We start from the raw sequence: 121,186 nt of genomic DNA, 5'->3' as shown, positions 1-121,186 counted from the left end.
TATAGAAAGCAACAGGGGAACCCAGATTCCAGAGAGCTATTTCCACATGAGTATAAGCACTGCTGAAAAGGGATGTTTTTATACCCCCAGTATCACTCAACATTGCAGAAGGTAGTGAAACCAACCTGGCCAAGGTAAAAAGCTCAATGAAATTTCAGAATTAGAATTGAAGAGATGATACACATCACATCTGAGAGGAATACGTTTAACTATAGGCTGGGATACTAGACTTAAAACTGGCTTGAAAATCAATGTCCCAGTTATGTTGTTTAAGATGACTCCTGGCATTTTAAAATATTAATGAACAGACTTTCCAAAGAAAAACTAGTCTATGGACTATTTTGCTATTAGCTTTTGTTAGCCAGGTTGATTTTAAATGATTTTTAGAGTATCACTGGAAGCAGACCCACAGGATAAAAAAATCAATTTCAACAGAAATTAAGGAGAAAAACCACACTTGCCCAATAAATGTATGTGCCATGATTAGGAAGCTTGGAATTGCACTCCAAGATATTTATATGTATGTGCCTTCTCTATTGAAGTTACTTTGATTTGTTTTGATGTGATTTAAAAAAAAAATCCACAGATCTGCCGACTCTTTATGCACAGACAACTATTAAAAACATCTGCAAGGAATGTAAGCCTACTTAATGCCTGGGACAGGGTTTCAGATTGTGTCTCTGCAATGTTTCCTCTCCTTTCTTAGCCCCTTGTTTTCTCTCTCTCTCTCTCTTCTTACCTTATCTTTACAGGAAATAAATTATTCCTGAAAAACCAGTTGTTATAAAGAAAATAAACTAAGCTAAATAAGTACATGAAAAAGTTGTGTGGAAATTGTGATGTGGACAATATGGAATTTTGCCCATGACTATGTTCTCCAACATAAAATCTGAACTTATAAAGGCAATGAACAATTTGTACACACTTCAAGGCTGAGGGACTTCCAAGAGCCAAACGTAGCATGATTAGGTATTCTTAGGGCAGTACAATTTGTTGTATGTATTCATGTCCCTGAGACATCTTAGACCTAAACTGTAGAGCCTAGCAAGGGAAATAGCATTTGAATTGATGAGCCATTTTTGCAAGAACATTGTTTAACATCGCCCAGCACACTATGGTGATAAAAAGCCTCCCTTTGTTAATGTTAGTTTGAGTGATGCTACAAACTGGAACTGCATAATCAGAATGTTTAGTGCCAGTAAGCGTTCCTGTATTATTACATACTTGCTACATAGTATCTAGGCAAACCTCCTTCTATGATCTGTTTTGCTATTTTTATTTTCCATCCTTAGGTATACTTTATTATCTATATGTAAAAATAGTATTTTCTTCAAGTTACATGCATTTACTAGTAATTATTTCTAATATATAATTATACAAGCGTGATGGTAAACTGATGACTATTACTTTAGATTGGAACTATGATGGATGAGTCTATCAATTTGAAATATATTATTCCATGGCTTTTAACTGCATGTTATTACAATGCAAATTTCCACCCAGCACTGAAATAACTCTCTCTGTTGGCTCTGTTGATAGTCTTCTCTGTTTATCTTTGACATCTGCCCTGCTTTCTATGGTATCTCATAAGTTTAAGGCACACTTTCCATGGCATCAGGATCATGTTGTCTGGGAACTATTAATTTTTAAGAGCTGCATTCTGGCATTCAGTGCCATATCCTTATTGGGAAGTTTCCATCTGGATTATTTTGAGAACAGAGCTAACTCTGGAATTTTCAGGGAACATTACATAGCCTTTGTGAGAAACTAAAAGATACTAAGAAAAACAATACAGCACATATTGGAGAATTCGTGTTCATGCATATTGGTGCTACTCCTTCAAATTGTATTAATGCTTTCATTTCTTGGTTACCTTTCAAAACAGAGCACTGTTCCAACAGTTCAAGTAAAAATATTAAATAAACCTGTTCTTCTCTTTCCTTAATTTTGAGTAGCAGAATCTTTTGTTACCAACATGGATTGTGAACTTCAGATTGTATTTATTAAGTAACTATCAGGAAGAATTCCCATCTTGTTAAAAACTACCAGCATTGGTTTGGTTAGATAGCCTCATCACCATTCATTGTTTGACACTTGAATCTCTTGAAAAACAAAAAGATGCCACCTAACCTTACACATTATCAATGAACAGGAAGATTTCCCACTGGTCAGGTGGTGAGACCAAGTTCTGATTTCTCTTTGTAGAAATCATGCAGTAGCCAACGTACTTGCTACTAAAACATTCACTAGTCAATTTGTTGCCATTTCATTTGTAAAACCTTGGTACTGTTTCTAGAAACGCCATTAGCTTATGCCAGAACTTCATTCTAGCGCACTGTAGCTTTCTCTTAAGCTTTGCTTTTTTCAAAAGACATAAGATGTATATTCTCATAATCCACAAATGTTGCCCAATTATCCCCACTGTATTATCTATCTCTAGATATAGATCCCACCAATATTTTTTTTCTTTATGATTAAGTTCCTTTCCATCTCTGTCTCTGGAAACAATAATCAAAGCACCTGGATAGAGATCAATTTGTCTTCCATCGTGAAAATTGTGAGATGGTATTCCAGGTAAGTAGATCAAGCAGGTAGTGGATATAGGCATATCAGGTGATGTGCATTTGTGTAATAAGGGAGGGTGTGGCCTAAGGAGATCCAACACCCTATATCAACGTGTGTATAATTATTAGGCAGCTTCTTTTCCTGAGGTAAAATGGGTCTCAAAAAAGAGATTTAACTGGCTTTGAAAAGTCAAAAATTGTAAAAAGTCTTTCAGAGGGATGCAGCACTCTTGAAATTGCTAAGGTATTGGGGCACGATCACAGAACCATCAAACATTTTGATGCAAATAGTCAATAGGGTCGCAAGAAATGTGATGAGAAAAAAGATGCACATTAACTGCCAAAGATTTGAGAAGAAATCGAACATGAAGCTATCATGTTATCCTCCAGTGCTGTCATATTCCAGAACTACAACCTTCCTGTAGTGTTCAGTACTACAAGGTGTTCAGTGCTCAGAGACATAACTAAGGTAAGGAAGGCTGAAACCTGACCACCACTGAACAATTATTTGTAGATTTTGAGATGTTTATTAGCCTAACAGATGCAAATAAACAAGTTGAGATGGGCAAATTTTCATTTTTCATTTAGTTGCCCAATAATTCTGCATACTAATAGTTGTCCAATAATTCTGCATACTAATAGTTGCCCAATAATTCTGCACACAAAAGAAAGCCAAAACCTCACTTTAATTATTCAGGTTTGAGGTTTATCAACATTTCAGATTGACCGAGAGCACTGTATGTCAGGATTCCGGCAGTTGCCACTGTAGTTGTTTAATAATAAAATTAACCCTCCAAAATACAATCATGCACTAGAGTGTAAATATCAGTGTTATTGGCAATTCTAACCTAAACACTTTGAGGAGGCAAGGTAGAAAAGGGTTGATTAATTCTCTACAGCCAGAACTCAATCCTACCCTACTGTAAAAACTCAGATCATTGTACAAATTGTAGAGCTCTGTTATATTGTATCAACTGGATAAAATGCTCCCAGGAACAAAGGATGATAGAAAAAGATAATGGCCACAACTGGCAGTATAATCATTCCTTTCACCTTAGTATCTTTTGATAAATCAAATTAGAAACAATTTACCTCTCTTCTTTTGAGAGAAGTTATCAGAACTGATAGTAAAGAAGAATCTTGTAGTGGGGTCCCTTTATTGGTATTTTTGCTAATAAACAGGATTTAACATCGTTCTCTGCAGCAAGATATCCCTCTACTGGCTGGGAAATTCTAGGATATAAAGCCTACATGTCTTATAGTTGTTGAGGTTGGGAAATAGCAAGAGTCTATAAGGGGACCCATAAAGCACTTGTCTCAATTCCTTTTACCACATGCAGCTTCATTAAGGAATTGAACATAGGAAACCCCGTTTTGCTCTCTTGCACTTGAAGTGCTTCTTAGAACAGGGGTCACCAACCTTTTGGACCTCAGGGACCACCAAACTCAACTTTAAATCCCGCAGATCAGAGACCCTGGGAAAATCCCCAAAAAAATTCTGCAGGAAAATTCCCCACCCCGTTTTCCTACCGATTGATCATTCTTTATTTGGGATTGCAGGATACCATCTCCAGCTCTGTTCTCAGGGGGAGAGAGAGAGAGACTTTTGGCTTCATGCAAGGAAAACAGCAGAAGCAGCAGAAGTCTTTCTTTCTCTCCCCCAAACTCCGCCAGAAATGAGTCTTTGTGAGACTTGTCGCATCGGTGCTCCAAAGACTCATTTCTGGTGGAGTTTGGGGGAGACTTTTGCTGCTTTGCATGCAGCCAAAAGCAGAAAAAAGAAATGGAAAGAAGCAGCCTGGTGGCCAGGCCAGCTGCATGGGGTGAGTGGGGCAAGTTTCCCCCCTCCATCCTTTCCCCCCTCCCCTCACTACGTGTTCGCAATGCAAACGATGCAAGCCTTGTGTTCCCACGGGCCATGTGGGTAGCACAGCCTAGTGTTCCCGCGCAGCCTGGACTAATTGTTTTGGGGGGTGCTTTGGGGGTGACATTTCTCTGCGGTCCACCAAAATTTTCTCACGGATCACCAGTGGTCCCTGGCCCACTGGTTGGTGACCACTGTCTTAGAAGGCTTAAGATTGTAGGACTGATCATGGCAGATACAAGCTGCCTGTTGAAGGACTTCAGATTGGTGTGCAAGCATGCAGGTGCTGGTAGGTGGATGCATGTGTTAAAGCAGGGGTGTCAAACTCAATTTTATTGAGGGCCATATCAGCATTATGGTTGCCCTCAAAGGGCCAGTTGCATGTAAGACTATGTATCATATTAGTTGAGGAGTGCATTATGTCTAAGATGTGGGTCAAACAGGATTAACATTCAATTCAAATATTTCAAATAAATCTGCAAAAACAAAGAAACAGCATATTTAGTTCTTTCTCATGCCATTTTGTCCGAGGCTGATGTTTGGCCTATTTTTTTGCTTACAAGTTCATCTATGTTTGAGGTCAAGTTCTGGGCTGTGGACACTCTTAGGATAGAGTGGAATTGTTCATCAGTGAGAAGACTTCTGTGTGCGCTTTTGTTCACCTTTATCACAGAGAAAACATGCTCACACACATATGTACTACCAAACATGCAGAGCATTCGAGCAGCTTGTAGCCGGAGTTGGGGCATCGCTTTAGGGATGAACCTGCTGAAATGCACGGGCCCCACAGAATCATACTTTGCTTTAAGTGTGCTGCTACATTGGAGTTCTATCAGCTCCATCTGGATATTTACAGGTGCTTTCCTCACATCAATTGCAAATGGATTGCTGAGTAGTTCAAAATTGAATTTCTGTCCTTCAAATTTAACAAAGCGACGTGTAAACTCCATGTGAAGTATGTTCAGTTTATCACCAAAATAAGTATGTGAGAACACAGTGGTGGTGACTTGGTTTAGGATTGTTTGGCAACAGGGAAAGTGACTCAAATTTCCTTGTTTCATCTGAATGTCCCAGAGTTTCAGCTTAACCTGAAAGGCATTCACTGCATCATACATGTCTGTGATCACAGAGTCCCGTCCCTGAAGCTGAAGGTTTAGTGCAGTGAGATGCTTTGTTATGTCGCACAGAAAAGCTAACTCACACAGCCACTTTTCATCCTGCAGTACTGTGGAGTCTTTTCCTTTACTTTTCATGAACTGACAGATCGCCTCACGCAACTCAAAAAATCTGAGCACTTTTTCATGACTGAGCCATCGCACTTCTGTGTGATAGGACAGGTCACCAAGTTCAGAATATATTTCCTCCAGAAAAGACTTAAATTGACAGTGATTTAAACCTTTGTCTCTTATAAAGTTAACTATCTGTATTACAGTGTACATTACATGTTCCATCTTCAGGGCTTTGCCACATAGTGTTTCCTGGTGTATGATGCTGTGATATACTATCAGCTCACCTATGCAATTCTCCCTCTTCATCTTCTCACACATCCTTCCTACTAATCCACTCTCTTCCATGCACATCGAAGGTGTTCCATCTGTTGTCAGTCCCGTAAGTTTGTCCCAGGGCAGTTTCATGTCATTTATGCTTTTAGATACTGCTTCAAATATGTCTTTTCCAGTGGTAGTGCCATCCATTGATCTCATATCCAAAAGTTCCTCTGTAACGCATAAACTTGAGTCCACTCCACGAATGAAGATTGTCAGCTGTGCCATACCAGTAATGTCAGCGCTCACATCCACAGCAAGGGAATATGCAATGAAATTTTTCCCTCTTTCAAATAATTGCATTTGTAAATCAGTGGCAAGTTCACATATATGACCATCAACAGCATTTCTGCTTAGGCTTACATTCAAAAATGCTTGCTTTTGGTCTGGACACAAGACTTCGCACACTTTAATCATGCAGCACTTCAAAAACTCCCCCTCTGTAAATGGCCGGCCTGATTTAGCTATCTTTTCTGCCACTATAAAACTAGCTTTCACAGCAGCCTCACTTTGTGACGCTGCTTTTCTGGACATACGCTGCTTTACCATCAGACTCTTTTTAAACTCTTCCACCTTCTTTAGCTTCTGCTGTATGTCCATGTGTTTGTACTTGTCCTCGTGTTTTGTCTCATAGTGCCGTCTCATGTTATACTTTTTAAGTACAGCCACATGAGCTCCGCAAACAAGGCACATGGCCTTACCGTCAATGTTAGCAAACAGGTACTCCGCCTCCCACCTCTTTTGAAAGCATCTGTTTTCAAAGTCTACTTTCCGTTTGGCCATTTTGGGGGTTTTTAAATATCCGTATAGGTACGCCGGTCTTTTTCACCACAGATGTTGCATATATGAAGTACGAGACTGCAAAGTCTGGATGCTGCGTGAGGCGAGCAGTTGTCAGCGCTCTAGGTATCCACTCTGGAGGCCCAGTAGGATGCCGTGAGTCTGGATGTTCTGGGGTACAAGGGGAGCCTTCCGACAAGGAGGAGACGGAGTCCCCAGTGCGAGGCTGCTAGTGTTGGAGCTGCTTTCCAGTTTGACAGGTGACCGGACTGCAGGTGTTGGCTCCAGAAGTTGCTGCTGCTGCTGCTAAGCTGTTCCCTGGTGGAGAGGAATGAGTTGAGTTTGACATGTTTGCCTTAGAGGAAGTTAATCTACATATTTGGGGACAAAAAGACCCCCAGAAAGTGGTAAAACCTGGTGAAAATCAATCAGCATACACCAAGCCATAATAAAAAAAATTATAAACCAACACACACACAACAGACACCTTTATGTTGGAGAAGTGTGTGTGCTGAAGCAGAATCTAGTCTAGTGTGTTAAAAAGAACCCAGAAGGCTGCTAAAGGCTGAATAAGGAGGGGAACGGTTTAAAAGCCATGGTGCGTAGTGGTTAGAATGCAGTACTGCAGGACTAACTCACTGCTCAATCCAGAAGTTCAATTCCAAATGGCTCAAGGTTGGCTCAGCCTTCCATCTATCTGAGGTCAGTAAAATGAGGACCAAAATTGTTGGGGCAACTTCCTGGCTCTGTAAACTGCTTAGGGCTGTAAAGCACTGTGAAGCGGTGTGTAAGTCTGTGCTATTGCTATTATTTTTCTGCTCTGTAGCAGCACTTCTAGTATTTAATACTGATGTGGGTGGCTATATGGCCTTTTTGCTGTATTATGTAGAAAGACAGAAAAGGTAAACCTAATGCTATTCTTTAAATTGAGTGAGAGATTTTAACTCAGAGACCTCAGTTAAAATACACTGCTCAAAAAAATGAAGTGAACACAAAAATAAGATATCCTAGATCTGAATGAATGAAATATTCTTATTAAATACTTTGTTCATTACATAGTTGAATGTGCTGACAACAAAATCACACAAAAATTATCAATGGAAATCAAATTTAGCAACCCATGGAGGTCTGGATTTGGAGTTACACTCAAAATTAAAGTGGAAAAAAACACTACAGGCTGATCCAACTTTTGATGTAATGTCCTTAAAACAAGTCAAAATGAGGCTCAGTAGTGTGTGTGGCCTCCACGTGCCTGTTTGACCTCCCTACAATGCCTGAGCATGCTCCTGATGAGGTGGCAGATGGTCTCCTGAGGGATCTTCTCCCACACCTGGACTAAAGCATCCCCCAACTCCTGGACAGTCTGTGGTGCAATGTGGCGTTGGTGGATGGAGCGAAACATGATGTCCCAGATGTGCTCAATTGGATTCAGGTCTGGGGAACGAGCAGGCCAGTCCATAGCATCAATGCCTTCATCTTGCAGGAACTGCTGACACACTCCAGCAACATGAGGTCTAGCATTGTCTTGCATTAGGAGGAACCCAGGGCCAACTGCACCAGCATATGGTCTCACAAGGGGTCTGAGGATCTCATATCGGTACCTAATGGCAGTCAGGCTACCTCTGGCGAGCACACGGAGGGCTGTGCGGCCCCCTAAAGAAATGCCACCCCACACCATTACTGACCCACTGCCAAACCGGTCATGCTGGAGGATGTTGCAGACAGCAGAACTTTCTCCACGGCGTCTCCAGACCCTGTCATGTCTGTCACGTGCTCAGTGTGAACCTGCTTTCATCTGTGAAGAGCACAGGGCACCAGTGGCGAATCTGCCAATCTTGGTGTTCTCTGGCAAATCACACAAAAATTACACAAAATCACACAAAAATTATCAATAAAAATCAAATTTAGCAACCCATGGAGGTCTGGATTTGGAGTTACACTCAAAATTAAAGTGGAAAAAAACACTACAGGCTGATCCAACTTTGATGCAATGTCCTTAAAAAAAGTCAAAATGAGGCTCAGTAGTGTGTGTGACCTCCACGAGCAAGCACAACCCCCACCTGTGGACGTCGGGCCCTCATACCACCCTCATGGAGTCTGTTTCTGACAGTTTGAGCAGCCACATGCACATTTGTGGCCCGCTGGAGGTCATTTTGCGGGGCTCCTCCTGTCCCTCCTTGCACAATGGCAGAGGTAGCGGTCCTGATGCTGGGTTGTTGCCCTCCTACGGCTTCCTCCACGTCCCCTGATGTACTGGCCTGTCTCCTGGTAGCGCCTCCATGCTCTGGACACTACGCTGACACAGAAAACCTTCTTGCCACAGCTCGCACTGATGTGCCAATCCTGGATGAGCTGCACTACCTGAGCCACTTGTGTGGGTTGTAGACTCCATCTCATGCTACCACTAGAGTGAAAGCACCGCCAGCATTCAGAAGTGACCAAACCATCAGCCAGAAAGCATCGGAACTGAGAAGTGGTCTGTGGTCACCACCTGCAGAACCACTCCTTTATTGGGGATATCTTGCTACCTGCCTATGCTTTCCACCTATTGTCTATTCCATTTGCACAACAGCATGTGAAATTGAATGTCAGTCAGTGTTGCTACCTAAGTGGACAGTTTGATTTCACAGAAGTGTGATTGATTTGGAGTTACATTGTGTTGTTTAAGTGTTCCCTTTTTTTTTTGAGCAGTGTATGTCTGTTCTGCTACTGTAATCTTCTCAGGCCAGACATTATGGTTTGGTGCAAACATGCAAGCTAAAATTGAATAATAAGTTCTATATATGAATTAACTTATTTACTTATTTGCTTTACAATTCTCTCCCTGCCCCTTGCCCCCAAATAATACCCCATCTGATTCTAACCTCTGGTTCTCCCCTGCCCCCTATAAATCTATAATTTGTTGACAGTAAATAGATATGGCCTTCCCTTAAACAACTGGAGTAAGAATTACAGAGAATGTACACATGAAATTCTTAGGTAAAGAATAGTACAACATTTTAATATTTCAATATGAAATACTCTGTGCTCAAGCTTAGTTAAAACTGTGAAGGTACAAACTGTATCTGGCTGTCTAAAAGTAAGTAAATTTGGGCCTGACCAAGTATCAGATTACATAAACTCCTTTAATTGTATCACTTAAGTGTGATTGGTAAGAGTGTGCTTTTCCTGTTTCAAACAATGACAGAACTTAAAGTCCACTATTTGATAAGAGTGGAGTTTACAAGAGATTCAGAACTTAGTCCATGGGAAAACTATGGAGTTTGAATTTACAGATCTCAAAGGAGATGAAGCAATATATGTAAATAAAAATATAATTTCAAATGCATGGAATATACACTGTATGTGTGTACTATTTTGTTATTCTATTTGTAATTGCTGTAAGCTCTCCGATCATGTATTTGAGATGACAAGTTGAAGTAATATATATCACTGGCTACCACTCATAATGGCTATCACCTTTAGAGACATTTGCCTTTCAATACTTGCTTCTAAGCCACACAAAGCAGTGTATGGATTTATCAGCATACCTGCTTGACCAAGGTGGGAATAGGATGCAGGGCTCATGCCTTTGCATGCCTCTTCTTAAGGCCGGCGATGCAGGGTATAAGTAATACATTAATGTCACCCATCCTGAAAATCCAGGTCAGCCTCCCTCCCTTTAGTGCCTTGATTGGATCATTTGAGAGTTTTAATCCACCAAGTCTATTGGGCACCAGCTTGGGCCAAACTGCTTTGAGACAAGCAGGGACTGCCAGGTCTTAGGAAGGAAAGGCTCCCAAAGCACGGCCAGGGAGGGTATGCTCTCCCTTCCAGGAAGCACCCAAGGAATCCTTGGTAAAGGGAGGAGCAGAGAAAAGGATCGAGGCCCAGAACTGCTCTGAAGGGCCCAATGTCCCAGGATCAGTGGAAATACCATCTACCTCAATCACCCTACCTGCCCAGCCCAAGGGGAGACGCATTCCTCCTCCAGCCTTACCCTCCAGGAAGCCCCCTCCCCCCTGCCCTCGGGAGAACCGTGGTGTGTGCTGAGCAAAACCCTGGCGCTGATCCACTGCAAACTCAGCCCCAGAAAGAAAGAAGGGCTATCTGTAGCACCTTCACTGTAAGTAACATCTCAGGACCCCACAGCTCTGGAAGCCAAGCGGCCCCTATAAGAGAATCATAGACAGATAGAGCAAGAGTCTTCAAACTTGGCAAGTTTAAGACTTGTGGACTTCAACTCCCAGAATTCCTGAGCTAACATGACTGGAGGAGGAATTCTGGGAGTTGAAGTCCACAAGTCTTAAACTTGCCAAGTTTGAAGAACCTTGAGCTAGAGGAACAACCAAAAACAGATCAGTCACCCCCTAGTGGGAGTTTGGGAGTCTCTTTGGTGTCAATCAATAACCCTCCTACTAGTCTGTTCCCAGGCCAGATCTAAACACAACATGGGCAAGATCTGGCCCATGGGCCTTACGGTTGACTTGTCTGCATTTAGAGAATGAATGATATCACAACAGCTATGGTTGTTTAAGAACTCCCACTGATACGGTCAGTGCTAGAAAGTGGCATCTAAATGATGCCAATATATCCAGAAATACCCCTCTTCACTTAGTATTCTACCTTGAGTGAATTTTTACACTGCAAAGTTTTAAAAATTAAAATAGGAAAACTTGGTGTGCTTTAATTTTAATTAAAATAGGAAAACAATCTCACCCACCACCCCAACACACCTCAACAGCTGCAGGGCTTACAGATGCCTGTAAACTTTAAATGGACATACTAATTCTATTTGAGATGGAAACAATGAGTAAATACAACATCGTGCTTGTTTGGAAGTATGCCAGTTGCCCTCAAGTTGGACAACTGTAACCAAAGATAATGTATTGGTGTGTGTGTTCATGTGGTGAGTGCGCAAGCTCCACAAGCAGTCATTTTGAACCATATTCCCCAAATTCAAAATGTATCCACCATCTCCCACCACCCTGACGAACCTCTTATTGGATCTGTGGATGTAGTTACTGCTGCATTTACTTCAATAAACAATTACAAAACAATCTTTAGTTGGAAAATTACACTCTATGGGACATTTTTCTCTCCCCAAAAATGAAGTCTAAAATATGCACATTCTTTCATGCCACTACTATTTATTTAAAATGGGCATATAGTACTACTTAAATGGTGTTCCTTAAACTTTCCAACAAGCACACAAATGTTTAAGGTCTTTTTCTAACGCATAAAGCAATAGTTGCAAAAACAATATAATCTGATATGTATTTACCAAAAGTGAACTAAATAAAAATTCAGAGTTCAATGGGAGGGGATTGATTTTTTTTTTAAAAAAGCTATTCAGATACATTGAGGTTTTTCCGAATATCTAATACTGTAACAAGGTTATATATATATATTCCTGTATTCTTATTCATGTTTATACTTTTACCTATTATCTTGTAAGCGATTGACAAATCAAATAAATAAATAAAATCTATTCCTCCCCGCCCCACTACCGACGGGATTGGACGGTGGATAGATAACCACTTCGAAATTAAGAGGGTGATAATTGCTTCCAAAGATAATGGTTTTAAAAGTTTACAACGCAGCTTGCTGTTTTTAATCCCATTTACAAAAGGTACAGCAAGGCTTTCAACTCTCTTACCAGAAACTGGGGAGAAGGATGCGTTGCTCACCCAACAGGAAAGTCCAGGTAAAGCCCAAAGTAAACGAGGCGGGCTGAATTCTCCTCCACCGTGACTCCGTCCACTGAGATAGCGACACGCGGCGCTGCCCGCACAAGAAGGCAAAACACCGGAAGAAGGGGCGTGTCTGCTCCTCCCCGCTTTCCCTATCTCGTAACCGCCAAGAGAGCGTGGCGGCGTGGAGATAACAAATTCGCGGACGTCGATTTCACTTCCGGGCTAGGGGGGTCAACCGGAAGGAGGAAGAAACGCAGAGGGAAATAATAAGAGGGTAGAGCGTCCGGGAGTTGGTGCCTGCGGGGGTTGGGAACCAGCATGGTGCTGTCACCCCTGCTGTTTCTTCCGCTCCTCTTGGCCGGGACCGCGCCGCCAGGAGCCGCGGAGCTCACAGATGGCAACAATGAGCATCTAAAACGGGAACACTCGCTTATCAAGCCTTATCAGGGTGCGTGAGGAGGGCAGGGCTACCACCCTGCTGACCCGTCTGTCTGCTCGCTCCTCTCCCGCGCTCACGCTTGAGCCCGTTGGTGGCCGATCTCTCCTGTGTTAAAGGCTCGTCTGTGTGGATCCAAGGGCTGGGCTTGGTTTTGCCCCTTTGTGAAGGGGGAGGAAAACCGAAAGGCTCTGGCTGGGGACAGCACTTGCCCGTTCACACACATCTTCTCGGGGGTACCTAGCCCCTAAAACTTCACAAACCTTTTTGGCCCTAACCAGACTTACCCATCAATAATAATGATGATGATGAAGAGCAGGTGAAACTCTTTTATGTATTGAAAAAGCATATGAATTTCACCAGTTATTGGTGGCAATAAATAAGGTTCCGTTTCTGTCATAAGGTGCCCACAGAACAGTAGCAGGAGAAATGCAATGAACACAATTCCCACTTCTGAGGAAATCAAACCTAGTTCAGACAATCTATTACTTGCCTACAGCTAGCTTATAGCATCCCCTAATAACTTCCCCCAAAATGTACTCCACAGTTCATTATTTCTGTAGTATCCTCTGTTTTAGGGGTTGGCTCCAGTTCAATGCCTCTCTGGGATTTTCAAGGGAGTACAATGTTGACTAGCCAGTATGTTCGACTGACCCCTGATGAGCGCAGCAAGGAAGGTTCTATCTGGAACCGGCTGGTGAGTGTTATTCCTACATGGAAAAGATGGGGTGAGACTCTGAGGGATATTGCCTAGATGTGATTTGCAGCCTGCATGCTTTCCACCTTGGATTTCCTGAACAGCTGTTCAGGAGTTGTTCTATTTTGTCTTCTAGCCCTGTTTTCTGAAGGATTGGGAGCTTCATGTCCATTTTAAAATTCATGGGGCAGGGAAGAAGAATCTCCATGGAGATGGTTTTGCCCTGTGGTACACCCAGGATCGCCTGACTGCAGGTATTGTGATCAGCCTAATAATTTGCAATATATTCCACTTTCATGGGTTTGGGACTTTTAATACAAGTAAATAGATCCACCCACCCCCCCAGTTGTTGCAATCAGCCTGGCAGAATATACTCTAGTTGAAACAATAGGCACTTTAGAACTTTAACCATCATCCCCAGAAATATATCAATGTTTTAAGGGCCTTCTGAAAGGCTGGAAGAATCAAAGTCATTCTCATCTCAAGGGAAATAGTTTTCTGTAGAACAGGGGCAGTAACCAAAAAGTACTTTGTGGATCCCTCAAGATAACATTCTTTAAATTAACTGGACCTGCATCATACTTCTCCTTCCAGATCTTATGGGAAAGGTAGAAACTATCAAGGAAAGGCAGTCGCCTGGTCTTATGCCATGAAATAGTAGGTTATCCACTGATGGAATGTTAGCTAATAATTTCCAGAATCTTCCGTTGGAGTGGCTTTGTGACATGGGTAACATCTTCCCCAGGGTACCTAGCCCGTAAAGCTTCACAAACCTTTTTGGCCCTAAGCAGACTTACCCATCAATAATAATGATTGCTAGCAAACATTTGTTGATTATACATATTTATATACCATCTACTCCAAAATGACTTCATGTAAAATGTTTAAATTGATCAGTGTTGTTTGAAGATTGGTTGATTTTAGCTCTTTAAAAGTACATGGACCCCTTATTCATATTTTTCTGTTTATCACCCTCAGGACCTGTATTTGGCAGTAAAGACAAATTCCATGGATTGGCCATTTTCCTGGATACCTATCCCAATGAGGAAACTTCTGAGGTAAATGATACCAATAGCTTCTGTTTGAAGGCTAATACTGCATTTTGCTTTTCCTGCAGGAACAATCCCATATAAATAGAGATTCTGTATGCATAGGGATTTCAAAATATTTAGGGTATGAGTTTTGAGCATCAGAGAGACAAGTCTGATTAAAATTTATTTTATTCTGTAGCGTGTGTTTCCTTACATTTCTGCCATGGTTAACAATGGATCCCTGATCTATGACCATAGTAAAGATGGTCGCTGGACGGAGCTGGCAGGGTGTACAGCTGACATTCGTAATCAGAACCACGACACTTTTTTGGCTGTCCGATATTCTCGGGGGCGTCTGACGGTAAGTGTGATGATGGGTGCTGGATACAAAATGCACAAGTGAATTAGATGACATTCTACCACATTACACAAATAACAGATGAATGTCCATGGAAGTTCCAAACTAAGTTACATCATGTTTACTACAGCTCTAGTCAATGAAATGTAAAAAGTGAACATGAATATAATCTGATAATATAGTTTTGAGTTTACCAATTTATATATTTCAGAATTGACATTCTTGTACATTTCCATAGGATTTTTTAACTGTCTGAGAAGTGTGAAAACTAAGTTATGCTTAATGTGGAAGATGACTTTTATGTTGCAGGTTATGACTGACATAGAGGATAAAAATGAATGGAAAAACTGCTTTGATGTTGCAGGAGTTCGATTACCCACTGGTTATTTCTTTGGGGCTTCTGCTGGTACAGGAGATCTATCTGGTGAGAAATACCTGCTAGTAGTTAAAGTGACTGTGCTATTTGTTTATATTATTTCACATAGAGACAGCTTTTGGTAAAGTTCACAAGATACAGGTAATCCATGATTCACAACCACAATTAGGACCAGAATGTATGGGGTTAAGCAAGTAGATTGTAAAGTAGTTGCACCCAATTTTATGGCATTTTTTGTCGTGATTGTTAAACTAATCACTATAGATGGTAGGCAAATCATCCAGTTAAGAGAATTCAGCTTCCCCAGCTGATTTTGCTTGCAGGAAGCTACCCAGGAAGATAATAAATTGTGATCTTTTGTCACTGAATTTTAATTTTAATCAGCTGAACAGTGAATATAACTTGGTTTATTTTCCAGATAATCATGATATCATTTCAATGAAGCTATTTCAATTGATGGTGGAACATTCCCCAGAGGACGAAAACATTGACTGGACAAAGATTGAGCCCAGCGTCAGTCTTTTCAAATCACCCAAAGGTTACTTATTAATGTTTCTACCCTGAATGTTCAATGAAGCAAATGGGGGATCAGTTTCCCACAGGCATTGCTTTTCCTAAAATTACTTCACTTTTAAAGCTAGTATAGACTAATGAAGACAGTCTTTTTGGTTTAGGTACCAGGTGATCAAATAACTATAAACTGATTATATATTTATTGGATGTATAGTGATATCCAATGTAAACAGTGTGAGTTTAGGTGGATTACAACAGAAACCTCTGTCAAACATCTGCACTTACCATATTTAGGTTTTCTTATTTTGAATTTTTGAAAACTTCATAAATAGTAAATATGCATTCAGATTTGCAAGGAGATATTCTGTTTAATTTTTACCATGTAGACATTGGTACAATAGAACCAGATTTAGATTTATTTATTTACTTAGATTTATTTAAATATACAATTTGACCAAGAATGCGTATATTTTTGTCTGCAGTTGTATATGCTGCATTGGAACAGGTAAAGGTTCACCATGGGATCTCAGCTGGACCAGAATCTTAGAGAGCAAAGTTTAAAATTCTGTTTCAGATTATTTCTCATTATCCACCTAATGATTATTAGCTTTTCTGCAAAGAAACCTGGGAGGGTTTTCACAAGCTCTGGAGAGGACAGCTATTCTGTGTAATCTGTGTAATCCAGAATTATGCTAATCTATATTAAACTATTATTTAGGTAGAAAAGCAGAAGGATGTAATATGTATTAAACTTTTTATTTTTTTTCTCTTCAGATAATGTAGATGATCCAACAGGAAACTTCCGTAGTGGGCCCTTGACAGGCTGGAAAGTGTTCTTACTATTACTATGTTCTCTACTTGGCATCATTGTATGTGCTGTGGTGGGGGCTGTGGTTTTCCAGAAACGCCAGGAGCGAAACAAGCGATTTTACTAAGGTGTAGGAAGCTGAAATTTGGGGCAGCTGGGGATGTTTTTTACAAGGGGGAGGAAGAATTGTATAGACTCTGGTTTATAAAAGGCTGTTTCAGAGAAATGTATGGAATATTTTCATATCCCTTTTTTTCTTGGCAACAATAGGAAATTGTGTCAAACAATCTGGAATATAGGTTGTACTGTACTTGGGAGCCTGCCATTTTGAAAGCTGTATGGAACCTTCAGTCCTTCTATAAAATTTTTGTATGGAAAACAGGCAAATAACAGTATGGTTCAAACTTAGAAGATGTTGCTTCTTCTCTGAGAGGCAGGTTTTGCACTTCAGATAGTATTTCCACACAGTTACTCTTAAGAGTATTTTGGTAGTTCAGCTATGTGGAGGGTGGTTTTCTTGCTGTGGCCTATAAACTTAATTCAAGAAAATTATTTTTTTGAACTGAATGTATTTCATAGTTTCACTTATTCCAGAACCTTTTTTAAATACCAGCTATTTCTGTTTTGCTGGGAGTGAAACTAACTTGCACCAAAACAACTGGTATCCATGAAATGTGATAACTGTGACTGCATTGGCTTGGGAGAACAGGGGCTTGATTTTTCTAGACAATATGGACTATGTGCCCCATTGATTAAACATCCAAACTAGTTGATTCTAATGGCAGAATTGAAGTGTATCATAGCCACATTGTTATGTGTGCATATGGAAGATGATAAATGGAAGAAAGACAATGTGAAATAAAATGGAAAATTTATCCTGGTGGTTTGTCTTAATTTATGGTTAATAAGTGAATGGTGGATGGGCTGCATTTGTATTACTAGATTGGGCAGGGGGGGCAGGAACCTAATTCCATGCTTAAAATTTCAGGGATCAAAAAGTATTAATAATGGAGCAATTCAGGGTTTTTTTAAAAAATATTTTTCACATGAACATATTCTCAGAATTTGCAATTGGCCTGTTAATTAAGCATAAAACCAAATGGGTGAGCTTGGGCCAGTCACTCTCTGGACCCTAGGAAAAAGGCAATGGCAAACCACATAGGAAACCCTTGCCAAGAAAACTATAGGGACTAATTGGGGCAGTACCAGGAATCAAAACTGATTCAACTACATAAAATAAATGGGAACATATTTTAATCTGAGAATTTGAATTTTGAAATGCAATACATTTCATCTTTCATCTTCACAAGACCCAAAATAATCACATTTCATAGCTGGTATAGGTAGTTCTCCACTTACAACAGTTCATTTAGTGACCAATGTTACAACACTGAAAAAAGTGACTTATGACCGGTTTTCAGTTACAACTGTTGCAGCATCCTTGTCATCAAAATTGTCAACTGCCTCATATTTATGGCGGTAGCAGTGTCCCGGGGTCACATGATTCCCCTTTGGTGGCCTGACAAGCAAAGTCAATGGGCAAGCCAGATTCACTTAAATAACCAGGCTGGTAACTTATCAACTGCAGTGATTCACTTTAACAACTGTGGCAAGAAAAGTCGTAAAATGAGGCAAAACTCAACAGATGTTCCAACAACAAATTTGGGGCTCCGTTGTGGTCGTAAGTCGAGGAGTATCTGCAAGTCTCTAGAAGCGGGACCGTTGAAAGTGCAGGCCTGCGAACCTGAATGTAACCTACTGTACCAACCCAACCACTAAACACAGCGGCGCTTCCGCTGACTTAGGAGAGAGAGAAAGCTCTCCAATCCGCGCTTGGCGGCTCTCCCCACCCTCTTCCTTGGGAGTTGTAGACTTTCGGCCTTTTGGCGACGCGGGGCCTGCCCTCTGCTGTGTAGCGATTACGTGGCGCGAAAGCGGAGACGGGACGCAAGCGCGGCATCATGGCGGCTCCCGGTGGTCGGTCGAGGGTGCTCTTGCTACTGCTGGTGGCCGGGATCGTATCCCGTGCGTGGGGCCTTTACTTCCACTTGGGCGAAACGGAACGCAAATGCTTCATCGAGGAGATCCCGGACGAGACCATGGTCATCGGTGAGCGGAGGGGAGGACCGGTCGTATCAAGGGAGGGAGTGCGGAAAGGAGGGGGACTTCAGTGTGCCGAGGCGGGTTAGGAGGTGCGTGTGGGTGGGGCGTGGTGGTGGGCTTTGGAAAAGAGCGGGCAGAAGCTGTTCCGAGGCCAACTTTCCCCCCTCTACCACGCAGGGAATTACCGGACGCAGTTGTACGATAAGCAGCGAGAAGAGTACCTTCCTGCTACTCCGGGCCTGGGCATGTTTGTGGAGGTGAAGGACCCCGATGAAAAGGTACATTAAGCACGTGGTCTCAGTGAGGTTCTCGGACACATTGCTCCCTCTGGGGCTCTGTCAGATGGCGGAACATCGGGAGAAACGCGAGACTCCACGCCAGAGACTCAACAACTCAGAACCAAATGCCGCGAAGTAATGGATTGGGTGGGTGTGAACACAGGTGCGCCTGTCGAACCTGGGAATTTGTGACTGTACCATATGTAAAACCAACACATGCTTTTGTGTCCAGATCCGATCTCACATCTATACTTTGGCATTGCTATTCCTAGGCAGTTTACTCTTCTGTATCTTTAGAAAATTAAACAGATCTGGCCACCTTTCTAATCATATCAAAAAGACATTCCTTTCAGAGTGGTTTAAAATAATCAGTTGCCGTTTCCTATTTGGAAAATAGTACAAAGTAGTCTAGAATGAAAAATAAATAAAACAATGACATTTGTGATCCTTCGTTACCTTTTTAATTTCATTTTTATTAGAGTGCACAAGTATATATGGTACATAATAAGAGAAATAAGTGAAATAACCTGAGTTACCTAGCAAATTCATTAAGTAAGAAAATAAATTTCATATTTTCCCTAATAAGGTTGTACAGCATGTAAAATAAACTTTACAAAAATTCCATGCTGTTTGCCCCTTAGTCTGATCAGCATCGAACAGTTGACTATTTTAAACATTCTTTAAATAATGGATTTAATCTCATACTTAATGTTATATGTTTCATAATTTAATAAGTAAACTATAGTCTCTGTGTTAAGAATGAATTCCACTCCCTACCTCTATGTTTAACCTGAATTTGTATTTAAGTTGGAACTCATACTTACAAAAGGACTGCCTCTTACTAAAGATTGTGTTGTCCTTTCTTGAGCCAACGAAGCATTGAAGCCAAGCAATGCTTCCAGGGACGGTTGAAAACAAGCTGTATATTAAAAACACAAAGGTTGTATCTTTATATCTAGGGATTGTCCTTAAGTCAGATGTTCTTAATTCAGAGACTGCCTGTATGTTATGAAATCCTGAATATTGAACCATGCTGAAATAATTGATTGCATTTAGAACATTTAATATCTACTGTATAGTGAAAAGATTTGCAAGAAAATGCTCGCCCTTTTTGAAGATTGAAATCCTGTATACATATCTTTTTGGTCTGACTTTTCTTGTGTGCTTTCTCATAAATCTGTTCCATTTACAGGTGGTGTTGTCACGGCAGTATGGCTCAGAGGGCAGATTCATCTTTACTTCACACACCCCAGGAGAGCATCAGATCTGCCTGCACTCCAATTCCACAAAGTTTTCCCTTTTTGCAGGAGGCATGCTGGTAAGATATTTATTAAATTAAGAGAAGATTTTTTTCCTCATGCTTGCTATTAAGGCATCTTTGCTGTTATTGGTATTTGCACTTTATTCTTTTTTTTATTCTTTTTGCAGAGGGTCCATCTTGACATCCAAGTTGGGGAACATGCCAATGATTATGCTGAGATTGCAGCTAAGGACAAGCTGAGTGAGCTGCAGTTGCGTGTTCGCCAGCTTCTGGAGCAGATAGAACAGATCCAGAAAGAACAAAACTACCAAAGGGTAAGAAAGGCAGATGATAGCTCTGTGACAGTTCAACCTGCCAGATGTGCAACTAGCACATAAACTTTTATCCCTTTAAAGAACTAGACATCAGATAGCAAGGAAATCTTTTCCTGAGATAGAGGACATGAAAATAACTATTGGATGAGGTCAGGACCCATATTAGTCTAGCATTTTGGTTCTCATACAAGTCCTCATTCATCAGGCAGGAGGTGTTGATCTTTTTACAGTTGTTGCTCTTCTGCAAGACACACTGATCCCACAATTTATTTTATTTTTCAGTTTATCTGAGTTATTTGTAATGAACCAGAAAAAAGATCTCTGTAAATGTAAAATGGGGGGGGTGGGGGAATTGCCCAGATGTTTAGTGTTTTACACTTATTTAAATTTTTACTGTATTGACCAATCATTCCGTTAAAGAGATCAGTCTGGGCTTTTCACAAATCACCTTTGAATTTCACCACCACCCTTAATAATTTGATGTAATCTGCAAACCTGGCTCACTCTCTGCTTACCCTAAGTCATGTTCGTCATGAACAGGTTAAAAGGCAACAGTCCCAGCACAGATCTTTGTGTGACTTGTGACTCTTACCATTATTCGTTCAGAAAATTGTCCACTTATTCTGATTTTTTGATTTTGTTCTTTAATCAGTGAGGAATTCTCAAAAAGATACGTTCTCTCAATTCATGACCACTAAGTTTATTTGGGAATTTTTGATGAGGAACTTTTGCAAGGCTTCTTGAAAATTAAAGTTCTGACAAGAGAATCCCAAAGGTGCTTATTTCAAGAGGCAACTGGATTTTCTGGTTGAAAAAAACATCTTTGAGACAACCATGACCTTTGATGACTGAGAATCTCCATAGACATTTGACTAGAGAAGTTCTTCTAGTTAGAAGACTAGACTAGATGAATAAATAAAGTTGGGGAAGAGGCCTAACTCTTTGGAGGAAGTACCATAACGAAATTGGTCAGCCCACATACCTTATTGTTAAGAGGGTATTGGTGAAAATATGCACAGTTTTCTATATTTTTGCTGTTTCCCCCAAACTGATCATAAAAATATATCCCATTCTATTTTAATGTTTCATTAATATTTTCCCTCTTTTCTCAGTGGCGAGAGGAGCGTTTCCGGCAAACCAGTGAAAGCACAAACCAGAGGGTTCTCTGGTGGTCCATAATTCAGACTCTCATCCTTGTAGTCATTGGAGTTTGGCAAATGAGACACCTCAAGAGTTTCTTTGAAGCCAAGAAGCTGGTATAAAACAAGAGTAATATCAGCCCAAAGCCTGCATTTCTCCCAGGAACAGTTCCTGGCACTTCAGGTGTCTGCATTGATCTTCTCTTTTCTCATTGGCCCTTTCCACCAGACTGGTTACTTGCCAGGATCTGTGCCATCTACCTCCCACTGTGTCAGCTCTTCTTCCTTCTTCAACATGTCAGCCTGTGGTGATTTCAATGCAGTGCTTTGGCCCCAGGAAGATGCTGCCTTCTTTCCAGATAGTCAAGACCAGTCCCCCTCTCTAGCTCTATAGGAAGAGTGTGCTTTGTTTTTGTATTTGCAGAGAGGGGAGGAAGGCACCATGTCTTCCACTTTTCTCCTGACTAAATATGTTCTTCAGAATTAGACTCTCTTCTGAAAGGTGATTGGAACTTTGCGTAGCCAGTATCACAGTTTATCAGAGCCAAGAAAACTTGCAATTTTTAACTGTGTTGTATATGTACTAGCACTGATTTCTAAATACCACCAGTGCACCACTCAGGAGAATGTTTTGAATGAGAAGATCTGGAGGCTCTCCTTTCAATTCTCCTTTTCATCATAAATAGGATGCAGTTTGATTTGGGGATTTGCTGCTATGGAATTAATAGGATTCTTTCTGAAAGAAATCTGTGTTACGGGATTAATGTGCTGATCACTGGGCTACTAATAAAAGATGATTAAGTATTGAAATTCACTTATGCTCTTCTTCTCTATCTTGTTAAAATTGATTTTTCCTGTCTATACCTACTCACCATTTTCTGGCATAGACAATACTTCATTTTCTTATTACCTTGAATGTATAAGCAGTTGCAAGGTTGCTTTTACAACAGTGCAACTTAAAGTAGCAGCATTCAATAGGATATATGCAGCAGTATCTGCAGCAAACCACAGTGAAACCAAAATTATGACATACATGTATTATACAGATGCCACCTAGTTGCATCTAAGTATGTGTTATTTCTACATAAGTTGGCATTTGCATGTCAACATGACACACATTTTGTCATCTCCTGTCATGTCCTTGCAAATGCCCATGTATACAAGTTTCTGCTGCTCCACCAATAAGATCCTAATTACATTTATTAGGAAGAAAATCCTACTGATTTCATTGGAATGCCCTTCCAAATAAAGTTGCTAACATTTGTAGCTTAAATCTTGTTTGGGTTTCTGTTGCCAAATTCTTGGCTATCTAGCAAATTCTACATAATCATTGTTACAAAATTAAGGACACATTTCTTGCTGTCCCTTCCTCTAAATATGAGGTGCAGTTTTGGGGTGAAGAAAAAAAATGACTTGATTCAGACATTAAAATGTGTGGCCAGTAAACTATATTCTGCTATATCAAAGAATAAACTGCTTAAATTTTTTGCCCCTTGTGCACCTGGCTATATTTTTTAGCATGCCATACTTTAACAAGCGGTGGTTCTAAGCTGCAAAGTTTAAGCCACATTACCTTAGTTTGGAACACAGGGGAAACTGAATGGATAAGCCAGCCTCAAAAATGGGTATAGAAAAGGGAGTTGCAAAATGATGGGATATTTTATGTTGTCCGACTTCATTTTGCACTCAGGATTATTTGTCTGAATTGGGTCATTTTTAGGCAACTAGAGTAAAGGTTCTGTTATTGCTTGATGTTTGTGAACTGCACTTCTGAATAAGCTTGAAGCATTGTTGGCTTATGTTGACCATCTGATTTGCTTTTTTATCTCTTACGGGGAGCATGGCAGGATTGGTGGAATGAATGCAAGCATTGTACTCATTCCTTTGTCTATCCATACCTCCTTTTCACTATAGAAGTCTGAAAATTTTATTTGCAGTTTTGTAAAGAATGAGTATAAAACTTAAGCGATGGTGTATTATTTAGTCCATATCTGTTTGAAATATATGTATTGTTTCTTTATAAGTTTGCATAGGATTTTCTTTCCTTAATGCTAATGGTAGTTTATTACCTAAGCAGACTGCAGAACTCTGTAAGATGGAGAACTAACTGCAGTGAGTTCTGCAATTCAGATGTCACCAAATAAATCTAATGAACCTTATTTGTACGTGGAATAAATGTGTTATGTAACTGGTTTAATAATGATTTTATTGCTGAAATACCTGAGGATGAACTTAAATTGTTAAGAAACTTGATCAGACAAGTGAACTCCAACCTGTTTCCAATTATCCATAATACTAAGTCACAAAACAATATTGAATGGAGTTCCACTCAAAACAATTATTTTTCATAATTCAGTTGTATCTCTTGATTGGACTATATAACATGCCAGAATTAATTCTGAAATAAATCTTGGTGTACTGGGAAAATGGGAGCTTCTTAGATTGTAAAGGAAGAATCCAGCAGTGTTGTTTTCCTGTTCTTGGAATGTGGTATGCTGAGAAGGATGTCTTTGGAATAACCCAAACATTTTAGAATGACTTCACCATTGCCATTCATTGGTATATTCACAATGTCAGAAGGACATTAAATTAATATGTCTGCACAATCCAATTGAAGCATTTGAGTTTTTGGCCGCCTTTTACTGCTATACTTGAAACAAGTTATCTTTTAAGTGGGAGAAGAAATACTGTAAACGTTTTTAGGAGAGAGGGTGATTTTAATAAATGATCTGACCTTAATGTTTTGTTTATTGAAGGTACTTAATTCTGGTTGGTATTGTAATGAGAGAAATTAAAAATGGTTGTTTCCTTCTAAAACGTGTACTATCTTTATTACATCCCACATTTTGCAGCAGAAGGCATCTAAATCGATGTTTCAGCAATATGTTTAATGATTGGTTTAAGGCTTATGTTAATAAATGAACGTAAATCAACGAGCCCTTTTTCTAGCGATACTTAGAAGTTCGCTCTGCCTTTTGTACTCTTACATTCTATCATTCGGGACCGATTCCCTTTGCTCATCCTTAAGCGAGGAACTTCTCTTCAACTAGGAACAAATGTTAGGCGGAACAGCTGGTAAGGAGCATGTTTCTGGAGGGATGCGATAGTTGTTGGACCTGGTGTGCTAGCCAACGTGTCCCGGGTGGGGGTGTTGACCGGCAAGACGGCAGGATGTTGCTTTCTCGACGCAAGTCGACTATGTATCGCCGGGCGGGAGGAGGCGGGGGCGGCGGTGGGTAAGTTTCAATAAAGTATGAGGGACAGGGAATCAGATCGAGAAGATATTTGGGAGATGCTGTGGTAGAAGCAAGCCTCAATGGTTGCTCCTCTCTTGGGGCTCAGACGATTCGCTTTAATTTCTGAAGATCTGTAAAATGACCATGAACCAGAATCTATGACACGGGTTGGATATGCCTCTGTTGGGTATTTAAAACATAAAAAACGCTTCGTACCTGGGGAGCCAATGCTATGTGGAATGGATTCATTGTTGGTGTGTGTCACGGTCGATTTTTTATTTTTATTTTGCCTACATAATAGCTTATTCTAGTGAAGGAATGAATAAGAAAGCTATGTGAGCCAGTGTCATAGTGCCATTGCATAGGGGGAAGATTGAGAGAAAAGCATAGTCTGCCCTATTCTTCACCCCACATTCCAAAACCGTTTAAGCAAGTTATTGAACAGGAACTAAAAAAAACGGCCGATTGTGCAAATTTCCTTTGTTTCCCAAGTGAATGGAAGCTTTGCTGCAGATGCGAAGTCATAAGTGAAAGAGTTTTAAAGTTGGAGGACAAAATATTCAGATGTATAATCCTGGGCCTCATGTATATCCCTGTGAAAAAGAGATTTTGAGAGGAGTACGAGAGAATAGGCTGGATTATGAGGACTGATTTTGCAGTGTGCATATTCGTGCATGTATATCTAGCCTTAGGCAGAATGCAGCTTGAGAAAGCATGCATTTGGTCTTACTTCCATGTAAATACAGCTACAGCTGATGAGTGTAATCTGATCTGAACATTCTGTGATTCAAAAGCTTATTTAGGCAACTGATAGTTCATAGATAGTATTATGACATACAGTATGTGAAACTGATGTACTTACTGTGTTGAGTAAATTATGGTGACTAGATTCATAGAACACCCTAAACTGACAAGGCTGAATAGCTTTGTGTTTTAGAGCCTTCTAGATCTGGGACTTTACCGTCTTTGGTCCTGGAAGCTTGAGTCCTTCTGGACTCGAAATTCCTAGCTGAGAAAAAGGTGCCAGGCATGGCCAAGAGGGTCTTTGCACAACTGTTTTGTGCACCATTTCTGGACTGTGAGGCCCTGCTCACAGTTACTCTTGCCCTAGTCCCTTTACACATACTATTATAGTACATTCTACATGCCCTTGTATCCAAAAGCAGCACAGGCAGTTATGTGTGCCCCTAAGAAGACTCACATATCTGCTTTATGAGCTGTATGTTGCCAGTTACCTTCTGGGCCCAATTCAAAGTGCTAGTTTTGACTTTTAAAGCCCTACATGGCATGGAGACAGGTTATCTAAGGGTGATATAATATTCCTGATTATATTCTACTCATCCCATCAAGTTCTGGTAGGAGAGGCATATTATAGGCCCCATCTGTGAATGAGTTCCATCTGACAGGACCTAGGAGGCAAACTTTTTCTACTGTGGCATCCACCATCTGGAACATCATCCCTCCTGATGTCAACTCTTATTTCCTTCCAAAAAGCCCTTAATACATTTTTTTCAACAACCTGTGGATCCCTGGTGATAGGGAGCCCACCTGTTGACTGTATTATGTGTGATATTTCCCTGCTTATGGTTTTATTGTAATATAGCTTGATACCTGTGCTTTGCTACAAAACATTTGGTCGGTCTTAGTTTTTGGGGAAGAAAATAAGGGGGGGAAAAAATTCTGCCTCTGCCTATCAGCATCCATCGGTATTCATCTGGCTAGCGTCCTGTCAGTGTGTGAGAGAGTTGAGGGCTGTTTGGAAACTGAAAGAGTATTTGCTGTGTGAGCAAGGAGCCTGGGCATGGCTTAGCTCAACTGTTCTGTACTAAAGCTGGTTGCTGCTGTGAAATTAAAACTGAAACTGAAATTCCTCTCCTCAGCTTGTGTTTTGCATTTGGAACAGATTTCTTTTCAGGTGGGGAGGGGGAGTAGAACTCCTTAGCATCAGAGTGTGTTAATATATGAAATACTAATGCTCTGGTGGTCATTTCGAAAAATCCTATCTTAGTGAGCACCAAATTTCAAGTTTGTAGGCTTTATGGTTCTGGAAATTTTGTGATGATGTGTGAGTGGTATTTCGCTTTTATACATATAGATATGTTTATGTTTTATTGCAAGAGTAGGCTTGCTGTGAATTGGACGGCAAAAAAATTAATAAATAATTGGTCTTATACCTAGTAGGTTTTAATAACAGGTTTTATTGTATGTCACTTCATGTAAGATGGGCAGCAATACAAATTTGACAACTAAACAAATTAGCATATTGTGTGAAGTTGGCCATTATTTGGTTTTGGCTTAATGCAAAATCTGTTAACTTAGCCGTAGTAACTTATAAACTATGGCTTTTAGTTTCAATTTTATATTACGGTAGTTTGTTCACTAAACTATGATTAAAACAAAACATGGATCTATAAATGCTTAATGCTTATCTCCCCATATTTTTCCCAAATACTTCTGTATTTTGGAGTTGAATTCTATTCATAACTATGATTTCTACTCTTACAGGCCATGTCCCAAAGATGCTTTTGCAAGAGGCAATTGGACTTGCTTGTTTTTCTTTGAAGACATTTCTCATCCAAGAAGCTTTTTCAGCTTTGAGCTCTGAGCTGAAGGAGCTTCTTGAATGAGAAGCGAAACATCTTCAAAGATAAACAAGAAAGCCCAGTTGTCTCTTGAAAAAGCACCATTGGGACAACTATGACCTTGATGACTGAGAATCCCCATAGACACTTACAGGCCATGCTTACTCTGGGAAAGCCTGTGGAAGCTTGTTTTGTCCTCCATTCTTTTTTACTGGAGTAATCCATCACAGTGTTGTATTGCTTTTTCTGATTTTGCTTCAGGTTTCTCCGACTCCTGGGCATTCTACCCTGGAAATGCTCTCTCTTTCAGCTCTTCTTTATTGTGCTGTTGCTGGGTTTTCTCTCCCTGTTGTGGCTGCAGTTCAGTTGCTCAGGGGATGAGTCTAGAAGTCAAACAGCTGAGGCAACGGTACCTCAAAAACCTTGTGTACTTGAGCCTCTGCCTCCAATTCCTGATGATCCATCATGGGGACCACATCGCTTGGCAGTGTTGGTTCCCTTTCGAGAACGTTTCGAGGAGCTGCTGACTTTTGTTCCCCATATGCATCGCTTCCTCAGCGGGAAGAAAATTCGTCATCATATCTTCATTCTCAACCAGGTGGATCATCACAGGTATTTTATAATCTGAGTAATCCAGAATCCTGTCCTCATGCTTTTTTCCCTCTTTTCTAGCCTTCCAAACGCACGCCTTTTGGATGTGTTGAACAACAACTCCTATAATCCATAGGATTATAGTCCATGCTTGCTGGGAATTACAGGAGTTATTGTCAAACACATCCAGAGAGCAACTGTCTTTGCAACTTATTCTATTCTCTGGATTTCATCCATCCCTTTTCAAAATGGTTCAGGTCTGACACCGAAATGGAAAAATTAAAAACTGGTCATCCGTTTTACTAGAAAGAAAACATTTGTAATTCTTAACATAAGAGAACTGGGTAAGTTGAGGATCAAACCTGAATTCATAATCTTTCTGTCTCCTAGTAATTATTGGATGTTGCCAAATATTCCTAGTCCCAAAATAGCATTCAATAATCCCAATATAAAATAGCAGTTGAGCTTTTATTTTAAATTATTTTTCTAGTTATATGGTCTTAAGAATGAGTTAATTGAGAGAGTTTGCCATAGAGAGGGGTTGGTATTTTTTATTTCATTTTATTTTTATATTTTTGCAACTATATTTTTATTACTCTAGTGGAGCTTTCAGATCAGTGTTTAGTTTATGTCTGAAATTGGTTCTGGTACTCATTTTAAAAGTCTTAGTTTTTTTCTGAAACTATAATAGTGTAAGGAATTAACTACAGATCAATATATTTAGTTATACATCAGAAAACAAGAAAATATTTTCTGCATTCTTTTTTGCTTCCTCCAAGATATGCATGCCGTTTTCCTTTTCTTTTTTTGATAGATAATTTTTAAAAAATATTTCTAAACTATTTTGATGACAAAAATGATCAGAACCAATCACAAGGAATATAAACAATATAATAAACAAAAAATGATTTCCAAATAGATGTCTGAAATACAAAAATTACATACTATAATAAATATATTTATTATAGGCATAAAAACACAAAAGCATATTCATGTATATTAAAACAATACATATTCATATTGTGTTACACAGTTGTTATCAATACAAGTCAACAACAGGAAAAATTAGAATGTACAATGAGCATATTGGGTAGAGTTCCAGTTTCCAAATATTCTGACAATAAAGTTTGAGAATAGAAAGAACTGAATTCTTCAAACCATTGTTTCATTGATGGACAAGGGATATCCAGTCTTCTACTATTAATTTTTATGACCATAAAGTCATGCAATACTCATTTTTATTATCTTTCATTATGTCTCTAAATTGCACGTATTTAATTCAGAATAATTATATAAGCATTTCCAAAGGCCAGTGATTCTTTGAAATTAGAATTAATATTTGAAATAATTTTCTGATCAAAAGGGAGCCATTATAGCAGATGACCACATATGAAACAATTGCAGTCCAAGTACCACATCTGTCTTTTTCGTTTTATGTGATTTTATCTTATATTAAATATTCTGTATATCTGTTGAGTACATTGTGGGTTAAAGAATTGCTAATGATAATAAATAAAGCATGAACAATGCTCTATGCTATACTATATGCTATACTATACAGATCTGAACATATGCCGAACATATACAGATGCTCTATGCTATACTATACAGATCTGAACAATTCCAGCAAAGAAGTAATTCAACCTGCCTGGGTAGAATTTTGTGACAGGCCCACTTTTTTCACATTGATCTCTTGGGCAGGTTTAACCGAGCATCTCTGATCAATGTGGGTTTCCTGGAAAGTGGCAATGACACAGACTACATTGCCATGCATGATGTGGATTTGTTACCACTTAATGAAGAATTGGATTACAGCTTCCCAACAGCTGGTCCTTTCCATGTGGCATCACCTGAGCTGCACCCACTCTATCATTATAGCACCTACGTGGGGGGCATCTTGCTGCTTACCAAGCAACACTATCAAATGGTAAGTCACAACTTCTTTCTTACGGAAGAAACTTCTGCATTTTTTGCAAAAGGCAGAAGACCCTGTTGATTGTGCTCTTTCTAAAGAAACATAGGCTGCTGCTTCTTTTTTTTTGGTCTGGCTATTTGCTAGATGTATCAGGAGGTGAGTGGGGGGGAGGCCTATAATCCTGGAAATGAAATGTTGAGAGAACAGTTCTGTATTTTCTAATCTTTCAAAAGTCTCAAACTGTGGGATTAACTGCCTTATTATTGTTTCAGTGTAATGGAATGTCCAACCGTTTCTGGGGCTGGGGCAGGGAAGATGATGAATTTTATCGCCGCCTCAGAGCAGCTGGACTTCAAGTGAGGATGAATCATTTTTGTAGCGGGAATTGGGTCTTTGGGATTCAGGTGCTCAGTGTGATCTGGGACTGCTTTAAACTTCTTTTCCCAATTCCCAAAGAATGACATCGTTTAGTGGCTCACGTAGGCTCCACTATTCTTCGTTTCAGCTCTTCCGACCCTCAGGTATTACAAGTGGATACAAAACATTCCAGCATCTGCATGATCCAGCATGGCGCAAAAGGGATCAGAAGCGTATTGCTTCCCAGAAACAGGTGGGGTTTCTCATTTGGGAGGGGGATGAAAGTTGTATCTTGAAGTTGAACAGTGTTGTCTTTAGATGAAGTAAGCTAAGAAATTCTTGTTTCCTCTTGATCAGTTCCCTGTCATCTACAAGAATTACATTCAAATCTGCATCTCCAAATGGGATTCAACATTTAACATCTAATTACTGTAGCAAACATGACTAGTAGTAAGATGAAAAGTTGTAGAGGGCCACACATTGCCCAGTCACCAGCAAATACTAACTATAGTATAGCCCAGTGATGGCAAACTTTTTTGTTGTGGTGTGGTGTGCCGAAAGTGCGCGTTCTGGCACCCACAATGCACCCACAGTGGAGCCTGGGGGAGGCCATTTTCGCCCTTCCAGGGGCTTGAAGGAAGCCTCTGCAACCTTTGGAGGCTGAAAAACAGGCCCGTTTTTCGGCCTCCAAAGGCTGCAGAGGCTTCCCTCAAGCCCCCAGGAGGGCGAAAACAGCCTCCGCCAGGCTCCAGAGGCCCTCCGGAGGCTGAAAACAGGCACTTCCGGTATTTCTGGAAGGCCTGTTTTTCGGCCTCCTGAGGCTGCAGAGGCTTCCTTCGAGCCTCCGGGAGGGCGAAAACAGCCTCAAACGGGCCGAAAATCAGCTGGGAGGCGTGCACATGCGCAGTGCAGGTAAGTTTGGCTGGAGCTCACATGCCCGCACAAATGGCTCCGCGTGCCACCTGTGGCACGCGTGCCATAAGTTCACCATCACGGGTGTAGCCTATTACTGTAGTGCTGGGGACAGGAGAGGGAGCTGTTCTAGAAACATAATTGAGTCAGGATGTCATGAAATAAAGATTCTGATGTCTTTCTTTCAATACGGTTGAAATAGTAACAGTGAACTCTCTAACACAGAGAATGAAATGCACACATGAATTCTATTCATAATGGAATTGTAAATGCAATTTGCAGTGAATATCACTGCCCATTATGATCTTTCATCTGAGATCCGTTTCTTTCCAATAATCTCTCTAGAGTGCCATTAATAAGCGAGTTCCATCTTTAAAATATTTCAGTTCCTGCTTTACGGTCAAAACAGACCATGCATATGATGTAAATCTAGCAAATATTTTTTTTTTCTAAGTAAATAGTTAATGGAAAATTCAAGGTGCTTTTAGTGAAGGACTAAGACAAATGTTCTCAAATAAACTGTGTTACAGAAAAATATTTATGGGGAACATTCATTAAATGTTTTATATATTTAGTAGCATTTGCAAGCCCTTGGTGCTACTTCACCTCCATTTTTATATATTAAAGCTGGCCTTTTTCTAACAGAAAGAATATGTATCTATATATGTGTGGATAAAGACCATCTCTCCAAATATTTATGTCTCTGCATGTTGAATGCTTAAATTGTGGTAAAAGGCAGGTACTGCCGTGTGTTTTTAAGACTAAATCACTAGACAAGATGTCCAGAAGTGTATGTTATAGTTAGGAAGAAAACTTTCAGTATTAGTGCATACAGAATTTCCATGAAGATAAGGAACACTTTCTCATTCCCCTCTTCTATCTCTATTTTGTAAATAAATATACGTATCATTTTTAACTACACAATCTGTAAATTTACAAGTTTGTGGTTTTACTGAAAAGTAGTAATCAAAAACAGTTCATGAAGCAACAAAGATTATTTTTGCTAAAATGATCTCTAACATGGATTCTAATATTTAGAAATCAGATCTTCCTAAATTGATGCAATTTTTACCTTTCTGGACCTTAAATGAATGCAAAATTGTTAAAGTTAATAAGCGTGTAGTGTTTATAGCACAAGCGGAGAGGATTTGCATGATTTGTAGTCTTTTGATATCATGTAATTCTGTATTTTTAATGCTAAATTTCAAAGCTCTTGTTGTGAATATTTTAACTATTGATCAAAATGTATATGATTGAATGATCCATATTGGTTGTTTTTTTTTTCTTGTATTGTTGGCTTTTCCATATAACGCATGTCATTTTTCTTTTCACAGGAACAGTTCAAAGTAGACCGGACTGGAGGATTGACTAACCTAAAATACAGGGTAGAATCACGCATTTCCCTGAGTGTGGCAGGAGCTCCCTGCACAGTTCTTAATATCTTGCTAGAATGTGACTCCAATGAGACTCCTTGGTGCGCGTTTGGTTGATACTCCTGCTATACAGATTGCCTGTCTTGTTTGCTGCTCTACCAGTTCATGGCCAGAATTGCAGCTCAGCTCTGGGATGGCAAATCCTTCCGTAGGAACCGACAACCAGTCTTAACTGCCAGGATAAAGTGGTTAAAAAGAGAACTGAGGATCTACACTAGTTGATAAAGCAAATACAGGTCATTACCTCAGGATACTGCAAGGTGGCATCAATTGCAGTGGCGATGGAAACATTAAATAAGCCAAGTGCCTTTCTATCAGTTAGAAGGACATTGTCTTAGGTATCTTCATCTCAAGAAGCTGAAGAAACTGTGAACCCAGAGGCACTATAGGGATTAAATTATTGTTTCTCTGCTAGCCACGACTTGAAGATTTCTTTATCCAGACTAAAACTCAAAGGAATGTTAGACATTTGCTTCTCTTGTGGCAATTACAGGCATAAATATCTGCTCCAAAATATCCTTATACCGTATTCTTCCTCTGGTGCCTCTTGTTAGTACGTCCTTTGCTTTCTGACTCCAGGAACTCATGGCCGGCCATCTTAACTAGTCCCATTTTCAGATCTTTTGAACTGTAAAGGCTGTTGTCTTTACTGAAATACAGCTATTAAAACAAACAGATTGAAAGCATATTATATCTGAAATGTGTGTGAACAGGGTTTTATGTACTACTGTGAATAGTATCGAATTTTCTAATTTTGTACTAAACAGAATTCCGACTTAAATGAACCTTTCTGTCTTATGATGACTGTAATCCCCCCCCCCCCCAACACTCCTTAATGTGAAAGAACTGGGCACCAGAACATACATGTATATTATCTGAATATGATGCATTTGTATATTTCTGGATACAGTAGTGCTTTTTTCCATTGAGAAAGGTAGAGACAAAGTTAATATGATATGATCAAAGCCCCACTCCGAAACACCTGCGACAGAACTGGTAACTCCTTTGCAGTTGCATTCGGCATCTGTGGAAGCGGCTGATCACAGAGCTGGCTGGTGCAATATTAGTGATCTGTTGAAGACTCACTGTAGAGAAATGGAGGGTCTGGGCCCTTGGGGGAATATCACTGTGCCCTATAGTATGAAGGGGTGGAAGAGATGCTTGCCAGGGTTCCATAGAAATGCCTGCTGCCTCTGGATTCCTTTCCTCTTTCAGCGGTTTTGATTTCTTCTTAGGCTGTTGACTAAAGATGCTATTGAACTGTTCCAAGGTACTTGGATGTTCAGACTGTGTTGGGTTCATAACTTCAGAGGGAAGTTCTTTGTAGTTACACGAGATGAGCTTCTGCAGTTGGGGTTTGGATATAGATTTCTTGCCAACACAGGTTGCTGTAGAGGATAAGGTAGAACCAAAAGGGTTAATAGAGTTGCAATATCCTCCACCCTCCCCGAGAGTGTTCATTTTCTTCTTTTTTAAGCTTTTGACTGAGGAATATTTCATACATGCTGTGTCATGAGTTAGAAATCATTTCAGGCCATAGGAACCACTTTGGGGTTCTCCATAATAGTGAGAATATGTATATAAAATGTAAACAAAATGTCTAAAACCTCATGAAATCTCATGAAAGTATATGCGAGCATTATGAGATTTGGCTTATTTTTTAGAAATACACAAACAGAAGTCAAATAATTTAATGGCCCAGCAGATTTGTTGGCATCCATAAGCACAGTGTTGCCATGTTACAGTGTAGATCTGTAGGGATAAAAGACTCTTATAAAATGGGCCAGAGCCACTTTTATATTTTTTCTACTCATTACAGAAATTGGAATGTTTAATTTAAGAACAATGTGTTTGCCCATAACAAAAAGCTATTAAATGCTAAGAAATGGGATTCAGTAGATTCCTGTCTTTTCTTGTCCTGTAAGCTTTTGTATATGTCTCTTGTCTCAAATTCTTATTATTTTTCCCCATACCATTTTATCCCTTATTAGGATCTTCCAGATTTGAGGGAAAATACAGAGTGCAGCCAATTAACATAATTCAAGCAAATCTGTATGATGCATTGAAAGGGCTAAAACCATAGCAGTGAGAAGGAGCCATCAATTAACTTGCTATTGATGTATACTGAATTCCTGATTGGTCCAGATTTGCTCTTTTTCTAAAAAAACTATGCATATGTTTTACACGATTCATTCTTTCTTTGGTTTAATTTTTTTAAATTTGAAATATATCTGTATTGTTAAAAATAATATAATAAAATGCAAAAATATCCATATTAGGTAGTGAATACAGGCAATAGAATAAAACGAAAAGAAGCAAGCACAAATAAAAACATTATTATTAAAAAAACTTTCTAAAAATACATTCTACCTTTCCTTCCCAGCTATTTCTCCAGCCCCTGACCACAACTTAGATATTTATCATTTACAGTGAAGATGATTACCAGTATACTTTTTGCCTCCTAATATATTTTTTAGAAATCATATTCTAAATTTTCCCTGTTAATGTGTATTATGCAGGGGTGGGATTCAAATTTTTTAACAACCGGTTCTGTGGGCGTGGCTTAGTTGGTGGGCGTGGCTTGGTGGTCATGTTATTGGCTGGGTGTGGCCAACTCAATATCACTCACATCGAGGCATGCATCTCCTCGCCTAGCCTCTCATGACTGGGGATGCTGCAACAGTCGTAAGTGTGAAAAATGGTCATAAGTCACTTTTTTCAGTGCCATTGTAACTTTGAATGGTCACTTCACACAAGCAAAGTACCAGCAAAGGAGAGGAAAAAAACTCCAGAGACATTCCTGAAAGTCTAGTCCTGCCAAGAATGTAATAAGGGTTAACAGAGAGGCAGTTTCTATAAGCAACACCAGAATGTTTTCTTCCTGCCTTCCTTACAGGATTAGGCCAGTAATTTCTTCTAACAACCGGTTCTCCAAACTGCTTAGAATGTTAACAACCGGTTCTAGCGAATAGGTGCGAACTGGTAGAATCCCACCCCTGGTATTATGTATGGGATACATTCTTGTTTAAATTTGGTTAGAATTCTGTGAGAGGTGTAATTTCTTCAATTATAGCCCCTCAATCTGATTGATGGCAAAGGTCCTCTTTTCTGATCTTGGATCAAATTTGTTCTGGCAGCAGCCAACATCTGTCTTAGTAAATATTTTCTGAGACTGTACCCCCCCCCCCAAAAAAAAAATATATTTGTGGTTTCAGGTCAAATGTTATTCTTCATATTTTCTCAATATTTTGATTTATTTCCAGTACTTTTGATGGTTGTTTTTTTTATATAACCACTACATAGTTCCTTCTTTGTTATGATATCTCCAGCATTTATGATATTATTATATGATTTCCCTATCTTGATCATTATTATCCATAAAACATTTTTGTACTAATTTTTCCTTAAATTATAATCTGGAATAAATTTGCTTTTTCCTAATAAATCTTCCCATCATTATGTGGTTATTTGAATTTTTCATCTACTTTACCAGTCAGTTTTTGATTTCTTCTTTTTCCATGGCCTAATTCAATCACAACTTATATAGATATTCTAATAAATGATACTGGTTTTGTATAAGTGTTTCAAATTCTGCTTTCTTTCCCAAATTATTTCATTCTTTCTTGAGATCACTTTTTATTCTTCCGTATTTTTATCAGTTTTTGTCTATAATACTTTTTTTCAGATTGTTTTATTCTTTTGTTTCCTTATACCATAGATGCCTATGGAGTTCATTGACAAAGTCAGCTCCTTCTATCATTAATATTCTGCTATTTGGGGATTTTATCCATTGTCACATGATGGACACTCTTGGACAAAAATATGATTTAAAGTTAGAAACTGTGAAGGTTACCTATTTTTTTCTGAATGTTGAACATCTTTAAGTCTTACTCTTGGTTGTTTTTTTTCCTGCTCCGTATAAATCTCATGCATTTCTTTGCCAATCCTGTAAGGTTTTGTCTGAGATTGAAATTGGTATTATTTAAAATAAATTCACCTTGTCTGGTAGTATGTTCATTTTATTGCCACAATATGTCTTAACCCAGAATGTTTTAGATTTTTCCACCTTTTGTTTTTTATTTCTTTCCATAATTTATCATAATTATTCAGAAATTTGTCTTCATTGTCAAACAAAGTCCCAAACATTCGACTGTTGTTTTTTTAAAACAGATCCCACAACCAGTTTTTTTTAAAAAAAGGTTTTTTTCTGGAGTTAAATATTTTGTTAATTATTATCTTTGAATTTGTATCTGGAGAATTCACTGTGATCTGATTATTTAACCAGTGATCTTATAGCACTCTGATTGCACAATGGTTAGTATTAGATCATCTGCATGACATTTCCACTTGTAATTCTTCTCCCTGAATCTTGATTCCAAATATTTGTCTCTGGATCTTGTCTGCCAAAGCTATTCAAACATTTACAAATAATAAGGAAGAAAATGAATATCTTTGCCTGGTACCTTTGTTCATTGAAAAACATGTAGAGAAGATACCACTTGCTATGATCTTTCCTATTTGTCACTGATATATGATCTCCATCTTAAGTTTTAAGTTCTTGTCCTGGATTAATTTTGCTTAAAATTGTTAATAAGAAACATTGCTCCAAGTGATCAAAGGATTTTTCTGCATCTAAAAATATTACTACGACCTTCTTTTTCTTATTGTTGAGCTGTTCCAATGCGATTACAGGTAGTCCTCAATTTATTATCACAATTCAGCCCAACATTTTTGTTGCTAAGCGAGACATTTGCTAACTGAAATTTGCCCCTTTTTGCCACAGTTGTTAAGGGAATCACTGCAGTTGTTAACTTAGTGACATAGTTGTTAAGTGAATCTGGCTTCCCCATTGACTTTGCTTGTCAGAAGACGGCAAAAGGTGATCACATGACCTCAGGACACTGCATCTGTCATAAATACAAGTCAATTGCCAAGTGTCCAAATGTTGATCATGTGACTATGGGGATGCTGCAATGGTGATAAGCATGAAATATAGTCATAACTCATCTTTTTCAGTGCCGTTGTAACTTTGAACTGTCACTAAATGAACTGTTATAAGTCGAGGACTACCTCTATTATAAATCTTTTAGTGTATTGTCCTTCATTTTTCTCTTCAGAACATAGACTGATCTGTACGTATCAATTCAGAAATGTAGTACCTCAAACACTCAGCTAGCATTGTAGTGATCCTGCAGGTGGTTTCTGAGCTTGCAAATCCTAATTTGCTCCCTTTCTTTATTGTTGCTGTATTTCTTTCTTTCTCTTTTCTAATTAGATATGCTAAAGGTTTTCTTTCAGTTATTTGCATTCTCAAAATGATTTTGTTTGACATATATTTTATCTTTTGGAATTCTCCCATTCCTAAAGTCTTCTTGTTATTTCACTTTATGCGCTTATCTTAATGTCTGTGAGTTTGAATTTGTTCTAGTTTTACTTCTTTTTCAAATGGGTCCATTGTTTTTTTTCCCTTCAGAATTGTTGCAAACATTGTAAGAATTCTTAATAAGCTTTTCTCGTCTCCCATATGGTTGTCTCTGATATTCCTGAAGCTATATTTATTTTAAAAAGAGTTGTAGTTCTTTTTTTTTATATATTCCTATAATGCATCTTCTTGGAATAACAACCTGTCATTCATTTTCAATTCAAAAAGTGGGGTTTTTTTCCTTACGTTTGCTGAATGCTTGGCCACTAATAAAAAGTGGGCCAATCTTTTATATCTATTTTTATCTGAATTACCCCATAACACAAAAGAGTTTTTTTTATAACTCTGGATCTATAGAAAACAGTTCTCTAATCATGAGTTTCCAGGTCATCATGTTCAGCCATATGAATCTGTTGGAGCAAGCTATATACTCAACATTCGCCTCTCTGGTTCTTTACATTTTATTATCAAAGTAATGAAATATACTGTTAACAAGCTGTAGTTGCTGCTAGCTGAAGTTGAAATGGGTAGGATTTATAACCGATGCCATCTAGAGTTTGTGTGTTTTTAATCTATTTAAAGGTATAATAGCTTTGAGGAATAATGGCAGCTCGGAAGAAATTAGGAAGAAATTAGCACTTGCCAGTGATGGGAATATTGGAGCCTTCATTAGCTTTATGCCCTCACATTATACAGCTAGTCCTTAACTTACGACCACAATTGAGTTCAAAAGTTAGTTGCTAAGCAAGACAGTTGCTAAGTGAGTTTTGCCCCATTTCACGACCTTTCTCGCCACAATTGTAAAGTGAATCTCTTCAGTTGTTAAGTTAGTAACCCAGTTGTTAAGTGAATCTGGATTCCGCATTGACTATGCTTGTCAAAAGGTGATCACATGACTCCAGGACACTGCAAGCATCATAAACATGAGCCAGTCACCAAGCTTCCAGATTTTGATCACATGACCATGGGGATGCTGCAATGGTCGTGTGAAAAACAAAAGTCACCTTTTTTTGGTGCCGTTGTAACTTTGAGCAGTCACTAAATGAACATGTCAACTCATAAAATATTTTGATGGTCTTTTTAGAATTGCCAACAGAAAGGGCAGGGGGAGCTGTGCAGCAGCTTGCAAATTGAAACTGCATCCTATAAATGTTTTCAAAGATAGTAATTAGGTGACTGAAGTTTCTGCCGCGCAATATTCTAACTGGAGAGCATGATTGATGATGACTCTTGGCTGTGGATGTGTCCCATTGGAGAATACGAATTACGATGCACCCAGGAGATGGGGGAAAACCAGGGTCAAGGGTGACAATGAATTATGTGTCTCAGGGTCGGCTACATCCAGGCAATGCCGGACAGTTTAACTCCCAATAAATCCTTTTTAAATTTTGGAAGTTTGGCTCGAGACTCATGATTTAAATGGAGGTAACTGCCAGAATCCTGACAGAACGGTTGTAAGCAGTGGTGGGATTCAATTTTTTTTACTACCGTTTCTGTGGGTGTGGTTTGGTGGGCGTGGCAGGGGAAGGATACTGTAAAACAGAGGTCTCATACTCGCGGCCCGCGGGCCAATTGCGGCCCGCAAGACGATATCCTGTGGCCCCCACCGTGATATGAAAGTATAATATTAGTGCGTTCTCCATGTGTCGCTAGCTGGCTAAACACTTCTATGTGCGGCCCAGCCTCACCCAGACTCTGCCTCCAGCGGCCCCCAGGTAAATTGTGTTTGAGACCCCTGCTGTAAAATCTCCAGTCAGAGGTGGTTTTTGCCGATTCTCCGAACTACTCAAAATTTCCACTATCGGTTCTCCAGAACTGGTCAGAATCTGCTGAATACCACCTCTGGTTGTAAGTCAAGGACTGCCTTGACTTTCAGTTGCTTTGTAGCGCTGGCATGACTACTTAATTATTCACCTGTTGCCATGTGCAAAGAGCTGCCGAGACTGGCTCCAGATTTCTCTGCTGAAGCCTCCAACTCAGTGCTGATGCTTGAAGAAGACGAATCTTCATTGTTAGCCTGGAGAAAAGAAGCGACAGTGCCTGAAGGTTGCAGCCATCTCAGAGATATTTTGTCTTTGTATGTGCAATGCAGATACTGTATATTGAGCTTATGTTTCTTCTTTAATCTTTGAGGGTCGTTGCCCACTGCCCAATTGGCTGTAATGTACACAATGAGATTCATGCTAAGAATAGGCTCAAATAGGCTGGCTGGTGATTCAATGTACCCAGCAATTATCAGTATATTGTATGAACTAGCATGTTATGTGGACACTGCAATTGGGTTGTTTTTAAGGAATTAAAGCATTTAGCATTTCAATAGAGTTATACAATTGCTTCATAATAGGAACTGGGGGAGAAGGAGAATTAAATCCTTCCTGTAGGTTATATTTTATTTGCTGATTCACAATTGTTCAAAAAGCTTTTTTCTGAAGACTGGAAAACGTACAGCTCTTCAGCTGCTGTTGAAGTACAGCTCCCATAGCGCCTGACTATTAACTACAATGGTTGAGCCTGATAGTAATTAAATTCAAATAACAGATGGAGAATCAAAGATTATCTAGTCCATGAGTTGCTTTATACTGAATTTGGGCGATAAAATTATAGCACAGTATTTTAAACCAAGATTACTAGATTTATTTAGATCACTGCTAGTTTTAGCTTGCTTTTTTTTGTATTTGGGTCAGGAATAAACATTCCACACTGAGCAAGTAAAATAGGTATAAAATAGGTCATAGAAATATAGCACGTGCAAAAAGTATGTAAAATAAATAGGATTCAAACTAAATGACACTTGCTCAAGAGCATTTTCTCTTGCCAGTATGAGGTCTTTCTCTGTACGTGTTGAAGGACATTGTATAGCACTTAGCACTTCAGACTTATGTAGCACTTCATAATGCTTTACAGCCCTCTCTGAGCGGTTTATAATGTCAGCTCTCAACAATCTGGGTCCTCATTTTACCAACCCCGGAAGGATGCAAGATGAGTCAACTTTGAGCCAGTCAGGATTGAACTCCTGGCTGTGGGCAGAGTTTGCCTGCGATACTGAATTCTCACCACTGTGCCACCACAGCTCATATGTACCACAGCATATGTTTTTAGCTGTAATTCCATCACCCACCCTCGATCTTTTATAAATGACGGAAATATAAGATAACTATTTTTATTATGTATACCCTGACTAATGAAGATTTTGCACTGAAATTATAAATATGGGAAAAACAAAATTACTGAGGAATCCTTGGTATTCACCGAACTTGGTTGTTTTCTTACAGATGTTTCATTACCAAACTAGGTAACATCATCAGTGCTAGTAGGGAGTGGTGTTTGCTCTCACTTTATATTCTAGTGGCTTGCCCTTTTGGTGGAGGTTAAATTACTTTATGTTAAAATGCCTATGTGTTCTCAGATTTTATAGAGGTTTGGAAGAAAATAAAAGGAGTGGCAGCAGATTAGACTCCTGCAATGCACTCTACATTGGACTGCCATTCAAGATCTTTTGGAAACTGACCACCAAATGCAGCAGTGTGAGTAATTGTGGGTGCAGCATTGTATTTCCGTGTAACACCACTGCTTTGCTAGCTGCATTGATTCCTAGTAGGCTTTAAGGTTCAATTTAAGATGCTGGTTACTACTATAATGCCCTACAAGGCATAAGGCTGGGTTATTCATGGCACTGCCCATCTCTAATTGGGTGTGTCTATTCCATGACCTCCTAGACTAGGTATGTCCCAGACAGCCTCTAAAATGGTGTCCTTTGGGGTGACCAGGACATATTCCTTTTCTGCTGCACTGCCCATCCTCTGGATCCTTCTGAGATTTGGATAGCCCTAGTCCTTATGGACTTGAAAACCTGGATCTTCTCCTGGTGGTGAGCTGAATGATTGTGAGTTGGCCTTGATTACATTATCCTTTATTGGGGTCTTTTTTAATCTTGATGGGGCTGTTTTGATTTTTCATTGTATGTTACTGCCCAGAGTTGGCAATTGGTGAATGGGGCGCCATGCAAATTGATTTAAATAACTACATAAACAGGCAAGTAAAATGAGCTTCAACGTTTTTTTTAGCATCGATGGGCTGCATTTCTCCATTTGCACTTGAAGCAAAGAAAAGAAATTTCATCCTGTTGGACCTACCAAGCTAGATGACTGAGATGGAGTTTCTTTGTAGGCTTTGTACTTCCTGCCCTTCTTGCTCCCACAAAGTCTGGTGAAGAAGGTCCAAGTTCCAGGCGAGTTCATTGCTGGCTCACTGGTTGGTGATGAGATCTGTAAGAACTGGAGGTCAAGCTGCAGCTGCCCTCGGATCTTCTCTTTCTTTCCAGGTCGAGATTGCAGCACAAACCACCTGTAGAACAAATGCAATGACCTTTACTGCAGGACTTGTAGTATTCTTCAATGCTACTGCCATTTCAAGCATATATATTTTTTTTGTGTTTTAAAATCACCCAGTTTAAAAAAAAAGGAGACTTTTTTTTTCCCAGCTTAGGACACTACTTAAGTTATTGAACTCCATACCAAGGATCATGGGCCAAAAGGTAATGGATGTGACCAGGACAAAGACTAAACTTAAATTACATCAATTCAATTTAAATATAGCTGATATGATTACTTTTCAATTTTGTGTATAATAATTACCCTCTTCTCCTGTTTTAAAAGTGACAAGTTAGTAAAAATTTTGTATGACGTTGTCTATCCCTAAATTCTCAGGGGCAGTACACAGCCCTAGAAATTCAACGCCTTCCCCTGTGTGCAAGGATAGTGTTTTTTTGATGGCATGTTGCTGGCGAATGTTGGTGTTCATTAGCGATCTACTATGTATGTTATCCTATTGTAAGTAGATAATCTGCCAAAGGCTCAGAATTATTTTGACTCATTTCCCAAGATTATGAATGATACAGGAGTACTTAGATATCAAACATTTAATAAGAACTGATGCTTGCAAAGTTCCTTTTCACTTTGCTTTTCCTATTAGATACAACTCATTTAACATTTTATCCATTTATGTTCAGTATATGATTTTTCATCAGCCTATTCCATTTCTATCCCGTAGATACTGGCTCTAGTATTCAATTCCCTGCCAAAATTTGGCACATTATTCTTAATGCACGTGCAGGATTTAAAGAAACTAACTGTTAAATGTTGCTTTTGCTTTAGTTGGTTTTCTTTACTGCTTGTTTGCACACACACACATATATATGGAGGATTCATATGGCAGTCCCTGGCTATATAATTCCTTCCTGAATTGTCTTCCATGGTGTTATCCACTTATTTTAAGCTAGGAAAATGCAGAGCTATCACTTCCATGCTGTATCCTCCCACACCTTCTCCCTGCTCCCATTCTGGGGCCCAGATAGATAAAGTCTGCTTATCTTTCCTAAAATTGATACAGAACTGAATCCACACACTCATTTCTCCTCTTTGTTTTGTCTTGAAAAAGTTGGGCAAGGGGCAAATTAACCCTGCCCAAGAATTGGTTGAAGTGATGAACGGACTGGTGCATGACAGTAAGGATAAGGCCATGTTCTTCTGAGTCGTCCAGCACAGTCGGCAGTTGCAGTGTACACTCTTCGTGCCATTCAGGGCTCAGGTTGTGAAGCGCCACAGAGGTCCTAAATTTCTGCTTTTGCAGCTGAATCACAACATATGGGTTGCTGGTGCCCATGCTCCCCTTTGGGCGCAGGGAGCAGGCCCGCAGGACAGTCAGTTGCAGGTGGGTAGGATGCCAGGCCTTTTCCTTCTCTAGGTCCTCATCTACCCTATAAAGACATTAATCATCGTTATATTGGGTTTAGGAAACAGGGACAGTCACTGACATAGCTGAAGTCAACTGGGTTAATGTTAATGTGGGGAAAGTAAGAAAATAACATGGTATGTGGCAGAAAACTAATTTTGCCTCTGGCAGCATTTTTGTTTGCAGTAACAGGCCAGAATTACAGGAATTAGTAAGTAGGCTGTCTTTCACTACAAAAAGTAGGCGAGATATCCTGGAGAAATGTATTCAGTCTGGAATGAGAGAAACAAGAAAGGAAGGCATGAGAAGGAAAAGCTGAGTAGAACAGAGCTCAGCCAACGACATAGGTCCGCTCTTAAATCTGATCCCTTCCTATACCTGCTGAAGCAACACAGCAGGTGTCACTCTAAGGACGACTGAACCAACCAGAACTTCTAGAAATAAGGGGCGACCCATATAATTAATAATTCTCAAAGGGAGCCAATATATGTGGAGCAACTCTACCTGACCAATGGCAAGGATCTTGTCCCTCCTTGATTTATGTGCAGCTCCATCTTCTTATCAATCCCTCCACCTCAAAACTGTTTTCTGAATGACACCATTCTAGAACATGGAAGCTGCTTAGGTGGACAATCAGTGGGTAGATTTCTGGCTAACTCCACCCACCTCTTCAACAAGGCCCTCACCTCTTGCTAAATCCAGTTTGGTTGTCAAGCGGTATCTAATGTAGCAATATGGGAATGGCTTTTGGGATGAGAAACTAATTCTGGGTTGATTTTTTTTTTTTTAAAGCTTGACTCTCAGAGTTTAATAAAGCTACCACTGCCTCTTCTTTCCATCCAGCTGCAGGAGGTTTTTCCTCTTCTGTTTAGTTGCCCTCTGCAGTGATCAAAGTAAACAAATTATACCTGATCCACACTTGATCCGTTAACATAATACAGATAGTCCTTGACTTACAACAATTCATTTAGTGACCGTTCAAAGTTAAAACAGTACTGAAAAAAGAGACATGACCATTTTTCACACGACCCTTTGTAGCAGCCCCATGATCATGTGATCAAAATTCAGATGCTTGGCAATTGGTTCATACTTATGTCCGCTCCTGTATCCCAAGGTCATGTGATTAGTTTTTGCAACCGTTTAACAAGCACAATCAATGAGGAAGCCAGATTCACTTAACAACCATGTTACTAACTTATCAACTGCAGTGATTCGTTTAACAATTATGGCAAGAAAGGCCATAAAATGGGGCAAAACTCACTTAACAAATGAACTCACTTAACAACATAAATTTGGGGCTCAATTGTAGTTGTAAGTCAAGGACTATTTGTAAATTCTCTCTCTTCCTTCCTCCCTCCCTCCTTTCCTTTAAAATATGGGGAAGTCCCCTTATTCAATTCCCATAGAAGATCATAAAGGCTTAAAACACCCAGTAACACCTAATAGCCCCATGATGTTGTGTGTTACCAGTTTCCCTCTATACTAGTGTATAGCTTGAACTGGATACTGCTATGGGCATAAACAAAGCAGAAGACACACTTCCCTTCTTTCTGCATATTCACATTCGACTGGAAACCCTGGATTTTGTAAACTGAATTAGTTTGCATAGGTTACACCATTTCTTAATCCACTCAGAAACAAAACTGAACGTTAAGGTGCTTGAAGAGCTTCTGTGCTCTTTGATTTAAAGATCCAACCTTACATTTGGGAAAGGGTTAAAAGGGCTAAAAGATTATAGATTTTCTTATTTAAGGTGTCCATATGCAGCAGAACAATCATAACAATTAAATGACCAGGGAACATAGCTTGGGATAGAGTAATCTCTTGTCACTTTTTTATTTAGTAGGCTGGTATGCATTAGTATGCATTCTTTAAGGTTAGGAGGAAGTAGAGATTGGCAGTAACATCACTGTTGCACTAGAGGGCGCTCAAATTCCAAACGCATGTGCCGTTGGATTTTTAGTGTTTATTTTATTTTATTTGTATGGCCGTTTGTTTTAGAGCAGAACTCTGAGCAATTCCCAGCAACAATGAACTCTGCTTGGGGGAAGAGACTGTTCTTTATGGCCCTCTGGAAGGCTTAAAGGATGGGAGCCTCCTGTATCATCAGGGAAGAAAATGTTCTACAAGGTAGGAGCCACCACAGAAAAGGCACACTTGCTAGGTCCCACTATTAGACAATATTTAAGGGAAGGAATACGAGTTGCTTTTTAAAAAGCCTATTTTAAACTTACAGTTCTTCATCTGGACATTCATTTGGATAAGTATATTTCAGCAGCACAGTTTTGGTGAGCTCCAATAGTCCCTCTCTCAAAGTGAGATTTAAGAGGTGCAGGTTAACCAATTGAATTGTTTCTCAGATCAATTCTATTTGAAACTGAGGATGCTGGATCAGTGTCTCACTTGAATGATTTTCCTCCCTGTATTAAGAAATAAATTTGCTTGTTTGTTAGATTTATATATAATATTGTCTTTCCTTGGGAGCTCAGGGCAGCATATGTAGCATTCCCCCCTGTTCATTTTCTCTCACAATATCCCTGTGAGGTAGACTGGACTTCAGATACTGACTGGCTCAGGCATCAGTGCATCTCCACCATGGCTAATAGTGGACTTGAACCTGAGTCTCTCCTCATTCCTGGACTTAACTACTATGTGCAAAATGAAAAAAATAGCAATGCCTGTTTTTTCCTGCAACCATGTATTTCTTATATAGATGTTTCTGTGATTGGAAATAAACATTATGTAACTTTGACCTAAAGTTATTCCTAAAATTTGAAGTTTAAAGAGAATAATGCTATAGCAGAAGCAGTTGAAGTATACGTTAGTACTTTTTTTTTTGCACATCCCCCAAGACAATGTATAATTTGTCATGAAGTACAATCAAGCTATCTATTTGTGTAATGTAAACGGAGTAACAAAATACACTGAAACTCCAGGCCTGAGAATTATAAAATGAAAAGATAGACTTAGTGTATTTTCCTTTATGAAAAAACGTGGACAACAGCTTGGAGGCCTGCACAGAAGGATGTGCAATCCTCCTCAGAAGAACAACAGGACAATATAAGAGCAGCAGCACTTAGACTTATATACCACTTCACATTGCTTTACAGCCCTCTCTAAGCAGTTTATAGTTAGCATATTGCCCCCAACAATCTGGGTCCTTGTTTTACTCTTTACATTTTAATGTTGCAGACAGATTACAGATAATCAGAGTTGGAAGGGACCTTGTAGGTCATCTAGTCCAACCCCCCACCCAAGCGGGAGAGCCTACACCATTTCTGACAAACGGCAGTCCAATCTCTTCTTGAAAGTCTCAACTGATGGCACTCCCACAACTTCCGAGGGCAAGCTGTTCCATTGGTTGATTGTTCTCACTGTCAGAAAGTTTCTCCTTGTTTCCAGGTTAAAGACCTTAGAGTGTAGATCAGGATTTATTGGGAGAGTCCAAATATTCTGAAATAGGGACATAGATGACTGCTCCTCTGCTACACCCAGAAATGTAAAGAAAAAAATCCTGACCCACATCCACACCCAATGGAAGAGTCTCTGACTTGTAACTATTCAGATGTGGATGTATACAAGAGGCGTGGTAGCTCAGCAACTCAAAGACACTGGAGATAATCTTTGAAGATTGAGTCCTAGTACCATGGGGCAGAGTGAGCTCCCATCACTTGCCTCAGCTTCTGCCCACCTAGCAGCTTCAAAACCATTCTACACACGAGTAGATAAATAGGTACCACTTCAGTGGGGGACTGTGGCAGTGTTTCATGCGGACAGTTGGATCCCTTCCAGTGCTGGACCTGCCCAGTTATGATGCCCAACAGCAAGTTGACACTCGTGGTGAGAGTTGCTGGGTGTTTCTGCAGGAAGCCATTCATCTTTCTTGGTGCAGAGCTAGTTTGCCCCTGTAGTGCCCCCTGGATAGCGTGCATGCAAACTAAACAAACTAGTACTCTTCGGCAGCCAAATAACTATACAAACATTGTAATTTCCTGACTAATTGTACCATCGTCATAAGCTAAATAAATAAATAAATAAATGTCTTTGTACAATCCATCTTATCCCAAGGGTAGACTCTCAAAGGGCCAGCTCACTATCCTGCCTCCCCTTCCTCATTCCATGAGAGTCAGTTTGCTGTAGCGGTTAAGCTACCAAGCTAAAAACCAAGAGACTGTGAGTTCTAGTCCTGCCTTGGGCACTAAATCAACTGGGCAGCTAGTCTCAATTAACCCTAAGAAGAAGGTAATGGCAAACCATTTCTGAAATCTTGCCAAGAAAACTACAGGGATTAGTCCAGGCAGGAAGCAGAAGTTAACACTGATTTTATTACTCTTGGTTGTCATGACTTTATTTATTTCACTGTCATACTTGATTTTAGCCATTTTTTACTTAAACCTGAATTATTTCTTCAATATGATAAATAGTCATTCGTTAAAAATAAGTAGAAATCAGCAGCAGGAATGAAGTTGTCAGGAACCAAAGAAACATTTACTTGGCACTAGAATTAATATATTGTAGACTTCAAATGAATCTCTTCTGAGAGATTATTCTTCAGATGGTATCGCTACTAAAAAGTTATTTTTCTTTGGCCTGCTCCAGCCGTTATAAAAATATATAAATGGCAAAATGTGGCATAATGTGATTGATCTATCCCCATTAACAAATTAACAGAATTAGTTTCCAAAGGTAGGTCCACATGTAATGTGCCATAAAGGTTCCCTCAATATGAATCAAACTTTCCCAAGGCATCAGTTACGCAATTGGGAACCTTCCAGATGTTTTGGGTTACACCTCCCAGAATGCTTTACCATTGGTTAATGGCCTTGCTATCTGGGACTTGTGAAAGTTATAGTCCAGAAACATCTGGAGAACAACAGGTTGCTCATTTTGGCCTAGTCTAATGAAAGGCACATGACTCCATGAACATTGCATGTGCCTCTAGCAGCAACAATGGATCCAACAGCATTCCATAAGTGTTGCTTTGATCCTTTTCTGGGAGTGGAGTATTCAGCCTAGCAGGTTAATCATCCACAAATAATACTCCTGTCTTCTGAATCAACTCTCAGTTTATTAACCTTCACCCAGTCTATTATTCTACTTAACTAGGGCCTCTGCATTGATGATTCAAGGGAATGCTATGACCTCATACTCCAATTTTCACCATGCAATTTCTGGAGGGCAGAAACGGGCAACCTGTAACCTTAGGACCATATGGAACTCTTGGACTGATTTCATATTTTCAAAAACCCTTGGCAAGAACAACCTGTCTTTTTCCTCGCAGACAGTTAAGGGAGGAGGAAGGGAGGAAGAGAGTGCTGCAAAACAAAAAGAAAATGGGCGTCCCCAAACATGTTTGGCTCTGATCTTCCCACGGCTTTCTTCAATTCCACCTGGCATGGAATGAGACCCCCCCCCCAAAGAGATGACTTATGCAAGAACGCCACCCCAGCAAGAGAGTGGCATACCCCTTCAGTGTGGAGGACACCAACCGTGCAGAAGGATAGATTTATTTGTGCTTTATGGATATATTATTTCATAGTACTTGCCTGTCAGTTTGGAAACACAGACTGCACGGGTGACAAGAAGAGCCAGGAGAACATAGTATAGACCAGAACAGAGAGGCTTGTGAGGCAAACCTGCACTTTCTTTGTCTTTGTGACCATCAGATACTTTGTTTGGGACAATAAATGGCAAAAACTATATTGACTCTGTGACTGCAAGTGTGGTAGCAATGTACACCACAGGGGCACTAGCTTTTTACAACAGATAGGATTTGTGGCATAACCACAAGTAAATCCCAAAAACCTTAGACTGTCTACTATTGACCTCACCCCTTTCCTAAGAGGTCTGTAGGGGCATGCATAAAGCGCACCAACGTGCCTACCGTCCCTGTCCTATTGTTTCTTTTCTTTTCTTTTCTTTTTAAATTTTTCTTATATGTATCCATGTATTCATAACTATGTTGTTACTTATGCCTATTATCTTGTAAGCAATTGACAAATAAATATAAAATAAATAAATAAGTATACGGAGGCCACAGAATTATGGAGTTGGAAAGGGCCACTGAAACCAGTGATGTTGGCTACTATTTGGTATGAATGTGGAAAGGATTCAAAGGATGCTTCACAAAAATATGACATGAGAACATCTATAAGGCCACCATATCCTGCAGAAAGCTCAGCCTCCCAGCTTTGTGGGTTTCCCTGGCTTTTTTGTACATGTGTATAAGACTGCTTCAATTTGCTAAACAGAGGCAGCTATGCATGCACATGCATCTGAAGACAATCTGTGAAACCTTCAAAAAAAAAGGTGGGGGGAGATCTAAAGCCCCCTTTGGGCATTTTGCACAGCCCTGTTATTTCTGTCAGGTTCAGACTGCTATTGATAACCAAATATGAGACAGCAAAGATATTGAGAAGGTCTAACTGGACAGAAGTATGGATGAGTGCTGGAGGATAGTACTCTCAAAGACCGCTGAGAAAAAATACCCCCCCACACACACAGAAATTGTTACCTAGGCTGGGAGAGGGAAGATCATAAGGAGGAATGTGGTGTGCTGTCTGCCCTTTGGGGAAGAGAAGATTATAGGTCAAGTTTTGAGTCTCTGCCTAGAAATATGCAGGAGGCCAAGGAGAAATTTGGAGTTTGTCATATATGACTGACGAGGAACACTCCCAGCATAGAGCATGTGTTAGAAGCACAGTGTGTAATTTCTAAGCCAGAAGGTGCTTTGCCCGAGTTCTTATTTTGAGCTGAACTGCAGTGTTGTTGGCATCTCTCCCAGGTGTAACCATCACACTAAGCCAGGAGGCTCCCTGACAACCCGCCCCCAATTCCTGCCTCATGACAGCTGAGGAGGGATGGAAAGGAACAAACCCCAGAATGCAGCTAGGAGGGAGCAAGACTGAGTCACCACCACTCAGCTGTGTCACGTCTCATTTGCATAATGAGATGGCAAGAGGCAGTGGAGTTGTCAAGCCAAGTTCAGTTGAATGCCTGCCCAAAGACCTCGGCTTTTTGGGATCCCACTGCAAACCTGGCAAGCCGTGTGTGTGTGGCAGGCTGGGAATAGCTGACTTGGGTTCCAAAACGATCAGCTTGTTAGTTCAAATACTGAATTTACAAATTGGGCTTTAACTGTTCACTTGAATAGCATTATCTTACACCCCCTCGCCCCCCCCCCCAAATCTCTTACATTTCCAGCTGTTGATAATCTAGCTGCCTCCATAGGCTGCTGAACAATTATGATCTGAATGTTATCAGCTCAATTGGCTTGGCATAGCTAATTCAAAGAATCATGGAATGAAGAGTTGGAAGATGTCTTGAGAACTACCCAAGCTCAAACTCAATCCAACACTTCCAACACAGCCAACAAAGGGGAGCTCACCATCTCCCAAGGCAGTTTCTTCCATTGTTGAAAAATTATTACTGTGGATTTTTTTTTCTAATGTTCATCCAAATCTACCTCCTTGTAATTTATACCTGTATTTTTGCGTCCTGTTTTCTGCAAAATTCTACCCTTCAGACATCTATCATGTCCCCCCGCAGTAATTCTTCCCATTAATCATACCCAATGTCTTCAATTGTTCCTTGTAATTTTTTCTTTCTTTATGTCTTACCTGTTCTCCTCTGGACATATTCTGGTTTATCAGTATCCATCCTTAAAATTTGCTGCCCAGAATGGGATGCAGTATTCTCGAGGCAGTCTGATCAAAGCAGAATAGAAGTACAATGTTGTGAACCTGATAAGAACATTACCTGTGATGTTATAAAGACCTTCTCTATCTTGGATGCAAAAACAAGTGAAATTAAGGCTGGAAATAGTTGCAAATTTGCTGGGAGAAGCTCACATCAAGCTTAGAAGCAGGATTTTCTTCAGAATATATAAGGTCGTGTTGCATGATAATAACCTCTAAATATATTTATTTGAAACCACCAGAACTGTAATCCTTTACATTTCTGAGTAAAAGATAGAGCAGTACACTTCATTAATATATTGTCATTTTTATTTATTAAAGTTATATGCCACCGTGTATTTTAAAAATGAGCTTTATAGTGAATGAGCCCCCTCCTCAGTATAGTTCTTTTGAGTTCTGAAGAAACTCTTGACGTCATTCAGGAAATCCAGATTTTGATGCCATTATAGGCCTGTTAGCAACTTGCACACTGACTCTCTATAGCCAAGACTTCTGTGAAGGTCCAAGATGAGACTGGGAGGGGGAAAACAATCAACTCTGTCCTGAATGAATAGCCTTTGGAAGTGAAGAAGACTCCTGAGGATGTCCCCAACCCCAACTGCTGCATTATTTGAAGCTGCTAAATTGCTCCCAAGAAGGCTCAAGCCACACTGGAGTGATTACATCAGAGTCAAAGCTGGAATCCTAGGCAGCTTTCCAGACTCTGACCTGCAAGTGGCTGAGAATTTGGGATGCTTCATCATGCAGTCAGATCGTTTCATCTGTAGCCAATTCCGTTTCCTGTTATTGGTTTTCCGTAGGCTTCACAAGCTGACTCACAGCGATATATATCAAGGGGGTTGTTTGGTTAGCTGTGGAGTGGAGTGCTTGACAAGTCCTGGCAAATCCAAGCTTCTGCAGAACAACAGTTCCTACAACTATTAATCATGGCAAAACAAAGGGTTGCTCTTGCAGCAATTTGATCTGTCCTCTGACAAGGCCATTCATAGCTGAGCTATCACATTCCAGAGCCTGGGACAATCCCGGTTGAGGATTCTGATGCCGTCTAGATGGCCAGTGCATTGTTATATGACACCCCAGCAAAATAAGATTGATCTTCCAACGGAATGCTTAGAAGCAGCACCTGGATATAGTTGATAATTTGTCTGGAAACAGAAATTCAGGTGGGTTGCACCTCAGAGCTGAATAAGGTCTATTTGTTATTCAGAGATCTGTTTTGGAATGATAGTATCCTTGCGATACAATTGAGTAACAGCAAGATGAAATGCTCACAACAGCCTTCCCAGTGGCCAGATAAGTGGGGGGGGGGAGGAAGCAAGCATTGGCCCATTCCCAATAATAATTACATCTCTGTTCCTTAGGAGGACTACATTTTCTTTGAGCCACGATAATAATTAATACTTCTGTCAGCAAAAGTACAATGTTACACACCAGGTTAGGAGGTCAGACCATGTAGTCCAGGGATGTCAAACTCAAGGCCTGTGGGCCAGATTCAGCCCTCAGGGTGCTTAGATCTGGCCCGTGGGGCTGGCTTGGAAACAGCAAAGAACCGGCCTGTATTGACTCTGCTAGTGAAAATGGGGCATGAGGGCCCCCCCCATGCGCTGTTTTCACCGGCAGGGTGCTGCAGGAGACACCTGTCCCGTCTCCCCTCCATCTCCGCCCCCACACCCGCCCCGGCCGGCCTGCGGAGGATAACTACAATGCTGATCCAGCCCTGAAAGAAATCCAGTCTGATACCCCTGATGTAGTCTAATATTAATATTACTTAGCTAAAGCTAAGCTAAAGGCTGCAGAAGAGCTTTTCAAATTTCTCTCTCATGCATTGATTAACATTTAAACATTTTTCATATTCCCCCCCCCCCCCAGTCAGAACTCCTTTTGCAAAGAATAAGCTCTTAGGGGGGGAGAATTAAGCACAGAGAACCTTCCCTATAAACAAAGGTTCTTTCACATGCACAATCCACTATTTTGACAAATGTGGAGCTATATGAATACCAAAATCATATCTAACGTTTATCCTTTGAATAGCAGAGGTACAAAAGTGTCCTTAATATTGTACAAATCCTCAACACTGACTCAGCCTGGTGACAGTCTGTTCCCAGTGGCTGTCAGCCAATTATGGTAACCCACCCAATTCTCATAATTCCAGGAAATTCTAAGAATTCTAAGAATTTGATGTTAGCACCATCCAACTGAATTGCAGGCTTGCATAGTTTTATTGGCTACAAGATGAAGTCTGTATATATTTATAAATAATCTCTTAACTGGCATCTAAATTGCCTCATTTGAAAAATAAACAAATGCTCATTATGCTTCATGATGTATCGCACCGGTGTTTCCATGCTATTCCTCTTACATTTTCATGTTACATTTGGATAATCATAACATATGCTGGGCTGTCCGTTCTATGCACCCAAAATGTTCTTGAGGGAACGTCTAAGGACAATCACCCACTGCCACAAATATTTGTCTATCAATCTGGATTATCTTCTGGGTAGATTTATTGCTGAGCAATTGCATGGTGAGGACCATCAACAAACAAGGGTGGAAACAAAAATAGCTACATTCCTTCACAGTTGGAAATCGCTAAGCATCCTTGGGAATGTCAACATTTGGGGCTCAAGGACAGTTTAGCTAATGAGAGAGGAGAAATAAATAAATAAATGTGGAGCTGATTTGGAAGTTTAGAATCAGCTAAATAGTTAGGATTTCATGAAATAAAGGTAATTTTCCCATTAGCTATAAAGTTAGTCATGTACAGTGATATAGTGAAGGGTGGGCTGCTACCGGTTCTCTCTGGTTCAAGCGAACCAGTTGTTAATTTTATGGCCGGTTCGGCAAACTGGCAAATCCCACCCCTGGCTGGCCCTGCACACCTCATTTTCTTCTGCTTGCAAGAACAGTGACTGGTAGCCATTTTCCCCGTGTAACCCTAATCCTTATCTTTGTTACTGGATAATTTAGGAAACATTCTAATACTGTTCTTCTGCCCCCAGTGGAATTTACCAATGAGAATATTGATCCTGTCATGAATCAAACCAAGAAGATGAAATGTTCCTGGGTGGTAACAGCCTGGCAACCAAAGCAGTCATGGCCATGGAGAAACAGAGCCCTGTGGCCAGAAGGAAGAGGGAAGTTTCTTAGCAGGCTTATTGGAGCCCAACAGATCTCTGAACCTTTACAGGTGACACCTTTATAGGATGTAGGTAATATCTGCATTGGTTCCTTTCCATTTTCCAATGGAAAATATCACTTTGGGCCAAGTCCTCTTCAACTATCCTCAGCTGAGGGATTGTCCTCAAATGTGGATGTGTACTAAGAAACAGTAAGATTACAGGGTTGATTATTTGGCTCAAATATGAAGATGTACTTCCATTTATATACCTGTTTTGTTAATAAAATAATCTGTTTTATTTTAAAACACATTACACATGTTATACACACATGTAATATATATATAGACGAACACAATACAGATGAACACTATACAGAAGCCTGATGATGGCAGATGAGATTCTGCCGAAACGTTGCTACAACTTTAAAAGCACAACTACAATGACGTGGGAAAATACCCGAACAAAGCTGAATACCATATATATATTTCATATATATATAAAAATAATATTAATTCAATTCTTCCCATTTTGAATTTTGCTCCCAGGGCAGGGGTTCTCTGGTTGCCAGGCTCTAGTTCTTCTCCTCCAACTCATGATCACATGCCTTTCTTGTGGCAATTACTTTGCCATATAAAACAACACTGTCACATCAGGGGAGTGTTTAGTATATTTTTAGCTTTTTAAATTTGATTTAGCAGCTGGAAATGAGAGAATTATAGTCAAAAGGTAACAACTGTGAGAATTCATAGCTAGGGAGGAGTGGGCAGCTGGGTTTCAGCTGTGCAGATTGAAATGGAAACATGCTTTTTGGGCAAAGTGTGGAAGCTGGGAAATGCAGATACAAAAGTGAAATAAGCTTGGTTAGAAGAATGTGACTTTATCTCACTTTGGCCAAGATGGGGAATAGAGAAACCTCCAGAGTCCCAATTTATGAATTGGATGGCTATATATTATACATTGACAAAAATAAATAAACACATTTCTCTTTCCTGGGACTCATCTAGAGCTGAAGGTCATACTTTCTGTGTAAAAAGTTTAATTCAGAAGTCCTTGGTGCTCTCTGAGCTTGGCTATTTTCTTGCAGACATTTCATTACCCAAACTGGGTAATATCATCAGTGCTAGCCTAACACTGTTACCACTAACACCAATGATGTTATATAGTTTAGGTAATGAAATGCCTGCAAGAAAACCATCAAGCTCAGAGAGCACCAAGGACCTCATTTCAACCCTGAGCTACAAATATTCTCTTCTAAAGTTTAATTCCAGGGGGATATGTAATGTTTACTCTTTTGACATCTTGTCTCCTAGGGCAAACAATGATTTCAAAGAGTGAGTTTAATTTGGAGCCACAAAAGGTGCAAGGGGATAAAAAAAAATAAGATACTTCCCAGTTCATTGTGAATCTAGACATGGCAAGGTTGCTTTTTTAGCAATGACTGTCTAAATAGTATTGCTCTGTTAAATAAGAATACACGTAGCACACAGTTTGGCCCTTTGCTTCAGGGGTTCAAGACAGAGCAAACTATAGCTCCCATTTTTTCATTGTATTAAAATTTGCTACTCTGAAAGGTTCTATTGACCATTAAAACTTTGAGGTTCAATTTTAGGATTGCAGCCTTTGCCTCAAGTGTGCAGTACACCTGCTTTGGATTACTAATATTAACTTGCCAGCTATTCTTGAAGCTAGTTGTGTCTAGTTCCCAGTGGCCTTCTACACAACTGTGCTGATCCTTAAAGAGCTAGGCTGCATATCTATGATAGTTTGTAGAAGCATATTTAGGATTCAGTTACAGCAGCTTTTTGGTATAGTTTATCAGCCGATCTGATAATGGCATACCTCAGTAGTATTATCAGATCTAAAGTGACTATTGTACATTTGTTTGAATATAAAGACTCTTTGATAAGGATGTATTCTTAGAGTTAATCTTGAAAAGAGCACACTACAGATTTTAATATCTAAAGATAGCACGGGGATTTGAGATTGATTTGACAGTTGATTGATATAGCTTGTAGTGTTTAATTGCATATCTTGCCTTTTCTTCAAAATGGTTTCTTTTATACATTTAACACATTTCCCCTTAGTTTTTATTTATGCTACAAACTCAGTATTGTCAGTTATATATAGATTGGTAATATATTGGACAATTACATTTTCTTAAGTATATAATTTTAAAAGTGTTATCCTTAACCTTACTAAAGTTTAGCCTTCAGTCCTTCAAGGTTGGCCAGATCAGACATCCCTACACCTTTACCAACATAGGCAATATTATCAGAATATTGAACACTTGATAATGCTGCTTCTTCCATCATTCTTATACCAAGAAGACCCCAGGTGGGATGATCTTTAGTTTCTTTCCCATGCTTTCTCATTCTCCTGGACTAAGTTCATGTTTTACTAATGATGGTTGCAAGTTCAAGTTCCTATCCTAGGGAAGCAACATGAACTGTACTGAGTATTTCAATGCAATATTCTTTATGACTTTGGGATCAAACTTATGGATTAATACACTAATGTTCCCATTCTATAGATTGTGAAGATATTGAATACCAGCAAAGAGTGCTTGATACACCATGAGCTACAATTTGAAGCCTCCTGATATCCAAATACAAATCATTCTACTGACTCAGTAGATGCTATTTTCTTTTCTAGACTCCATACAATTGCTGTCTGGCTCTTGTCCTTATGTGAGTTCCATAACATATTATAGGAAGTTAGCACCTACCCCTCTCCTAGAAAAGTGAAATATCCTCGGAAATATTAAAAAGGCAGAATATTTCCCCTAAAAAGAGAAGCAGAAACTCACCTCAGAAGCAGAAGCTTATCCCTACCTTTGTTAATGGAAGGGCCATTAAGGCCTAGGGCAGAGTATTCTACATAACAAAGGCCTCTACCCATCTCACCACCTGGCCTGAGAGATTGCATCAGCAAGCACTCAGCTGAAGCCATATGGTCCAGACAAAGCCTACAAAGTTAGCTAAGACCCCCGCCCCGGAAGTCTGACAGCCAATGGGATACATTTTTACACAGGAACAGGAAACACTAAGGTGGGTCCCAACAGAGGGTATAAAACTAAGGGTCTGTCAGCATCTTGGCTCTTCTTTTCCTTCACCCAACATCTTGAAGCATGTGGTCATCCCTTTTCACTTCGGAGCTCTAAGCCATCTTTCCAAACAGCCTCCATGTTTCGTGTCTTTTTCCCCATTTGGAACTGAACCCAGAAGGATATTTCTTCCAACAATATTAACAGTGGAACCCCTGGAATAAAAAAAAAATCAGTTCCTTTAAGTATCAATCTCCTCAATGAACCAGTCAGAATTAAACTTGCAAATAAATGCTACAGAGAATGTAGTAGTTTGAATTACAGGAACAATTATTTCCAATGTTAAATTACATTTTTTTCCTGTTTTGATATCCAGAAGAATTTCAGTGGAGATAATAACTTAGTTCACTTCCAAATTATTTAGAATTATATCGTTCTAGTACTTGTTTCCTGTATATAGTTTTCAACATAGTGGTGTTTTTTTTTTTTCATTCCTAAGAAACTTTTTTTTTAGGGGACAGTTTAATTGATCTTAGAATCCTGGTCAATTATATTGCTGCACTCTTTTACCCGAATCAGTGGGGCAACGTCCAGAATAAATGATCACTGAAATACCGCAGCAAAGTTAAATCTGTGTCTTCCCTGCTCATTCCCCCTTTGTTGGCCAGGCCAAGATCAGAGGAGAAAAAGGCAAAATCCAGGCCGCGTTTTACCTTTCCCCCTTGCCGCAGTCTATTAGCGTTAGCGTTAGCTTTTTCCTCTTCTAAACTCTGAGTTGGCGTGTAGACGCTAAAGAAGTCCAGCCCGGGTTTTGCTGCCTCCCCAGCGGCGCAGCCAAAAACTCCTGGATTCCTTTGCCTACCGTACTGTGGGGTGTTCAAATCTCAGCGAGGGAAGGCGGATCTAAGCTTGAGGGGCTGCGGAGCAATGGAGGCGAATCCCATCTAGCAAAAAAGGGTCGACCTTTCGAGCAGCAACGATGGTGAGTCGCTCTTGGCAGCTGGGGCTTATCCGGGAAGCTTTCTCGAGACCCCTTTTCTATTCGGGATGGGTCCAGTTGCCTTTGTCCTCTGGCTTTCCTCGGACACCCAGTACTTGGTCTGCCCTTCTGAAACCCGCCGCGATTTAATCCATCGATTCCCCGACACGTGGTTTCTCGCCCTACCTAAACCGAAGAGAAAAGGGGAGCCGCTTCCCTTGGTGGTCTGCAGCCGGCTGGACCCGCTTCCTTGAGGCGGGGGTACGGGTGGTGGGCGGCGGCAGATGGGATACGGGGCCGATTAATGGTTGTTTGGGAGATATAAAGATGCCGGCGTGGGACGGCTGTTCATGTTGCCTCGGACATTACTTGGAGCGAAGGAGTTTGGTCTCTTTAGTGCCGGACTCAGCATCTCGAAGTGATAGTGATGGGGGGAGGCTGGCCGGTCGGCGGAGCCGGTCCGGCAGAGACAGCTGGGGTGGTGGGGAGTGACACCTTTTTATTTGTGGAGGACGATCCCTCCATGGCAGAGGCTCGGCGCAGTCAAATATTCCGCTTGGCTGGGTTAAAAAAAAAAAAAAGCTTGGATAATCATGGTAGCGATGTAATTAGTTTGTGTAGAGAACTCGAACGCCTACTGGGTAACTTCACATTGTGACATTAATGCCGGGATAGTTTTCGACCGAGCCGTAGATCTGGATAAACCGGAACACATGAATTGGCTATATATACGGTCGGTCGGGTTCTATGCGCGCCTTTTATCCAGCAGGGCAGAATAGCAACTAGAATATGGTCCGACAGGAAAGCCGAGCAGCGCCTGGGTTGTTGTTGTTGTTTTTGCCAGCAGGCAGCCTAATCATAGTTCACGCGAAGGTGAATTGGGGCTGCTGCTCTTCAGAGATTAAACTATTTCACTTGCGCTCAGAGCCCCCGAAAAATGAAATAAATGAAATGAAACGCGGGGAGCTGCTGTTAATAAAGAAGCTCCAGATCTGCGCCGTGATGCGAACGATCTTTCTACAGTTTTCAAACGCAACAGAAAAAGCAAAAAGCTAAAGAAGTCATTGATTTAAAATCATGTATACAGATGGAATTCCTCTGGAATGTTTGATAAACCTGCGTAAATTAGTTCAGAATTCAGGAGTAGATATCGAGTATGTTGTGTGTCTCTATAGTTCTGCTGTAAATGAGCCTTTTCCCTCAGTCTCTTGTGCACCCTTAGTTATCTGCATGAAACTCTGAAAGCCATCATCCCACTCCTTTGGGTCTGTTACCTAGAATGAATAGAGCAAAGTTGCCCCAACAGGCTGAGCTCTTCTGTTACCAGCCTGATTCTTTTGTTGGAAGAGACCACCCTGAAGTTCTGCTTTCTGTTTGTAAAAGAGGCAGATTCCTGAATATGCAAATGTTTGAATATGCAATCTATAAATAAGGAAATGCTCCTGTGTAAACAAAAATTATAGAAATTGGAAGATTGGAATTTGGAACACTGTTCTGATGTTTTTAAATTAAATCAGTTAAATTACCTAGAATTCAAAATTGTAATTGTAAAAAAATTCCTTGTAGATACGGTAGTAGCACAATTCTATATTTCAATTTCACTGTAAAAGTTTGGAAGAGTTGGAAACGAATTCTGACTCCCAGATCCTTCTTTCACTCCTTACTACCCATATTTTAAACTCATGGATAAACAGCATTGGTTCAAGGACAAACAGTGGATTTTATACAACTGGTTATTGATAGGAAATCTATTTATGAGAAGATGCTTTGCAGAAGAATTGTTCAAAGTTACAACTTGTTTTAAAATGGGACAAATGCAGTTATTTCTTCTAAGGTCACCAGACAATTCTTACAAATCAAAAACAATGAGAATGTTTGGAAAACACTGAATATTGGCATAGGCAAAACTTGAGGGTTCAGTAGTTGTAAGGGAACCTTCCAAAGGACAACAGGAGGCCATCTGGTGATTTGGTTGTGTTTTTGTGTGTAGAGATTTAAGAGTGAGAATGGGGTCTTGGGAGACAAACTGATTCCATTGCCATCATTACACCTTCCCCCAAATATTTAAAAAATGCTCCCATATTGCCTAACAGGTAATTCCTAATGGATTCATCCTTGCAAATGGTGCTTGGATAGAAATAGTCAATATGGATATATGGATATTTAAATCTAGTTCTAGTCTCTCTACGATTACAAATTTATAGATACACCTAGCATATATGGGATTATGTTTGCTATGATATAATTTCTGTTTGTGCGCATGTGTGTGTGTATTTAAGTTTTGATTATATGATTTACTAATTAAAGGACCAACTTGAAAACTTCACATTTTTGTGGCCCTTCATTTTTGAATTAGGAAAGTATAAGCTAATATCAATAACAGATAATGTAATCATTTTTGGATGTTAAACTCTGGAATTTTTTAATATATTCATTTGTATTTGTACCTTTCATGCTCTTCTCTTTTGGGTATAATACATTAATACAATAATGTATTATATAAATCCTAAAAAGAGGGTAAAAATAATTCAAAAAATTAAAGGCATGAAACCAGAAAAGAAAATTGTAATTATATATACCATTCACTGTATGTTTTCCTTACTATTTTTGCAAATCATTGATGCTTTTATCATATCCATACATTGCTTCATAAAGTAACTTTATTCTCTAAACTTCTCCTTCTTTCCATTTAGTCCTAACTCCATTCTACCACAATTTTCTGTTTTCCCCTTCCTTTCAGTCCATTCCAAACCCCTTCAACATATTTCTTTTGCATTAGTATGTCACTTTTCTATATTGATTTAAGACTCTAAAACTCACACTTATTTACTCCACATTATATAAGTACTCCTTGACTTACAACAGTTCATTTAATGACATTCAACGTTACAATGACATTGAAAAAGGTGACTTATGACCATTTTTCACACTTATGACTATTGCAAAATACCCTTGGTAATGTGTTCAAAATTCAGACACTTGGCAGCTGATTTATATTTCTAATGATTACAGTGTCCAGGATCATGTGATTATCTTTTGCAATCTTCTGACAAACAAAATCGATGGGGAAGTCAGATTCACTTAACCATGTTATTAAGTTAACAACTGCAATGATTCACTTAACTGTGGCAAGAAAGGTAAAATGGGGCCGCAAAACTCACTTAACCACTATCTCACTTAGCAACAGAAATGCTGGGCTCAATGGTGGTCATAAATTAAGGACTACCTGTATTCTGTCTACATTCATTCATTACTCCTACATCCTACCTCTTCCTGTTTTATCATACACATGTTCTCTTCCCGTAACATTCAACTTAATTTTATGTTTCTCCTGACATATCCTATCCCACATAACAAAAGGGACAGGTGCATGCTTTTAAACATAGGCATTTCAGTATGTTCATGTTCAGATCAATGTTTTTCATGTAATCAATATTGACGGTAAATAGTTCAGTTCTTGGCTGGCAAAATGGCATCATTTTCATAAAAAGTACACATACATTCACATTCCCAACCAACATTGTTATCATAAGTATTTAGAGATTTATCTGTTTATAAATTAATCACACATTCTTGCCTTAGTTCCTGCTCCCTACTGAAACATTATTAAATGTTCTATTTATTCTCCCACATGCTTTACTTTCATAATTAATATCACTCCACTCACATATACTGTAGCTAACAACTTTTAACTTGTTTAGCCATACCATAAGCCTTATCAATATTGTAATAGTTCCAGTTACATCACCTACGCCTTTACCATTTTTCAATACAGTATTCTCATTGCATTTATGATAGCCTTTTTTTCAATTTTACTTAACCATTGTAGCATTAGTTACCATTTTACTCTTGGGCATATTACTATCATTCCCATAAAAATCTCTAAAATACTCCTTCCTGTATTCCTTTCCTTCAGTTAAATCCCATTTAGATAATTAAATTGAATTGTTGAATTGCCCTGTGGTAAGTTGTCTGTGGCGATTTGGCCATGGCAAATTGACCGTAGCAAGATGGCTGTGGCAAGTTGTCTCATTCCATTTGAGTCTTAGTGAAATGGGATCTTCATTCTAACCCATTTTATTGTGGAGAGGTTGCTATAAGGCAGGGGTGTCAAACTCAATTTCACTGAGGGCCGCATCAGGACTGTGTTTGACCTCAGGGGGCCAAGGTGGGCATGACCGGGGTAAGCGTGGCCAGCTCGACATCACTCATGTCAGGGCCCAAGTGCTCTGCCAGCTAAAATGGCCTCCTGCAGCTCTCTGTCAGCTTGGGGGAGCCACATGTGACCCCCTCCCCTTGAGCTTTGTTTTAGCTGGCAGAGAGCTGTAGGAGGCCGTTGCAGCCTAAAACAGAACCTAGGAGAACCACACGCAGCCCTCACAAGCTCCATTTTTGCTGGCAGAGGCACTGCAGGCTAGTTCTTTGCTGTTTCCAGGGTGGCCCCTCAGGCCAGATCTAAGCACCCTGCAGGCCGGATCCAGGCCACGGGCCCTGATTTTGACACCCCTGCTATAAGGAATCTCCAAATCTGATTTTAAGGATTCATCTCCATATGTATGACTTGTTTGCTGTGCTGTCACTCATTAATTTATAGATACAAATATAACATTTGATTATTGGTAGAATCAAGACTTTGGGCAAAAAAGAATGCTAAGTCAGGAATCAGGATCTATCAATGGTAGCAGTATCATTCTTTCCACCTATAGCAGATCAAGTTACACATTCTAACTACAGGACATAGTTTACTAAATGGAAACAGTAGGTTGTGCTGCAAAAATAGCTTCTTGTCTCCTGCTACAAGCCAAGTGATATGCTGCAATTTAGGGAATATAAAAGCCTCCAGGCTCACTGATTGTTGAGGGAAATTCCCAACTTTGAAAACTTAAATAAGCTAAACATTGTGCAAGTTCTCCTTATGATTTCTGTGCATTCATAATCAAGGCCATGAGCAAACTATAATCCAGATCATAAACAAGATAGCACTAATGCCCTTTTGATTTCATGGGGATTTTTACGTAGGGAGAGGGTTCAGTCACAGTACATACTTTGTTTTCCAATTCTTATCATGTGCAATAATGTGCAACAATAGTTGCAGAAAATTTGCTAAAGTTTGTAATAAATTCTTTTGTTATGAAATCAAAGGGGTTATATCAGGTAAGAGTTTTAATACTTGATTTTGTATTTGTTGCAGTTATTGCTACAAAAAATTACCATTACATCTTAGCTATTTTATTTTGGTCTTCTCTTCCCACTTTTGATAATCAGAAGTATTCTGTCAGCAATATAATATATGCAAACATTGTTGACAACAGTTTTTTTCTGGAAGGCCTTTGGTGGCTAGATTAAGGGAAGATCTGCATCATTACTTTTTTTTGTTATTTTTACAATTTCATTCATTCACTGCCCATCTTACCTAAGAGAATTTATTGTCTTACAATTGTTCTTTGTACTGGGTTTGATTTTGTATAACTGTGTAGAGCCTCTGAAGTATGTCAGTTTAAAAATCATTTTTTTTAAAAAATGTGTAGTTTGCATTGGATAATATGCTACGTACACTAAACAAAGAAATTTTCTTATTTCATAATACAAATTGATTACATTTTACATGAATATGTACTTTTTGAGAAATAAATTATCCAGTTTTGATCCAACAAAGTTTGATTATCTATAGAACTCTGAATATGCTTAGCAACAAGTTGTGTAATGGAATGAAAAACATATGGGTAATAGAGGAATATGATTAATTCCTATGTTTTACTGATTTTCCATGTCCCTTATTTCAAATACTGTACAACTTCATAAACATTTATATGTATTGCATTAGGGAAAGAGCCATTACACAATCAGTGAAGGTAAACTTTTGTGAGCAGAATGATTTGGTTCTTTAAAAAACCATCTAATGATTCTTTAAATGAGCAGTACACTAAGAAAACATTGAAAATAAAATGAGTAAAAAAGAACAAAACAGATGACTGCAAGGAAGTAAATATTCAACAAAAGGCAAATTGTTTCAGCATATGGATGAGTATATTTGTAATCTTATGAAGAATGAAATTTTAAAGATCCATGTCCAAAAGTGCAATTGTATAAAAGTTTGTCATTAAGAACTAAAAGTGGTTGAACTGAGAAAAATTGACCTTAATGAAAAAATTCTTCAAGTCTCTACTATTGTGTTTCAGTCAGTGCTAACTGCCATCCTTTTAAATATTTTTGATCCAAATAAATACAGTACCTAATTTAGTTCTCCAATATTTCAGCATAGTAAATGTGGCATCTAATAAAACAAATGGATTAATGTTTTAAGTTGCACTATTTTATAAGTCTTGGAGAAAAATGGACAGTCAAGTCACATTAGAATTAAATACCTGTGGTTTTTCCCAATTTCCTGAAAACTAAATGAGTTAGGTTCATGACCATGATAATGTACACCAATTTGATTATGAATTCCAACTTATTATTTAACAAGTTGATTAAAATAAGGTAGTTTGATTAAAATAAGGTAGTTATATGGGCAATATTGGTATTTATTATTTTTTCCCTGCGCTAAAACACAAAAAGAAAAAGTTTGCATAAAATACTGAGCTCCAATCTGTCCGATTTTAGTCTACCATATACTTCTAATTCAACCCAGTTTTAGCCTAGCATATAATTCCAACTAGCATGTAGCTAAGAATTATTATCAATTTAACATTTAATAGTTATTATCATTTAATAGTTAAATTATTATCAATTTAACATTTAACATTTAATAGTAAATGTTATCCATTGCTAAAAGAACACAGAAAATTGGTTCAATTGAATAAACTGTGATTAAATTAACCCTGAGAGTCTGTATGGGCAACACAACCACAATAGCTGTTATAACCTAATAGCTATTCACTCTTACCTGAAGTAGATCTCCTTAATAGTATTTGAAACTACAAATTTAGTTGCTTTGAATCATCTAGCCAAGAACATTAGGCTGTAGAATTTTCCTTAAAGAGGAGGTGATTTTATTATTCATTTGCAGGAGACTTAGAAGCAAACAATTTGTTTATTTCTTTGGAGTTCTTTGTAGGACATTGATGGTCATGTGCTATTTCCTGTATCTCTTGCCATATGATGATTTGAGTTGCAGTGTCTGCAAATACTGTCTGTGGCAAAGCAGTTCTGTAGACATATTTATTTTGTTCCTGAAAGAGCGCTCTCAGAGCAGAGCCAAGACTTGAAAATACTCATACTCAAAGGAATGTCTGGATATTGCTTTCCAGTTCTGAATCCTCCAGACAAAGTCAGCTTTACCTGCCTGGGGGTTTCACAAGCTGCTTCCTGTGACACTGCTATTCTTAGAGTTTGTAGGTTACAGAAAATACTGGCTATTTCCTTGTTTTCAATTGCTGCCTCACCTTGTTTAGAGAAGAAATTATAGTTTACATGGGCCACACAGGGATTAAAGCTTTCTTCCTGTCAGAATACTAGTCTTGCCTGAAAGTATTTGGTTGGTAGTGTGAGGTGCTCCACTATTCTATACTGTCAGCAGTGTGCATAGTCTACTAAGAATCTGCAACAGGTGTGGCTACTCAGAACATCTACATGGTGACCTACTTCATACATTTTACTAAATAACACTTTGTTTACCCATTAACTTTGAATAAACTAGTCAATTGGTTTACCAACAGGGTAAGTTATGCTAAATCAAAACCAAACAAATTACTTTATGGCTTATTGAAATATGTAAACACTGTTTGTTATCTATAGGTACTGAATCATAATTAAACCTGGATTTCACTTCCCCTCTTGTCCATTGTATTCAAAGCCCATTATATCAAGGTTTTATTGTACTTCTTCATGTCTTTTCCTTTCTCCATTGGAAAACATGTCTTGCAACATAGCTCTTGCCACATGTTTACAATGGCAAATAGCCCTCAAATTCCCTCGGGGTATCTTGGAGGATGTGATGTTCCGGAAATAAAACATAATGGATTCCTTGAAAAGGTATTACTGAATTAAGGAGACCTAATTTGGGAATGAAGTTTCCACTGGCTATTCTATTGACTGAAATGTTTAATTATGATCCCCCTGTCCGAGAAAGGTCATTGCATAACTAGAAGAAATTACCATGGCATGGATAAGAAAAATTTTAAGCATATGAAGCTCTTTGTGGGAAAACATGACTAACCAAGGTTTAGAAAAATTATGCACTGTGCAGAAAGAGTACAATTCTTACTAGAATTCATAGTCATTTAGTAAAATTATTTGGCAATAGATTCAGAAAAAAAATAAGGAAATGACTTCAAATAAGTATTATTACCACTACTATATCATCATTAATGAATGAAATGCACTATCCCAGTTTTATATGAATTTAAATGGAATTTGAGAATAGATAATAATATTAGCCACAGTAGTTTTTTTTTAAAGCTACAGAAATGTCAACCAAATAATTCCTCTGTGTGGAATGGTTCTTCCACTTGAAAAATGAATAGTAAAGGGAGATGCAGCACATGCCTATTAAGTAATGCATGGCTCATATAATATGAATAGAGAGGATTTTTTTCCTCTTTCTGTATGTGTTAGAATTTAATTCATCTACTGAAACTAATTTCAGAGAGATTCAGGGCTGATAGAAAGAAATAATTTTAATGTAGTACACTTGGTAATATTGATTTGAATGTACTGTTCCTAATTACTTCTTGATTGTAAATGATCTGAAAGGAGACACTGATTCCAGTCCAGCTTTCCACATATGTCAAGTTGACTACAGTGGGGCACAGCATGATGGACTAAATAGGCCTGTAATCAGTGAAAAAAATATACAAAACAAGCATCTATGGAGAGTATGTCAAAAATGTTATCCACAACCAACATTGCAACCTACCAGCATTTATAGAATGAGTCCATTTTACTCAGACCTCTCAGTTCCAATCTTCAGATATAAATCATGGTATAAATTTTTTATGGTTGATTAGAAATTACATAAAAGAGGATCTGTATATTCTGCAACAGGAGCATTTGATCTCCCGATTTGAAGGATTGTAAATATTTATAAAAAGAGGGGAAATACAGCAAGGTCTTTTTTTCTTCTTCCAAGACTAAGATAACTCTTCTGCTTTCACAGACATGCAATGGAGTTCTTTATCTGGAAACAATATAAGACTGAATGGAACAAAGAAAACAGTTGTTACATACAGAGTGGGTGTTCATACAGAATAACTTGGCTATTTCAGGATCCCTTTTCTGACTTTGGTGGGGATCATATTCCTCCCAGAGGAGGAAGTCTGTAATTTGGAGGTACAGTGGATTCACAATTCCAGTTGGATCAGAATCTCATCATCCTGTTTGTTTAGCCAACAGGTACATACCAGTACTATAGATGCACCTCTGGCACTAATGGGGAGGGGAGGAATCCAGAAACAGGCTTTATCAGACAAGCTTCTTTCTAGATTCAGGTGGCCCAATAGTGGTCACTTTCAAGAACTGAAGATGTAGTCTTCCAGTTCCAACCTTTTGCAACATTGGAGCTACAAGACTACTCATTCAGTGGCATTACTGGACTGAGTTATCTTAACTTTAATTCTGTTGAATGTGGTTGATTTTAATTCTCTTTTAATGCCTTGATCTATTAATAGTGTTATCCTGTTTATTATTATTATGAAATAACTAGGGGTTGGCAAGTGTGGTATATAAGTGTTGGGAAATAAATTCATTGTAATCCGAGTAAGCATATTGTACAAATACAATTATTATATAACTAGCTTTTTCATGATGATGATAATGTATTTCTATTAATATAAACTTGCTGAGGGTAAAATATATTTGGTCACACTTCCAGCATATTGTTTCACATATACCAAAAGTAATCCAAGCTGTCTTTCCTGTTAGCAGGCAGTGCTGTATGTAACAAGGCTGGGAATTTAACTTACACATTTACTAAAAAGCATTATGTTGACCAAAGCCATAAGGGGTAGTGGAGGTCAATCTTGTGGGCCCATCTAGTGACAACCAGGGAATATAGAAGATTGTGACTTGGAATGTAAGAAGAATAAATGGTAAAGAGCATGAAATATTTTGTGTGTTTGTGCAAATAAGGGGATTAATGTAACAGATATGAATGAAGGTGGTCTGATCTTGGTGTGGAGTTGATGAATACAGACAAGAAGTGAAGGAGTAGGTTTCATTATGAACAAAAGAGGTTAAAATGTATGTTAGAGAGTACAACTTGTCATGCTGTTGTTGTGGTAGGAAGTAAAATTTGTCATGCTGTCTGTTGTTGCTGTTCATTGTGGTAATAGGAATCCAAAGGTTGCTGATGTTTAATGTTAGACTACAACAAGTGATGATAATAAAAAATCAGATGATATTTAAGATGATATTAAATGACATAAATGACACAAATAGATATGGGTGGGAATCATACAAATGTTAAGTTTTGCTTTCTTGATTATAATCAGCTTGATTTTTTTTTATATTGAATCCTCCTATAGATAGTCCCAGGAGAGGCATCTGTAAAAGAAAGGCAAAGAGGGAAATTTATAAAAGGAGCATCATGTTGATTGATGCTTTTTTTTGGTCCCTTTTGTCTGCATGTTCTAGCATCATATATATCTTTTTACACATACACAAAAAGAACAGATTGCACTGCTCTTGATGAAAACACTGGTTTCTGTGGATGCCTATGCTTCATGAAATGATGAGATGGGTGAGATTAAATGTATAAAAATTAATATGCAAAAATGAGAATGAGAAGAAAGATATTGTATAATTTATATAGAGAACAAGGAACAATACAGATTAAAAGAGCCAGGGAACTTGCAGAACAATTTAATGGAAATAAAAATTGGTAAAAGTGGGACAAGGGAGCTGTCAGTTCCATGAGGTAAACCAGACCAAGGAATAAATTCCACCAAAGACTAAAACAACTTTTATTAAGATACATTATAATAACAAAAACTTGCAAGTGTGATTATGCTATACCTCTCTCTTTGTTCTATGAATTAGGAGGTTCTCTATCTGAGACATTTACACAAAACCCCTACATTATTTGGGCTTAGGCCATGTTTCCCTTCTCGTTTTTGTCCCTCCTCTTTCCATCAAGGTTATCCTGTTTATTCTCTACTAGAACTAAAGAACAGCTTCTAGCAGAGTGATTTCACTTAAAAATGAAGGGGATGTTTTATGATGAAACTGAAGGAATCAGACATTGTATTTTAGTGAGATCAGGGGTGGGATTCAAATTTTTTTAACAACCGGTTCTGTGGGCATGGCTAAGTTGGTGGGCGTGGCTTGGTGGTCATGTTATTGGCTGGGCGTGGCCAACTCAATATCACTCACATCGAGGCATGCATCTCCTCGCCTGGCCTCTCATGACTGTGGGGATGCTGCAACAGTCGTAAGTGTGAAAAATGGTCATAAGTCACTTTTTTCAGTGCCATTGTAACTTTAAATGGTCACTCCACACAAGCAAAATACCAGCAAAGGAGGGGGAAAAAACTCCAGAGAAGTTCCTGAGATAGGAAGTCTAGTCCTGCCAAGAACGTAATAAGGGTTAACGAAGAGGCAGTTTCTGTAAGCAACACCAGAATGTTTCCTTCCTGCCTTCCTTACAGGATTAGGCCAGTAATTTCTTCTAACAACCGGTTCTCCAAACTGCTTAGAATGTTAACAACCAGTTCTAGCAAATAGGTGCGAACTGGTAGAATCCCACCCCTGAGTGAGATACATGGGAATGATAGTGATATACTGAAGAATAGAATTGAAACAAATTCTATAATTGTTAAGATTTAAGAAAAATGATGGAAAGGAGGTAATAAATGCTTTGAATAGAAGACTAAGGCTACAGGTATAGATGGCACAACTTATGATGCTAATGTCTGATTCTCAGCCATTTTATGGACCAGGTGTCTCCTCATTTTCCAGTCTTGTGTGGCTTCTTTCACTTGGCTTGTGCTCAGTTTGGTGTCAGCTTTGATGATACCTAGCCATCATGGAGTGGTTTTTTGTTTTGTCAATCACACTTTCTTAACTGAAACTGTTAACTATAACTGAAGAAATGTTAAATTACAGAGTGGAGGTTTAATGACATATTATGGTTTATGGCTGAAGCATGAGAAAATCATGAGAAGAAAAAACAAGAAGCTGGAATTTTGACCCTGAAAAAGGGAGAGATAATAAAACCCAAACCTATCTTTTTATGGTGTAAAGAGGAGGCAATAAATGGCTACAATACGTGGTTTATGGCATATGAGTGTTAGTGTATGTAGTTAGATGACTTACCTTATCAGTAGCTACATTATGGTTGTGAAGGTTATTATATGATATTCAATATTTATTTTATTATTCCTGTGCAACTAATCAAAGATATACAATGTGTACCATAGCTTTGTTTAAGGCTCTTCTGTATATCTTTGGCAAAAGAGCCCAGTGATTACTGTAATTGTGCATACCAAGAAAAAATATTTCTGTTTCAACAATCTCCAAATGCTACACTTCCGTATTAAAGTAGGCATTTTCCCTACAACAGTCGCTATTCTAGCTTTTGGGTGTCTATACAACTTGTTTAATGTGTTTGTGCATGTTGCATTTGTGTTTGACAATCAGCTACATTGCCTTATCTTTTTTCTTATTCTTGCCTTCAATTTCCTTGGCTTAACTATTTCTTGCTGTTTTTTCCGCACTCTAAAAAATGTTGCTTATCCTGAAAGGAAATAGTGTAATGGAAATGTATGTATGTACTATAGGTCCTAGGAAATATGGTATTTAATATAAGGCATATTCTTTAAGATGCCCATAACAAAGAAATTCAAAGATTTCAAAACAAGTGGAAGATTTTGAAATGATTAGATACAGCAAACTAAAGAAGAGGAAAAGTTCCATCTTCTATACAATGTTGAATGCCCAACAATATGCAGAGTATGAATACCAGCTGCTTATTACATTTCACTGCCAGCTTCGTCCTCTCAGGAATATGCACGCAGTACTTGGCTGCTAGGAAATGATGCTTTAAAAGACAGTGACAATTTGCAGTTTTAACTGTTAGATAGGATGCATATGCATGTGCAAATGCTTATGTGTATGAGCAATTAAGAATCATGATTATTATGATTTTTATTTACATTATACACAAGATATTGGAAGTCAATGGGTATGACCTTCTGGAACATAGAAGTTCCAAGAATCAGTGAGTTTGCCATTCCATAGGAATCTGGGTCACAATTGCCTCTGGGACCTACCCTCCACTTCTCCTTTAGTGATGTTGAAAAAAGAACATTTTGAGGCAAGACCTCAGCTCCTACCCTCTTGTTCCTATTGGTTGAGGATCCAGCTGCATACATTAAAATGGGTTACTCTGCTGTAAGAACACCAACATCTGCTATAGTTGGTCTGGCTCTCCATCATAAGCCTACTTGGAACAGATTATATTGTTAACACATGTGGGAACAAGAAAAGCATGTAGAAGATAGCTATCATGGAAACCTCCCCTTTGATATTGATGTTGACCACTTGAATTGACTGGAGTTGGCTTAGTGGAAAGGGAAAACTGGAAATCATGCCTATTCAGCTGTGGATGTTTTTGTATTTGTTGACAAACGTCTTCTTCCCATATGATTTTTTTCAATATTTTGGTTATTGGCGTGCTGGTTTAATTAATTGTCTATGGAGATTCTCCAAATGGCAACTGGACTTTCTTGATTTTTCCTTGAAAACATTTCAGTTCTCCTCCAACAAGCTTCTTCAGTTCTGGCTTTAATTAATTAATTATGTAATGATTAAGGAGCTTGTGTAGTGCTTAGGGACATTGTCACCTGAGGTCAGAGCATTGGTGTTTGTCAACCAGCTCATTTAAATTGGCACTGATGAGATGCCAGCCTTGCTGCAATTCCAGTAATCAAATTCTCAAGTTGATAATGTGTGGGCCCTTCTGGGCCAGCTGCTGGCTAGTTATCTTGTTACTTGACTGTGTTACTGCTTCAAACATGTTGTAAATATGTCTGACTTTAGAAAGATTTAAGAGTACTGTGGAGCTGGTTCATGAACTGTGGATTCTTTTGATACACAAGTTAAAGCTGCTTTGTGGGGATGGTAGACTGGAGTGTAGTATTTTGGATGGTTGGTTGGAAGCAGATAGTATAAATTTTGATTTGATCATTCTGGGAGAAACTATTTGTGGTTCCCCACTTTTGTAAGCCAAGGGGACTTGAATCACTCAAGTGTCACTTTTGAATGGGGATATTTGTAGCATTAAATGCCTTCTCAGCAGAAATTGGATTGGCACTCAACATTATTGGCTTCTTGTAAAGTATAAAAAAATCCAATGGCAGAGCCTGTGAAATATGAAACTACATCATTGGTTTATTATTATTGTTTACAGTATTATAGTTATGGTTTTATATTTTAAAATAATTTTCTATTTTTTCTACGTTTATTGTACTGTGACTTTATTGTGGCTACTGTTAACTACTGAGAATCTGTGGATAGCAATGTGTATTAAGTTTATAAATAATGTTGACTGCAGTTCCATTGTTATACCAAATGCCTATTTTCTTACATCTATCTCCATGTCCTGAAGGCAAGCTAACATGTTCTTGAAACATGTTCTTGAGCATGCCCTGGTGATGGTTCTGGAAACCCCAGATGCAGCAAGAAATTGAGAAGTCAGAACAGTGGAGAAGAAACCACAACTACAACCTTATACATCTCATCTTTTTTTCTACTACAAACTAGTAAATGTGTTAAATTAGACTGTGGAAAAAATTAAAACTATTTACGAAGGGGGGACTCCAGCTGCACCAGCAGCATCACTTTGACAAGATCATATAAAATCAGACTTCTGTGTAGCGCTGTGTAAGGAGCAGCTTGTCTGATGTTCTGATTGGCTGTTTAATGACTTGTAGGTAGTTCTTGTCTTATAACCACTATTGGAACCAGAATGTTTGTTGCTAAGCAAGGTGGTTGTTAAGTTAGTTGTGCCTGATTTTGTAACCTTTTTTGCTACAGTTGTTAAGAAATTCACATGGTTATTAATAGAATCTCATAGTCATTAAGTGAATCTGGTTTCCCCATTGTCTTTGGTTGTTGGAAGTTGGCTGAGAAGGTCACTAATGATGATCACATGATTCCAGCTGCAACAGTGGTAAATATATGCCGATTGCCAAGCAACCAAATTTTGATCATGTGACCATAGAGATGACACAATAATTATAAGTGCAAGGACTAATCATAAGTCACTTTTTTCAGTGCTTCCAATGGTCACTAATAACTAGTTGTAAGTCGAGGACTACCTCTGCTTTGCTGCTGGCAGGACTCCATATATGAAGCCAAGTAAGCAGGGGAGATGGTCAGTTATTACCATTTGCTTTTGGTGTTCTTAGAAAACCTTATAGGCTGATCAGCCCAAGATTGATCCCTTCTAATCAATAAAATGCTGGTGGCTGTACAAGTAATTCCAATATTGCCTAAAGTAAGGGGAGGAGCATGATTTAGGAATCAGCATGTCATAGAAAGGGTGCAACCAACATTTAGGCCTGAACTGGGTGGAACTTAGTGCTTTTTTGGAAAGGTTTCTTCCTGGTGAGGCACCATTTCGACGTAGTTGACAGGAGGTGAGTAAAGCACAACAGAGATGTAGAAGCCAGAGTCAAAAGTTAGCAATAGAGTTTGAAGAAGGCAATGGCAAATGATTTGGGAACTTTTGTTGAGAAAATCACATAGTTCTGTTCATGCAGTTGGCTGTCTTTGCGTATTGGGTTGTTTTTAAACTCTGAAGAACTGGAGATTCTGGCATTGAAGTTACTGAGCCTGAAAGATCACCACTTTCTTATCCCCGTGATATGATTAACTGGTATTCTTTGACTGTCAGGAATAGATTGAGATCGATGTCCCATGGGGCTGGTGGGATCAAAGCTATCACTAATTTTTGTGAATATTATTTCTTTTGGCAGTGCTGGAATTATCTCTAAATCTCCATGGCAACAGCACAGGCCTCTCATGTGACCTGTGACCTCAGCCATTGTCTCTTTGATCCTCATTCTCTGGATTCTGAGCCTAACAAGAACTGTGAGATGGGCAGCGTGGGGAGCCTAGTAGAGAAACAAGAGTTCTCGCCCTCTGCATCAGGAGGTCTGCGACGGATGCGCCAGCCAGATGGGTTGCTCCGGAAAGGAATATCGCAACGTGAAGTCTCTAGCTACCCACATGGGGGAAAACGGGATGTCCGGGCTGAGAAGAAGCATCAGTCCTCTGGTGGTGGCTTTAAACGGGATTATGAGAGTGACCGGGAGAATCAGTCCCCTGAGCGGTACTTCCAGGACAATCAGCGAGGAGCAGATTTTTCCAAGAGTTCGTTGCCTGAACGTGGACGCTTTGACAAGGTATGAACTTCAAGAATGTGGTAATAGGTTTTTTTTAAAAAAAATAGTTTTCTGGCATGAAACAAATATATTTGCTCTTTGTCCAGTAGGTCTGGAGTATTTCTGACTTTTGTGATATTAAAATATACAGATTTATAGTTAGCACATGCTTTGGGAAGGATGTGTGATGATGTGTGAAACTTAGAAGCTAATGGATCAGGGGAACTGAGCTACCATAATTGTAATCTCCCCTGAACAAATTTCAACACTTGTCAGTTCAGAGAGGCCACTTCGTATGCTGCTCTGCTGGCTTGAAAAATACCTGTTGATCCATACACAACTGACTTCCAGGTCAGTTTAGTGTCATGGTAAACATGGTAAATTAAAGAAGTGATGCCTCAAAGGCCCTGATGTAAAAGTGCAGGGGCTCTTGCAACTTGATCTGTTTATCTCTGAAAAGTGTGAAAGTGATTGCTGAGAACTGGTGCCAAACTGTCAGATATGCTAAACTTAATTTAGTTATGGCCATGACCAGGAGACTCTCTAAAACAGCAGAAACGCTATTCTTTCTGAGATAGATAATCACAATCATACATATTGGGATTGGACCAGAGGAAACTTTTCCTGAAGGATTCGCCTAGCTCTGTAACAGGATCCTAAATGCTGGTACCAATCTAGGCAATGAGAAACAGTGCTGATAGTGCTATCAGTAATGTCACAATACTGCTTAATTCTTCTTGACAGTATCCTTATTTAATGCCAGCCAGATGGGTTGCTTCCGCATTTTATAGTTAAAAACAGCTTAATCTCTGGAAAGCTCCTGCAAAGGAAATCTCTCCCCCCCACCCATCCTGACTAGGAAAAGTTTTTTTTTTACTACTTTAGATCTTACTAATAAAAGTGAATGTTTGTAGAACAGAGTTGAACTGTGGGGCCTTTGGTGGACTCCCTTCTGATGAGCACCGATGATGTTTATATAGTTTGGTAATGAAATGTCTACAAAAAGAACAACCAGCTGAAAGAAATTGAGAGGCTGAATATGGGTAGGAGAGAGGCGAGTTGTTCTAAATGACTAGTTCTACAAGTATGATAATAATATGCTTATTTCCTTGCATTCCTGCTGTGCTAAACTATCTTGCTAAACTAATTCACCCTAGTGCACAAAAGCCAATTTAACTGCTAATGGCCATTGTGTTATTTTCAGTGTCGGATCAGGCCCTCAGCTTTCAAGGTGGTGCCCGGGAGGAGTTTCTTGTCTATGCAGGGACTGTCATCCAGCAAAGGACAGAAGATGTCAAAGAGCAATGGGAGTCTGCATACGCTCTTAACTCAGAATAGCACTGGAAGTTCCTCACAACGTGGACCTCTGCGTAGCCACCTGCTGCACACCATCAGTCTTGATGAGGGCACAAACTCCATTCAGAGCTTTCCCACATACAATCCCCGCTTCAAGCCTAGTCCAAATCAGCTGAGTGCTTCCATAGGACACATCAACCACATTGGTGGTTCCTTAGATAGGGTTTCTTGGGGACCACGAGATCCTCTGGCAGTAGAGAAAGCACCACTGCCTTGCAAGAGCCTGAGCCGACTGCAGAGCTCAGGGGAACCACCCCCTCCATATGAGACCACATATTCTTTGGAAGATGTAGTAAACCAGCTTGAGGACCGACTGAGTGAGAAAGGCATGGAGCTCCGTCAGCTTAAGAGAAATCTGAGTGAGAATGATGACCCCTTCACACAGGTGGGTAAATTTTCTTTGTAGGATTTTTTTTTTTTTTTTTGGATATCACAAACTCAGTTAGCCTGCTGCACTTGGCTTCATCTCAGTTTGTAAAATTCTCCATATGACTCTGTAATAGCGTTATCCATTCTTTAATCTTTCTATAAGCATTTTAATAGCCACTTGCATGGATACCTCTTGATGAATAAAAATTACCTCAAGGCAATAAAGTTGGAAAGCTTTTATAGAGAGGCAGTTGGTTGCTTCCCCCCCCCCTTTTTTTTTTTAATGCTTTCAGCATGCCACAAATGAACGGGAAAGCAGACAAGTAATTCTGATTTGTTTGCAAGAATCTTATTTTGAAGCTTTTATGTCTGCTTTCCACAACCAAGCTGAGGCAAATCCTGTCACTGATCTAGTCCTCAACCTACTTTTTTAATTTCACAGATACATCTCATTATGTTTGTAATTTATAATAGAGTCAGAAAAGAAAGTTTATGTAGGAAGAATTGTGTGACTTGCCTGAGTTGTTTGCAGTATGTATTGTGTCAGTGAGAGGTGATGGTTTTTATTAAGAAATGAGCTACCTTGAACAATGTCCTGTGTGAAGGAGCCTGGATAGTTGGGAATTGATGCTCCCATTTTTGGCTGTTGATCACAATAACAGAGTTGGAAGGGACCTTGGAAATCTTCTGTCCAATTCCTTCCTCAAGCAGGAAACTCTATGATATTTCAAATGAATGGTTGTCCAATCTCTTCTTAAAGACCTCCACAACTTCTGGAGGCAAGTCATTCCACTGATTAATTGTTCTGTCAGGAAAGCTGTCCTTATTTCTAGATTGATTCTCAATTTGATTAGTTTCCATCCATTGTTTCTTGTCCTGCCTTCAAGTGCTTTGGAAAATAGGCTGACCCCAATTCTTTGTGGCAACCCTTTAGATATTGGAACACTGTTATCATATACTTTTCATTGAACTAGACATATCCTATCTTAATATTTTAATATTAAAGATCCTTATTTTTATGTATTAATGTTAATTGTCTTAATATTTACTTTTATTTATTAAGGGGATTTATATGGCTGCCCAACTCACTCGCAATTAATCCAAGTGGCTTACAGGAATGAAACTCCCAAATATAAAACCTATTACACCCCACCCCAGTAACAACATTCAAACAAGCCATCTGATGGGATCCATATCAATCTGGGATCTCCAGGCCCAGTGCCAAAAACATATCTTCAGGATCTTTTGGCAGAATATGAAACTAGTCTTACCTTGGTGGTGATGGAGTTCCACTGGGAAGGAATTACCATGGAAAAGGTAGACCTCTTTAATAGGAGGAACCTATAACATACTCTGCGTCTCCAGTCTGCTGAATTGATTAGATATAATTGGGAAAAGATGGTTCTTCAAATAAGGAGGGTCCAAACAACATAGGGCTTTACAGGCAGTGGCGGTATTCAAATAAAGTTGCCACCAGTTCGTTGGGCGTGGCTTGGTAGCCGCGCTTTACACGCATGCACACACTTTGCATGCATGTGTGCGCCAAACATGCACTTTGCGCAGGCGCAGAGGTGTTCTAACTTGCCTCCTGCAAGCGTGCACAATGGTGGTCTCTGCAGCAGCTGCCGTGCGGCGCTATTCTGCGCCACACAAAGCAGCTGCGCTTTGAATTCTGGCCATAAAAGTGAGTATGGGAGCCCGGGCGAGTGGGCCAACCACAGAGCAGCGAAGAAAACCGGTTCGGTCTCCACTGCTCATCGCCGCTACCGGCTCTCCAGAACCGGGCAGAACCGGTCAAATACCACCACTGTTTACAGGTAATAACCAGCACCTTGAATTAGACCCACAAAGCAAATTAGCAACTAATGCAGCTCCCCAAGAGAGATAACACATGTGCAATTCTACATTTGCACAAAACCATGTGGGCTGCTGCATTTTGAACCAACTAAATCTTCTGGATACTTTTGAGGGTAGCACCACGTGGTGCATATTATAGTAGTCAAGACACTATAATAATATTTTGGGGAACATTATTGGAACATTTTGAAGCTACAGAAATATGCATTTTTATGTAGTTAGAGCGGATCTTAAAATAATCTTGAAATTTGTTGAAATGTGAGTGTGTGTGTGTATGCGCTTTCCTGCCTGATTGCTTAGATTGAACATGGGAAAACTTATCAATATTTCCTCCGAGCTTGCTTCACAAATCCTTGCATTTCGTTTGCATGCCTCACCACGAAAGGGAAAAATTGAATGAAGCTGTCTCACTGGGGAGCCATCACTTCAGAGCTCAGCACTCCAAAGTAGTGGTTTTATTGAGCTAACTATCAAGGTGGGCGAAGACAGCACTGCGGGAAGTTTAAACCACCACACCACCTTTATGATCCTTCTGCCAGGATAGAAGTGTGAATAGTGAGCCTTGCTGACCAGGCTTATAGCCTTAGGTGGTTGACATTTTGCCTCCAACCTTCTTCCCTGACTGACAGTTCTTATATGTCATAGACAATCAAATGAATTAACCGTCACAATTTTTTTCTGAAACAGATTGGTTGAAAATCCTTGCTTTATTTGTTAAATAAATAAATGAATTCAGAAAAGAGATCTCTAGATTAAAGGATGGAAAATATTATATGCAGCAGCTTTCTCAAACCCAGATATGATAGGCAATTTTCCCATTGCAGAAGTTCAAGAAAACACAGGTAGTTCTCGACTTACAACCATTCATTCAGTGACCGTTCAAAGTTACAACGGCACTTAAGAAAGTGTCTTATGACTTTTTTTTCACACTTACAACAGTTGCAGAATCCCCATGATCAGATTTCAGATGCTTGGCAACTGGCTCATATTTATGAAGGTTGCAGTGTCCTCGGACATGTTTTGCATCTTTCTACTAAGAAAGTCAATGCAGAAGCCAATTCCTTTTTACAACCGTATTACTAACATAACAACTGCAGTGATCCACTTAAAAACTGTGGCAAGAAAGGTAAAACTCAACAACTGTCTCACTTAGCAATTAAATTTTGGGCTCAGTTGTGGTCGTAGTTCAAGGACTACCTGTACCAGTTTGGGATAAGCTGCTATGTTGCTATCTGTGGCTTTTATTTTTTAAGAGATCAGAGCAATACTTGTGTGTGTTGTCATCCAGTCTTGGGAGTTGACAAAAGTACCGATACCACCAGAATATGAATTGTTTTGCCATCTATAAACTGTTGGGCAGCAAGAATTATAGAAAAAAATTAAGTTTAATTAGTCTTGCGTTTCATATTCCTTTAAGCAGTTTGGTTATAAGGTACTGGCTAATTCCAATGAGCAGCAAAATCTTAGGACTTATTCAGCTACTGCAGTGTATCTATGTACAGATGTGGCATTTATGCCATCTCTTGAGAGAGACTCGTGTGACGTTCCATAGGAAGCCTAATCTTTGTGAGCCCACCCTAATCTTTTCTTACTCTGGCAGGTGTTTGAAGACAAACAGCGTCTTTGGATGGAAGAGCTGGATGAGCTAAAGCAAATGTATGTGGCCAAGCTGCAACAGGTAATGTACCAAGCCCAGCGCAGCCAGAGGGCACTTCAGCTACAACTCTACAAGGTGCAGCAGGAAAAGAAGAGGCTGCAAGAAGAACTGGACCTTCAACAGAGCCACTGTGAAGAGCTGAGGTTGCAGCAGCAGAAAGCCGAACGCCTCAGTCCGAAACTGGAGGAGACCAAATGGGAGGTGAGAAGTATGCACAAAGGACTATCTTTATTTAGTTTCAATGTCCAAGCAGTGAATTAAATTGAACTTTTGGACTTCTTTATGAAGCAGGTATGCTCTTATTAGATAACTGACAAGGTTATCTACTGCCATACTAGAAATTTTGTCCAACCAAGAAACTAGGTTTCAGATGTAAAGGTACAAAATAATCTTCAGTATGAGCTATCCTAACCCTTTGTATCTGGGCTTGTCATTGTTGTCTCTGCTGGAAATATTCCACCATCTCATACTCTCTTATCTGACTACATTTTCTTTGTTTATTTCTTGTCTTCATCGTAGTATATTTTTTCCACAGGTATGTCAAAAAACTGCAGAGATTTCGTTGCTGAAGCAGCAGGTCCGTGATGCCCAAGAAGAGATGGCCCAGAAACTGGGTGAAATCTTCAGTTTGAAAACCCAGCTGCGGGAGGCTCGAACAGAGTTGCAAGCCAAGGATGCACAGCTGGCGCAGTTGGGGGACTCCTTCCAACCCTTATCAGATCAGGGTTCCCCTATTCCTTCCTCCAGGGAGTCTCCCATTCAAGCGTGCCAGGACTTTTTGGGTTGTGAAACAGATGATTCTAAATGCCGGGGAATGCAGGGTGAGAGTGCAGAAGGGACTGAGTGGCTGTGGGCAGAATTGTTGCGGGAGAGGCGCCAGGCCCAACTGCAAGTGGTCAACTTTGAGCATGAGCGAAAAACATGGCAAGAGGAAAAAGAAAAAGTCTTGCGTTATCAGCGTGAGATTCAGGCCAGCTACATGGAGATGTACCATCGAAATCAGGCTCTGGAAAGGCAGCTGAGTGAATTTCGTCAGTTCCCAGCTGAATCTAGAAATAGCGATTCAGAATCACCTTGGATTGAAAGAACTGAATCTTCTAAAATCTGAGCTATATTTGAGAAAGATCTTCTGCTGGGATTGCAAATGGGCAAAAGCCCCATACCGCAACATGAACTATAAGATTTGGTAGAGGAAATGTCTAAGCTAAAGAGCCTGTTAAACCAGCCCAAAAGTTTGTTCCTGTAGTAACCATACAGGATTTTGCAGATTGCTATTCATAGGATGAAATCACAGCAATATATTTGGAATTTTTTGTCAATTCAGATAGGCCGTTGCCTCCGTATCACTGCTGTGTTAAAGAGCAAAAGGCTTTCCTTTTCTATCCTGCATGGGACTAATGCTGGCACTGCCTATCAATACAGAAGTTTATTTTTAAATTATGGAATGTGAATTAGCTGTAATTGGGAACTATGGCCAACCCTCTATGGCTCTGTGGGGAAAACAAATGAAGAATATCTAGGTTATTCCTTATTGAGGTTTAGCCTTGCCCATTAATCATTTGAAACTTGGCTTGGTGTACTAAAAAGAAAGGCATAGAATCTTATCAGGAATCCCTCTGTATAGCATTTGTTTTCTATCCATCTGGCTGGACCTCATGCTCAAGGTTGAAGTTCCAGGTATAATGTGATTGTATGATCTTGTATTGTAAGAGAGATCCTTCTTTGGCTCTGGAAAATGAAGCAGCAACTCCAGTTCTATTGGCCTATGAAGCAAAAGCACAAGACAAACCATTTGGGCTCAGCCATCAAAATACCATACAACAACGTTATCTGGCTTATGGTCAGTTTCTCCATAATTATGAGAATAAAGCTGTGAACATATTTGTTCGGTTGCTGCTTGGTGTCTCAGTTCTAGGTTTGAAGGTTCTTGCTAACATAAAGAATTCTGAAATGGAAGGCACAACCTGGCAATGTAATTGAATAAATATTTGCCTAAATCTTCTGGCTCCAAGACTACTATTTTTCCCCCGTTGTAATGTTTTCTGTTCCTAATATTTTTGCCATTTGTGCTATAATGGATGTTCTCAACAGATAATATGCATGTTGTTTTATAAACTCTAAAACCTGATAAGTCAATATAAGAAGAAATTAGGACATGCATTTTTAATGAAGAAGCAATGTCTAATCTTCTTGGGGACTTTTCCTCTTTGGTGGGGAGGGAAATTGGGCTAGGAAATTTCTTAAAATACTTTGGAAATTTATGGTTGTAAAATGAAAATAATCCTATACCAAGAATATCCTTTAAGCCAGCAAAAAGAGGATGAATGACATTTTCAACAATTTTGCAGTTTCTCTCTCTTTTAAAAGAGCTTTACATATCCCACTGGTAAGGAAAGCCTGCAATGATGAGGGAAAATGTCCTTGCTTGTAGTATTGCTTGCCCAAGCCAAATGGTATCAGGTTGTATTTTGTATGGACTATACATAGATGTGAAGTTAAAGAAAAAAAGTGTATTTTTAAGAATATAGCTCTGGCTTGAAGTCAGCTTTACTGTATATATGCCCTAAGTCAGGGGTATCAAATTTGTGGCTCGCAGGCCGGTTGTGTCATGCATTGGCCACCCCCACCCCCATTTGAGCGAAGGGGGGGAAAGTTGCAATATGGCACGTGATGACGTTTGACACCCCTGCCCTAAGAGAAATATCACTATATAACAGATCAATGCAGAATACTGTCTTGCTATGTTCCAAATGCAAACATTATGTCAGTTTACTTAAATCTTCTTACTATTTTGGGATTGCCATTATCCAATATGGTGCATGAAATCCTTTATTAAACATGTTTGATAGTGACCAGCTTGGGGACATCTTAATATGTCTCAGATTCTATTTCTTGCTTTAATCCATGTTCACTGGTGCCACACAACTTGTCATTAGTATGCTATCTGAAGACATCACTGCCTAACATATTTCATTTTAGCTTTAAGGCATCACTGCCTACTAGTTTTCATTTTCCAGATCAGAAAAGCTATTGGCTGTTCAGTGATTTGATGGAATCTAGATGAAAATGTATCATACTAGATGCGAAACAATCCAGTTGTGTGCCAGAGTTCTTTGCTGCACAATCATCTTTGAATTATCCTGGAATATAAGCACTTAATATAATTAGAAATCCACGAAATGGTTGACCCTTACTACAGTCTCACTCTCACTATAAAAGCTTAATCTCTTAACAGGAAGTTACTTATATGGATGTGGTTAATTTTCAAGATACCAACCTAAATTAGCAAATTATAAAAGAGGACTGAAAAAAATATACTGTACATTAGATTACACTGAGCTGGATCAGTAACATACTTCCTACTATATCAAATGGTTTTTTTCTTTGCTGGTCCTAAAAAACCACAAACGCTTGTTTTTCTTGCAAGACAGCTGGTTGTTGAAATTTCTTGTTTGGTTCCCTGTGCCCACGCCAGTCCAAAATTCCTTTGGAGCCTCACTCCAAAATCCCCAGAGCAGGTTTCCACCCATCAATTAGTACTGCAGGGAGTTGAGAAGCAACCCAGGGAGGGCGGCACCAAAACTTGGCAGCTAAGCCAGAAACCAAGTTGCTTGCTCAGATGCCACAGGGAAGAGTCAAGGCGTCACAAAAAGTAACAAGGGTATTTGCCTCTTGGAACTGCTGGATAAACCAGTTTCCTGGATTCCACAGGATTGGTTCATTTCATCCAAGCAGGAAAGCCCAGGAATCTGCCAAAGATGTGAAGAGGGATGCGGTGTTATAATTCTAATCTAAAAACACTTGGTGAGCTCAGATAGTCTGATCCCTCTAGACATCTAGATCTGAACCACATTTCTCTTAGAACTGTAAGAGTAACTTGTCTGATATATCTCCTAAGTACATGCTTTTCAATTTTTTGTGCATTTCATTTGTACCGCTAGGAATTCTTAAAATCAGATTTACCTTATTTTCAAACTATATGGATGGGCTTCACCCAGCATCTTTTGTATTTTTGCTGTTCATATTCAGCAAAGATTTAGATTCTGTGTATTTGTGACAATCCAAGGTTAGACTGTGACAAACCTCATCTCTAATTACTTCAGATATTTTTCTGCTCGCTTCCCAATAGTAATAGTAGTACTACTAACAAAAGCCCTAATATAGTCTGACAAAAAAAAATACCTACGTCTGTTCTAGTAATACCAGGGACTGATATAACTAAATAAGTTTCAGTATAATTTCACTGACAACTGGGATGCCAATGTCCCTTCTATGTGGACAAATCACTGGACAGGTGGTCCTCGCTTAATGACCATTGCAGCATCTCATAGTCACATGCTCATCATTTGCAACCTTTCCAGTTAGTTTCCAATTAGCAAAGTCAATAGGGAAGCTAGTAGGAGATTGCAAGTTGTGATATGATGTTTCACTTAATGATATTGCAATCAGTATTTGACTGAGCATCAAGCAACTTAATAATAACCACAATAATGTTAATAATAATGTAATAATAACCACAATCATATACCCCTGCAAGAAGGAAACTAAATAAGAAACTTTAAGATACAGCTGTGTTAATTTTCAACTATGGGTAGATACTGTAGGTAGATAGGTAAATTGTTTGAGATATGACATATGCAGGTCTAGATTATTCAGGGAATATAGGTCAATACCAAATCTAGCTTCAACTGGAAATAGTTGGAAATTACTGTAATTTTTGCAGTAATTGGTCTAATGTGCTCTGTATTCATGACCCAAGATAATAAATCAGCCACTATATTTTGAACAGTTATTGTTTCTAAACAATACATACATGTATTACAGCAGCCAAGCTGAATATTTATTGATATGTAATTAAAATAGAAATATTTAAGGTTCACACAATCTGGTAATTTTCTAAAACAAAGAATTAACAGTTGTATTCTGGAAAAGATCCATTACAGAAAATGGCAATCTGAAAAAAAATTCCATTCTTCAGGTTGGTACAAAATAATGCCTTTATAAAATTGCCTCTCAGAAGGGCCAATCTCAACTTCTCTTCTGTTGCAACTGCCTGCTAAACTGCATTGTCCAGATTTACAACTACACCAATTGTTATATGCGTGCCAATTTGCCTTTTGCTATAACTTTGTTATTATTCATCTTCACATCTTTATCTAGTGGGAGAACATTCCCCAACCGAAACAGTGCAGCACAAAAGGAATTATAATTCCACAATTTAGTGACAACTCCTTACATTGGTTTATCTTCCACATCCATCTTGGTCAAATTCTAAGAAGGCTCCCAATTGTCTCCAAAAATGTTTGAATTGAGCAGTTCCAAGCATATTTTAACTGAGATAAAAGTAAACACTTTTAGGAAGACATCAGACTGGAAATCATTGCAAGTAGGGAGAGACCCTGATATAATTACATGGTTAACTAAAACCTACAGAATTGTATAACTATATCCTGGGTACACAATTATTTCCAGGAAAGTAAGAAATTAACAGAGAGAAACTGGCAAATAATAAATGCCCAGTTTAACAACCCTCATGATTTTCTAGAGGCTACACTGAGGAAAAATGTGAAGGTAATTTGTTTCCTGAAAACATTTTGGAATTATGCAAATGTAGTATTTGCATAAAAATGGTGCACTTCTCTCCATAAAAAAATGAACCTGTCTCTTCTTTTGGGTATCTGGTTAGAATACCGAAGCGATAGTAGTTCCAAAATGGGGTGGAGGAATATTACTGGGATGAAAGGAACACAGGATGCTTAGTGGTAAGCAAGAAGGTAACTGCTAGGAGCGATAGGATTATGAAGACACAAGGGAGGAATGTCTGTACCTCCAAGCACATACTCCAAAACATACTTTGAGCACACCTGTAACAGGTCATCAGATCTTTCCTCTGGATGGCACAGCCATACCCAAAGTACATGGTCATTTGCATACAACAGGTAATCTGAATTTAGCCCCAACATTATGGCACAGTGTTAATTTTATAGAATATTATATTTTGATGGGATGATATGAGACTGAGTAAAAAAAGAGTAAAAAAACAACAACCTTTATTCCAGGACAGGAAGTAATGACACAAAACTATTTAAATAATAGGCTGGGCTAAGACCAGTATTGGATACCAAGGGAGAAGACAAGCTATTCAGGATGTTGTGGTGCTCCCAAACTGCATGTGGGAACAGGGCCTCTATCACCAGTGAGAGGGCGAAAGCTGAAAGACTTGATCCATTTTAATTGATAATACCAAGTCTAGGACAGGTTGGGGTCACAGTACATCAAACGTTTGCCTGATCTGTTATTTCATCTTACCTGCACTGGACTCTCACTGTATAAGTAACTCCAAACTGTCTGCCGTACAAAATGGTTCACTCCAAACCTATACGTCACTTACAATTTACCTAAGCCAAAAATGGTTTGTCCCAATCAGCTGTTGCACCCTGTGTAGTTCATTCCAGGCACACCCTTCCCAATAAAAATGGTTTGCTCCATCATTAGAGAAATTTAGCAATTAGGTACGCGTAGGACGGCAGCATAAGACAAGAAGGAAGCTAATTATTAATTATTCTATTTTCTCAGATTGAAGAAAACTGACGTCTCTTTCCACGGTTCTCAGGTTAGCGTTATTTCAAGTTTCCCTCCCCCCTTTTTTCAAAGTGGCTCCATCCAATCTTCATACTGAATAGTAAAGGAACGTGCCATTCAGCGTACGGAGGGTGTCTTTCTAACCTATCGCTCGTCTGTGGTAGGAACCACCAACCACAGGGTCGATTTGTGGCGACCGCATTCCTACGGGGTGAGCCGTGACACAGGCAGAATCCCGCCCGCAAACTATTCTCTCTCTATCCCTTTAAACCGGGGCGGGGAAGGTGGATGCCCGGCTAGTTGGCCTCGTCTCCAGTTCTTCTCGTCAGCGTCGCCGGTAAGGACCTTCCGCCTCAGTCGGGGCTCGCGCCTGGAAAGGTCATCGTCGACTGTCCTGACTGAAAGCTTTTTCTCCTTCCGCTTCAGAGCGTGTCAGGCAGGCCGGGCTAATGGAGCGGTGCGCCTGCGTAGAGAGGGAGGTGGACAAAGTGCTGCAGAAGTTCCTGTGCTACGGCCAGCATTGTGAGCGAGGCCTGGAAGAGCTGCTGCGTTACGTCAGCCAGCTAAGGGAGGAGCTGGGCGCTGCAGGTACGGATGCCCCTGCCTTGGAGGCAGGGCTGCGGCCGGTTCGCATTGCCTGACAGGCGCGGGAGGGGAAGCGGTTTGGGATTGCGGTCTCCGCTTTGAACATAAAGGGCCAGGCAGATCCGGGTCTGGCTAATAATCTTGAGAGACCACCGCGGCAATGCTACACTAGAAAGTCATCGTGTAAAAGCATCCTGGAAGAACACAATGGAAAACCACGGTTATCTTGTTGCCAGAAAAGAATGCACAGAATTGATCCATGAAACTGTAGGAAGTTGAGCTTTGCTTGGGAGATTTTATGTTACGTGCTTATTGAGTTGAGTGGGCTTGCAAAATACACTTCATAAAACGAGTGAAAATTTTAACAACCTTAAGTTTGTCCTTGGTTAGATGTACAGGTTGTGAAGCCTGTTATATGAACCCAGCCCATTTAATTAATTTATGAATCAAATGTATTTGAGTAAACCCAGAAAATGAGTTAATCCAATAAAAAGTATATTCTTTGAGTCAAAACTGAGCTTGAATGAATGAATGAATGAATGATGTAATTATTGGCTGTTACAATGCAATACAATATGCAGATAATATTCAATTATCTTTCCTCCTTCAAATTCAAATGAAGCTATTGAAACGCTGTCTGTTGTTTGGAAGTTGCAAGGATCCAGATGGAGAGGAACAGGATTTAGCTCTAGCCTACCAAAACTAAGTGGCTGTAGGTTTTAGGTTCCAAAGGTCCCAAAATTGGAGAGGGTTGATCTTTGACCCTGAGCAGTCTTACCTTGCCTTGCTTGGAATCAGTGCATACTTTGGGGTCCTCCAGGACCCAGATCCAAATTGAATAACTGTCGGCAGCTGTAGCAAGGGGTGTCTTTGCATAACTTTGTTTGGTGTGCAGCTTGCACCCATTTCTGGATTGTGGACCCTGTTCATGACCACCCACATATTAGTTACCTCCCATCAGGACAATTGCAATGTGCTGTCTTTGAATATCCAGAAACTGTAATTGGTCCATTATGTGGTGATGCAAGTAGTTGTGGGCATTGCTTGTTATGCCCATCTGACACTGGCTATCAATAGCATTCTTTTTTTTTTTTTTAATAAATAATTTTTATTAATTTTCTTTTCTTTTTTTACATCGTAAAACATCATGGTATCAACAATGTTCTTGGCATCTATACAAGATTTTGATTTAAATATCGTAATAAATTATATTGCGTTTATCTACTATTAGGTATGGAAAACACCAAATACTCCTAATGAAGGGCTATCAATAGCATTCTAGGTGCAATTCAGTGTGCTGATTGACCTTTATGACATAGGACATAGGACCTTTATGTAAGGTCCTTTATGACATAGGACTGGCTTATTTGGCAACTATTTCCTCCCAAGGGTATTGCCCTGTCCCTATAGGCCATACTCTGACCTGGGCCTTCTTTGAAACAGTGCCATCTCTTGGGGCCCAGGAGGTATACTTTCTCTGTTCTATTATACAACAACTGGTTTATTTTCATTGCTGTCTTCCCTTAATTTCCACAATTGAATTCCAAGATACTTGTGAACAGGTGTTGAAAAAATGTTGAGTATGAAAATATTACTATTATGTGGAACTGAATTACATCTAATGGTGCCTTTCCCCAAATGTGAAATACCTGCAGGTGAGGATACCATAAAATACCTTCACCTATTTATGTCAAATGAAAGTTGCAAGTAAGCACAGACTGAGCATTTAAGGGGATGTCTAAAAGTTAAATGCCACTGCTTTTCCTACTATAGCCTTGCAGCGAGGACCTCTTTCTGCTACACTCTCCCTCGTTATGTCTCAATGCTGTAAGAAGATTAAGGACACTGTTCAAAACTTAGCTTCAGATCACAAAGATATTCACAGCAGTATCTCCCGCGTGGGCAAAGCAATAGATAGAGTGAGTATCTTCCACTAATTTAGGGGTGGGTGGGCGTTGGAACAAGAAGGAAATTGCTTTGGATTTTAAATTGGGAGCCATGAGAGTAGATGTTACCTCAATGATTATATCTTTTATGCTGTTGATTTTGGAATGCTGATGAACTAGTGAAATATGCATGTTCTATTATTTCGTTCTTTGGTAGCATAAACACTCATTTAGTACAGTACAAGAAAGCTCTTGCTCTGTTTTCTCAATCTTCATAAGCATTGTATTTTCTTCATATTATACTGAATCTAGAATATTGCATGAAAAATGGTCCAAGAGGTATGCAAGCAAATGGTTCTCCTAAATGTGACTACAGGTAGTCTTCATTTAGGGACTGCCTCATTTAGTGACCATTTGCAATCATAGCAGTGAAGAAAAAGTATCTTTTTGACCAATCCTTGCATTTACGACCTTTGCACGTCTGTAAAGCAAATGAAAGTTTATGAAGTAAGATCATAAACACTGATGTAGTTTCACTTAGCAATGGCTTCAAGTAATGATCAAGTTGCCAGTCCCAACTGTAGTTGCTAAATAAGAATTACCCATATTATGTAAAGTTGCTACCCATATTGTTTGTTGAATGCCAAATACTTGTGAAGTGTGGGCTTCTTTTATCAGAAATTAATTAATAAAGAAGCAATTTGGTTTTGAGTCATCACTGGGAATAAAAATATTAAGGGCATTAAAGTAAAGGTATATGAGGTGGGACCTGTGAACGAGAATCTCCTATATTTTGGTACAGTAGAGAAATATGTTCAACTGTTCATATCGAACATCAATTTATACTGTTTATAAGAGAGAAGCTTATTCTCATTTGACGACTACCTATTTTTCATTATAGATGGTATGGCATCTTTTAAATTGCTAGAATAATAATTTACCTTATCTTTACACCATATTTACATACTTAAAGATAAGGCAAGTTATCATTCTGGCAAGTTACTTTGCTTCTTTTCTGAAATGCAGATTGAAGGATCAACTGCTTCTCTTTCATTTTGTTCCAGAATTTTGATGCTGATTTGTGTGGCATTGTCCCTGCTCTGGTCTGGGAAACTCAAGAGAAACAGATCCTGGTATTGGCAATTATAGAACATCTCTATCAACAAGGAATGCTGGGGGTGGCTGAAGAACTGTGTCAGGTACTAATCTCTTTAATGACAGAAAATTTTGCATGGTATACAGGAAGTCCTCACTTACCAACTACAGTTGGGACTGTGAGCCCTGTCGCTATGTGGTTGTAAAACAAATCACCACAGATCATTAAGCCGACATCATGTGGCTGCAATTTGTGACTTCCTGCTGGCTTCCCAATTGACATTGCTTATGTTATGAAGGTCACAAATGGTAATTACATGATTATGGGACTCTGCAACTATCAGAAATGTGTGCTAGTTGCCAAGAAACCAAATAATGATCATGTGACAATGACTGCAACTTTGAAAACTAGCTTAAATCTCCTTGGTCAGCTCCACTGTAACTTTGAACAGTTATAACTTTGAACTAATGGTCAGTAAGCAAGGACTATGTATAATACATAATGGTTGTAATCCTACATTATGTTATACTTTTTGATATATGCTTCAGTTAGGTTATTCAATTCTGCTGGCCACAAATTTACTTTCTTGCCTACAGTACCAAAGAAGCACCTGACCCAATTACTCTCTTCTGTTGTATATCTTTTTTGTCCCTTCTGAAATGGCTATAGGTAGTTCCTGACATATTACTGTAATTGGGCCCAGAATTATAGTCATAAGTCATTGCAGTCATAGGTTGAGGCATCATGTGACTAGACATGATTTTTTTTTTGGACATATTTTGTAGCACTTGTTAAGCAAACACCATGCTCATTAAGCAAATCCATTTTCCCCAGATGCATTTTTTTGCCAGAAACTGGAAGTAAACACTGGAAAACAGCAGAGTTCATAGCAAATTGTGGTGATGTGATCGTGAGATGCTCAAATGGCCGTAAAGGTGAGCCACTTGCCAAGCACTCAAAATGCGATCATGTCACCGTGGGGGGGATTATGGCCATCGCAACTTCAAAACTGGCTTTTAAGTAGCTTTTGAGGGGGTCCATCGTAACTTTGAATAGTCATTAAGCAACCAGTCGTAAGTCGAGGTTTACCCATAATGTTTATTTGAACCTCCATCTGCAGATATTTCCATTTCTTGCCTGCTCCTTTATTTTCAGGAGAGGGCAAGACAATTTGTTTTTCAATCAACTTCTGGTTTTTCCATGGCAGGAATCAACTGTGAGTGTGGATGTAGATTTCAAAAAACCATTCCTGGAACTGAACAGCATTCTGGAAGCTCTGCACAAACAAGACTTGGGACCTGCTCTGAGGTAAGTCTTTAGAACAGCGCACTGTTTTCCTTTGGGGAATCCTGTTTCTTTTCTTCCTGTAATTCCTAATCTGGTTATTTTAGTTTAGGTTTTTAATTTACTTTGATTAGTTTTTAATTACTTTTTACGATGCTTTGTTTCTCATCTATGAAATCTAGTACATTTCTGAGATTTCGCTTAAAAACAAGCTGCCAGTATTCATAACCTCCTGTAGCCGATATGTGAGTTTGGATCATTGCCATGTCTTTTTTTCATTATAATTACTCTGAGGACAGTTCCTTTATAGACTCTGGTGCTGAGGGAATAATGTACCTTGCCTAGCTGGGCAGTCTTCCACAGGCAGCAGCTGGCCGATCTGAACAGTACTCTGGAGTTTCAGCTGCATCGGCTCCATTTCATCAGACTTCTTTCTGGCGGGCCCGGCAAGGAGTTGGAGGCCCTGAGCTATGCACGTCACTTTCAACCCTTTGCCCACTTACACAAGCAAGGTGGGGCACTTTTTCCTTGGATTCTGCTTTCTTGTCATGAATTGATACTTCTTTCCTAGGTCTGTTGGGCTCTGCTCAGCATCCTTGACAAAGATAAAATAACATATTTTATTTGTATTATGATGGGTTTTTTGTAGTGTTTCTTTATAGTTGCCAGAACTGCTGGCTTCCATTACTGGCTTTGTTGCTTCAAACAACTCTTAATGCTGAAGAATATTGGAATCTCATTATTCCCCTTTTCTCTCCAACCCAATGGGATCCTGGAGTGTGTGTAAAGGGACTGAGCCTGTTCATGTCTCAGCAGGGTACCTGTCTGAGAACTAAAAAAAAAAAAAAAACCAGGACCAAATTTGGTGTGGTGTGAAAAGCTGACAAAAGATCAAGCTTCAAAATGGTCTGATCCAGCTTGGGCCTTTGAAGAAAGGCATTCCAGAAAACTTCGCCTTCATTCAATTCATATGGGAGAAGCAGCTGGGCAGCCCTTGGAATGCTACCAGCTGCTCCATTATTAAGCCTCACCTTCCTCCCTCCTGGTCATGTGGTTGAGTGCAGCTGGTATGAAGGGGTAGAAAAGAATTCCAGAAACTATGCTCTGCGTGCTTTCTCTTCCCAGTTTTAATAGGAGAGGTAATCTAAACTGTTGAATTCCTTGATTCAAAACAAAGGAATCATCTCCTCAGCCTGTTCATTTGTGTTGTCACCAGTTTCTTACAATTCGCTCTGAAATAGGCCTAGGTGGCCTTAATGAAGGTTATTCACTGAAATGGCACTTCCTGTATCTTGCTGAACAGAGATCCAAGTGATGATGGGAAGTCTGGTATACCTACGCTTAGGCCTTCAGAATTCTCCATATAGGCATCTACTGGATGAAAGTCATTGGACAGAGATTTGTGAGACTTTCACTCGTGATGCGTGTTCCTTGCTGGGTCTCTCAGTGGAGTCGCCTCTCAGCGTCAGGTAAAGCTTCATACAGGTGGGATTGGGGGCTGTACTGGGCAGCACTGAGCATTCTGTCTCTGCAGTTTTGCCGCAGGGTGTGTAGCGTTGCCAGTTTTGATGAACATCAAGGCTGTGATTGAGCAGAGACAATGCACGGGTGTCTGGAGCCACAAGGATGAGCTGCCCGTGAGTCACTTACCCGTTCTGGGGAAGGAACTGTAAGATGTATTGGGATTTTTGCTGAAAATAGAACTACATGCTAAAGTTAACTTTTCTTAACAGATTGAAGTTGAGCTAGGAATGAAATGCTGGTATCATTCAGTCTTTGCATGTCCCATCCTGCGCCAACAGACCACAGATTCCAATCCACCTATCAAGTTGATTTGTGGACATGTTATTTCTAGAGATGCTCTCAACAAGCTTATCAATGGAGGGAAGTGAGTGATTTTCATCAAATCTTGCTATCTCAATGAAAGTTATGGGGTTAGTAGATGATGATTGCCTGAACTATTTCAATTTCCATATTGCAGTTAGATCAGGGGTGTCAAACTCAATTTCATTGAGGGCCGCATCAGGGCTGTGGTTGACCTTGCGTGACTGGGGGGCCATAGCCAACTGGGTGGCTGTGGCCAGCTTGACACCACTCATGCTGACATGTTTCCTCTTCACACTGGGTAGACCCGGCTGAAGCAACATTTTCCAGGTTGGCCCCATGGGCTGGATCCAACCGCCTTGTGTTCGACACCCGAGTTAGATCATATACTTTATTCATCCCATATTTATACATGCAATACCATGTAGATTTAGTAAAACTTTTTCCCCAAAATATACTACTACATACTATGGCTAGCTACATTGTGTCTGCTACCTTCAGTTCAATTGTTGAACAAGGCTATTTTAAGAACTCTAAATGAAAGTTTTTCAAACTTGGAGACTTTAAGATGTGTGGGCTTCATTTCTCAGAATTCCCCAGCCACATACCATTTGGGGAATTCTGGGAGTTGAGGTTCATACATCTTAAAAGGAATGACTGTCTGACATTACTGGAGCCAAATCTAGATTTTTTAAAAATTAATATTGGGTCAAAAATAGAACCAAATTTGGTGAATATTAAGATTTCTATCCTGCTTTTTCTTCAGAAACTCAAGACATGTAGTGCTTTCATTTTTCATAACGAACATTGAAGTAAACTGGGCCAAGAACAAGCCCAAAGTCACCCAGCAAAGCTTCTGTAAGACTATACTTGACTTGGATGTCTGTGGTACCAGCACAATCCCGCCAATACTTTTATATAATAGAACTTGCTGCCAGTTTTCCAGGAGTGGGGGGCGGATCACCTTCATATTTGTTACAAAAGAAGTTTCTGGTAAGGATTTCAAAGTCCTGATTTGATTCTTTTTTGTTACATTTTGCAGACTGAAGTGTCCATATTGCCCCATGGAACAAAACCCAGCAGATGGAAAACGTCTCATCTTTTGATAATGGCAAGACTTGTTATGAAATAGGCTCTTCAAATACAGCAGTTGTGTGCAAGCAGAACTCTATAAGGTCCTGCTTAATATAACAGCTGCTATACAATGGAAGCTGATTAGTTTAGTGGGCCAGACAAAAACTTCCCAGGTTGAGGCAATGCAATATCCTGTACATATACTCCGTGTCTGCCTGTTTTGGGCTTCATCCTGGCAGCTTCAACAGGCAATGCTCCTGATATAGAGTTTATCCTGTCCCTAGTCACAATTCTGTTTCTTGTTGGATTATACCACAAGTGCTGTATGTGGAGCTGCTATCCCTACTTTTAATGCTTACAGATTACCAAATTCTTGAAAACAGAAGTATGTTTCAGAAAAATGCAATATATCTGTGGTAAGAAAAGCATGTGGGGAATCCAGCTTACTCTTGAAGAAAAATGTCAAGTAAATTAGAATGGAAATGAGGAACAGTTGTAGGCTTGCTGGTGTTTCCTAACATTTTAAGTCAGCCTCTTTATACAGTATTGTTCTTCAGAGACTAAGAGATGAGTAATTATACAATGGAATATTTCCTTAGAATATGAATACAAATACACGATGATTTATTTAAGTAAAGAAATAAAAGCTCAAAAGCCAGGATTGATTTTCCTCCTTATATAAACAATTTATAGCATCAGAGCATATACTATTTAAATATGGTAAATCTAAAACCTGTATAGGTAATGAACAAGTTTGGTGTTAACAGCTTGTAATAAAATGTTGCATTTTGTGTATGTAAAAGGGATTTTAAATCTGCCTTTGAGATATTAATTTAGAGACATCCTTAGGCATAGATTATTCCTAATATCCAGGATTGGTATTCTCATGGACTAATCTTAAAAGCTTTCCTCAAAGTTACAGCTCTTTAGAAATAATTTTGGACAGTGCCAGCATTATTTTAACTTGGAGGCGTCAAGTAAGAAGTAGTGCTTACAACTTGCACTTTACAAAATGAGGTTGCCTTTTTCTGAAGCAAAACCTGTACTGACCTAGAGAAAGGATAATTGAAAAAAAATCAATTGCCACTATAGCCTTTAAGAGTAGCCAGAGGCTTGCTGCATGTGTTCTCAGTTCCATCAAATTTTGTACATATCAGACATCTAAAGGGGGCAGCAGGCAACATAGAAACAAATAACATGCTTTGCATGTTACCATACAATGCAATACCTACAAAATTATATTTATCTTCAGTGTAAGACTAATTTGTATAAAGAAACTTAGTCTAGCTCGTCTAGGGCTGGATTTTTTTTTTGGAGAATGCTTCATATTTGCTTCTGCAGTTCAGTATGATCTAGTTAACAAGAGCTGAAATAACACTGCCCTTCAATAAAGGCTATAGATGACTTGTATTTTTAAAATGTTCAATAGCATTTCTGTCTGCATAAAGGAGGCAAGAGATGTTCTCTACCCCAAGCAACACAGAACACAACTTGAAGGTACTTTGGAGCACCTTTTGGGCACCAGAGACCGGTTCTGTGGATAGAGGTTTTTCCGCAGACCAGAGAGGGCATGTAATGCCTGCATCCCACGGATGGGACTTTGCTTGTTTTTGCGGGACCAGTTGCTGGCATGCTGTGGACTGGTACCGGTCCACAGACCAGGGGATGGGGACTCCTGCTTTGGAATAAGAATAAGATCGTGTGATATTAAAGACTATAGTATATTGAATTGCATAAGACCAATATATCTACAAATCTTTTTATTATTTAACAGTTCCTTTATGCTAATGGTGTAGAATTCTTTTAGGACTGAACATCGGGCAACATTTTAATACAAATTTCCAGCAAGAATTGCCACCAAAACTCTTTAAAAAAAATACATGATTACAGCATGGCTGCCATGGTTCCTGGGCTCTCAGTAGGTTGTTATATTCCTCAATGCAACAATCCAGGCCAACTGTCGTATCAAACTGGCACGAAACTGATATTTAATCACATAAAGCCTATAGAATCCAGTATACCATATCATATATCTTGGAGTCTAAATAGCATCTGTTATCAATGTTCTTCACAAAGGAAGTGGAAGAGCCTCCACTTCCTCTAAGCACTCATTGTAAGCTTCTTGATAGTCCTCATGAGCCTTTATCATGATAACGCAGGTTGGGCGTTTTGAGCCTGCTGCTGCTCCCAAATCCTGAATGCAAAAGAAGAAAAGGATTCAGTTTCTTGGATCACACATAGAAGTCTCCCTTTTTTCAGCACAGGCTACTCATGCGTATTTCAAGAAACAAACTAAACAAACCCAGTACTTTAGAAATTTGATTTTAGCCCTCCTCAGGGTGAAGATCTAACTTCTATAAAGCTTAATTCAGCAACCACACTGCAAACATCTAAGAAATGGAAACCAAATTTCAACAACTTGAGAATACATAAGGCTTACCTAATGCCTCAGAGTTCACCCTCTTGATGTGAGACAAAATGATCTTCCTAAGGTATTAAAATTTAACAAATAATTTAAAGGAAATAGATATTAGGGATTCCTATGTTTTTGTATGACCTTATTTACAAACCTTATGCAAAAAGTAGCTTAAAATTTAACCTGGCACCTGCAGGACAAAATACATGGGTGTTAAATTCTTAAATTATCACTTCCCTGTCATTTCAACTTCTGAGCTCATGTTAGGAAAGAATTCTGAGAGACCTCAAACTTAACTGGCCTCTCATAACCTCAAGGTATTAACAAAATATGGTACTGAAGTGTTTAAATATGACGTGTACCACTTTTTAGCTGTTTTATTAAAATTCATGTATTAGTATCATATTCAACAGTTGGACATGATTATGCTGAAACTATATCTGGCATTATAAGGATCCATAGCCTGAATATCTAATATTCACTTTTTAGCCAGATTCAAACACTAAGCAATAATTTCATCTTGTAGTGCCTATTGTATAAATGCAAATGCCATTTGTCAGGGGTGTCAAACTTGTGTCAGGTTGTCGTCACACATTTTTCCCATTTGTGGAGCTGGGGTGGGCATGACCTGCATGTGATGGATTCGGTCCATAGGCCACCAGTTTGACATATATTATTCAGCAAGCCATCTATCAAATGAATCTAGCTTCTGAATGTTAATATTGTTATTGCACCCACTTGTTATATATTTAAGTCACAACTGAAAAGATACAAAATAACATACAAAAGTTTTATAAACTATTACTGGGACTTTTAATAATCAGTGACATCAGTGTCATGGAATTGAAAGAGTAGAGACTAGTAGTAGTTTTTGAGAAAAACTAAGTATCCATATCTAAGTATCTGAGACTTTGTTTACATAGGAAAATAAAATTATCATGTGAGACAAAATGCTATTGATTTTTTTTGTCCCATCTCATACACTCATTACTTTCTCAAGGACCAGCAAGAAGAAAACCTCTTTCCTTTAACCAATTATTACCGTTTTAGAAGGAATATATACATAGGGAAGACTCCTGTCTTCACACATGACGGGGATGTGGCAATAAACATCAATAGGCAATGTATCTCCTGCAAGAACTGTGATTCTATGAGAAACCAGACAAATAATGTTGGTTAGACATTGGGGACTAGTGAAACAAATTTCAAAATAATGGAAAATCTCAAATAAGTTTCTTACGGCAATCACAGAAAAGTATGTCTCTAATTTGCTCAGAATGTAACAGCCCTAGTTTCTCCTGAACTTTGTATAGAAAAAGCTAATTTAAGCATTTATATTCTCATAGACTTAAAATTGTTTTGTTTAGACCAAAATACACTAGAGCAGTTACTTTAAGCGGAAATACGGAGATTAACTGCTCACAAGTAGATTCCATCGACCGGAGCATCACAGCTTCTTACCCCTTTTCGCCTTTGTTGATGAATTTCTGGACTTCTTTCACCCCCCGCCGGATCTGTTTAAACTTCGATGCTACAAAATAAAATGCGAGAGCTTTCAGGAAGACCTCTCCCCAAGAGGCAGTAAAGCTCGAAACGGGAGTCCATCACAGCCCACCCGGGAAGGGCTCACCCACCCACCAATCGCACGCACCTTTTTTGATGCACTTGTAGAGTTTGCGGGTGAGCTTACGAGAGGCTAACGGCCGCGCTATAGCATTTACGTTTGCTACTAGTTCGTGGTACGACCGTTCTGGGGTTGTTGCCTCGGTCTCCGGCGCTTCCTCGGGTTCCTGGTGCTTGACTCGACCCATAGCCGCAATCCGAAGAAGCTAGAGACCCACGCGACACTTCAAGCCCCAGTCGCCTATTTCCGCTTCCGTTCTCAGAGCACTGGATACACACACCCCGGAAACCAACCATAGAGATTTTTAAAAACCGTTTTTTCCGGCCACCATTCCCCCCCCACCCCCGTTCTTCAATCAACCAATAGGAATAGAAAAGAACGGACGGCCTACCGCTCTGAGTCGAGAGGCCCGACCTCACGTTTTGGGACGCGATGTGCGGCGAGCTTCGCAATCGGCTGTTCTTTGGCGAAAATGGCGGCCGGAGCGGGTAGTAAGTAGCGATCTTTTTTCGTGCTAAGGGCAAAAGTATCAGGGATGCCCGTTGCTTTACATATCTGAGAAGCAGCGGGTCATCTGACGCAGCTCTATATAGCCAAGCTTCATCCTGTATATCTTGTCAGTTGCACGCATTTTTTTTTAATATAATTTTTTTATTTTATATTTTTTTGAATATATATTTTTTTATTTTGTATTTAGTTGCACGCATTTTATTGACTGGGGGAGTTTGCCTTTTGCCACCTTTTGCCTTCTAGGAACCATTTGCTTGAGAAAAAGTGCCTTTTAAAAAATGTAGTTTCGCCTTTATTATTATTTTTTATAAATGTGTTGAACGTACCCAATACTGTTTCCTTCTCCGATTGCCAGAGTTTTCCAGATAATTGCATCTGTTCCATCCCGCTCCTAGGTAGATCAGGAATGTGGAATTTGCCTCATACTCATACCTCATCCTACAGCAATAATATGATTTTTTTCCCGTTAGAACACAAGTTGATGAATGTCGGGCCCACAGAACCCTGGTCTATTCGAGAGAAGCTGTGCCTGGCTTCTTCTGTTATGCGTAGTGGAGACCAGAACTGGTGAGAGAAATACTGTTAAATGGGCTGGAACATTTGCTGCCAAGATGTATTTGGTTTAGAATAGCATGTAGGGTATGTTCTTCAATGGTGCAAAATTGGACAGCGATTTGTGAACGTTATTGTTCTAAATACCAAATAAGGACAAAAGCCATCAGTGATCTTAACATTTGAGAGTATAGGTAATCTTTGACTTAAGATCACAATTGAGCCCAAAATTTATGTTAAGTAAGGCAGCTGCTAAATTAATTGTGCCCCATTTTGTAACCCTTTTACCGCAGTTGTTAAATCTGGGAATACTCCAGTTATTAAGTGAATCATGCAGTCATTAGGTGAATACTTAATAATCACTTAATCTAGATTCTCCCATTGACTTTGTCCCAAACAGAATGGAAAGATTACAGATGGAGATTGCATTGCCCCAGAACAGTTGATGTGCCTGAATTTTGATCACAAGATCATGGGTTATAAGTGTGAAAAGTGGTCATAGATCATTTTTTTCAGTGCTGTTGTGACTTTGAGTAGTCACTAAACGAATAGCTGTAAATCAGGACTACCTGGAATAAATAATTTCATTCAACTGGCAATGAACAGTGAGATTATTAATTAGTGCAAATAGCCAAATCAACAGATTATGTATTACTTTCCAGCCTCAAAATTTAGTTGAAAAGTGATTAAGCACTTCTGATTACATTCAGAAGCACAGATTGAAGTCATGGTGGGGAAGGAGCATAACCATAGTTTTTGGATTGACTGTTGAAACGCGCTAGAGATTGTACAATTTGACACTCTTATCTTAGTCATAGTGGATTTCTACTTTTGGAATGAGACACAAATCTGAAGAGGAATTAATTAAAATTCATGTAGTTTACATTTGAAAACAATATAGTGTATTTTTATTCAATTTGGACTCATGTAATAGAAAAAAGCAGTAGGAAATGATGGTTACATTTGCAGCCCTTTTTATTCCTAAAGAATCAAATTGCTCATAAGTGTTTTTCTGCTCTAATTATCCAGGTATCAACGCTGAGATAAATCAGTATAGATCAGCGCTGGGTATAATTGACCAATGCCATCTAATGAGTTTCAGATATGAATAGATATTTTGACCCTAGATCTCAATGAATGGAATACAAACCAGTATATTTTATAGTATTTTTTTAGTATTTTCCCCACTCTAGTAAACATTGCATCATCTCTGATATACAGAGAAAGAAAATCTTGATTCCATCTTATTTATGTAGGGTATCTGTCAGCCGAGCTATTAAACCCTTTGCAGAACCAGGCCGTCCACCAGATTGGTTTTCTCAGAAGGTAAGAAACTTAAATGCTACATTTGTGCCTAATAATGGCTTTTTGTTTTACTATTGGGGAATATCTGCTCAAGAGACTTATTGTGAACATCTAGGAAATAAAGGTCACAGATTAAATTGTTTGGAGTTTTGCTCCACAGCACATTCACATTGCAAAAAAAAAAAAAAAGGAGGGGGGCTTGACATTGCATTAATTATCATTAGCACTATTTTAGAGGGTCTCTGGAGATAGCTCTAATGGTGCCAGTGCTTCAGTCAGCATCTCTGCCTGGTTGCTACAAACAGAAAGTTCCATATAGTTTATTAGGAAAGTCCTGTTCCACAACTGTTAGAAAATATCTTTACAATGTGGAAAATGTGTTATATACTACACATTGATGAAATATTATTTTTAGTGTTGTTTATAGTGACTGATTTATAAAAAATGTATATATGTACTTTTTTCTAGCACTGTGCATCGCAATATTCTGAGCTCCTGGAGACAACAGAGACTCCAAAGTGAGTTTAAAGACTGAACCATTTCTTATCAGGGGAAGATTAGAAGTTGAACACAGTATGTCCTTGTTATTTGTTAAAGTAGCCTGACTCCTGGCAGGCTTCCATGGAAGCCTGGAAAATGTTGGCTACAAAGCACTTCTAAATTATTTTTGAAGCTGGTTCATCTCTACTACTAACATGTTATTCAGCCTTTGAACTGAAGAGCATGACAGCACAAGAGTTTACCAAAGCAGTTGAAACTCTGCTATCAGACACTGATTATTCAGGATTACTACAACTATGATAGTTTGGGCACATTCAAATAGAAGACATTGCTGGTATGCAAATCACTTGAATCCCAGCTTCCCATTTACTTTGCAGATTTAGTGGCTAAAAGTAAGAACAGAGTAAATGATCCCAACTCAGGAATGCATTCTGCTTTTTATTTCATTATTGATCTTACTTTTCAGAATATTTTTTTCTCATACTTTTTCCAATAGTTTTCAATAAAAATACAGCAAAATATACTATATTGTGTGATGTTCGTTTAACCAGAATCTAATTAAAATAGATGTGAAGCTCTCATTAAATATATATATATATATATATAAAAGCCAAATATCACTCGGGCATCATCACAAAATCTCCAGAACCGTAAAGCCTATGAACTTGAAATTTGGCACATATGTTCCTCTTGGTTTCTAGGTCACTAAGAAAGGATTTTTCGAAATGAACATCAGAGCATTAGTATTGCCTATGTTATTAACACGCTCTGATGCTAAGGAGTTCTACTGCCCCTTCCCAGAAGAGATTGGACTGTCATTTGTCAGAAATGGTGTAGGGTCTCCCACTTGGGCAGGGGATTGGACTAGATGACCTACAAGGTCCCTTCCAACTCTGATTATCTGTTAAAGATCTGTTAAAATCTGTTCCAAATGCAAAACATAAGCAGAGGAGAGGAGTTTCAGTTTTAGTTTCACAGCACCAAGCAGCTTTAATATAGAACATTTGAGCGAAGACATGCCAGGCTCCTTGCTGTCTCTTGCTCACACAGCAAATACTCTTTCAGTTTCCAAACAGCCCTCAACTCTCTCACACTGACAGGACACTAGCCAGATGAATACAGGTGCTGGTAGGAAGAGGCAGAATTTTTCCCCTTATTTTCCAAACCAAAAACAAAGCCCGACCACATAGTTTCATAGCGAAGCACAGATATCAAGCTAGTTGTATATACAGTATTGCAGGAAAGCTAATTCTGAAGGGATCACAAACTTCCACCCCAATAGGTACTTTACTGAGATTACTTTAGTATATTCTTAAGCTTTACAATAGATTTTGTAATGCATTACAAAAGATCAAAAGCAGTAAGTAATAAGTAATTGGGATGAGGAGGTACAGAAAGGTTGGATGTACGTGAATGCAAGGTGCTTCATCTGCAGGGGTCAGATTTTTGTTACTGGTCCCTAGAGTCTTCTTCCCTCCCCTTCCATTTTTGTGTGTGTAGAAGAAAGCGTGGTGAGAAAGGAGAAGTTGTAGAAACTGTAGAAGATGTTATTGTAAGAAAACTGACAGCAGAAAGAGTGGAAGAGCTTAAGAAGTTGATTAAGGAGACACAGGAAAAGTACAGGTAGGTCTCAGATTTTTTTAGATGTCAATGATACCCTTGTTTTCTGCTAATAATTTAATGAATGGAATTAATTGTACACCCTGTGTTTTCTTTACAGGCAGCTGAAGAGAGATGCAGAACTGATCCAGGCAGGACATATGGATCACAGGCTGGAGGAAATTTACAATGACATTATTGTGTGGGTTATCGTATTTCCTTGTTCTGTCACACTCTTCCCCAACTTTTTCACTCTCAAACTCCATGTCTTGAATCCTTGGGATCAGGCGAACTCTTAAATGAACCTCAGAAATGAGGTTTATTTAAGTATACATAAAAATTGCTGAGATAAGCAATGTATTCATATGCATATCGTTGTATTCATGTCATGCCTTGCCAGCCTACCTGTTCTTTGTAGTAGAATTTTGATGAACTGCTTATAAGTTCTGTTACCTGTACCTGACATCTTTTAAGTTTTGGTTAAAAATTGTTTTCAAGGATGAAAAAAAATGAGTTTCTCACTGTTTTTATCCCATGCTTGTCTTATATACAGGTAGTCCTTGTTAATGACCATTCATTTGGTGCTGAATGAGTGATACTTCTGACTGGTTCTTCTAATTGCAAGTCTCATGGTATCCCCACAGTCATGTGGTCATGATCTAGGTGCTTAGCAATTGTCTCACAATTATGACATTGCAGCATCCGGTCACATTGCCATTTATGACTGTCACGGCCGATTTCTGAAAAGAAAAATCACTGGGAAAGCTGGCAGGAGGTCACAAATGGCATCCATGTGGGATTCACTTAATGACAGCAATCAGAAGTATTCTTACTAAACAGCACTGTCACTTGACGTTGTGCTTTGCTGCCAAGTTGCTTGTGACAGAAATTCTGTTCTCAATTACTGTTGTTAAGTGAGGACTACTGTTGTTAAGTGAGTGGGAAGTATCCTGTTTTGCTTCCATAACTTTGTGTGATCTGCATTTTTTTCAGGAAAAAAAGAATAGAAGAAGAGGAGGCTGAAGTGAAGAGAAAAGCTACTGATGCTGCTTATCAAGGTTAGTTGGAATTTTGGATTTTTAGCTGAACCAAGGTCCTCAGAATTAAACTTCCTTAGACAGACATTAAAAGTTGTAAAATGCAGTTTTAAAAAGTAAGACCTATACAATTATTTGGTCATCCCTATTTCCTCTTCAAATTTCTTGTGGAAAGGCTGAGCATTTCATAGACTTCTCTTTACAATGCTATTTTTAAGACTAGACTTTTGGATTCTAAGGCACAATGGATTGCCATAATGATCCTGTACCAAAAAAATAGCATAGAAGAAATGAAAAGAATACCTGTCCAATATGGTCATAAGCAAGAAATTATCAGAGAACTAGTAATGATCATTTTTCCGGTTCCGTATTTATGAATAGCATGTGGGATGGAATTGAAAGAATTTCAATTCAGGAGGATACCCATTGGGAGTGGAAAAATTGGCCCCATTTTGTGTTGAGAATTCTTCTTCGTTAATCTGAATAGTGTGAACTAGAATGTAATTTTCTGCCTTTGTTTCTCTAGCTCGTCAAGCAATTAAAAATCCATCAAGAAGAATGCCGGGAATGATGGTCCGTTCTCCAGCAGGGTCAACATCACCAGGAGCAGAGTATGCTCTGGGAGATTTGTCTCAACCCAGTGTGGAAGAGACAAGTCCAGGGGTAAGATCTGGCAGGAACACGAAGCCATTAGGCTGTACAGAGCTTTCCGCAGCTCTCACAGACTTCCTGCTTTACAGGCACATTTTGGTGACAGTCCTAATACAGGGAAAAGCAGGTGGAGATACATGAATTACAAGGGAAGCTAGTGTGATGGAGGAACTGCTTGGGATAGGCTGTATCATTGGCCCTGTTGGGAGGAGTCACAGGGACATGTCAAGATGGTAAGGATGTGGCTTTGAACAGTGTGGTTTTTCTCTTCCTCAGGTAACTCCAGGGACATTGCCCAGCACCCCAGTTGCCTCCTTCATTGGGATCCCTGACACCCCTATGGGCTCCACCTCCCTGGATGCCCCCTTGACCCCAGTCACAGATGATTCAACCCAGAAAAAGATGCTAGGACAGAAAGCGACTCCGCCTCCTTCTCCTCTGCTTTCAGAGCTGCTGAAGAAAGGCAGCCTCCTGCCCACAAGCCCCAGGCTGGTATGGAGTCCCCTCCTTACATGTTTAAAAATCTGGGGGAATCTCTGTGACTGACTTTCACCAGAAAGGGCACAAAGCTTTTCCAATGGAATATTTCGGATAGATTTTAGGAGTGAAAGTGATGCACGGCATCAACATAGTACTTTTTCCATGGTGCATTGAAGCATGCTTAACAACCCTGGCAAAAAGGTGGCAAAATTAGGTGTAACCGTGTGATGCCTCACTTTAGCAAAGCTTAACAATAAAAATTCTGATCCCATGTATTCCTCAACCTACTGTACTTTGGCACATGTGGACAGTAAATTGGAGAAAACTCTTAATCTGATCATCAGCCTTCTATAGTCTGGCATGATCAGGGCATATTCGCATCAGAATTCACAGACAATATCGGCTTTAGTTGTAGTTAGTTATAAATTCCAATTCCAAAATATCAGATTTGGGGAATACTCTTGTTCCTACTTTTTTTTCTTTTAGTAAGGTTAGTATTTATGAATAATGGTTATGCTTCAGTCATTACTTGAGTAATGTTTCTGGGTCAGTTATTTTTAGTTATAGTCTTTCAGTTATGATTATAATGGGGCCCAAAATTTCAGTTGTAAGTTGCGGCACCAGGTGACTGGACTTGATTTTATGACCATTTTTTTAACAGTTGTGAAGTGAGTCACTATGGTTGTGAAGTAAGTGATGATTGTTAAGTGAATCCATTCTTTTAAAAAACTGACAAAACCCTCCAGAACCTGGCCAAGAGCATCACAAATTGTGGTCACGTAACCATGGGATGCTGCAACCCGTCATGGATGTAAGCCAGTTGCCAAGTGCCAGAAATGTGATCACATGACCACGGAGTGTGTGGCAGTCAATTTTGAGGATGGATCATAAGTACTTTTGTTTTAAGTTCAAATGGTCATTAGGCAGCCAGTCCTACGTTGAGGACTACCAGTGCAGATAGTTCTCTTGACGTAGGACAGCAATTGTGCCTGAAATGTCCATCACTAAGCGATGAAATTATATAACATGACCATATCACTTAGCAACAGTTATCCCTGCTATACTTATTGCCATTGTTAACCAAATTCCACAGTTGTTAGGAGAGGCAAATTCCTGCTGACTTCCCACAAGCAAGTTAGAGGGGAAGCCAGCAGGAAGTTAAGTCCCAGGCAGCTCACAAGCAGGCTGGCAGGCAGGTAAGTGGCTACTGTTGTGGGGAGGGTACAGTGTGGTCCATGGAGGGCGGGGTGTTTCATGATTCAGGGAGAATGGTGGGGTGTGCAAGTAGTGTGGGAAGTGTGTTGATGCTCAGGGAATGTACGTGGGGATGATGAGTGGCCAGCATGGCACAAACATGCGTATGGAAGACTTATCCCAGTGACTTTCCCTGCTGGCTTCCTCATTCACTTTCGGGGGAAACCAGGAAGAAAGGTTGCCAATGACAATTACATGATCATGGGGTACTGCAACCATTCGTAAGTGCAAACCAGTTGCCAAGCGCCTACATAGCAATCACTTGACTGCATAGGTCCTGGGATGATTGGAACTGGTCACAACCATTCGTTCAGCACCATTATAACTTCAAATAGTTGCTGAATGAATGTTCATGACTTCCTGTATGTTATAAAGGTATTCAATCTAGGTAGAATAAACATATCTTAAATGAATTCTGCAAATATTAAAACTATGAAAGAGATGACAGGACTAACCAAAATGCATAGAGTGAAAGAAAATTTCGCTGTGCTATGTGTGACTTGAAAACCCATGACCCAGTAGGCCATGGTTTCAGGGATATTTCTTCATCAGATTCCTCAGTGCCTTGAACAACGGCAGAGCTTCTAATGTACTGCCTTCACTGAAAAAGTTCTTAAAAATTCAGGGAGATATTCAGAAATGAAAATAGGCCACACTGAACTGTATATAGCACAATCAAGAATCAGGAGTTTGACCACAGTTGACGATGAAATATTTTATAACACAATACACACTCATAACATTTTTATAGTTTGTATTATGTCATAAAATATTTTATGAAATTTGCCAGATTCAATCCCATGGGAGTCCTGAATTACGGATTTTGGGCACATTCTGTAATTTAGTTCATTTGAGATATCGCGGTTGAAAAATTGTTGCCCTACGATGCAACATTTTATAGTTATATGTTACATACAGAATTTTACTAGTTTATAGATTCCATAAAGTGATGTCTCTTGAACTATTATAGGGCAAATGTGAAGTGTACTAATTACTTGAAACCTTACTTCATTTTTACAGCTTAAAGTTTGCATTAGATTGGATGGCTTAATATACATAGAACACATCCTTAAATGTGGAAACATTCATGGAGCTCAAAAAACCTGTATTTTCTCTTGTTTTTATGAAACTGAATCACAAATCCATGGGATGGACAGTTAGACATACATACATACATACATACATACATACAGGCAGTCATAGCATAGCTGTAACAGCAACTTCTATTAAGGTGGGAGATTATGCAAGAAAAAGACGTATAATGAGCCATGTTAGGGAAGTTCCACTGGGTGAGGGTGTTGATCCTTTGTATTGATGCACTGTACTTTTACAAAGGTAATATATATCTAGTGTTTGTTTACACCATGGTTAATTCATCCCTTTGTGTGTGTGTGTGTTTTGACTAAACTTGTTCTTTGTTGTCATCCTAAAAATATTGCAAAGGTTCTCCCTCTGGTTTCCAAAAAAGATGTTCTCAGTTTTCTTCCCTTTTGTTGCCTGGTATTTTATCAAAAATTTGAATTCAATGTAAGTCTATTTAGAGCCTATTTTCATGACACATTTTTCTAGTTTATTGGTAAGCAAGGAATGCATCCTCCAGTGTATTCTGGTTCCTATCCTCCCAGTTAAAGCAGTTACTAAATAGCCATTGCTGGTTATCATTCAGATACAGGATTCTATCAGAAATGTAGTAACTAACAAATCATGGCTGTATTGTTTTGTTAGCTGATTACAGAAAGAACTTTTGAATGGCATAATCTGGTATGCTAGGTAGGGGCAGGAGCCACTCTAGTATTCTACATTAAATGTTCAATTTAGGTTAGAAGGCCAGGCAAATGGAGACTTAGTGCAGTCTCTCTGAATTTAACACCAGAATTTAAGATTCCTTTGTTCTGATGTTCACTCTAAAGAACTATTTAAATCCAATCCAACATAGAAACATTGTTTAGATAGGGATAGATATTGCATTTTTTAATTTCCCCTCTTTCTCCTTGGTGAACTTTGCAACACTGCAACAAAATCATTTACATTTCTTTATTCCTATAAAGGCAAGAAAGCTTCAGTCTTAGAAAGGTTTGTTGTGGTGCAACCTATTGCTTCTGGGCGAGACTTTGTTACTTACAGAAAGTTAAATCTTCTTTGTGTTGCTCTTTAGAATATGATGTGTTTTGACAGGTGGCAGAGGGTGAGCTGTCTGTTGTTGCTGGTCATCCGAGTAGCTCTGGTCTCCTCCTGGAAGTGGGAGGGGTTCTTCCAGTATTACATGGTGGGGAAATGCAGTCAGCTTCTACCACTGTTCCTGCGACCCCTGCTGCTTCAGGTAAGACACGTGGTTTCACAGTTTTTTCCACCGTTTAAAACCTGTGAATGTAACACTGCAAAGGTTAGGTTCTTGGAAGACATGATAATTGTATGAAGTGTAGTATTTTTAATCAAGGCTTTATGAATGTTACGTAATATTTGATCCTTCTGCTGTTACTTGCTCTGTAGATTTGAATATTTTCAGCATGATGTAGAATTTGCTTTCCCAAGTATCAGAAAGAGAGAAGGGGAGAGAGAGAGTGTGTGTAAAATCTGCATACCTTTATAAATTAAATACTTTTTTTAAATAATTTGATGTACAAAAATGAAGTAGAGCCCTTTGGTGCAAAACATGGATTGCATTTTTCCAGTGATATATAAATTGTATTAACGCCTACTTGAAAGCATGCTATGTCCTTGTTTGCGTATGTTTTGGGATTCTAATAGGTGACTTCCAGCAAAGCTGCCTGTAGCCATTTCGTAAAAGGTGTTGTATGTTACTGTTGTGGCATGAACTATTGTGGGATAAGTACAGGAATTGCTTGCTTTGTAGTCTTCTATAGCTGTTGCTTGTGGCCTAATGTGCCTTTCCTGTCTTCCTACTTCGTTAGGTGCTCCTACTCTTTCCCGCCTTTTAGAAGCTGGTCCGGCACAATTCACCACATCGCTTGCTTCCTTTTCTGCTGTTGCCAGTGAACCTCCAGCCAAACTCCTGCCTCCCCCTATAGAGTCCGTGTCTCAGGCCACCATAGTCATGGTGCCCACGCTACAAGCGCCACCTGCTGTGCCATCTGCTGCAACTCCAGAAAGTGTAGCGACAGGTGCGTCCTTGCACTCATATGCCACTCAGTACCTAACAGAAGACTGTTTCCCTTGATTTAGAGGAAGGGCTATATGAATGTGGGCTGTGGGCATCTAAATTTAATAGCAGAGTGATAGATGGCTGGACTTCCAACAGCATCATGCTAATTATAGAACCAATGATTGTCTCAAGGCTGTTAAGAAAAAGTTCTCGTGAGTTTCTGTCAGAGCAGGTGAAAAAAAGGGTTTTGGTAAAAGTGTACTGCAGTGGGACTAGAACTAGGCTTTGATGCTAAGAAATAGCTCTTTTGATTTCAGAACTTGGTGGGGGAGGGGAGAGAAAGTGGTACCAGCCGGCATGTGCCTTTGTGCAGGGCTGTAGAATGCTTTTTTGATGCCTTGATCTGACCCACAATGCTGGTTGCTGCAGCTGCCAGGCTTTCACTTGACTTGTCACTCTTGTCCAGTGAATCAGCCCAACACCTGTGTTTCCATGGAGGCAGTACCTGATCCTCACACTGTGACAGTATCAATGGATAGCAGTGAAATTTCCATGATCATTGATTCCATCAAGAAAGACTGCCTAGGCTCTGGGGCACCTGGTGCTGTAGGGACTTCCAAAGACCACATGGATAGCAAAGAAGACCTGGATCTGGCTGAGAAGATGGATATTGCAGTTTCCTACACAGGGGAAGAGCCTTCCTACACTGGGGAAGAACTTGATTTTGAAACTGTTGGGGACATCATAGCTATCATTGAGGACAAGGTAATTATCCAGAGGCCTGAGCTTTTAGTCATAGTTTCTAACAAGAGTCAAAATTTCTTTCATCAAAAAGGCATTTGCCTGGTTTACTTTCCCTCCTTGTTTTAACTATCTCAATAGATAGTTTCAGCTCAAAATATATTAGTTTCTTTGGTGAAGAATAGAGGCCCACAGATTTAGTAATTACAGCTAAAAATGGAAATAATTTCCTTTAAAAAGAAGCTGTGATAAACTTTCACAATCCAAAAGCCACTGGTGTACATAGTTATCCATCTATAATAGTATGCCTGATTTATAGGAAAGCGACAAAAATGTTTCCATCCATACTATCACTGAATTCTGGCATGTAGAACAGTTGGAATATCACCCCTGTATTCCCGGTTATCTCACTATTGTACGAATGATCTATTTCTGCTTATGTTCTTGTTTGGAAAGGTGGATGATCATCCTGAAGTCTTGGATGTAGCAGCGGTAGAAGCTGCCTTGTCTTTCTGTGAAGAAATTGAGGATCCTCAGTCTCTGACTAGTCCTTGGGAGCACCCCCTCCAGCGGGAGCATCCAATCCAACAGGAGCACGAGAAGCAGAGCCAGATGCCCCAAATGACAGTAACAATAAAGCAAGAAAGACCAGACTCTGAGGAATTGGAAGCAAAAGGGATCCGAGATCTGATGAGCCTTGGAGATTTGGGAGCAGATATAAAAACTGAGCCTGCTGAACAAGGGCAGGTACGTTTGGGCTCCGAAGAAGCTGCTGTACTAGCAGCTAGAACAAGTGAAGCTTCTGAATTGAGGGGCCATATATCTGAAGATGAAGAGACAACAGTGGTTGGTTTGACAGGCTCTGATATGGATGTAGAATCAACAAAAGATGACATGGATCGTGGCAGTGTGAAAGCAGAGGTAAATCGATGAAAGAAGCTATGGGTAATTTTATAATTTGTAAGTAAGAAATGGAAAGCGTAGCTCATGTATTGGGTTTGGTTCCATTTAAGATCTTGGCTAAATTTGGCACTGTGTTGTTCTGGTGCCAAGACATTAACATTCAGTCTTGAATGTTAAACCCAATATATATACAACATTTGTGATCATTTATTATTTTACATAATGTATTATTGTTTGTTAACCAGAAGTATCTAGGAACAATGTCCCAGGTTCAGTATTTTTAAAATTGTACTGAGCTGTCTTCTCTTGTTGAGAAACGTGGTCCATCCCTGTCCAGTCTAGAAATGTCCCTTGCTGCTTCTCAATATCATATACTACCATTCTTCCCGTTGTGAGATTACACCCCACCCAGAGCTCTGGTCATTGGTTAGGTCTTCAAGGAGCCCCCTGTGTGCATGTGCATACATGCGGCTGTCCAGTTGGGGTTTGGGTACTTCAGCCTCCCTGCCTGCTTTGGTTCTCCTACACAACAAAAATACTTTTCTTTCTAGCTTCCCCCTGATGAGGAGACTTCCTCTCCACATGCTCCAAGTGCAAGCGAGGATTCCTCACAGGCAGATGTCCACCACAAATACGAGCTGTCAGGTAAACGGCACTGGATAGTCTGGGAAGCAGGAAGGGCAACCTACGTGGATCTGATGGAGAATGTCCTTTAAAATTATTAGCATTTCACCTGTTACTGTTTTCTTCTCAGAATCAATGAAAAATGAAGCTCAAGCTCTTTTCGAAAACCAGCTGAAGGTATTTTATTTACTCTTTGCATATGTGCCCGATGAAAGCAGCCATTCTTTGTTTTGCAGCTGATCTATAGGCAAAGAAAGGCAGACCTACTGCAGAATCCCATCCCAATGCATCCTGATGCCCAGAAATCAGATGTGATCAATTAACTTTTCTGGAAGCAAATGGGAAAGGGTGGATGGGGGAGTTCAGTGGTGGGTGGGGGTTCACTTACAGCTGTGCTAATGTTCGGAGTTTATTTTTGTGCTGGCTTTTTTTTTTATCCAAGTTCTCCCTGAGTAATTATTTGTATTAGATGCAGCATAATTACAAGTAAAAACAAAAAGGCAGCAGTCTGTCTATAATAATGTAAACATGAAAAATAACATAACAAAAACCAAGGAGAAACAAAACCTCAGTAGCTGCAAACGGGTTGTGGGAAAAGTACTGTTTACTATTAATCTAAAGAAATGGCTGAATTTTGCTTAACGGTGATGCCACTGCTGAGAAGGTCCTGGTTTTAAAAAGGCCCTCGGTCCATATTCAGATGTGTGAGACAGAGCTTCATCTGAACATCTAATCAGGAAGTACAGATTAGATGGGGAAGCTATTGGCACGGGCCTCTCCCTGAGCATGTTCTGCCATACCCGAGGGTGTTTCTGCATGTAGCTTTTGCTTTCCCTGCAACCATCATCATTGGAGGCTGGTGCAAGTGCTATTGTTGGCAGCTGCGTCTTGGCTGGGCTGACTTGCTAGACTTTTAATCCTGTATTTCGGGATGCTCAGGGTGAAGAGGATGAGGAGGATGGTGCCAGCGAGGCTGCCAGTTTGGAGGAGCCCAAAGAGGAAGATCAGGGTGAGGGATATCTCTCAGAAATGGACAATGAGCCCCCTGTGAGTGAGAGTGATGATGGCTTCAGTATCCATAATGCACCTTTGCAGTCTCACACGCTGGCTGATTCCATCCCCAGCAGCCCTGCCTCCTCACAGTTGTGAGTATTGGTCGATTTCCAGCTACTCAGTAGATACTCCAGAGCAAACTCCAGCTGGTTGAAGGCTAGATATAGCTTTGTCCCTTTGTACCATAGTCTGTAGTGTGTATTGCAACCTGTCTAATTTAGAACATTGTCTAATGAGTTGTTGATTTCTGATGGAGCCTCATGGTTAGACTCCATCTTAGAGGAGAGCAGCCATCCTTTTTTGGCAGGAAAATGTAAAAGAGATGGGGATCCCCATGGAGGGTCAGAGTTCATTACGAGATCCTTCTTTTATACGCTTTACTTCAGGAAGTAAAGTACTTGTACTGTATCCTTTCCTGAAGAATGGCTTTTCCTGTCTTGCTCTAGCTCTGTTTGCAGTGAGGATCAGGAGGCCATTCAGGCACAAAAAATCTGGAAGAAGGCTATTATGCTGGTTTGGAGAGCAGCTGCTAATCACAGGTAAATCAGCAACCTTGGGACTTGCCTCGGTTCTCCTGGAAAATAGAAATAGGAATTTGTGTGTCACAACAAGCATCATCTTGAAAGAAAGCTTACATTGTGCAGGATGATGGGGTGGAAAGAACCTCTTAATTGCATGCTTGCCATTTGCAACTGTTATCAAATATTTTATATATAGGAAGATAATTTATTTTATTATTGAAAAAATAATTTGCAATTGTTATCAAATGTTTTATGTAGAGAGAATTTAAGTTTATTTCTGTATTTAAAAATTTTTTTAAAAAAACTTTACAGTCTACACTTACCCATAGGAGCCTTTTTAGCACATAGTCTGGTAGCCTCTGAAGTCCATTTTTTACTTTAACAACTGCTTTACTAAAAAGTCCTTATCAGGCACATAGAGCTGCGTTAGAAAATGCGTGAAATGAATTAATTTTGGCAGAAGCTTTCAAAGCAGTGCATATTTGGTGATCAGAGGTTAGCACCTTTTTTCTTGGAGCTGCATTTACTTGCTTTTTGCATGCTTGCTACTATATATTACAGCTTTGCCGGACTGTATTGTATCACCTGGTGCAAATACGCACTTTGTTTTTTCTGGAATTCACGTCACAGACTTTCAGGCTGCAATTTTTCTTCCTGTTATACTATATTGAGCAAATAAATGGGTAGTTAGAAAAGGTATCCGAGCTTCTTCAAGTGGCCATGAAAGCCAGCTGGGTGACCTTGGGCCAGTCACACACTCTACCCAGCTCACTTCACTGGGTTGCTTTTGTGGGGAAAATAGGAGGAAGGTGTGCTGGTTATATTTGCCTTCTTGAGTTATTTGTAAAGATAATAAAGGTGAAATACAAAGTGGGAATTACATTTATTGCCTTAGGATTAATATGTCTATTTTAGGACTAATATTTCTTAGGACTAATATGTCTTCTTTGAACAGGTATGCCAATGTCTTCTTACAGCCCGTGACTGATGATATTGCTCCAGGCTACCATAGTATTGTACAGAGGTTAGTATTTGCTTTATATTGATATTGAGTCACCTATCAGCTCTTGTCCTTAGTCTGCTACTGCTTTTATATTCTGGCCTGGGGCCCACTCAGTCTAATAAAATAGCAGAGAAAAACACGAGAGCACAATTAATTTTATAAGCGATACTCTGATGCTTGGAGCCTACTCATAATGTCCTTTATGTTTAATGCATTTAATTTTAAGCTTGATTCTTTTGCAGGCCAATGGATTTGTCAACAATTAAGAAAAATATTGAGAATGGATTGATCAGAACCACAGCAGAGTTCCAACGAGATATTATGCTGATGTTCCAGAATGCTGTCATGTACAATAGCTCTGATCATGATGTTTATCACATGGCTGTGGAAATGCAGCGAGATGTCTTAGAGCAGATTCAGGTAAAGGCACAATGTTAATGTCTTCGTTGAACAACGTTCTGATTTGACATGGAAGATATTAATGTTTTTAGGAGAGTGGCCTGCTTCTTCTGGTAGTGTTAATATCTCCCTGGCATAGAATAGAAAGGAATAGGTTCACTTGACAAGACCGATGCCTGACTATTTCAAAGCAAGCAAGAAGAATATAGGGTTAAAAACAAGCGAATTGTTTCCAATGTTATGATGATAAGATGCTGTTCTTTACCATCTTGGTAGGATGCTAAGAATGAAACTTTCTATTCATTCTGAATCCTAATGCATACTGTGCAATGGTCTTTGTTTTTAGCAATTTCTAGCCACTCAGTTGATCATGCAGACGAATGAGTCTGGGATCAGTGCAAAAAGTCTCCGTGGACGGGATTCTACTCGGAAACAAGATGCTTCGGAGAAGGTAGGACCAATAAGAACTGATTCATATTGACTTTTCATATTATCACAGGCATGGGAGGATTTAAAGCAGCTTTTGAAACCACAAAAATCCTGGTGTTTTGATATTTAAAATTGTTAAGATGTTCCTGCCTAATAGTATGGTATGAATTGGGAGATTCCTGGCTCTGAATGTAAAATATATCATTACAATTAGGAGCTTAGGTATTTTGTATTCATTCTTGTCAGATCCATTTACCTCTTTTGTTTGTTTTTTAATAGGACAATGGCCCTATGGGCTCCCCAGCATTCCTTCTTTCTCTCTTTGTAAGTACTTAACAATTACAATAAAATTGGGAACATTGAATACATGATAGAGACCTTCCTAAAATCATAGGAAGATTCTAGATCTTTTGTTAACTGAAATCTAAGAAACATTCAGTTCTGCTTTAAAATATTTTAATTGTATAATAGTGATAGAGGCTTTTGTCAGTTTCGGGTGGAAGACCCTGCTGTGCCTTACATTTATAGCTTTGTACTATATACGGTAGTTCATAAGCTTGTCTTCAGCATTTTGAAAAGGCAAAGTGGGTTGTTGAAAATAAATAAAATGAACATCACTTTACATTGTTCTTCTTTACTTGCCTGCAGTAAAGATATAATAGTACAATAAACCTGCAATAAAACATTTAGCAAAGATCAGTACAAATATTTAAATATAGAATCATTCCAGTCTTATTCATCCTCCTTGAACATAAATAATTTGACTAGAATCTGATTAAAGAAATATTGTTAAAGGTTGGATGGAGCTGATTTTCTCTGGACAGGGAATTCCAGAGATAGCCAATTATATCTTTCAGAAAGTTCTAAAGAATTGAGGATAAGTGTAGTGTTAGTTGAATAAGTAGCAGGAGGATTTCTGTTCAAACCCTAGTTAATGCTTTGGATAATTTTAAACCATTACATTTTAACTTAACTACTCTGTAGGGCTGCTGTTAAAAAGAGAATGGCAGAAAAAAGTAGCCCTGATCTTTTTGAACAGTTGACAAATTAAATATAAAACAGAGAACTCATTAATTCAATTCTTAGCAAGAAAATACTAGAATCATATGATGCAATAATATTTTTTTAAATGTTATAAAATGTGACTATAATGGTTCATTTGAAAATGAAGGTAATTTATATAAATAAATGTTTTATTTTAAAAAATCACGGAAAGTAGAATCCTAGTTGTGGTCCAAAAATCAAAATTGTTAAAAGATCCAAGGCTTTATGTTGTAGTTTGTCATCGTGTTCAGTTTCAGTTTCTCCGCCTAATAATTGTTCCTACAAAGCAATTGTAAGTGCTGTCTGTTTGAGCTTTCCCATTAGAACATTGTTTCTTGTGAAACTTGTGTATATTTTTCTTGGATTCGTTGTTCCAATATACATTGCATATTGTTGTAAGGTTTTGCTAACCTTGCTTTATGGATTGTACCTTGCTATATCCACTCTGGAAAAAAGAAATGTATGTAGATGATATACATGTACCTGTTTTGCTGAATGATCTTTACATTGCATGTCGTGGTTTTCTAACTATATTTGCCTAGCTGAATAATTGAGAACTAATTTTTACATATTGACTCATCTTTCAATTATAATTAGGTGGAACTATATTTCTTTTTTTTAACGTTCCAGAACTTCAGAATATAGTGTTATTGGAAAAACTTTAAATAAGTTATATAAAAATGCAGTGTGACGTAACCATAACAAAGTCTAAACGCAATAACAGAACCCAATAGATTTTCATGGCCACAGTTGGACTATATCATTGATATTTGAAGTCATTCTGAGATCATGTATAATTTTTACAGTCATTTATATTTAATTTTTTATATGCAAAAGAAAATACCATACACATTTATTGGTTGTGTAGGAGAATATATTGAATAGATTTAGTCCTCACATATTTTAAAGATGAAAAACCTGTAAATATTCTTTAATTTGCTTCCCTTTACAGAGAAGAATTTTATTCCTCTCCACCCATGCTTGTTTCATTAAGGGTTTTTGCTTTCAGAGTTGTCCCATCATTGCAGTTCTTCAACCACACAGTAGCTTGGTTTAGATACTTTCCTAAGCCTACATTTTTTTTAATTAACCACCATGCTTTGGATTTTCAAAACATGCTACACTGAAACCAAACTAAAATCCACTATGTTTAATATAATGGACTTAAACATGGATTCTGACTGAATTAAGAAAAAAACTCCCTAACAATAAAAGTAATTTGACAATCATACAGTTAGCGAAAGAAATGGTGGGCTAATCATTGCTGGATGTGTTCCAGCAAACCTTGACTTTCTGTTATACTTTAATTTGAATTTTGCGCCAAATAAGACATTGGTTTCACTACCTCCTTTCAATTCTAAGAGTCTGACTCATGAGAACCAAATTTCTGAGACGGTATAGTACATATAACTATCACAAAACTAAAATACAGTGGTTGGTTTGTTCCTTTCATGGGTAATCAGGGCAATCATTGTCTCTCAATACGCCAAAAATACATTTTGACAGGTTCAACCTCCAGCCAAAAGAATAGGGTTGAGGATCATTTCTAATACTTATTTATTAAGACAGAGAAACATGAGGACAGGCAGCCAGATGGAGAGGGCAGCAAATGGAAGTAAGCTATCTGATTGCCCTACATTCATGGAGAGCCGCTATGAGGAGATGCTAGGGAAAATAGTGCCAGGGTATTGCATCTGGAAGAGATCTTCTGTAAAGAGCAGCAGTTGATCAGGTATGTTAGACAATATCCCTTCTGTCCACTTGCAGAAATGAGCACACGTTGTTCAAATGTAAGAAAAATAACAAGTATAATTTCCAAGCATCCCCAAGCAACTCACAACAGATACTTCCCTCACTTGCTCCTGACACAGAAATCCCAAAATTCCATTCCAGAAAAGAATCCTCTGTGTTATAGGAAGGAAAGTAGCATTGTCAGACTAGGTGCTGAGCCTTTCCTGCTAACACAGATAGCAGCCAAGCCTCTCTGTCCTTTGCACAAGTCCTTCTAGTAACGACAGTGTTTTCCCTTTTCCTTTGCATTTTGAATAGGATGGGGGAACTAGAGGACGTCGTTGTGCCATTGAAGCAGACATGAAGATGAAGAAATGACGGAAAAGCAGGAAACACCCCAGGCTTTGGCATCTGAATAAGAATTCTCCTGATTCCGAATGAATCACGGCTCTGGATGGCCATGTGTATTAGTGTGTGTTGTCCTGGAATGCGTAATTGGGGAAATCCCAGGCCCAGGAGAACAGTCCTCTGCCTGTTCTAAGGCAGTTGTAATCAGGTCCTGTGAGTGTTCTGATTAGCTAGCAACTGGTGGCTAGTATGTATTGTAATGTGATGTGTACAGATTTTTTGTATGTATTTGTGGATTGTAAATGTGTATAATAAATTGTAGAGAATCAAGTATAGCATGGTATGCTGGCTACTTTCATTCTTGTATTTTTCTACTTTCAGGCCAGAAGATCTTCTTTAACATTCATTTTCCTATTATTTTGGCTTCTAAACTTAATCTTGTTTTACTTGTAGCAGCAGTTCATAATGATGCCTCATGATAGACAAGTAATAGCACAAATCAGTCACATTTCATATTGAAGAAAAAAGATGTGATTGCAGGCAACTTGGCTTCTGTCATAAAAACTTGTTAAATTGCTTAAAATATGCCCAGAGCCAGTTTGGTCTAGTGGTTAAGGCACTGACTAGGCTAAAAAGCAAGAAATCAAATCCTGCCTTAGCCATGAAAGCCAGTTGGGCCAATCATCCCTTTTCAGTCCAACCCACCTCAGAGGATTGGTGCAGTGGGGAAAATAGAAAGAGGAAGATGTGTTGGATATGTTTTCCACCTTGAGTTATTTGTGAAAATAATAAAGGCTGGATATAAATAAATGAGTAAATGTTTCCCTTCAACAATTGGGTATGACAATATTACAGTCCAAGACACAATAGCATTAAAACTTCAGATGTTCAGTTGAAAATTTACTCAATTGTTAACGCTGTTCAGCAAACTTAGCTATCTGGACAATCACAACATGCAAGAATAAAAATAAAACCCCATGTAATATTGTAGTGTACAATAACTGTTCTTCTTGTCTCAAGGGAGTTAAAGTTTCAGAATATGATGGCATGTTTTAATGCTATTGCATATATTAAAATCACTCAACCCTGTGCGCCTTGAATATCTGTTTTGTGTCTTTGAATCATAAAACAATGACAAGAAAGCTTGGCAGATGTTAGCTCCATAATATGCCACGTTTCTCTTTTGTTGGGTCTGTCCCGCCACTCTCTGTAATTTTTGTTGTAATTGTAAAATGTAAGCCAGACTAGATATGATAAAGATGTACTGAACATAATCTTGCAATCAGTTCTTCCAGTAGCCACACAAACATTTCTGGGATGTTTAGGCAGGACATGGGCTCAAGTGGCAAACTTTTCTAAAAACAGAATGTCAAGAGCATAGTGGCCAAAGGATCATTCTTTTGTTATATGCTTGCTATGTAGCAGGAATATTTTCAATCTGCTTTGTGGAACTGTTGACATTTTTTCTTAAAACAATATCCATGCTAAATAAGATTTAATCATACTATTTGTCCCTATAGCGTATTATGCCTTCTGACTGACAGTAACTTCAGTCTCATCTTTTGCATCTTTTCCAGTTTCGCTTAATTGAATGTTTTTTACCGACTCTTCAAACCACAAATGTCAAGAACTGATGTAAAATGTCACTTTAAATGGTGATGCCCAATTTTTACACATAATAGTTCCACATTCTCATATTAAGTTCTTTTGCTTCAAATGAACAACACAAGGAAGGAGTAAATAGTTCTTTTAATTTCTTATAATAGATATGTTCCTTATGTGGAAATAATTACCTACAAGTACATTGTGCATCTAATTGACTGCTACTGGCAAAAGCTACTGACCACTATATGTTCACTGAGTGAATTGAGTTACATTAATGGCATTATTTTAAGTAATTTCATTGCTTTAAATAATGTAGTATTTGAGTCTATATGACAGAGACACCACAATTAGAACATCATCATTCTCATCACCTGCACACTACATCAAATTGAAAATACACAGTTCAGCTTTGACTCACTGGACTTTCATGTGTCCTTGGATTCTGGGCATGTACCTAACAAAACCAAGTTTCAGGACCAACCATTAAGCGGTTGAAATCTATTGAATTCAATATATATTATATATTGAATTCAATATTCAATATATATTAAGCAATAACTTGTTCAATGCAAATTGATTTTGTGCATCAAGTTGATGTTGATTCTTAGTGACTGTATAAATGTATGATAATCTGTCTCTCTCCTGGTCCTTCAAGTATCAGGATACCCATACTTGCTACAGTGAAGTCTATCTGCCATGCTTCTGCTTCATTATCATCTCTTTCCATCTTTCCCAGGATTATAAATTTTTCAGATATCTACATCTTTATATATAATATATCCAAAATATAGTCATTTGAGCCTGGTCACTTGTGCCTCAGTGAGAATTCTGGATTGATTTGTTCTAGGTATTATCCATTTGTTTTCTTGACCATCCTTGATGTTCTCGAGAGTTTTCTCCAATACTAAGATTCAAACATGCCCATACTATTCCTATCTTTTTCAAAGTCCCAACTTTTTTTTTTTGCTTCCAAAGAGTTTCAGGGAAATACGTTTACTTGCATAATTCTGATATTGTGGCTAAGATACATCAGAGGATCTTTTCTGAGGCCTTCATTGTTGTCCTACCAAATATTAATCTGCAGCGTTTTTCTTGATTGCC

At 39.2% G+C, this 121,186-nt stretch overlaps 9 protein-coding genes and 1 long non-coding RNA gene across 20 annotated transcripts; 6 read left to right on the top strand and 4 right to left on the bottom strand.

The window, feature by feature from the left end:
* Positions 1-4,747: 4,747 nt before the first annotated feature.
* LOC113415709 (general transcription factor II-I repeat domain-containing protein 2-like) lies at positions 4,748-12,625 on the bottom strand. 2 transcript variants are annotated; one of them, XM_026673228.2, is made up of 2 exons: positions 12,391-12,625; positions 4,748-7,070 (listed from the first exon to the last, which is right to left on the bottom strand). In XM_026673228.2, the coding sequence occupies exon 2, from the start codon at positions 6,753-6,755 to the stop codon at positions 4,941-4,943; it is 1,815 nt and encodes a 604-aa protein (XP_026529013.2). In that variant the 5' UTR covers positions 6,756-7,070; positions 12,391-12,625; the 3' UTR covers positions 4,748-4,940. The 2 variants fall into 2 exon arrangements, with proteins under 2 accessions (XP_026529013.2, XP_087811188.1); XM_087955062.1 differs by having other exon boundaries at positions 12,422-12,625.
* A 58-nt stretch (positions 12,626-12,683) lies between these two features.
* LMAN2 (lectin, mannose binding 2) lies at positions 12,684-17,521 on the top strand. Its single transcript, XM_026673369.2, has 8 exons — positions 12,684-12,875; positions 13,442-13,560; positions 13,697-13,814; positions 14,539-14,618; positions 14,791-14,952; positions 15,259-15,373; positions 15,744-15,863; positions 16,613-17,521. The coding sequence occupies exons 1-8, from the start codon at positions 12,746-12,748 to the stop codon at positions 16,771-16,773; spliced, it is 1,005 nt and encodes a 334-aa protein (XP_026529154.1). The 5' UTR covers positions 12,684-12,745; the 3' UTR covers positions 16,774-17,521.
* A 1,068-nt stretch (positions 17,522-18,589) lies between these two features.
* TMED9 (transmembrane p24 trafficking protein 9) lies at positions 18,590-22,551 on the top strand. The gene is made up of 5 exons (XM_026673367.2): positions 18,590-18,755; positions 18,927-19,027; positions 20,220-20,345; positions 20,456-20,602; positions 21,715-22,551. The coding sequence occupies exons 1-5, from the start codon at positions 18,608-18,610 to the stop codon at positions 21,862-21,864; spliced, it is 672 nt and encodes a 223-aa protein (XP_026529152.1). The 5' UTR covers positions 18,590-18,607; the 3' UTR covers positions 21,865-22,551.
* Positions 22,552-24,666: 2,115 nt separating this feature from the next.
* B4GALT7 (beta-1,4-galactosyltransferase 7) lies at positions 24,667-38,287 on the top strand. Its single transcript, XM_026673366.2, has 6 exons — positions 24,667-24,977; positions 27,821-28,171; positions 29,852-30,077; positions 30,338-30,421; positions 30,571-30,675; positions 32,669-38,287. Exons 1-6 carry the CDS (start codon positions 24,826-24,828, stop codon positions 32,822-32,824), a joined length of 1,074 nt encoding a protein of 357 aa, XP_026529151.2. The 5' UTR covers positions 24,667-24,825; the 3' UTR covers positions 32,825-38,287.
* Positions 33,728-43,949, bottom strand: LOC113415800 (uncharacterized; the record flags this gene model as incomplete). Its single annotated transcript, XM_087955059.1, has 4 exons — positions 33,728-34,155; positions 40,104-40,206; positions 42,323-42,533; positions 43,594-43,949. Coding segments are annotated over 4 exons (1,098 nt in total), but the record flags the coding sequence as incomplete, so codon positions are not given.
* Positions 43,950-58,594: 14,645 nt separating this feature from the next.
* Positions 58,595-82,318, top strand: N4BP3 (NEDD4 binding protein 3). The gene is made up of 5 exons (XM_087955042.1): positions 58,595-58,760; positions 74,675-75,103; positions 76,287-76,823; positions 80,265-80,522; positions 80,857-82,318. Exons 2-5 carry the CDS (start codon positions 74,699-74,701, stop codon positions 81,427-81,429), a joined length of 1,773 nt encoding a protein of 590 aa, XP_087811168.1. The 5' UTR covers positions 58,595-58,760; positions 74,675-74,698; the 3' UTR covers positions 81,430-82,318.
* On the bottom strand, positions 81,088-87,275 carry LOC148132068 (uncharacterized). The gene is made up of 2 exons (XR_015747562.1): positions 86,631-87,275; positions 81,088-82,084 (listed from the first exon to the last, which is right to left on the bottom strand). It is a non-coding gene; the product is annotated as an uncharacterized LOC148132068 (long non-coding RNA).
* Positions 86,763-95,310, top strand: RMND5B (required for meiotic nuclear division 5 homolog B). 4 transcript variants are annotated; one of them, XM_026673360.2, is made up of 10 exons: positions 86,763-87,114; positions 87,330-87,491; positions 89,262-89,407; positions 90,439-90,573; positions 91,678-91,778; positions 92,100-92,266; positions 93,058-93,223; positions 93,289-93,391; positions 93,488-93,642; positions 94,621-95,310. In XM_026673360.2, exons 2-10 carry the CDS (start codon positions 87,353-87,355, stop codon positions 94,682-94,684), a joined length of 1,176 nt encoding a protein of 391 aa, XP_026529145.1. In that variant the 5' UTR covers positions 86,763-87,114; positions 87,330-87,352; the 3' UTR covers positions 94,685-95,310. The 4 variants fall into 4 exon arrangements, with proteins under 4 accessions (XP_026529145.1, XP_026529147.1, XP_087811176.1 ...); XM_026673362.2 differs by having other exon boundaries at positions 86,779-86,934; XM_087955049.1 differs by having other exon boundaries at positions 86,999-87,240.
* Positions 95,254-98,960, bottom strand: NHP2 (NHP2 ribonucleoprotein). Its single transcript, XM_026673365.2, has 4 exons — positions 98,720-98,960; positions 98,530-98,599; positions 98,111-98,216; positions 95,254-96,846 (listed from the first exon to the last, which is right to left on the bottom strand). The coding sequence occupies exons 1-4, from the start codon at positions 98,877-98,879 to the stop codon at positions 96,721-96,723; spliced, it is 462 nt and encodes a 153-aa protein (XP_026529150.1). The 5' UTR covers positions 98,880-98,960; the 3' UTR covers positions 95,254-96,720.
* Positions 98,961-99,047: 87 nt separating this feature from the next.
* On the top strand, positions 99,048-119,465 carry BRD8 (bromodomain containing 8). 7 transcript variants are annotated; one of them, XM_026673352.2, is made up of 22 exons: positions 99,048-99,183; positions 99,673-99,769; positions 101,011-101,080; positions 101,528-101,577; positions 103,061-103,183; positions 103,281-103,361; positions 104,153-104,217; positions 104,723-104,859; positions 105,124-105,339; positions 108,757-108,901; positions 109,494-109,703; positions 110,151-110,449; positions 110,882-111,346; positions 111,880-111,973; positions 112,083-112,129; positions 112,892-113,097; positions 113,452-113,544; positions 114,482-114,550; positions 114,772-114,949; positions 115,275-115,379; positions 115,637-115,681; positions 118,451-119,465. In XM_026673352.2, the coding sequence occupies exons 1-22, from the start codon at positions 99,165-99,167 to the stop codon at positions 118,508-118,510; spliced, it is 2,874 nt and encodes a 957-aa protein (XP_026529137.1). In that variant the 5' UTR covers positions 99,048-99,164; the 3' UTR covers positions 118,511-119,465. The 7 variants fall into 7 exon arrangements, with proteins under 7 accessions (XP_026529137.1, XP_087811162.1, XP_087811163.1 ...); XM_087955036.1 differs by having other exon boundaries at positions 99,054-99,183; positions 110,882-111,172; XM_087955037.1 differs by lacking the exon at positions 105,124-105,339 and having other exon boundaries at positions 99,054-99,183.
* The last annotated feature ends 1,721 nt before the right edge of the window (positions 119,466-121,186 follow it).

The sequence above is a fragment of the Notechis scutatus genome, chromosome 2, assembly GCF_049901735.1.
Source record: "Notechis scutatus isolate UNSWTSFEM ecotype Mainland chromosome 2, rNotScu1.2, whole genome shotgun sequence".
In the NCBI taxonomy this organism is placed as follows: Eukaryota; Metazoa; Chordata; class Lepidosauria; order Squamata; family Elapidae; genus Notechis; species Notechis scutatus.
Note: the sequence above shows the minus strand (reverse complement) of the source record. Positions and strands in the feature narration are given on the sequence as shown.

Excerpts from the sequence above, each read along its gene's own strand:
- RMND5B (XM_026673360.2), top strand. The coding sequence starts at position 87,353 with ATGGAGCGGTGCGCCTGCGTAGAGAGGGAGGTGGACAAAGTGCTGCAG. Across the intron at positions 91,779-92,099 it reads GACTTGGGACCTGCTCTGAG|CTGGGCAGTCTTCCACAGGC; the intron begins GTAAGTCTTTAG and ends TACCTTGCCTAG. Across the intron at positions 93,643-94,620 it reads AAGCTTATCAATGGAGGGAA|ACTGAAGTGTCCATATTGCC; the intron begins GTGAGTGATTTT and ends TACATTTTGCAG.
- N4BP3 (XM_087955042.1), top strand. The coding sequence starts at position 74,699 with ATGGCAACAGCACAGGCCTCTCATGTGACCTGTGACCTCAGCCATTGT. Across the intron at positions 76,824-80,264 it reads ATGATGACCCCTTCACACAG|GTGTTTGAAGACAAACAGCG; the intron begins GTGGGTAAATTT and ends TTACTCTGGCAG. Across the intron at positions 80,523-80,856 it reads TGGAGGAGACCAAATGGGAG|GTATGTCAAAAAACTGCAGA; the intron begins GTGAGAAGTATG and ends TTTTTTCCACAG.
- TMED9 (XM_026673367.2), top strand. The coding sequence starts at position 18,608 with ATGGCGGCTCCCGGTGGTCGGTCGAGGGTGCTCTTGCTACTGCTGGTG. Across the intron at positions 19,028-20,219 it reads TGAAGGACCCCGATGAAAAG|GTGGTGTTGTCACGGCAGTA; the intron begins GTACATTAAGCA and ends TTCCATTTACAG. Across the intron at positions 20,603-21,714 it reads AAGAACAAAACTACCAAAGG|TGGCGAGAGGAGCGTTTCCG; the intron begins GTAAGAAAGGCA and ends CTCTTTTCTCAG.
- B4GALT7 (XM_026673366.2), top strand. The coding sequence starts at position 24,826 with ATGTTTCTGGAGGGATGCGATAGTTGTTGGACCTGGTGTGCTAGCCAA. Across the intron at positions 24,978-27,820 it reads GGAGGCGGGGGCGGCGGTGG|GTTTCTCCGACTCCTGGGCA; the intron begins GTAAGTTTCAAT and ends ATTTTGCTTCAG. Across the intron at positions 28,172-29,851 it reads AACCAGGTGGATCATCACAG|GTTTAACCGAGCATCTCTGA; the intron begins GTATTTTATAAT and ends TCTCTTGGGCAG.
- BRD8 (XM_026673352.2), top strand. Across the intron at positions 109,704-110,150 it reads TCCAGAAAGTGTAGCGACAG|TGAATCAGCCCAACACCTGT; the intron begins GTGCGTCCTTGC and ends ACTCTTGTCCAG. Across the intron at positions 114,551-114,771 it reads TACCATAGTATTGTACAGAG|GCCAATGGATTTGTCAACAA; the intron begins GTTAGTATTTGC and ends ATTCTTTTGCAG.
- LOC113415709 (XM_026673228.2), bottom strand. The coding sequence starts at position 6,755 with ATGGCCAAACGGAAAGTAGACTTTGAAAACAGATGCTTTCAAAAGAGG.
- NHP2 (XM_026673365.2), bottom strand. The coding sequence starts at position 98,879 with ATGGGTCGAGTCAAGCACCAGGAACCCGAGGAAGCGCCGGAGACCGAG. Across the intron at positions 98,217-98,529 it reads ATCAACAAAGGCGAAAAGGG|AATCACAGTTCTTGCAGGAG; the intron begins GTAAGAAGCTGT and ends GGTTTCTCATAG. Across the intron at positions 96,847-98,110 it reads TATATATTCCTTCTAAAACG|GATTTGGGAGCAGCAGCAGG; the intron begins GTAATAATTGGT and ends TTTTGCATTCAG.
- LMAN2 (XM_026673369.2), top strand. The coding sequence starts at position 12,746 with ATGGTGCTGTCACCCCTGCTGTTTCTTCCGCTCCTCTTGGCCGGGACC. Across the intron at positions 13,815-14,538 it reads CCAGGATCGCCTGACTGCAG|GACCTGTATTTGGCAGTAAA; the intron begins GTATTGTGATCA and ends TATCACCCTCAG. Across the intron at positions 15,374-15,743 it reads TGGTACAGGAGATCTATCTG|ATAATCATGATATCATTTCA; the intron begins GTGAGAAATACC and ends TTTATTTTCCAG.